This window comes from Stegodyphus dumicola, chromosome 2 (genome assembly GCF_044657685.1).
Source record: "Stegodyphus dumicola isolate Sdum_Otavi_A_Nest chromosome 2, ASM4465768v1".
In the NCBI taxonomy this organism is placed as follows: domain Eukaryota; kingdom Metazoa; phylum Arthropoda; class Arachnida; order Araneae; family Eresidae; genus Stegodyphus; species Stegodyphus dumicola.
Window position 1 is genome coordinate 275,898,084 of NC_140769.1, and position 144,179 is coordinate 276,042,262.

At 34.9% G+C, this 144,179-nt stretch overlaps 2 protein-coding genes and 1 long non-coding RNA gene across 4 annotated transcripts in view; 2 read left to right on the forward strand and 1 right to left on the reverse strand.

Moving 5' to 3' along the window:
- Positions 1–4,762: 4,762 nt before the first annotated feature.
- On the forward strand, positions 4,763–80,909 carry LOC118203313 (chymotrypsinogen B-like). The gene is made up of 7 exons (XM_085810365.1): positions 4,763–5,004; positions 35,291–35,445; positions 43,428–43,601; positions 46,045–46,151; positions 57,410–57,531; positions 77,432–77,756; positions 80,364–80,909. Exons 1-7 carry the CDS (start codon positions 4,894–4,896, stop codon positions 80,696–80,698), a joined length of 1,329 nt encoding a protein of 442 aa, XP_085666491.1. The 5' UTR covers positions 4,763–4,893; the 3' UTR covers positions 80,699–80,909.
- Positions 17,138–27,156, forward strand: LOC118203314 (uncharacterized). The gene is made up of 5 exons (XR_015039897.1): positions 17,138–17,767; positions 17,865–17,933; positions 19,293–19,368; positions 19,606–19,671; positions 26,982–27,156. It is a non-coding gene; the product is annotated as an uncharacterized LOC118203314 (long non-coding RNA).
- Positions 80,910–95,295: 14,386 nt separating the features above from the next.
- LOC118205329 (synaptotagmin-15-like) overlaps positions 95,296–144,179 on the reverse strand; it is a 417,104-nt gene continuing 368,220 nt past the window's right edge. For both annotated transcript variants that reach the window (XM_085812181.1, XM_085812182.1), the window contains exons 6-9: positions 131,203–131,376; positions 126,684–126,804; positions 115,148–115,330; positions 95,296–103,131 (exon numbers count right to left, since the gene is read on the reverse strand). In XM_085812181.1, the coding sequence (XP_085668307.1) occupies positions 103,004–103,131; positions 115,148–115,330; positions 126,684–126,804; positions 131,203–131,376 (606 nt within the window). In that variant the 3' untranslated portion in view covers positions 95,296–103,003. The remainder of the gene's footprint in view (positions 103,132–115,147; positions 115,331–126,683; positions 126,805–131,202; positions 131,377–144,179) is intronic.

Sequence of the window (144,179 nt, forward strand, 5' to 3'; positions counted from 1 at the left end):
TAGAAGTAAGAATAAATATCCTCAGAATGTTTGACAACGAATGTCCTCAGGAATATATAGTATGAATATCCTCAGGAGGTGAAGCTGACGAAGTCCTCAAGACGTTTGAGAATCAACATCGTTAGAGCATCTTAGCGTATCCCGAGACATAGCGACTTAAGCAGGACATCCTCAGGATGTTAGATGTCCTCAGGCCATCTTAGAATCAATATACTCAGGATATCCTAATAATGTCCTGAGATATTGCGACTTAAATATGACCTCCTGAGGATATCCTGTGCTATACTGGAAAGATGCAAAGAATTATGATTAGTTTCCAGTGCTTGGTTTGTTTTATGTGATTATGGCAAAGCACACTAGGGCTATTTGCATAAAGGAAGGGATGCCTTCGTGGAGGACTTTCTAAGGGAAACTGGCTCGTATACACGTTTACACATGGGGAAAACCACGGAAACGCCCATGCAGCCACCCCGTTCGCAGGATTCGAACCTCAGACTGAACTACCAGTGTTAAGCGACTTTACCCCTCGATCGCTGGTGGGCTTTTCCTGGTGGGCTTAATGGAAAATGTGTGAGTAGATAAAAAGTAAGATAAAAAGTAAGATAAAAAGTTTGTTCATCACAAAATTTCTAAATCTACTTTTTGTGTGTATAACACGTTGTTTACTTTAAAAATGAAATGAGACAGTAAAATTTTGTAAGAAACTACAGTCATCTATATGTATATAAAAAAAATATACTTTTGCATTCTTTATGTCATAAATATACTTTTGCATTCTTTAGCTGCCTTTCTACATATATGTAGAAAGGCAGCTAAAGAATGCAAAAGTATATTTTTGCTCGGGACATAAAATAGGATAAATTTACAAAAAATACTATTAATAGATACTTTTTAGCTTAAAAAGTAAAGTATAAGGTATTTTCTCCCTCCATTCCGCATGCCTTCGTGTAGTGCTTTACAATCTATTAACATAGATGTATTTCTAAGCATAACGTTAAAAATTAAATGTTTTTATTCTAAATTTCCTAAGATATACACACGTTAATTTACACATTGGCGTGTTTTGAAATATGACATATTTGTTATACGCGGTAATAACGTCAAATGTGGTTTACGAACTTTGTTAAAATTATTTGAAATTATGAACGATTACTCTTCTTTTTTCGCTCGTGTACAATGAAAAAAATCTGATGTGTAGATCACATAACTTCCTTGTACGGATTATTAAATTATACTCATTTTTTCTTGCATTTCATTTAAACTTATTGGATTGAATTCAATTTATTTCGTCGATAGTGCATAAACCACAATAGAATAAATAATACGCTCTTTAAAATTCACTATATTTTGTTTACCACACCACTTAACAGCGTTATATTTCGTTCGTATTACAACACAGAAAGCACAAAATTTGTAGCATTTGAAGAATTGTCTAATCGTTGCCGCATATTCTATTCGAATACTATAATAAATCTAGAACAATGTTCAAAAGAAATTAAGCAAGCAAAACAAACAAACAAAAAAAAAAAAAAAAAAAAAAAAAAAAAAAAACGTTTTTCGCAGACGATTCAGTATTTCGCATTCAATTAATTCAGTTCTCACTTCGCGACAAGGCAAAAATACATAAAACCTCAAAACATCTATAATAAAAATTACGAAGTAAATCTTAAACACTTTCCTCGAAAGAATTCCAGAAAGGATTAAGCATGATTTAATTCGCAATAATAAATGAAGGCGTTATATTTGTTGTTGCGAAACTTAGTCTCTCTAGATTGGCAACAAATCTACTATTCTGCTGTTTCAAATATAAACAAATATGTCCGCCATGTTATTTAAAAATTAGGCTTAACCGCACTTAAACAGCTTTTAAATTGTTGATAATTCTACAAGTACTCCTTGCAGATTTCCTAAAGACATAAAAACCTTAACGGGAAGATAAGAACAACATAATTCAATTACTTTTAAAGCAAAAAATGCATAATTTACAAACATATAAGAGTAAAGAAACTGTCACTGAGCCGGGTAACAGAGCGGATATATATATAAATATATTTATATAAGTTTGTGCGGCCGATTGCAACCAAAATACAAGGTGCATATCTACATGTTATAGCAGTCATATATACAAATTTTTAACCTATAAAGATATAAAAATAAATAATTTCTGAGGCTACTCATTTTTGAGTTATGCGAGATACGTACGTACGTACGTGTACGTACATACAGACATCACGAAAATTTCTCTTCAGAATTCATTTTATAGCAGTTTTATAATTTTTTTTGGAAGAAAAGAGTCTTTTATTATGTTCTTACGTACAGATGTCACGCAAAAACATCGTTAAATTGCATTCGATAGCGGTCAAAATGGATATTTTCTTTGAAATATGATACCCGAAATGTGTCGCGATTACAATATTCCCTTTTTTACTTCGCACAACAAAGTAAAAAAGAGCATATCTTTAGAATTTCCGATTCTTACACGCTGGAGATAAATTTTTTTTTTTTCCCTTCCAGTGTTGCCATTGCTCGCTTCGAAATCTTTGAGTTTCTTAAACAAAAACCCATAAATGCTTTACAAAATATGAAATAGATAACAAAAAAAAATTCCAAGTTCCAAATTTGAGCTTCCAGATGCCCATAGTCGGTTGTAGACGTACGTTATTCAAAACTGGATGGCTCTAGGTATAATTGTTTGATCATAATGCGAAAAATATGCATACATTTATGCATATTTTTTATTATTTAATTTCTTTAAATATAATACAGGTTGATAATATTTGGTGGCAACAATTCGTAAAGTGAAACGTCGTTTATAGTGAAACACCACAAAAGGCCAAACGAAATTAATAGCTCATCCAGGCTAACGCCCTTTGGACTAATAATAATTTTGGACGAATAAAAGCATCTAACCTTTAATGCGGTCTTCCGGCTAATATACTTCAAAATTTGCAATTTTTGATGTCATTTTCAACTTGTCTCGAGGCATCGGTTAAGGGGACTCATACACCTTAAACCTCTCATGATCTTCGAATATGTGACTGTTGCAAGAATTGGGATAATTTATTTATTTTAAAAGCAATTACTTCCAATTTTTTACAGCTGACTACATAATATAACTGCTTTGGAAACTAGTAACCAGAAAGTTTGTGTTGCCACAAATATTTTTGTCATTTAATCCGCTTTGTGACAAAATATTTCGCCGTGTTTCCACCTTGCGCGCATGATATTTTAAAAATGGCTAATGGTACATACTTGAAATTGGATGGAATTTTTTATATGGGCACTATTTTCTAACTGAACCAACAATCTGATGAATATTTTAATATTGAAAAATTTTATGGGCGAAAACATTAAAATTTTTTTAATAAAACACATTTTATAAACTCAACTCCAAATAAAATAAAAATTTAACATGAAATTCTTAGAATTTTAGGTTTACAGTACTTTCCAAATGTTATAAAAGCTATACATTAAATAGGGAATTAAATTTTGGAAACAGAATGTTTTAAACTGTGCGCGCAAGCTGGAAACATGACGAAAAATGCTGTCACAAAGCGGATTAAATTATAAAAGTATTTGTGGCAACACAAGTTGGAAACATGACGAAAAATGTTGTCACAAAGCGGATTAAATTATAAAAATATTTGTGGCAACACAAACTTTCTGATGACTATTTCAGAAAGCAGTTATATTTTGTAGTCAGCTGTAAAAAGTTGGTAATAATTGCTTTTAAAATAAATAAGTTATCCCAATTCTTGCAACAGTCACCTATTCGAACATCTTATGGGTTTTAAGGTGTATAAATTAGAACAATTCCAGCAAATAAGTTCAAATAAAGTGTGCAGCAAAGAATTAGTAGACCCTAGAAGGAAGTTCTGTGGTCCGCACATGAGATTTTTTTAAAAGCTCATTTCTTTCTTGCAGAAATGCCAAAACTTCTTGCAGTTTTGAAAAACCAACCTAATACATACAATATAGAATAATACGACTTGCTTAATAAAACAATAACAGAATCCATAATTTAAGTAACATAACTTTTCGCTCTGTATGTTTTTTAGTCCAAAGGGATTTGAATCCCGAAGGACTATTAGTTTCGTTTTGGCATTTCGCGTCGGACGGATAAATGTCGGTTCACTTTTCAAACTGTTGCCATAAAATGTTAGAGTCCTGCATTATATTTGAAGAAATTAAATAATGAAAATCTGCGTAAATGTATGTATATTTCTCACATTGTCATAAAATAACGGTACATAGAGTCATCGAATTTTGAATAACGTAATCCTCCAACGAATATGAGCATGTGGAAGACCCAATTTGAAATTTGAAATTTGTTTTATGATCGATTTCCTATTTTTTAAAACTTTGACGAATTTTTGATTAACAAACTCAAGGATTTCAAAGCGAGCAATGGCAACGTTGTGCAGAAAAAACATTTTTATCTCCAGCGCGTGAGTCTCTCTATCGGAAATTCTAAAGATATGCTCGTTTTAAAACTATTTTGCGATATTGCTGTTGCACTGGATCTTATGGTTTAAGTGCGAGGAACATGATATTTAATAAAGAAAGGTAACACACAAAATGTTAAAAAAAAAAAAAAAACGCCCCTTTGGAGGTAATTTAAAATCTGAAACATTTCAGATTTTTTTTTTTTTTTTTTTTCATTTGGCTGCTAAAGAAAAGTAACTTTGAGTAATAAATTACACAAAGGCAGTAACATTTATATGAGCAGTAAATTTTTCTTTCTGGGGGATCTGTGCTGTCTGTGATTGGTCAGCAGCAGAGTGTTGCTGCTCCCTGCGGTCCTTGTTAGCATTATAGAGTCTCAAGAATTCCTTACAAAAGAGTCACCTGGGCAAGAAGAAAAAGACGGTAGCAAAATTATTTCGGAAAGAGATGTCAAAGCACGCAGTTATCATTCTTTTCCTGGAGATCGGGTTATTTTTGTTATCCAGCGATGGTAGGAAGATTCCGAAGATAACTCGAAAAAATCTTTTCCACAAAGAGGTAAGTAAATTTCCATTTCCGCTGTACTTTTGCTACTCATAAATTACATTAATTAAGCTTGGGTAGTTGTACGAATAGATCGTAATTAATAAATCAATTAATAAGATAATAAATAAATAAAATAAATTAACAAATAAACAATTAAATAAATAAAATTAATTAATTAATTAATTAATTAAAATTAATAAATCAAAATTAATAAATAAATAAAATAATCAAAATAAATAAATAAAGAAAATAAAATCTGAAAGCCTTCAGATTTTAAATTACATCCAAAGAGCCTTTTTTTTAACGTTTTGTGTGTTACCTTTATTTATTAAATATCCTGCTCTTTGCACTTAAACCATAAAATTCAGTTCAACAGCAATGTCGCAAAATAGTTTTAAAACGAGCATATCTTTAGAATTTCCGATACAGAGACTCACGCGCTGGAGATAAAAATGTTTTTTCTGCACAACGTTGCCATTGCTCGCTTTGAAATCCTTGAGTTTGTTAATCAAAAATTCGTCAAAGTTTTATCAAAATAGGAAATCCATCATAAAACAAATTTCAAATTTCAAATTGGGTCTTCCACATGCTCATGTTCGTTGGAGGATTACGTTATTCAAAATTCGATGACTCTATGTACCGTTGTTTTATCACAATACGAGAAATATACATACATTTATGCAGATTTTTCATTATTTAATTTCTTCAAATATAATGCAGGACTCTAACATTTTGTGGCAACAGTTTGAAAAGTGAACCGACATTTATCCGTCCGACGCAAAATGTCAAAACGAAAGTAATAGTCCTTCGGGATTCAAATCCCTTTGGACTAATAATTAAATAAATAAATAAAATTAATTAATTAATTAATTAATTAATTAAAATTAATAAATCAAAATTAATAAATAAATAAAATAATCAAAATAAATAAAGAAATAAAAATTACATCCAAATTACATTAAATTAAATTACGTCCAAAGAGGCGTTTTTTTAACGTTTTGTGTGTTACCTTTATTTATTAAATATCCTGCTCTTTGCACTTAAACCATAAAATTCAGTTCAACAGCAATGTCGCAAAATAGTTTTAAAATGAGCCTATCTTCAGAATTTCCGATACACAGCCTCGCGCGCTGGAGATATTTTTTTTTCCTGTGCAGTGTTGCCATTGCTCGCCTTGAAATCGTTGAGTTTCTTAATTAAAAACTCATAAATGCTTTACGAAATATGAAATCGATAATAAAACAAATTCCAAATTTCGGCTTCCAGATGCTCATTTTCGGGTGGAGACATACGTTACTCAAAATAAGATGGCTCTAGGTAGCGTTGTTTTATCACAATGCGAGAATGATACATACATTAATGCAGGTTTTTCATTCTTTAATTTTTTTAAGTATAGTACAGGGCAATAATATCTGGTGGCAAAAATTTGAAAAGTGAAACGCTGCAAAATCCTAAAACGAAATTAACAGCTTTTCTGATTAGAGCCAAATCAAAATTTTGATTTGATTTGGACAAAATTTTGATAAAAAAAACCGCCAAATCAAAATTGCCAAAATTTTCAATTATATTGCCAAAATACCACATTGCCAAAATTTAAAATTTTTGATTTACTGAACAATTTTGAATTTCCGATACACAGTTCCGCGCACTGGAGACAAAAATCCCCCCCCCCCCCCGTAGAGTGTTGCCATTGCTCGCTTTTAAATCCTCGAGTTTGTTAATAAAAAATTAGTTAATGTTTTACAAAATATAAAATCGATAATGAAATAAATTCTAAATTTCAAATTTGGGCTTCCATATGAACATTTACATACATTTATGCAGATTTTTCATTATTTAATTTTATCAAATATAATGCAGGACTCTAACATCATTTGGTGGCAACGATTTGAAAAGTGAAATGGACATTCAGAGTGATTCTGACGGAAAATCGCAAAACGGAAGCATTAGTCCTTAAGGGACAAAGCCCCTTTGGACTAATAAAGTAAAGTAAAACTGAATAGGAATAAAATGTTGTTATTTGATATCAATTTTTCACTATTTTATTAAATATTTTTGTGCTGATTAAAAAAAATGACGCTAAAAATCGCCGTGTTGTTTTACGCGTTCAAACCCTGTTGTCTACAGATAAGCTCATTCTAAAAAAGAAACAAGAAATCGGGTTATTTTTTATAGCCATGGGCACCTTAAATAACGAATCTTAAATTAATTTGTTTTGTTATCTGTTTAATATTTTGTAAAACGTTAACCAATTTTCGATTAACAAACTCAACGATTTCGAAGCGAACAATAGCAACACTGTATGAAAAGAAAATAAAGAAATTAAATTAAAAAAGTATTACGTATAAGAAAATTACCATAAAATAAGCTATATCCTTTAATATTAATTATCCTAATAAATAAATTAACCAACTTTTCGTTGCCTTCTCTCAACAAACGCCCAGTATCCAAGAGAAACATTAAATTTAAAAACTGCACAGAATTATCGTTCTCATTTTTGCAAGTGGCAACAGTGCTGATTTTCAACAGACAGCAGTACAGTATACAAATGAATGAAAAACTGTTGCCAAAAAAACATTTCTAAAAGAATGAAACTATTCAAAATGATGCGATAAAATCGAAAAGATAACATAAAAAAAAAAATCTGATTCGCATTTTGCAAAAATTGATTCGAGGTGCACTGGCTCTTGTCTAGATGCATCTATGTACAAAATTTCGTAGCCCTGGGTCTATGAGCTTACGTGCAGTACGAACAAAAGCACACAGACTCTTTCTTTTATTATATGTAGAGATTTCATATTTTGTAAAACTTTAAGGAATTTTTGATTAATGAACTCTAGGATTTCAAAGCGAGCAGTGCCAACGTTGCACGAGGAAAAAAAAAAAAAAAAAAACTGAAATGTTTCAGATTTTAAATTACGTCCAAAGGGGCGTTTTTTAACATTTTGTGTGTTACCTTTCTTTATTAAATATCATGTTCCTCGCACTTAAACCATAAGATCCACTGCAACAGCAATATCGCAAAATAGTTTTAAAACGAGCCTATCTTTAGAATTTCCGATACAGAGACTCACACGCTGGAGATAAAAATGTTTTTTCTGCACAACGTTGCCATTGCTCGCTTTGAAATCCTTGAGTTTGTTAATCAAAAATTCGTCAAAGTTTTAAAAAATAGGAAATCGATCATAAAACAAATTTCAAATTTCAAATTTGGTCTTCCACATGCTCATATTCGTTGGAGGATTACGTTATTCAAAATTCGATGACTCTATGTACCGTTATTTTATGACAATGTGAGAAATATACATACATTTACGCAGATTTTCATTATTTAATTTCTTCAAATATAATGCAGGACTCTAACATTTTATGGCAACAGTTTGAAAAGTGAACCGACATTTATCCGTCCGACGCAAAATGCCAAAACGAAACTAATAGTCCTTCGGGATTCAAATCCCTTTGGACTAAAAAAAAAATTCTAGCGCGCGAGACTGTGTATCCGGAAATTCTAAATATATGCTCATTTAAAAATTATTTTACGATATTGCTGTTGAACTGAATTTTATGGTTTAAGTGCGAAGAACGTGATATTTAATAGATAAATGTAACACGCAAAATGTTAAAAAAACGCCCCTTTGGACGTAATTTAAAATCTGAACCCTTTCAGATTTTCTTTTTTAAGTTTAATCAATAATTTTTAATATTCTTTTCAAAGTGTTTACCTCTTTTGGTAATTGGATTCGTGTCCTGTATATTACAAACTTAAGCCACTCCAGAAAAATATTGCTCTCAGGAAAATAAAAATAAAAAAAAAAAAAAAAAAAAATCTGAAATTTTTCAGATTTTAAATTACGTCCAAAGGGGCGTTTTTTTAACGTTTTGAGTGTTACCTTTATTTATTAAATATCACGTTCTTTGCACTTAAACCATAAAATTCAGTTCAAGAGCAATATCGCAAAATAATGTTAAATTAAGCATATCTTTAGAATTTCCGATATACACAGTCTCGCGAGCTGGAGATAAAAGTATTTTTTTTTTCTATATAACGTTGCCATTTCTCGCTTTTAAAGCATTGAGTTTGTAAATCAAAAATTCGTTAAAGTTTTACAAAATATAAAATTTATAATAAAACAAATTCCAAATTTTTGATTTCAGATGCCCATATTCGTAGTAGGATTTCGTCATTCAAAATTTGATGGCTCTATGTACCATTGTTTTATCACAATGCGAGAAATAGACAATCATTTATGCAGATTTTTCATTATTTAATTTCTTCAAATATAATGCAGGACTCTAACATTTTGTGGCAACAGTTTGAAAAGTGAACCGACGTTTATGAGTCCGACGCAAAATGCCAAAACGAAAGCAATAGTTCTTCGGGACTGAAATCCCTTTGGACTAAAAAAAAAAAACCGCGCAGCTTTGACTTGAATAATATATTTCTTTTTATTAAATACGTGTGTAAGTGTCAACTTAGCTGAAATTTGCGATGAAATAATAATCATAGAAAAATTTTTTCCCCAACATTTGTCCTCCCCGCTTTAAAATGGTTTTATTTCATTGTAAGATATTATGTTCTATATTAGGGGTCCTAATCATAGTTCATATTTTCAAGAGGGAAATGCGGTCAATCTGACTTGATAAAAAATAATCTACGTCTAAAGAAATGTATGTGTATTTTTCCAGTTTCGGAAAGTGGTAGGAATGATCAGCGGGCAAAGATGAAAGGGATGCATGAAACAAAAAATTTCGAGAACCACTGTTCTGTATCTTTAATTTATGTATGACTAATGTTTAAACTAGTTATCTTATCATACTTAGCTAAAGCTTTCTATGTATCATACTGAAATCTGCATACCAGTTTGATCAGATTCAAGTTTTTTAATCTTATGATTTACATACTGTTTGATTAAAAAAATTCTGTAAATTTAATGTTAAACACCTCAGAGTGTTTGACTGTCATCGGAAATTTTCAGATTACGAAAAATTTTTTTAGCTTTGTTTTATATTTTATTTTTAAATAGGCTGGTTTAAAGTCAGATTAGTAATTTAATTTCTTGAAAGAACGTCTCCTTAAATATATCCTTCTCTTGTTGTAACAGTTATAGGAAAGATAATAATAAAGAACGACTTTTTGAAGAAACTATTAAAAAAATTTTCACGTAAAGTCTTTTGTACTGTTCATTTCCAAGAAAACGTTTCCCTTTTGCTTTTAAATCCGTATTCGAAGTGTTAATTTTTGCAAATGTAGTTCTGCAATGTAGTTTTTCGTTTTCCACGGGAAAAATATAGAACAAAATTGGTTCTTCCCCCCCCCCTAAATGATAAAATGCATCTGGTGAAGTTTGCTTAAAAACACTAATTTTTAGTCCAAAGGGACTTGAGTCCCGAAGGACTATTACTTTCGTTTTGGCATTTTGCGTCGGACGGATAAATGTCGGTTCACTTTTCAAACTGTTGCCATAAAATGTTAGAGTCCTGCATTATATTTGAAGAAATTAAATAATGAAAATCTGCGTAAATGTATGTATATTTCTCACATTGTCATAAAATAACGGTACATAGAGTCATCGAATTTTGAATAACGTAATCCTCCAACGAATATGAGCATGTGGAAGACCAAATTTGAAATTTGAAATTTGTTTTATGATCGATTTCCTATTTTTTAAAACTTTGACGAATTTTTGATTAACAAACTCAAGGATTTCAAAGCGAGCAATGGCAACGTTGTGCAGAAAAAACATTTTTATCTCCAGCGTGTGAGTCTCTGTATCGGAAATTCTAAAGATAGGCTCGTTTTAAAACTATTTTGCGATATTGCTGTTGCACTGGATCTTATGGTTTAAGTGCGAGGAACATGATATTTAATAAAGAAAGGTAACACACAAAATGTTAAAAAACGCCCCTTTGGACGTAATTTAAAATCTGAAACATTTCAGATTTTTGTTTTTGTTTTTATTAATTTTATTTTCTTTTTTTTTTTTTTTCTTTTTTTCTTTTTTTTTTTTTTTTTTAAGCTCAGACTTAAATGCGCTGTATCACTTTTGAAATTGTTGCCACCAAATACTATCGAACTGTGTTATATTTCAAGAAATTAAATAATAAAGAATCTGCATGTATGTATTTTTGTTTCTTATGTTGTGATAAAACAACGGTGCATAGAGCCATCCCATATTGAATAACATAATCCTCTTAATATTGAATATTGCATTGAGCACCTGGAAGCCTGAAATTGAAATTTCAAATTTGTTTTTTCGTCTGTGTCATATTTTGTAAAACTTTAACGAATTTTTGAGTAAAAAACGCAACAGTTTCGAAGCGAACAGTGGCAACACTGTATGAAATAAAACATTTTTATCTCCAGCGCGTGAGACTGTCCATCGGAAATTCTAACGATATGCTGTGGCTTCAAGATGTTATTTACTTATTTATTTTTTTTACACAGAACATGCTAATTCTTTTCAATATTTAACTCAGCATATTTGTGTTTTTTCTGAACCTTAAGTGCAGTACTTTGTAATTGAAATTTGCCATTTAAAAAAAAAGTATTTCTTAGCTCTATATTAGACTGCTGAACAATTAAACAATATATGTTAAATTAAGAAATATGTTTGATATGTTCTCTAATCTTACTCTTTTAAAAGCGGTTCTAGAAATGTTGAACTTCTAATTAGAATAATTTCTCGTATTGCATTTTAGCATTAGAAATGATAACAATGCAAATTATTTTATACATTTAAACAGTGTACAGCAACTATTTTGTTTTCATGATTGTCTTTAATTTGGTACTAAAATAGCATATTACATATCATTGCTTTTTGTAGCTTCTATGTCATGCATGATATTTTCGAGTTAAAATTTGAAAAATAATTTAAATAAATCTGAAAGGTTTCAGATTTTAACTGCCGGTCAAAAGGGTTTGTTAAGTTTTTTTGCGCTCTCGCTGACGTCGCAGTTTACCTTTCTCTTGTTACATTCCCTCCTACTAACCCCTCTTTTTTTGCCTTTTTAGCTTTATTATCAAGCATCATTTTCTTCGAACTTATGTCATATACAGTTCAATAGCAAAATTACAAATAATCTTAAAGCAACATAGCAATATATGTTTAGAATTCCCAATGCGGTTTAAAGTGTTGGCATATGTTTATCTGCCTCCCCCCCCAGCAGTATTTTCTCAGTTGATCATATAAATGTACATGTTCTTACTAAAGTGGCTCTTTTTTTTTTCCCCGTCTTTTTACTGTTAATGTTTTATGTGTTTACTTTATTTATTCGAAAAACGTAAATTTTCTAAACCTTTTATTATTTTTATAATATATCCATGCAAAAATTGCGCCGATAATGATTTTACTGGGACAACACTTATAACATCTTTAGATGAAGATCTAATATTCTGCAGCATAAAAACATATGCAGAATTAGCAGCTTTTTCACAATTATATGCCATTCCTATTATATTTCCACCTCTGAAATCTACGAATGGCTGGATGTGAATTTCGTCAACCAGTAAAGTGACATACAGTGTCTCACAAAAGTGATGGGACACTTGTGCTTTACAAAAGGAAACTGTAGTAAAATAAATTAAGAAAAATGTAAAAATTTTTTGTGGGTGTGTTTCATACTTAAATTTAGTAACAATTATTACATAACATACATTTTCTCAAAATATTAAAATATTAATTTAATAAAAATATAATTGTTTAGAAAGGAGCAAAAAATGGCGCAAAAAATGGCTCACTTACGTGATGGGACACTTACTTTTCCATCAAATATTTATCCAAAAATTTTACTTTTTAAAAGGTTTTAATATTTTGTTGGATTTCCTTTTCCTTTTAAAACATGATTTAATCTTCTTGGGATGGATTCGACTAATTTTTTTTTTTTTTTTTTTTTTTTTTTTGATTTCTGGAGTGATTTTACCCCATTCTTCTTGAAGCACCGATTTTAATTGTTGTTTTGAAGAAATGGTGTGTTTGCGAATTCTTGATTCCAATTTTTGCCAAATATTCTCTATGGGATTTAAGTCTGGAGATTGTGGTGGTGTTTTTATTATTTCAGGACAGTTATACAGCAGCCAGAGTCTAACGTTCAAAGCAATGTGCTTGGGGTCATTGTCCTGGTAGAATTTAAAATCGTTATGAAGGTTCAATTTTCGTGCTGAAGATTTCAAATTTTGATTTAAAATGTCAATATACTTGTACCGATCCATTATACTGTCAATAAAAACAAGATTACCAACTCCAGCTGACGACATACACCCCCATACCATAACTCCTCCTCCACCCTGTTTTACTGTTGGCACCAAGTTCTGTTTACGAAATTCTTCCCTGGGTTTTCTCCACACCAAGATTCTACAGTCAGAACCAAATATATTAAATTTACTCTCATCAGCAAATATAACTTCATTCCAGTAATCAGAATTCTTATTTATGTTGGATTTTGCGAAAGCCAGTCTGAGTTTTCTATTCTTTTCACTTACGAAGAATTTTTTCCTGGCTGCTCTACCGTCATATCCAGCAGATCGAATTACTTTTCTAATAGTCTCAGGATTAACAATTACTCCATATAATGCTTGTAAATCAGCAGAAACTTTAGGAGCACTCATTCTTGGATTTTTTTTTTTTTTTTTTTTTTTTTTTTTTTTTTTTTTTTTTAATGTTTCGAACAATAATTCGCTTTATTCCATTGGATATCTTTGATGGTCGGCCAGGTCTTCTTTTATCCTGAATCATATGATTCTTTTTATATCGTTTAATGATATTGAAAACTGTTGAATGACTCAAGTTATCTGTTTCAGCAGTTTTTATTACAGATTTTCCACGTTCAATATGCAAATTAATAACTAATTTTCGAACTTCAGGCAAAGTTTCTTTTCGTTTAGCATTCATGGCTGCACAGAGCTACAAAAACACAAAAATTCCAAAACAAACTGAAGAGAAAGACTGCAAACGATTTTATAAATTATTGCCAATTGCCTTTGAGTAAAAATAAAAACCCCCAAAAATATTTTTATTGTAGTACATAGTAGTATCTAATGGTGTCCCATCACTTATGTGAGCCATTTTTTGCTCCGTTCTAAACAATTGTATTTTTATTAAATTAATATTTTAATATTTTGAGAAAATGTATGTTATGTAATAATTGTTACTAAATTTAAGTATGAAACACACCCACAAAAAATGTTTACATGTTTTTTTAATTTATTTTATTACTGTTTCCTTTTGTAAAGCACAAGTGTCCCATCACTTTTGTGAGACACTGTATTTATCGTTTTAGTCTAAAAAGCGGATTTTTTCCTTAGAATAATTCAGGAAATTTTTAGGAGTTTGCTCCACTTTATGATCAAGATTATATTCAGAATACAATATTTTCAATGTAGGAGGATGTGGCAAAGTAACCAATGCCGTATTTCTTAAAAATTTATAGCAATGTGGAGAAATTGAAAACATCAAACTTGATAATATTAACAGATCAGAACTATACCTATTATTATTAGTTGCATTTACTTTCATTCGTACTTGTTTTAATGGAACTTCTATTTCCTTCCCTTTTTTTCATCGTTTCAAATCTTTCTCATGAAAATGTAATTCACAGACCTAAATCCCCGCAAATGTAAACATAAACTAATTTTAAAGTAATAAAAGTAGAATTTCTAATAATGCAATTTATACTTTAACAAAACAGGTAATAGCAAGCATATGTGTGTTTGTTTCCACTAGGGAGGGGGGGGGGAGAAAAGGATTCTTAGTGACATAACTTTTAATAATATTTGAATTTTCATGCATTAGGAATTTAAATTATTTCTTATTTGACGCAAAACTGTGCACTTTATATTACAATTTAAAAAACCATAAGCATATTTATTGCTTTCACAATTTCTTAAAAAAAGCTTTTAATACCAAAATATATTAAATATTAGGTTAAATAATTTCAGTTTCTGCCATATACGTATGAAGTTAAAAGTTCCAAACTGTTCGCGGGATATGAACCTTGGACCGAACTACCTGTGATCAGGGGCTTTACCGCTCGGCCGCTGGGCGGGCCAGAATTCTTGTACTAAAGTCTTTTCTGTATGTAGTTTTCGTTACTAGATATCTAAACGTTTGAGAAGACAGCAAGTATTTGCAAGTTATTAGTCCAAAGGGCGTTAGCCTGGAAGGCCTATTAATTTCTTTTTGGCATTTTGCGTCGGTTCACTATAAATGTCGATTCACTTTTCAAATTGTTGCCACCAAATATTACAGCCCTGTATTATATTTAAAGAAATTAAATAATAAAGAATCAGCATAAATGTATATATATTTTTGCATTGTGATAAAACAACGGTACCTAGAGCGATCAAAATAACGTAATCCTTCACGGAATAAGGAATTTGGAATTTGAGTTTTGTTTTAATATTCATTGCATATTTCGTAAAGCATTTATGAGTTTTTGATTAAGAAACTCCGATTTGAAAGTGATCAATTGCAACATGGTACGGGAAAAAAAAAAAAAAAAAAAAAAAAAAAAAAAAAAAAAAAAATTATACCTAGCGCGAGAGACTGTGTATCGGAAATTCTAAAGATAGGCTCATTTTAAAATTATTTTGCGATATTGCTGTTGAACAGAATTTTATGGTTTGAGTGCGTGGAACATCATCTTTAATAAATAATGGCAACACACAGAACGTTAAAAAACGCAATCGGAAAACATTAAAATTCTGATAAAATTAAAATGTTTTTTCATGAATATTAAAGATTGCTTTTGTGTTCTACTTATTTTAAATTCGAATTTTTTTAGTCAGAAAGGCAAGGAACTCAAAAGTATACTTCATTGACAATGTAAATATTTTATCAAAAAGCAAGGAAATATTATAGAAAACAGATATAGTTAAACGCTTATCCAGTTTACAGCGCATATTTTTAATCAGGTACATTTAAAGAAAATATAACCTCTTTTTTGCAGTTTTTTATAGCAAAGAGCTTTTCTTAGCTTCCTTCAGCGCTGGAACAAAGAAGAATGATTAAGTGTTATTTGTTCAGCCTCGCAACATGAGTTTTCCAGGAACACTACATGGGACATTATCAACAAAAATTTAAAAAAATAATCATGTCTCATATTTCCGCTAATTTACCGGTAATTAGAATCTTCATATCTCAACTGTTCATAACCGGAATGCTTTTTTTTTTAGCAATAAATTCCAGCAATGCATTCTTTAATTTGATTACGATGGCGCAATGTAAAAATCCAACTGGGAAATTCCTTTTTTGGGGGTGGGAGGGGGAGGTAATCATGAATCATGAATATTTTGCAGGTTGATGACCTGCAGCAGAAATGCATACCCAAGAAGAGAGAACTCCCCATATTCTAAACCAGGATTTTTTTCAATTGTGGGTCGCCAAAAATTTTAGCACTTTTATTGTATTTAGCACTTTTATATTTCTTTAAATTATTATTATCATTTTACAGTTACCAAATATTTTTACACAATGTGTCTGAACATAGATAATGATAAGGTAATACAGACAAAGAAAAAAACGAAAACGTTTCGAAGCATTCTTTTAATAATATAAACGTTCATTTTTCTTGCTTTGCACGTGACGCTGCAATTTGGTCTGTTAATTAATTAAAATGTTCACATTGTTCTATGTCTTAAAATTGGAAATTAAAGTTAATGACCTAAAACTGCAATAGTATATTACAGTACAAGTGAAAAAATTGACAGTTTTACTCACACGTGTGTCGGATTTGCGCAATACTTATGAGGTCCCACAAAATTTTTGTAAATATTATGGGGTCCTGGGAATTGCGAAGAAATCTTCGTGATAAAAAGTGGTCGCGACTAAAAAAAGTTTAAGAAACCCTGTTCTAAGCTGATTTCAAACAATGAGATTATTATGAATCAAAATTGTTTGAAACTTTAAACTTCCCGGCATGGTTCCGCTACGTAGACGATATTTTTACTCTGTTTGAAGGTAATAAAAATGATTTAAATAAAGTTCTTTCAGCAATTAATTCTATTGATCCTGCTATTCAGTTCACTTTTGAACATGAGACTTGCAATTCTCTTCCGTTTCTCGACATTCTGGTCACACGTAACACATCCAACTTCAGTACTACGGTTTACCGTAAACCTTCATCGGTTTGCCTTCCACCACACTTTAAGGTGGTCTACTACAGCAGCATTACAATACTAAAAATTTTTTTACACGCAGAATCGCTAATTAAGAAACTATGTTGCGTGCAATTTGGCAGAAATATAAAGCAATAGGTCAGTTTTCGAATCACAATGTTAGAATCAGGTTTGAAATGAAATTTACTTAAATATTATATTTTAAAAAAATTAGTTTGAAATACGTAATTTTAATGTGTAGTTTGGAAAGCCATCAATAGATGGCGCTACGAGTTAAAATTTAACATTGTAATCTTATTTCTGCAAAAATTCACGAAGTAATTGATTTTGATATCAGTTATAAATCATATTTTTTTCTAAATAATATTTAGAAGCGTTTCATATATTCCTTTATACACAGTTTTCACTAAACATTGTCAGCTGTCAGCAGAATGACGTTTACGGCAACCCTATTGCATTGCTATTCCGCACTCGTTTTGTTTACATTTATTTGTACTGTGGTCAGTTTGCAAAATATATGCGAAAATATCAAGGACGACCGAAAAAACATCCTGGTTTTAATAAAAGATCCAGAATTCAGCGTAAACGTCGAGCTCAAGAAAAAAATATGAAATTAAATTCCCGAGATGTGGAAGATTCCGAACAAGCGGATGTTTTCGAAAGGTGAGAAATAATTTATTCTTTATATCGACTACCCCGTGTTTATGATTTCGTAGTAAGTTAATTCCGAAGTAAAATATGCGTATTTTTTTTATTGAAGGTCAGAAATTATTGATACAACTGCATCTGTGTCAAAGGAGAATCATTGCCCGGATGATTTTTTTACAAAGTAAGTTTTTTTTTTTTTTTTTTTTTTTTTTGTATATGTGTGTATGAGGGGATGCTAATAATTGTTCAATTCTGTTATAAGAATTTATTCCTCCATTCACACTAAATTGTTGGGAAATATTGAAAGGGTAAATTCCAATTCACAAGGAATTGCTGAAATAATTGAATCTTTTCAAAAGTATGAGCATGTTCTTGCGATCTAAATTGAATTCACCATCATTACATGTATTATTGGAAATTTTATAGTCATACGTTTGCTACGAAATGCTTTGTCAGTTACCTATGGTATATTTTAACAGGTGTATGCACATTTATTCATGTGCTCGCTGTTCAACTTGCTTTTTTTTATTATGTCATTTACTTGGATGTTAAAACTTTCTTTTAGCGTTGGAACATTTTATGATCATTTAGTAAAATTTATATATAAATATATATTATTGCTTGTTTATTTATGGTTCTGTGTATTTGTCATGTATGCATGTTGTGAAGTGTAGTTTTTGAAAAATATGTCACAAATGTTAAATTCCACCAAAAGCTGAATTGAATTGATATTGGGATGCAGGTAATTAGAAAATATCTGCTGTGTATTTTGAGCGTAAACCAAACTAGTGCCAAGAATGGGACCAATACGCTCAGGCTTGCTTAGCCTTTTTGCCATTGTCCAAATTGAATTATCTCCAGTATAAAGGGAGTGAATGCTTTCTCTGTATAACATTAAAATATCCGTCTGATCAAAAATCTACCAATAAGAAACTTTTCATATGTTATGTGACAGACTTTCTGCAAACAGAAGTCCTCAGCTCTGTTCTTGTACATGTTTTTTAATTGTGGTTCAGATGTGTACTTCTCAAAGGAATTCTTCTCATAGGAAGATTATCTGAACATTTAAAAACTATATTCTGCTTTTAGGGGCCTAATATTTTATGCCCCTAAAAATAATATTGAAATTTCTAAAATGTTGAAAAATATGTCATCTGGATTCTGTACAAAAAATATAATCCCCTTTTTCATTTCTGCATTTGCAATTCCTGCATTTTCTTTATTCCTACATTTTTTAATTGGAAGGAATTTTATTCGCAGAGCCCTCTAATTTATTCTTACAAATCATGTAGTAATGTACCATTTTAGATAGATATAAATAACACATTTTGTAATTTTTCTAAACTGTGGTTATACAGCATGATATAATAGCTACACAGGGTATGGCGAAACAGTATACAGCAATATCTGTCGCACTGTCTGAGATGGGTGGTAGTCATACATAGCTTAATGCTTAAATTTGTTATGTGTTATTTATTTATTCATGTTTTTTTTTTTTTTTTTTAATTATGTTATAGCAGTTTATTTCTTTCATTCTTAGGTCCGGAAGTGAAAAATTTGACTTCTACGCCAGAAGTTACAGCTAATGTTCCTAAGACAAACCAGGCTTTCCTGAGGTAAGTTGGTTTATTTTTAAAATAGATATTAGCTGTGCATGATATTACAGTTACTTAATTATGGTTAACTAATTATGTATTAATTTAGAAGTCAAGCAACCAAAATCAGCGTTATATTTTCAAATAGTGAATATTTCAAAATATGATGCTGATTTTTGTTGCTTGACTCTCAAATTAATACTTGGTCGGTGTGTTATTGTATCTTAATTAAACTAATTATGGTTCTTTTCTTCTCAGTTCTGATCTGGACATTTCAGTTATTGACTCTGACGTAGAAGGTAGAAATACAAGCTCTCTTTTGGGGTAAATATGTATTTCTCTATGCCAAAATTAAAATGTCATTATTTATGTTTTTCTTTTATGGTGTTACATTATGTTGTTTACATACTGATAGCTATTAAAACTGTTAAATATAATATTGTAGCTATCAAAAAGAGGGGGATGAATTTGATTTGTACCAAATTTGGACGTTTTGCATGAAAGAACTTGAAAATAAAAGATTTTTTTAAAAATATATTCATTGAAATCAGTGAAATTTTCAGTTGGGACACTGAAGCAAATGAAAATATTTTGGGGTTTGATTCTTTTGATGGGAGCCTCATCAATAAGCCTACTATCTTTTTTAAATATTGCTTCTTTTTCATTGTTTTCATGATGTTTTATGTTCCCTTCATGAAAGAGATTTTTAATAATTTAAATTTTGTTAATAAAATATAACAAAATGAAATCTGTGATTATGTGGCTGTTATTTTTTCCATATATATTTATTTGAGGAAAACCACAAATTTTATTATTTTACAGAATTTTTAAGAAAAATATAAGGATAAAATTTTTTAAATAATTCTGATTACTACCTTTGCTTTCCTCTCATAATGTGCCTCAAATTAGAGCAATTAGACAACAAATTTAAGTCGTGATCTTTTTTTTCCAAGTTTTTTTTTAGGCTTAGGAGTATAAATTGCTTATCCCCACAAGACAGTGCATCTTCTTAGTATGCAATCCTAAGGCTCCGTTCACATGATGGTATAAATGTCATAGACGCATAATCATAAGGCACAAAATGTGGGAGTTCCATTCACACCTGCGAGAGAGGGTCTAAGCCATAGCCAAGCTAAATTTGTGCATGCATGTATGTGTCTACAGCTTTCTCTCTCAATAGGTTTTATGTATATGCTCTGATTGGCCGACTCTTATATCAAGTCGGCACAAAGTTGAAAACTTCAAGCTTAATGCCCAAACTAGTTTTTGTGACATAGCAAGGTCTGACTACAAAGCGTTGTTAGTTGGGAATTATGACATTTATACAACGGCTTGAATAGAGCCTTAGAAAGCCATTTGGTAACTGAGTTATCCACCATGAAAGAGTTATTCTTGCCCCTCTGAATTCAGTGTTTACTGGAACACGAACATTTTATACTCAGGTGTAGAGGCCCTTCATGTGAAACCTCCGGCACACAAAGTAGTGACTAATATTGCACGAGCAAATGACACTGCGAGCATGGAAGCAGCAGTTGTGAAGATGACTCATCTTCTTGTAGTAATATACTGGTAATCCAGTGTATTATTATTGTTAATTTATTTGCTATCTGTTGCCTAAATTTCCTAAACCTAATTGCGAATGGGCTGCCTGCATGGGCGTTTGCATGGTTTTCCCCGTTTATATGAGCCATTTCCCTTAGAAAGTCCTCCATGAAAGCATTCCTCCTCTTAGGAAGATCAAGTGCTTTGCTGTCATCAAATAAGCCAAATTTAAACCTAATTTGTAATATTTATATATATTAATTATATATATGTATATATATTGTATATATATATATTTTAGCTTGGAGTCTGAGCCTCTTCAGGAGAACCTTAATGATGAATTTCTGTGTCCTGATTCACCTTTAATTATCGAAAGGGAAGATCGACGAAAGGCAAATCCATTACCATCTGGCAGAACAATTTGCAATATGTCTTTTGTAATAGTGCAGGCTAGGACATTAGAGCAACATTCCCTAAATTGTAAATTTGGAGGATCATTTATTTTTAACAAAGTGATTCGACGTGGTCTTGTCACTACATATAACTATGTATGTGATAAAATTTTATGTGGGGAAATGGCAACAATTTGTTCTGATATGGAGAAAAGCAGCCTAAATCAGCTTGCAGTATTAGGTGCGTTATCTACTGGCAGTGGATTTTCACAAGAGGAGGAAAAGTTTAGCATCATGGAAATTCCGTATATGAGCAACTCGACCTTTGCTTCTTGTGAGCGAACTACTGGCAAAATAATACAGGGATGTGCACAGGAAACTATGTGTGCTGCTATAGAAGAGGAGAAAAGGCAGGCAGAACTTCGCAATGATAAAGATAATGATGGTTATCACTGTATAACTGTCATTGTTGATGGAGGTTGGTGTAAAAGAAGCTATGGGCATGGTTACAATGCTTCAAGTGGCATATCTGTTATTATAGGCATGGTCACCCAGAAAATTTTGTTTGTTGGAATTCGCAACAAAGTGTGCCTTATATGCAGTGCTATTGAAGATGGCAAGATGCCAAATAAAGTGCACCTTTGTTGGCGAAATTGGAATGGGCCTTCTACAGGTATGGAAAGCAGTGCCATTGTGGAAGGTCTGAATTATCTCCAGTGTGTTCACAAAATACGTTGTACTCGACTTGTTGGAGATGGAGATGCTAACACAATGGCCAAAGTGAAAGAAAGCGTTTCATATGGAGGACGGGTGATCAAAGTAGAATGTGCTAACCATGCTGTTCGAAGATATCGCAGAGCTCTTGAGAAACTTCAGCAAAATACTGCGCGCTTCCCAGGGGCTAAAGGAATTGCTGCCCGTAAATTGCTGAAAATTAAAATGCCACTGTTAGTCAGAAATGCTAGAGTAGCTATAAAAGCTCATGCTTTACCTAGCCATTATCAGCACACACAAGAAGCTATTGATGCATTAGTATCTGACTTGAGAAATGGGCCACATCATATATTTGGCAAGCATGATGCTTGTAGTGCTTTTTGTGCAAAGAAAGGTGCAGAGTTGGACAGCACATACAATGAAATTTTTTCCTCGGGTATGTTGCAAGCTATTGAAGCAGAAGTGGGAAGAGTACTGATATAGTGTATGCCATATGGTTTTATTGAATTTTTTACTGATTTCTGCATTATTAATGAGCAATTTTTTCCAGTTTATTGTTTCTGAGATCACAAACTTGGAATATATATTCAAAAGTAGTGGTTCCTCTCACTGCTGCTGAAGAATGTGACCTTGATTTCTTCAAACACCTTAAAATGCTTGCTCATAACGATTTCCTGCAGAAGCAAAAATGAGCATCCAGAGATGAAAGTTTCCAAACTCTTCAAAGCAAGCGGATAGCATTGAACAGCAACCTGGGGATGATGAAAGTCATAAAATCTGGTGACCCGACAGGCAAGAAAATTTAAATGATGATAGCTGCTATAAGTCGATCGGCGGAAGTTCAGATTCCGGCAATGAGCCAAGAAGAAATAAAACTATTTGTCACCAGCCAGAAAGAGTAAGGAAAGTGTCTGCTAACATGAGAATGAAGGTTTTTGATGCTGCAAAAAAGCTGATGGAAATAGAAATGCCAGTACCCAGCCTGACATTCCCCCCCCCCGGGGGTTGACGTAGAGAACTCTGCGAAGCTACTGGCTAGGATCTGTATCTAGGCAGTCTCGGATTCTGCTACACCAAACAAGTGGCTTGCATTAATCCTATCACAATTCAGGACTCCTGATTCAGCTGGAAGGACATCCATACAATGATATTTGAGAAGAAGACATACAAAATTGAGTATTGTGGAAAGATGATTGCTTATATCTTGAACGTGGATGATCCACTTGTCTACAAAACTCATAACCATTCTAAAAAATAAGGACATCAAATTTCAGTGCATCCTGCTCTCACAAGAGAGAAAGGTGATCATTAGAAGCCTTCCCAGCTCCACATGTTAATGCTGCCTCATGTTGCATAATATAATAATACACACACTGGCCAATCAATAAGAAACCTTTCAGATTTTCATCTGAATGCATGCTAGGGATGAAATATCCAAATTTTTTCTATGATGTGGATTATACTTGGTTAAAATGCCAGTATAAGTAAGGTGTAAGAGTGCTTTTCATGATGAATGAAGTAAAAAGGCGGCAGATCGTTCACCATTTGAAAAAGGGGCTTATTGTTGGTGCACATTTAGTGGGGGCATCGATTTCGAATCCTTCTCTAAAAAATGTAACTGCAGTTCGAGCATAGTTTTCAAAGACAGTGATCGGCGGTATCTCCGATGAATTGTACGGCAGAACACGGATTCAACTATCACAAATCGTCAACCAAGGCTCTTCCCAACAAATTTCAGCTAGAACTATGCGCAGCGAATTGCAGAGGGATAGGAATGCATAGTTTTGGTGCCTGTAAGAAAATCACTCAGTTCTGCCGACATGCAAGACTTCATTTTCAGTGGTGTCGAGAAAAGACACTGGACATCTGAGGATTGGAAATGGGTAATGTGGTGGGATATTACATTATGTATTACATATTAAACATAAGTTATGGGTTACCTCATAACTACAGAAGGTTCCTGTTCGCTGCCAGAAAAGGTTGAAGTAATCTGCAATGTAAATTACCGACAATACATGAGCTTTGTTCATTTATGGGCATGATAAAATTTTATCGATGCTTTTTGAAAAATGCTGCAGAAACTCAAGGAGTCATACACGAAATGTTAAAGGGTGATAAAAAAAGATCATTGTAAAGTTCCATGCACAGATGAAGGTGTTTAGTGTATTTAATTATGGCAAAGCACACTAGGGCTATCTGCCTAAGAGAAGGGATGCCTTCGTGGAGGACTTTCTAAGGGAAACTGGCTCATATACACGTTACACATGGGGAAAACCACGAAAACGCCCATGCAGCCAGTACGTTCGCGGGATTCGAACCTCGGACCGAACTACCACTGTTCAGCGATTTTACCGCTCTGCCGCTGGTAGGCCTGCACAGATGAAGGAATTCACCAGTTTGAGAAGTGCAAATCTGATTTAGTCAATGGTGCCCTTTTGTGTTTCCCAATGGATTACCCTTTGTGTGCAGATACATCAGACTTTCCTATAGGATCAGTATTGCAGCAATTGGAAGAACAAGAACAAGACTGAAAACCTATTGTGTTCTACTCTAAAACATTAAATAATGCACAGAAGGTTTATAGTACCTATGACAGAGAATTCTTAGGAATATATCTTTCTGTCAAGCATTTTAAACATGTATCGGAAGGACGCAAATTCATCATACTTACTGATCACAAGCCACTGTCATATGCATAGAAGCAAAAGAATGGGAAGGCATAACCCAGACAACAACACCAACTTCAGTATATATCGGAATTTTCAACTGATATTCAGCATATTGATGCCAAAGAAAATTTAGTTGCAGTTGAAGTAGTCTCAGTTACTGGCTATGAAGCAGTAGCAGATGCTCAAGAATATAATGAAGAATTGCAACATTTAATGACAGGTAGTGCTTCACTGAAATTTAAATCATCTACATTAGCATTTTGGAAAACATTAAGATGTGACAGCTCAACAACCAGTATCAGGCCTTTTATTTCAAAGCAATTTAGACAACAAATGTTTCATCAAATTCATAATTTTGCTCCTCTGGTATCAGGACAACTGTCAACGAGATGACTGAAAAATTTATCTTTCCAAATATAAAGAAAGAAATTCACGAATAGACTTAAAGTCCTGTTAATTGTCAAAGGAGCAAAGTCAACAGGCATACAAAATCTAAAATAGCCGAGTTCCAAGCACCTCATGCTAGATTAAGTATTGTGCAAGTTGACCTGATTGGGCCATTACCACCATCTGCTGGTAGGACGTATTATCTGACATTTATTGACCATTTTTCCTGTTAGGGAGAAGTAGTTTCTTTACCAGATATCACAAGAGAAATGGTTGTCAAAGCATTTTACAATCATTGGATTAGCAGATTTGTTGTGCCTAGTTCCATAATCTCAGATCAAGGAAGACAGTTTGAGTCGCAGCCTTTCAAGAGCCTTGCAAAAGTATGTGGTGCTAAAGTTTTACGTTCCACTCCATACCACCCACATTGCAGTGGGAAAATTGAGCAGTTTCTCAGAACTTAAAAAAATGCAATAAAGGCTCACAGCAACATCAGATGGACAGAAATCCTTCTAGGATTCAGAGTTGCAATATGTCCTGATACTAATCACTCTGTAGCTCAAATGGTATATTTTATGCAAATAAGGTTACCATGTGAGTTTTTCGACTACCTACCACTAAAACTAAACCTGAACCATTTGTAACAAATTTACTGTCTTTTATGGATCAGCACCAGTTTATCAACTGCTAACAAACATAAAATATTTATGCATAAAGACTTGAGATCATGTTCTCATGTGTTTGTGAGAACTGATCGTGTGAAAAAGGCACTTGAATTTGCTTATTGAGGGACCATTTTTTTGTGGTGAAAAAATATGATAAATATTTCCGAGTCTTAATTAAGGACAGACAAGTTAACATTTCATTGACAGACTGAAACCAGCTTATTTGTTACTTTCGAACAAATTACTAGAAACAGTGACTAAAAATAAAAAACCATTTCACATTTCATGTACCCAAAATTCTGATATTGTACCTAACGTCAAATCTATTATTCTAGATGGTATGAAAATCAGAAAATGTGTTGGATTTAAGGACTAATGTTTTGTATATTTTGCTATACTTCATCATCTTCTAAATATTAGTAAATATATATCTGCATTAGTGATAATCAGCTGTGAGCACATAGTGCACCATCTGCGACTCATTTGGGTATAAACTATGCTAGTGATTATAATGTCCTTGCTTTTTCCCATATGCCATATGTTGCATGAAATTTTGTTATATGAATCTAGCTTCCTGTGAGGAATTTCTGTGATCTTTCTAGTATGTATGGTCAAGAATTAGGCTTGTGATATACTGTCATGATTTTGCCCACATGTTCCCTGAATATACTACCATTTCCTTAGGAAGACTTCCAAGAAGAATACTGTTGTGAGTTCTAAGCCTAACTATGGTTTGGAACTGTTTATAATGAATTATTGGGATTCTGCACATGTAATGTGGATGCAATTCTATTTCCATTTAGAAGATTTTCTGCAAAGGCAATGCTTTAGCTGTGAGATAATTCTGTTTTGGAAATAAAACTGATATTTATTTAGATTTGTGGTATTTATAAGGCAGTTTATCAATAGCAGGTAGCATCTTGCCTCTTTGCTTTGATCAGGGCCTGTGCAACCAGTGGTAGTCAAAATTTTATAATTTAGCAGAGGGCACTGAGCAGCAAAATTTAGAGGCAAAAAAATGTTCAGAACTTACGAAGACATCAGCCAGCAGAATTTAGGATATGCAAAGATTGCACTGAGTGGCAATAGTGCCATATGTTACATTTGCTATCTGCATTATTAATTTGTGAAACAATTTCAGCTGCTTGAAAATGCATTTTTCTGTTAGAAATTTGTATTTCTTGCAATTTCTTTTTTTTGGGGGGGGTCGAGAATATGGTGTTAAAAATATTTTATCATTTTCTTTTTTTTTTTTTTCTTTTCAGGTGAAAATTTTGTGCATGATTTGGCTTTCATTGAGACGTCTCTGGGTCAGGAGTTACTAAGGAAGAGAAACTTACATGCAGGTTGAAGGATGCAGTGTCAAATGTATAAGGAATATAAAAGATGCTGTATATTAGTATAAGTTTGAATAACCATAATAAAAAAATTTCTTGAAAATTGTGTTTTTTCTGCGAGTTATTAAAATTGGAAATAATTAATTACAATATTTATGAAAATTTTCGAAAATAAAAATACAAGTAGTATTTAAAAAGTACTGCAAAACTCATTTTTAAGTAGAAAAATTATTCTCAGATGAAATTCTTTATGCAAAAGGATTCGATTATGCAAAAGGACTTTTTTAGTATTTGAAAGGTTCATTTGAACCCAACAACTGAAACTAACGTATCCCCAGTTTATTGATACCAACCATTTTGCTGGTATCAATGAACCCACTACTTTCTAAAAGCATTTCTGTCAATTACTAAGGGCTAATGAACAAGTGTTGAATTCTCAAGATGAATGTTGCCGAAACAGAAAAAAGTGTACTTCAGAACATTCTGCAGTAGCTCAAACAAAGTCACGGACCTCATCTATACTGTAGTCAGAGAGAAATTATTCCCCTTCCTTTTCTTTCAAAAGCTGAGTTTCCAAACGCACAACGGGAGGCCGTTGCTAAAAGCTGTGGAACCAGTTTTATAGCTATTTTTAGCAACTTGTGAGCTGTTTTTCAGATAACACAGTAAATCTCGGGGAGGGGGAATTTGAAATCATGATCACTGCCGGTACGGCAGAATTTACGTACAGCAAAATTGTAAAATTCAGCGAAGCATCAAGCAATAAAATTTTAGAATTTTGTGGGAAGGGCACTTGACAACAGAATTTATTGCGTACAAAGTCAGCAAAATGCATAGCGCCGTACCTGATTCATGATACAGCAGTATTCATTACCAATAGCAAACTTGTTTGAGGATAAATTCGAAAAAATGTTTTCTAGTTGTTACCTAAAATCGGTAAACAATAATCTTTGAAAGATTATTCGATTATATCGTTACTAATATGGTAAAAATTTGAAAAGCAATCAGAAGCCGTATCTCTAGGGTCTTCAAGTCACGATTTGTTTTTATTTGTTCGAATATGGTATTTATATCTCTCTTCCTACAAGTATGTATCTTCGTACGTATAAAGTATCAAAAATAATAAAAGTAATTAATAAATTTTCTCTAGTTGCCCTGAAAACTACATCTGAATATAAAGATAAGAAAGACGTCAGTAAATTGCTGTTGTTATTTGCTGATCATAATGGTAATCAACCGAACATGATCACATATACCGTCTTCAAAACTTTGATTTTTATCAAGCTTCATATAAATACTAGGTTTTTGTTAGTCACGTAATTTGACATCCTAAATTTAAGATGACAGATGAAATAATGACTAGTCCTGAATTAGCTCACTCAGGAAGTAAAATTTTCTCCTTCCCGTCAATATAGCATATTTATAGCTCCCAATGATGGCGATCACTAACTAAATATGTTATGGATTAGAACCCTGTTGCACTCCATAAGTTTTCTTTATTCGCTTTATGTGCATGCATGCATGCTTGGTTGTGGAAGAAATTAAAAAGCCCCCCCTTTTTTTTTTTTTACTTAGGTTATTCGAATGTATACGCCAGACATTTATTTGTTGAACTGTAGTTATAATTTGGAACGTGGTGCTAGAGCCGTTGGAGCCGAACCGAACGTCAGTTTGTTTAGAATTATAGAGTTTGATTACGCCAAAGCAGGTGAATTTGGAAAACACCAAAATCGGTCATGCATCCAACTCGTTATCGAGGCTTGAACTCCGGATGAACTACCAGTGTTCGGCGGCTCGCTTGCTAGAACTGCGTTAGGCTCTTTGAATGTAGCAAAGCCACGAGGGTTACCTTCTTAAGATGGCAGGCCTTCGTGGAGTCATTTTCTGAAGGCTTAGATTAGGTTATTATGGCAAAGCACAATAGGATGCCTTCATGTTGAACTTTCTTAGAGAAATTGACAACCCATACACGTTACACATACAGAAAATTATGAAAACGTCCATGCAGCCGGCCCGTTAGCCTTTATTCGAATCCAGGTCGAAACTACCAGTGTTCAGCGATTTAATTCCTCTACCGCGGGAGGGCCTAATTGCTGAAGGGAACTGGCTTGTATTCATGTTACACACGGTGAAAACAAACAATGCAACCAGCTGATTCGTCTGGCATCGAACCCAAACCAGTTCGAACTTCCAGTATTCAGTAGTTTTAACCACTCGGCCACTGGTGGCGTGTGGTAGGAGCCACAGATAATGTACTGAGTAGCAAAAATCCCTAATAGTGGCCCTGGTTACTAGTAGGATTGTAAGTATATTGGTAATCATCCAATCTACAGCAAGGAAATTTCGGAGCTTAATTGTAAAGTCAAATGCGACACTCCGATAAACGTGGTATATGTAGAGATGGAAAAATTTATTATTTAAAATACTTGTATTTATTAGTAAACATTTTATAAAATTTATTCTTAATTTAGCGTTTAAGAATTCTAAGAGAGTTATCTGAGTATTTTTTCCTCCTTTGGTAATCCAATAAAATTGAGTAAATTTATGTTCTGTAATATCTTTGCGTGTTATATACATAGTTTTTTTTTTTTTTTTTTTTCTTTCAAAGTTAGACAAGTTTACACAAACAATATAGGTCGAAAAGGGAGCTGGTCTGCGCCCGGTGAGCCTGTCGGCAGCGTCGCAAAGCGTAATTTGACTAACGAAAAGATCATGCTTTGGATCTGGTGATCTGGATAGTCACTTGTGTTGAAAAATAAATTTATTTCAACAACATAGGCCAAAAATTTAGTTGATCTGCGCCCGTGAGTCCGTCGGCAGCATCGTAAAGCGTAATTTGACTAACAAAAAGATCATTCTTTTGTATTTGGTGGGATTGCCGTGGTATTAATCACAAATAGTATATGGAAAAAGGTAAAACCCTTGACAGTAAAGGATACAACGAGATGCTAGTGCATGTTGACGCTGCTATCAAGGAAAAGAGTCGAATTGAGTTCCGGCGCAGAAAGGTAACGTTCCATCAAGATAATACCATACGTGTCTGCATTCACCGGCTAGCCTCTGTACGGACTCGAAAGGGATCTTTCACCACATCCACCATATAACCCCGACATCGCACGTTCGGACTTTCAGCTACATCTTGCTGGTCCTATCTTCACTTCTGCACAAGACGTCCGAAATGAGGTTGACCTGTGTTTGGACTCGGGCCACCAAGTTTCCGAGCCGAAGGTTTTGAAAAACTACCAAAAATTGGCAGAAAAGCATAGATTTTTGGTAGTGATTACTATCCGCACTAAAGGTACTGACTGCTTTTTTTTCATAACTTTATGAAGAACGTTCGTGCTTAAAATTTTCGTTACAACCATTAAATTCTGTAATTTATGAATTCCTTCCCACTTCTCATGTATTTATCAACTGTTCTTTATGAACCTGATATTCCTACAATTATCAGCTGTACTTTATAAATCTGATATGTAGAAACGCAATTTGATTTTATGCATTTCAGTATCAAGTGAAATCTTTAAACTAATCGTTCATTATAACACTTTATGTTGTTTTCATTCAAAGCTGAACTCAGATAATGTGCCGAGGTTGAACTACCAGTAATAGGCGACTTTAGCGCTCGCCCGCTAGAATTTAGAGAGGAACTGAGTGCTAGAATTGGGTTAGGCTCTTTGAATATAGCAAACCCACGAGGTGGCAGATAGCAGATGCTTTCGTGGAGGAAGTTTCTGAAGGCTTAGTTTAGTTTATAGCAAAGCTCCCCATACACGTTACACACGGGGAAGATTATGAAAACGCCCATGTAGCCAGCCCGTTCGCCTTGATTCGAACCCAGGTCGGAACTACCAGTGTTCAGCGATTTAACCGCTCGGCCGCGGGTGAGCCTAATTGCTGAAGGAAACTGGGTCGTATTCATGTTGCACAACAGGAAAACAAACCATGCAGCCAGCTGGTTCGCCTGGGATCGAACCGAAACCAGGTCGAACTTCCAGTAATCAATATTCTTAATCACTCAGCCACTGGCGGCGCGTGGCAGAAGTAAGAGCCACAGATATTGTAGTGAGCAGCAAAAACCTCTAATACTGGCTCTAGTTACTAGTAGAATTATATATTGGTAATAATCCAATCTACAGCAATGAAATTTCGGAGCATAATTGTGAAGTTAAATACGACACTCCGATAAACGTGATAAAGATGAAAAATTTTTTAAAAAAGGAAACTTACTATGCAAATACATGTATTCATTAGTAAACATTTTATAAAATTTATTCTTAATTTAGCGTTTATGAATTCTCAGAGAATTATCTCATCGAATTATTTTTTTCTCCTCTGGTAATCCAATATAATTGATTAAATTTATGTGCTGTTAATATCTTTGCCTGTTATGTACATAGTTTTTTTTTTTTTTTTTTTTTTTTTTTTTTCGTTCAAAGTTAGATAAAACTGAACGTACGTTACACTGAAATTACTTTGTCTAGAAAGTAAGCGCTTGAGTAGAAACAGATGTTGGGTTTTATTTTTAGAAGACATGAGATCGCTTTCTGTAAAGTAATGTTATAAAATTTTGAATTTGAAATAATCGTACTTCGTTTTTAGTAGCGCAGAATGATAAAGATTTAATGAGAATATAGCAAAGCATCTTTTTAGAGACGCTGTTATAATTTTGCTATTTTATTTTTTTATGGTAGGTCAAGGAAAAAGGCAGGCTGCTAAATACGGTAACAGCACATTACTCTGTTTCATATATAGCGAATCCGCTCTGAAATGAGGCACGAAGCGGTAAAGTAGCTGAACACCAGTATTTCGGTCCGAGTTTCGAATCCCGCGAAGGGACTGGTTGCGCTTTCGTGGTTTTACCCTGTGTAACGTGTCTAGGAGCCAATTTCTCTTAGAAAGTCTTCCACGAAGGCATCCTTTCCCTTAGGCAGATAGATCGTACCGGTGTTTATTTTATCAACAGTACTGGTTATTTTTAAAAATGATCATCCTAGAAAGGTGATTGCCAAAAAGTATTCACTTCGCATATTTATACGTTATGCATGAATATACTCTTTTTAGTCAATCTAATATATATAAATTACTAATGCTTTAAAAAAATTCAATTTTCAATATTCTGTTTCCTATTTGTTCCTGTTCAATGAAACAGATTCATACACAGCAAATCCAAATGCATCGCTACAGGAAGATGATAAACCAGCACAGTACGTAATTACAGTTACATCCGGAAAAGAGTAGATATACATATAAATACATAATATATATATACGGTATACAACGATATACAATATATATATATATTATCGTTTTTTAGGATGTATCTATAATATGTATCATTTTACTTTATTAAAATATAATATTCAATTTTGTAATTTAGGAATTTCTTCTCCCTTATCATGTATTATCAGCTTGTACTTTATAAACCTGATACCCCTTCAATTATCAGCTGTATTTTATAAACCTGAAACATAGAAACGCAATTTGATTTTATGCATTTCAGTATCAAGTGAAATATTAAAACTGATTGTTCATTATAACACTTTATGTATTCATTCAAAGCGGATCTCAGATAATGTGCCGCAAATTATTTCCACACTAAGTTTTTTGTGCAAATAATACGTCCTGCTAGTGTTTTTGTAATAAAATGCATGTTATTAATTGATTTCGAATTTTCGTTGCATCTTGATATTGCTGCCAAAAGATATTCAATCAACAATAGTATCTTTTACTACGTTTATGTGTGTGGATACATAGACCATTTCTCCGTGTACTAGAAAAATTTGATAATGATTTACCCACTTTTGAAGTAAAAAAATAATAGTTAGGAGTGTTATACGATTTTATAATACAAGTAAAAAATATATATAAAGCTCTGGAAAGTGCTAACACATATTTATGGAATATTATGGATGGTAATTTATGAAATATTATGGATGGATGAGTAAATGGAATATTATGTGCGTGCTATATATGTATACACATATCATCAAGTATAAAATCATTTATATATAATTTTTATGTCGCGATGAAATTTGTTTTCTTCCGCAAAATAACGGCAAATTATGAAACATTACGCAACATTGAAAAGCGTGATGAACAAATTTTGCGAAAAGAAATAGCGACTGCTGCACGTATCTCACAGATATCTTTCATTCAACACAAAGGTGAAAAAGTTCTATTCCTGTTCAAAACATACCCTGCAGTCTGAGTCACAGACGGAAGAAATGACAGCAGGTCTTTTGTTCAACTGAGGGGATGTGTTTTATGGCTTACTCACTTTCCCGCCAAACAGGTACAGAGGAAGGAAGCGTCGTTGCCATAGTAACCAGGCTGTAGGTAGTCTTACAGATTTGAGTCTTTATCGCTCAACGTTCGTAGCGCCATCTGTTATTAAAAATCGACATGAGAAAGGGGTATTAAACGCTCTTAAATCATGTCATCCGACTAAACAAAAGTTAGCTTCATTTTATTCCTATGTTTTCCGTGCTCTTCAAGTTTGCTCCTCCAAACTAGCCCTTGATGAAGAACTAAATTATTTAAAAGCAATAGCTATTGACAGGGGCTTTCCACCCAACATTATTAATCAAGCAGTTAAAAAATTCTCATCTCAACACACTAAAAGGCACACTCTTGTTTTAGGAGATTATAAAAATTATGTTGTCATTCCCTTCTTTCCATCAATTAGCTATAAAGTTGCACATATTTTGCAGAAATTTAACTTTCGGGTTGTTTATTCTCCCATCAATAAAATTCCGAGTTCCATACTCAAGGACCCCATTCCGGATATGAATTCCTGGGGTATTTATAGGATTCCTTGCCAGTGCGGTTTAATTTACGTTGGCCAAACTAAGAGAGCCTTAAAATTTCGCGTCAAGGAACATGAGGCATATGTTAGAAAAAAGGAAACACAGAAGTCTTCTGTTGCTCAACATTGTTGGTCCGAAAACCACATTTTCAGTTTTTCTGCTGCCAAAATTATTCAAAAAACATCTTCCATTGGAGAACTGGATTTTCTAGAGGCATTTCACATTCATAAAAATCTTTCTGTTCTAGTTAACGATCCTAATTCCAATCCAAATTTGCCTTCGGCCTTTAAAGAAATTATGTTTTAGTTCTGGTTTCACCAACAGATGGCGCCACTTGCTTATTCTTGTCCAGGCTTTCTTATCTTATCTAATCATTATTTCTTATCTGGTTCATTTGCGGTTTTGCAGCTGAAGATGGTGGTTCGGTAAAACCATCGAAACTAGTCCTGTGAAAATTTTCTAAATATAACGCTGATTTTTGTTGTTTGACTTCTGAATTAGTATTTATTCGCCGTGTTATTGTGTCTTAATTAATGAGATTATTAATTAAATAATGAAAAATCTGCATAAATGTATGTATATTTCTCGCATTGTGAATAAAACAGCGGTGCATAGAGCCATCGCATTTTGAATGACGTAATCCTCCTACGAATATGGAAGCCGAAATTTGAAATTTGTTTTATTATCGATTTCGTATTTCGTAAAACATTAACGAATTTTCGATTAACAAACTCGGGGATTTAAAAGCGAGCAATGGCAACACTCTACGGGGGGGGGGAGAACCTTTTTATATCCAGCGCTCGAAACTGTGTACCGGAAATTCAAAATTGATCAAACTGTTGCCACCAAATGTTACAGTCCTGCATTATATTTGAAGAAATTATTTAATGAAAAATCTATATCAATGTATATACATTTCTCGCATTGTGATAAAACAAAGGTATGTAGAGCCATCGAATTTTGAATGACGTGTTCCTACTGTGAATATGGGCATGCGGAAGACCAAATTTGAAATTTGTTTTATTATCCATTTCATAGCTTGTGAAACTTTAACGAATTTTTGATTAACAAACTCAAGGATTTCAAAGCGAACCATGGCAACATTGTACAGAAAAAACATTTTTATCCCAGCGCGCCAGACTATGTATCAGAAATTCTAAAGATGGCTTAATTTAAAACTACTCTGATATGTTGCTTTTGAAATGACTTTATAGTTTGTGCGAAGAACGTGATATTTAATAACTAAAAGTAACACACAAAATGTTCAAAAAAAGTTCCTTTGGACGTAATTTATTTTAATATTTATCTTTAATAAATAATTTATCTTTAATTCAAATCTGAAGCCTTTCAGATTTTCTTTCTTTCTTTCTTTTTTTTTTTTTTTAATTTTTTTCATGTTTTTTTAACATAAATGTTTTTATGATGGCTTAGAATTTCGTTGAAGGAGGATCTGGCGATGATGACAGTAGTGCAGCTTTCAGCGACTGGAGCGAGTGGACTCGATGCAATCGCAATTGCAAGCAAGTTCGAACACGCTCTTGCAAGAAACCCGAAGTTTGCCAAAACAAGGTGGAGAAGATGCAGAAGTAAGAATACCTTCTACACATTTTAAGAACAGACTTTACAAACAGCATAAAAAACAAAATGAATATTAAGAGAACGGGTTAATCAGAAAAAGAGAGTTAATCCCCTCTCCTCCACACACATTACCAAAAATCGTGTAATGTTTTTTTGGGGGGGGGATGGAAAGGTAGAGCGCCTGGTGTCGTTGCAGATGCGGCCAAGAAGGGGAGACGAACATTAATTACTAAGGGAAGACGAAATGGAAGTGTTACAGTACACATCACTGAAACTTACTTCTCTGGGTTTTATTAAAAATATATTTCTCAGTCAAACACTTCAGTTCTTTCATCGCAGCAAGGCAAAAATACATAAAAACTCAAAACAGCTTCATGAAAAATTGTAAAATACATAATAAACTGAAACACCAAATACAGTTAATTTTTTTTTTCAATTTATTGTAATTTTAACTAAACAAGCAATTCGGCCAGCGGGCAGGAAAACAAAATTTTCGGTGCACGAAACTGAAAGTTAACTTTTGGCCATACTCAGCGAAAAGACGCTGAAGTTGGTGCACCAGCTGACCTTATTCACTATTCTACAAAGAGTTTCAAATGTAAACAAATGGTGGCCACGTTAGGCTTAACCTAAACTATTCAATTGTTGATAATTTTGCAACTATTGCATGCAGAATAATTAAATGTATAAAAAACCTTAGCCAGAACAATATAATTTAAACATTTTTAAAGCACAAAATTCAAAATTTACCAACATATAAGAATAAAAAATTGAGTTCATCGAACCGGGTAACCGGCTCGGTGACCTTATAGAGACATGAAAAATGAGCAATGTCCTCCCTGGGATTCGAACCACGGACCTCTCGAATACGCGTTGAGCCTGCTGAGCTGACTACTACACCAGGAAGGCACGCTAAGAAGGCAGGAAAAGTACCTTAGTTCAAAGTGCGGCGGATTGCATCGAAATAAGACAGATGCACAACCTAAGTATTATATCAGTCGCATATACAAAATTTTAACTTTCTATGGCTACTAGTTTTTGAGTTATGTCAGATAAATGCATACGTTAGAAAATTAATACGTGATAAGATAAATAATATACAATTCACAGAAATATTTCTACTCACTCTATTTTACGATCCGTTTTGGAAGAAAGAGTACTGTCGGTACATAAAGGCATAACGCCAAAAAATAAATTGTAAATATATAGCTTTAAGCTACTTTTAAGAATATTCCCGAGAAATCCGCTAAGAATACATTCTAGAATATTCTCGCTCCGTCTATGGCGTATCGTCAATTTTGTCGCCAAATTATATCTTCTAATTTGTGTACTTTTAATTTAAAAAGAGCGAACTGGTTTTTATTTACTGAACTTTGTAAGAGAGAATTGTATAACTTGAATATCCTTCTTAACAGTTGCTCTGATTGTATTGCATTAGAAAATGTTGTAAACAGACTTTCTACCGTTGCTTTTTAATTGTGCTTTACTTTCAATTCCGATGAAGAAAAGTAAGAAGAATGGGGTCCCTTGGTGGTCTAAGGAAATTGATTGTTATAGAAAGCATGTAAATGCTGCTAGGCGTAGATTCCACAGAGAAAGAAACTGTCTTCTTAAAAATATTTATAAAATTAAATATTTCGAATTGCGGCATAAGTACAAGGCTAAATTAGCTAATGCTAAGCTTGAGTCGTGGAGAAATTTTCTCTCAACTATTACTGTTCACAATGTCTGGAAATCTATATATAAGTATGGGCTTAAGACCAATTTTGCGAAAAGGATTGAGATTTCGGGAATTAAATTCCCGGATGGCAGTGTTACTTCGAGTTTGAGTGATACAATTGTTGCTATAATGACAAAGAATTTCCCAAGAGATAATGCGCGTAATGATAGAAATTCTCATAGAACTATGCGCACTGAGTCTGATGGACCTTATATTTCTTTTATGGACTGTCCGTTCTCTACTTCAGAAGTTAACAGTGTTATTAAAAATCTCAAGAAGAACAAATCACCTGGGCTTGACTCTCTTTCTAATGAAATGGTACAGCACTTTCATGTGGTGGATAGCACATTTCTACACAGACTTTTCTACCTTTGTTTACAATTAGCAGTTTTTCCAGCACTATGGAAGAGAGCTCGGGTTGTTTTGATTCCTAAAACGTTAGATACAAGAACCCCTTATCTTGATAATATTAGATGCATTAGTCTTTTGCCCACTTTGGGAAAATGTCTTGAAACTCTCTTCATTAACAAAATAAATTGGTATTTGAGACAAAAATGCTTTTATAATGATTCTCAGTTCGGATTTACTCCTCGGAAGTCCGCTGAAGACGCCATTATTCGCCTTTGTAATATCTTGCAGTGTGCAAAGAAAATGAAGTATACTACACTCCTTATTTTCCTGGATTTCAAAGGAGCTTTTGATAATGCTTGGCGGCCATCTATCTTAAAAATTTTAAAAGATGCTGGTATACCACATAATATCTATAACCTTCTTAAAAGCTTCTTGAATGAGAGGACTGCTGAGCTTCAGCTTGGGAACGAAGCTAAGGTTTATTCTCTAGAAAAAGGTTGTCCTCCAGGCTCTATATCCGGACCTACTCTTTGGAACATAATCATAAATGATCTTTTAAGTCATCTCGACGGTTGTTTAAAAATTGCGTTTGCAGACGACTTACTATTAATTTTCCAAGGAAGGATTTTGAATAACATTCTTTTGAGAGCACAAGAAGTTCTAGATTTTGTCTCCAGTTGGGCGATTTCTCATAAACTCACTTTCAATCCTTCAAAAAGTAAAGCTATGCTTGTTCCCAGTACGTTTGATGAACAAAATATTGCTTCTTTGATGCTGGATAATTCTCCGTTGGAATTTGTAGAAAATGTTAAATATCTTGGTGTCATTCTTGACCAAAAATTAACATGGAAAAAGCACATTGAATTCCTTTCTGCTAAATGTGAAAAAAATTATTAATGGCTTTCACCGAATTGCCAAAAGTACTTTTGGAGTAAGCTACGATGTTACGAAACTCATGTATAAGCAGTGTATTGTACCTTTCATTTCATACGGCTGTCGTGCTTGGGGACATGTTCTTGCCAAGAAGGTTAACAAAAGAAATTTAAGAAAGATTCAACGGAGAATTCTTCTTCGTATTATTAGTGGTTATAGAACCTTAAGCTATGAGGCTACTTTTGTTCTTGCAGGAGTTCCGCCTATTGATTTTGAAATTGCATATAAGAATAATATTTTTGAGTCATTGGCAACTCATGCTTTGGAAGACTGTATTAATGGAATTGTCCCCTTCACTGATCTTCCTCATCCCGCTTCTTTAGAACCCATAAATTTCTGCGATTATAAAGAGACTGATGAAATAAGTTTTCATATGGTTTTCTTTACAGATGGAAGCAAGATGAACAACAAGATTGGCTTTGTTCTTTTTGAAGGCCATTCCGAGATTTGTTTTCTTAGACACCGTATACGGAATGAATGTACAGTTTTTCAAGCAGAACTTCTGTGCATTTATCTTGCCGTCAAATGGATCCAGGATCATGGGACAACATCCTCAAAGTACCTTATTTGTTCTGATTCTCTTTCTTCTCTTCAACTTTTGAACAGTATTACCAGCTGCGATAAATTAGTTATCGAAACCCTAGTAACTGTTAGTTCACTTAGAATTAGAGGTATTGATATCTGCTTTGCTTATGTGCGTGCTCATCATAGTTTCTACGGAACTGAAAGAGCTGATTTCTTAGCTAAAGATGCCTTAAATTTACCCATTGATATCAACATTAGCATTCCAAAGAGTTATTGGAAGTCCTTTCATTATAAAAAGCTTTTAGCTATGTGGAATGAGGAATACATTTCATCTTGTAATGCTGAAGTCACCAAAAAGTTCCTTCCTTCTATTTACCATAGACTGAATTCCGAGTCTTTTCTCTCGTTAAACTTTAAAGTGTCTCAGTTTTTATCTGGTCACGGTAAATTTGCAAGTTATCTGTTTCGTTTTAATCTACGATCAAACAATTTATGTGAATGTTCAAAAAGAGTTCTTCAGGATGTGGAACATTTGATTTTCTCGTGCCCTATATTTGATGGTCCTAGATTATGCTTACAGAACGATTTGAAAATGTTCGGAGTGACTCGGCCAGTGAACTTATCTGTTTTCGTGAAGTCCAGACTGCTGTTCTCTGCTTTTGTTCGCTTTATTTATGCATGTAATTTTTAATGTTTATTTATACATGTAACCTTTAATGTTCTAGTTAACTTACTTCTGTAAGTCCCGTGTTGTACATATGTGGTTGTGGTGCACGGGGAGTCTGTATGTTCTCAAAGGGGAAAAAAAAAAAAAAAAAAAAATGGCGTCCTTAGAGAATCTATGAAAAATGAGGAGCGATGAAATATTGCTTAGTTGAAAATCATATTTTTTTAAGGGTTTCTTTATTTTGTTCAGATTATCTTATTTTATCATGTTCAACATTCTTTAAAATTTGAGAAATTAGTTTTCAAGACTGGTCCCAGATAATATTTTTTTCCTTTTTGCTTCCTTGTACGCAGTAAAAGGGAAGTATTGTAATTGCGAAAAGTTTCAGGCAGCACATTTCAACGCAAATATCCATTTTCACCGCTACCGAATGCAATTTAACGAAGTTTTTGCTTGACATCTGTTCGTAAGGACAGAATAAAGGACTCTTTTCCCACCAAAAAATTGTAAAACTAATTGAAAATAAATTCTGAAGAGAAGTTTTCATGGCTTTTGTGCGTACGTACGTACGTATGTATCTCGCATAACTCAAAAACGAGTAGCCTCAGAATGGAGAAATTTTGTGTATAGGACTGCTGTAACATGTAGATGTGCACCTCGTATTTTGGTTGCAATCGGCCGCACCAAGCGTATATAAATATATGTATATATATATCCACTCTGTTACTCGGCTCAGTGATCTCAGTTTCTTTACTCTTATATGTTTGTAAATTGTACATTTTTTGCTTTAAAAATGATTGAATTATGCTGTTCTTATCGTCCGGTTAAAGTTTTTATGCCTTTAGTAAATCTGTATGAAATGTTTTTAGAATTATTAATAATTTAAAAGCTGTTTAAGAGTCGCTAAGCCTAATAATTTTTGCCATGTCGGCCATTGCTTGTTTATATTTGAAACAACAAAATAGTAGATTTGTTGCCATTTTAGAGAAAGTAAGCTTCGCAACAACAAAGATAACGCCTTTCTTTTATTATTGCGAATTAAACCATGCTTAATCCATTCTGGAATTTATTCGAGGAAATAAGTGTTTAAGATTTACTTCATCATTTTCAATACAGACATTTTGAGTTTTTATGTATTTTTGACTTGTCGCGAAGTGAGACCTGAATTAATTGAATGAGAAATACTGAATCGTCTGTGAAAAACTGTTTCTTTTGTTGTTGTTGTTTCTGTTCTTTGCTTAATTTCTTTTATATGTCGTTTTAGATTTATTATAGTATTTGAATAGAACATGTGGCAACGATTAAATAATTCTTAAAATGATATAAACTTCTGCATTCTGAGTTTAAAAACCTTGAAATGTAGCGCTGTTAAGTGAACCTAGGGCCAGAGTGTTGCTATGGTAAACAAATACAGTGAATTTTAAACAGTGCATTTATTCAATTGTGCTTCATGCGCTATCGACGAAGGAGATTTAATGGTAAACAAATATAGTGAATTGTAAAGAGTGCATTTATTCTATTATGGTTTATGCGCTATCGACGAAGTAGATTTAATTCAATCCAATAAGTGTAAATGAAATGGAAAAAAAAAAAAAAAATAAAAAAAAAATAGGTACGATTTAATGTTCCGTACAAGGAAGTCATGTGATGCACACATCAGATTTTTTACATGTACAAAGTAAGGGAAATATTGTAATCACGAAAAATTTCGGGTGTCATATTTGAAAGACAATATCCGTTTTGACTGCTCTCAAATACACTTGAACAATGGTTTTACGTTACATTTGTACGTAAGGACACAATAAAGGACTCTTTTCCCCCAAACGGATTGTGAAATGGATTTAAAATGGGTTCAGAAGAGATTTACATGCATGCGTCCATACGTGCGTACGTACGTATGTATGTCCCACGCATAGTTCAAACACGAATAACCTCAGGATGTTGAAATTTTGTATATGGGACTGCTACAGCATGCAGATCTGCAGAACCCTCTTTGGTTGCAATCGGCCGCACCAAACGTATACAAATATATATATATATATATATATATATATACACTCTGTTAGCTGGTTCGGTGAGTTAAGATTTTTATTCATGTATGTTGGTAAATAATGCATTTTTTGATTTAAAAGGGATTCAATTATATTGTTCTTATGAACCGGTTTAGGATTTTGTGCCTTTAGTTAATCTGTATGCAATAGTGGTAGAATTTTCAAGAATTTAAAAGTTGTTTTTTTTTTTTTCATTTGCTAATGATGCCGTCATTTGCTTTCATTTGAAATTTAGTAGTATAGTGAACCAAGTCAGTTTCTGCACCAACTTCAGTGTCCTTTTGCCTAGTGGGGTCAAAAGTTTTGTGCAGCGAAGAATCTTTCTGCATAATTGTTGTTATTTTAAACTCTAATTTTAATTGTAAAAATTATTTTTTAACGGTTTTTATATTTATTTGGTGTTTGAGGTTTTTCTGTATTTTACAATTTTTAATGAAAATGTTTTGAGTTTTTATGTATTTTCTTCTTGCCGTGAAATGAGAACTGAATTGATTGAATGAGAAATGTATATGTAATGAAATTCGGGGAAATAAGCTTAAAAAGAAATGCAGCAAAAAATGTGCATAATTTAATAGGACGTACAAGGAAGTCATGTGGTATCCAACATCAGATTTTTAATAAATAAATAAAAAAATCAGAAATTTTTCAGGTTTTAAATTACTTTCAAAGGAACGTTTTTTTAACATTTTGTGTGTTACTATGTAGAGACATTAGGTATTTTTTGAAAGCGGGCTAGATAAAAAATTGGCAAACTCCTTCACCGGGAATCGAACCACGGACATCTGGAATACGCGTCCAGCGTGCAGAACCATTACCCCACGAAGGCAAGCTAGGAAGGCGGGAGAAATACCTTATAAACTCCCCCTTTTAAAGGGCGACTGGGGTTTTTAGGGGACCCAGTTGCCAAATCCTGGGTGTGGAAAATCCTTATCCAACATCCTTTTAGTTCGGGCGCCACTGTAGAGAGATTAAGTACTTTTTGGAAGCATGGAAGATGAAATATTAGCAAACGCTTTCGCCAGGAATCGAACCACAGACCTCTGGAATACCGCAGTAGCGTTCAAAACCACTACACCACGAAGGCACGCTAAGAAAGGAGAAATACCTCATATCTAAATATCAAGTTCTTCCCACTTAAACCATAAAATTCAGTTTAACAGCAATATCGCAAAATACTTTTTAAATAAGCTCAAGATTCCGATACAGAGTCTCGCGCGCTGGAGATAAAAAAAAAAAAAAAACAACATTTCCCCTCCGTACTGTGCTGCCATTGCTCGCTTTGGAATCGTTGAGTTTGTTAATCAAAAATTCGTTGAAGTGTTACAAAATATGAAATCGATACTAAAACAAATTTCAAATTGAAATTAAGACTTCCACGTGCCCATATTCTATGGAAGATTACGTTATTAAAATTTTGATGGCTGTAGATACCGTTGTTTGATTCCAATGCGAGAAACATACATACATTCATGCAGATTCTTACTTATTTAATTTATTTAAATATAATACAGGGCGATAACATTTGGTGGCAACAATTAGAAAAGTGAAACAACGCTTATCGTGAATCGACGCAAAATGCCAAAACGAAATCAGCAAATTGTTTCTTTAGATTAAAAATCTTATCTAGAAGTTTTTAGATTTATATATTATTATTTCTGTATTTAAATCGCCTTTTAAAGTATATATATATATTTATTCCAGTAGTTTTTGGATTTTTTTTCATACTTTCATTTTTGGCTTTAGGGTATGCCCTTCCGTCATTTGCAAGGTCAGAATCACAGTGCCGTTACCCAAATATGAGAATTCATCTTACCGCCCATCTAAAGGCGAAGTTCTACAGCATATGGAACCATTCCTATACACGGAATGGTCGAAATGGTCTCCATGTTCAGAATCCTGCATAACTAAGAGAACCAGGTAGGACTGTTATTTTACTTTGTTTTTATGTCTTTATGTTCAGAGATTGGTTAAGGTCTGCTTAGGCATTGCAAACCTTGCACATACACACACGCAAAAAAAAAAAAAAAAAAAAAAAAAAAAAAAAGGGGGGGGCAGTTTTATATCTTGCGCTCTACTGAGCTGATTGTCGAAATTTAACTTGCGTTTTCCCTGTCTCGAAAGCGCGACTTATGATATACCAGTTTTCCCCCTACGTTTTCCCTACATTTTCCACTTCCTTACTTGGATTTTCCTTATTAGAGGGATTTGGCTACGTGCCAAATTCGTTTTTCTCGAATATCTACGGAACGGCGCCGAGTTGAAATTCGAGACGCATATCCTCGGATTCCAAAAAATTCTCCGAATCCATCGATACCGTTCTAATCTTAGTACGACTTTAATCGGTTGAGATATTAATTAAAAATTACGGAAACGTTAATTTCCGCGCTCATTTTTCCAAGTGGCAACAATAAACTATCGGCGACACACAATTTAGCCGCTTATATGTATAAAGATATCAGATTTATATATAGCAGTTGTTCTAATGCAGGTATTTTGACATAAAATTGGACAATTTCTGAAATAAAATACCGACTTTTTTACCATATTTTGATTCTACGATTCAAATTATGCCTGGATATTAAATTTTGTAATTTTTGGCGAGAAATTTAAGCATGCATCTTGGCGCATTTGTTTCCGTTTGCGCCAAGAATAATTCCCTAGGCAAACTTCTTAATTTATAGCAACCTGTTTTCCTTTCCTTTTATCCGTTGTACACGAGCGGAAAAAAAAGTCCCCCCCCCCATCCCCAAGCTTCTCATGAGATGTCAGGATTCATTAAGAAAGGCTGGACAGTTTCTTTGCGAATAAGTTACATTTAAAATGTGTCTTAGATTAGGCTCCTCTTGAAATCTTAAGTTTCATTATATTTTTATTCTGCTACAATATTAGCTGTTATTTTTCACATCTTATATTAATCAATATGAATGTTTTAGGCATTATTGGAACTAAAATTAAAAAAAAAAACCTTAGCCCTTTATAAAGATTATCAGTATCGAATTCAGAATAAAAGTGATAAAAATGTAGTTTATTGGATTTGCATAAATGAAAGAATTAAAAGCTGTAAAAGGGCAATTAAGACAAAGAAATCGTCGTTTTAGAAGAAAAAGTCGTTTTAGAACGAATATTTATTCTGAAAAATTTTATTATAACCGATCTTTATGCAGAATTTGGAAGAATATTGTTTTTTACTTTAGGAAACAATCTTTTTATGCATTGCCAAAATCATTGCAGAGTCTGAATATCTCTCTCGCACTCATTTTAAATACAATATTATCTTCATTCATGCAAAGATCTGAGATCATAAATATGTTTCGATTATTTCTTTTAAAAATTCTTCTTTTTAAATTAATTATTATTATTTTTTTTTTGCTTTCCTACCTTTCGGGAGAGGCCAAGGTCTACTCGCCCCCCCACTATGTAACCCCTTTGTGAAGGGGGGTAATGAAGTTTGGTGATTTCGCGGAAACAGGAATGATTTTCACAAGCGCGGAAACAGGAATCGCGGAAAAAGAAAGACATCATAATGAATATACCAAATTTCAAAACGCCCCAATATGTAAATTCACGTACATATTAGGAAATTTTGAAAAAAATAATTTTTGCAAGTATGTTTAGAAATACATCTACTTTAATGTAATGATGGTAAAGATTTTAGAGATTATAATTCAAAATTTTTTTCGAAAAATTTATAAAAATTATTTAAAAATACAAATATTTAAAAATAAATCAGAAAAAGTGGGCGAATTTTATTTGGAAGGAACCTAAACTCCGAATATTATGAAAGGAAGAATAAAATAAGTTTAATAAAAAAAAAGAGAGATTAATAAATATATACCAAACTCAATTAACATTGAGGAGCTAAAATTTTGAGAGCTAATTAAAAAAAAAAAAAAAAAAAAAAAACTCGTGCGATTTTTACAAAACTTGGCAGTTTGCCATAATTTGAGTCGTAGAATCGAAATATGAAAAACAAAATTGGCAAGTCATTTCAGAAAAAGTCCGATATTGTGTAAAAATACCTATATTTGAACAATGCCATATATAAATCTAATATATATCCTAAGTCGCACTTTCGAGACATGAAAAACGTAATTTGAATTTTGTTAATCAGCCCAGTAAAACGGGAAATATAGATTTTTTTTTTTTTTTTCCCAGTGAACCTTGAGGTTCCACTGTAGGTAAATTAGAGTTTAAATTTTACTGAAAGAATTTTCAAGTATAGCTAAACTAATAAAATCTAATAAAAACTAACAATATATGGTTCACCTTCTGATAGCGAACATGTATGTAGAGTTTAATCTCACTCACTTCTGGCCATTTGAACGATCCAGAAATTAATTCAGTGTCGTATATTTTTCAGAAAGTGTCGCTATAAATTAATTTGTGGAGGTGTTCAAGAGCAGTCCGAAAAATGCTACAGCGAGGAAGGTGACTGCGAAGAAATCGAACATCCTCGGGAACCAGTTGGTAAGAAAAGGTTTTTAAAAATACTCTTGCTTACATAGCTGCTTATTTCTTATATTTATTTGTGATTGCGGTATAAGGTATTTCTCCCGCCTTCTTAGCATGCCTACGTAGTGTGGTGGTCTGCACGCTCGGCGCGTATTTCAGAGGTCCATGGTTCGATTCCCGGCGAAGGCGTTACTAATTGTTCAATCTCTTCTGCTTCGAAATATCCTAATGTCTCTACAGTGGCGCCCGAACTAAAAGGGTGGTGGATGATGATTCTCCACACCCAGGATTTGGCGATTGGGTTCCCTAGAAGAGAGAGTATATAATGTATTTCTTTCGCCTTCTTAGCATGCCTTCGTAGTGTGGTGGTCTGCACGCTCGGCGCGTATTCCAGAGGTCCGTGGTTCGATTCCCGGGGAAGTCGTTGCTCGTTCTTCATCTCTCTCGCATCGAAATAACCTAATGTTTCTACGGCAGCTTTGAGCAAAACAATACCAATAAAAGTCGGGAAATGCAATCAAATCCTTGTTATAAAATCACACCCGTTGTAATGGAATTCAAATATTCTGACTGAAAACATCACTTGATTGCATAAATTGAAGAAATTATATAGTGTCAAATTTAATTGTAAACTTCAAGAAAATTGTTGTGGATTTCAATGAGCAAGTTCCACAAATAAGAAATAAAAAATGTAATGGAAAAAAATGGAAGCTTTCAGATTTTATATTTTACGACCCAGAGGGGCTTTTATTTCATTTACAGACATATACACGTTTCCAGAGCGTATGAAATCTTTGCGCAAAAAATATTTAAAAAGAGCATATCTTTAGAATTTTCGATAGACAGTCTTGCGGGCTGGAGATAAAAACGGTTGTTTTTTGTGCAGACTTGGCATTGCTCGCATTGAAATCATTGAGTTTCTTAAACAGAAATTCGTTAAAATTTTACAAAATATGAAATAGACAATAAAAAAATTTGAAATTCAAAACTCGAGCTTCCAGGAGTCCATGTTGCAGTGGAAGACTACGTTATTCAAAATTCGATGACTCTAGGTAACGCTGTTTTTTCACAGAACGAGAAACATACCTACATTTTGCAGATTCTTCCTTATTTAATTTCTTTAAATTTAATACAGGGCGATAATATTTGGTGGCAACAATTGAAATGTGATACAGGAGTTTTTAGTGATTCGACGCAAGATGCCGTTTGGAGACTAATAGCCGTTCTGGGCTAGCGCCCTTTTCAGGTAAAAAACAAAACAAAATAAACAAAAAACTCTATACTCTCTCTTTTTTTCTTTTTTCCTTCCCTTTTTCCTCCCCCCTTTTTTTTTTAGTCCAAAGGGATTTCAGTCCCGAAGGACTATTGTTTTCTTTTTGCGATTTTGCGTCGGACTCATAAACGTCGGTTCACTTTTCAAACTGTTGCCACAAAATGTTAAGAGTCCTGCATTATATTTGAAGAAATTAAATAATGAAAAATCTGCATAAATGATTGTCTATTTCTCGCATTGTGATAAAACAATGGTACATAGAGCCATCGAATTTTGAATGACGAAATCCTACTGCGAATATGGGCATCTGAAATCCCAAATTTGGAATTTGTTTTATTATAGATTTTATATTTTGTAAAACTTTAACGAATTTTTGATTTACAAACTCAATGCTTTAAAAGCGAGAAATGGCAACGTTATATATATAAAAAAAAAAAAAATACTTTTATCTCCAGCTCGCGAGACTGTGTATATCGGAAATTCTAAAGATATGCTTAATTTAACATTATTTTGCGATATTGCTCTTGAACTGAATTTTATGGTTTAAGTGCAAAGAACACGATATTTAATAAATAAAGGTAACACTCAAAACGTTAAAAAAACGCCCCTTTGAACGTAATTTAAAATCTGAAACATTTCAGATTTTTTTTTTTTTTTTTTTTAGATGAAAGGGCGTTAGCCCAGAAGGGCTATTAATTTCGTTTTGGCATTTTGCGTCGGAAACTTTAAATGTCGGTTCACTTTTCAAATTGTTGCCACCAGATCTCCCTGTGTTATATTTAAAGAAATTAAATAATGAAGAATCTGGATAAATGTATCCATGTTTCTCGTATTGTAATAAAACGAAGGTACATGGAGCCATCGAATTTTACCAAACAAGAGAATCTACAACCTACAACAATTTAAGAAGAATTTTGCTTGAACTAATTGTTTACGCAGATATATATGACAATTTTTCTTAGGATGTAACAGCTGGTTTATAATTTGAAAATATTTTATTGTACAAGCTAAAATTATAGCACTGAAGAGTTAGTTAAAATATGCTATGTGGACAACCCCACTTATACGGCCTATTAAATTATAGACATTTCTTGGCTGCACTTCGTTCAAACTTATTTCCTCAAATTTCATTAGAGATATATTTCTCATTGAATTAATTCATTTCTCACTTCGCAGCAAGGCAAAAGACACATAACAACTCAAAACATCTTCATTAAAAATTGTAAAAATAGAGAAAATGCTAAAACATCAAAGAGAGTTAAAAACAGTTTATACAGACATTTGGTTATTTCGAAGCAAGAGGTGGGAAACTCCTTGCCGGAACTCCAACCACGAACCTCTCGAATTCACGTCGAGCGTGCTGACCACTACACCACGAAGGCATGCAAAGAAGGCGGAGAAATACTTTATATACTCCCTCTTTTAAAGGGCGACTGCGGTTTTAGGGGACCTTATCGCCAAATCCTGGTGGTGAAGAATCAGCATTCACCACCTTTTAGTTCGATGAGGAAGCTCTGGGAATTTTTGAGCGAAAGATCTTACGTTGCATTCTTGGTGGGGTCCAAGTGAAAGGATAGTGGAGAAGAAGATCTAATTTAGAACTCTATAAAATTTACAAACAACCTGATATTGTAAAATTCGTCAAATTACGGAGACTTAAATGGGCTGGCCATCTAGCTAGAATGAATGAAGATCATTGTTGTAAGCAAATCCTTCTGGCAAAGCCCAAGGAAAATAGACCTCGGGGCAGACCCTCGGGGGACTGATTGTGGCGAATTGTAGAGACATTTGGCTATTTCGAAGCAACCGCCGTGAAAAATTAGCAATGCCCTTGTCGGGAATCGAACCATGGACCTTTTGAACACGCGTCGAGTGTGCTGACCACTACTCCACGAAAGCATGCTAAGAAGGTCGGAGAAATACCTTATATATTAAAAAAAATTCCTTACAATTGAAATTAAAGTTTGTATGCCAAAGCAAGCAATTCGGCCAACGGGCAAGAAGACCAAATTTTCGGTGCAAAAAATTGAAAGTTAACTTTTGGCCCCGCTGCGTAGAAAGCCATTCAATTATTCCTTCAGTTACGTTTATTGACTTCAGTAATTGTTTCTTCACTAAGCCATATTGTGTTTTTATATAAGGTTTACGAAAAATGTAGCTGCAGACTTTTATTCCCTCAAAATACTCATCTAACACTCATTAGTTCATTCAAATACGAAAATTTTTAGGTAAAGGAAAGGAATTTTATGAAAAAAAAATTGCAATATTACGAGAAGGAAGATTCTATAGATATATAAAAGCAATATTTTTACCGAACTAACTATTTGACTTTTTATATGGTCCTTGCAGAGGAACAAGTCCTACTTGTTGCCACACAACGATTTGATAAATACAGAAAAATTTAGAGCGCAAAATTCGTGGATACATTCGTATGATTCTTCAGTACCAACTGTCAATAGAAACTAAATTTATTTTACAATTTACTTTTTCTTTTGTAAAACTCTAACGAATTTTTTTTATTAACAACGATCTGAAAGCGAGAAGTGGCAACATTATTCAAAATGAACCATTTTTATCTTCAGCGCGAGAGACTTTTGCCATTCAGAAAAATGTAAAATATTTATATTTCAATTTTAGTTAATCAACTCAACTCCGTGAAAGCAATGTGCTGCCACGGCCGGAAATAAAATACTTTCAACTAAAACGCGCTAGCGTGTTGTCATTCAGTAAAGCTTAAGATACTTTCAAATTTAATCCTGAAGGTTACTGAGCAATAAACTAACCAATTTAAAAACAATAAACGCAGCTCTTAAAAAAGTATTTTTTTGTTTATTAAAAATAAACTATATATTTTAGCAATTTGTTACGATAATAATATTTTGGCAACATAAGATATTATTCACATAAATTGTATCGACGATATATGGCCACGCAAAGGGGTAGAAAATTTTACTTTTTCTTATTAAAACATAATGAATATTTTTCCAATCGGAATTTTTACTTCACGAGAAACATAGCACTATATTCGCGCTATTATATGCATTTTTTCTGCATTTCCTTTAAACGTATTTCCTAGAATTTCATTTGAGATATATTTATCATTCAATTAATTCAGTCCTCACTTCGCGGCAAGGCAAAAATCCGTACAAACTCAAAATATTTTCATTAAAAATTGAAAGATATGGAAAAAGATGAATCTCCAAATACAATTAAAACTATTGAAAAACAATTTTTGCAATTAAAATTACAGTTTCTACGCAAAAACAAGCAACTCGGCAGCGGGTAAGAAGTCAGATTTTTGGGTGCACAAAACTAAAAGTTTCCTTTCGATCCCACTCGGCAAAAAGCCACAGAAGGTGCAGAAAGACATTGTTCACTATTCTGCTAAGTTTCAAATGCAAACAAAAAAAAAAAAAAAAAAAAAAAAAAAAAAAAAAAAAAAAAAAGCTTAGCCGCATTTAAACAACTTTTAAATTGTTGATAATTCTACAACTATAGGATGCAGATTAACTACAGGCATAAAACCTTAATCGGAAGATAATAACAACATAATTCAATCATTTTTAAAGAAAAAATGCAGACTTTATCAACATATAAGAATAAACACTGAACTAACGGCGCCTAGTAATAGAGTGGGTATATATGTGTATATATTTATGTATATTTGGTTCTGCCGATTGTAACCAAAAAGTGAGATGCATAACTGCATGTTATAGGAGACCCACATACAAAATTTTAACGGTCTGAGGCTATTCGTTTTTGACTTATAACATATACATACATGCGTACGTACAGACGGCCCGAAAAAATTTCTTGTGAATCCATTTTAAGTCCTTTTAAATTGCTGATAATTCCACAATTATTGCATGCAAGTTGAGTAAAGGCATAAGATCCTTAATCGGAAGATAAGAACAACATAATTCAATCATTTTTAAAGCAAAAAATGAGCAATTTACCAACATATAAAAATAAAAAAACCTGGGTAGCCGATCGCAACCAAAACGGGAGGTGCACAACTGCACGTAACAACAGTCCTATAAAAAAAGTTCAGCGTTGTGAGGCTACTCGTTTTTGAGTTATGCGAGATGCATACATGTACGTACGTACAGACGCCACGAAAAAAAATCTCTGCTGAATCCATTTTATATCAGTTTTACAATTCGTTTTGGGGAAAAGAATCTCCTTTATTCTGCCTTTACGTACAGATGTCACGCAAAAACATCGTTAAATTGCATTCGACAGTGGTCAAAATGGGTACTTTCTTTAGAATATGATACCCGGAATTTTTTGTGATTACAATACTTCCTTTCCTTCCTATATTTTCCTTCTTATATTTTTAATTTTCCTATATTAAATACTTCCTATATTTTAGAACATAACGCTTGCAGCTATATTTTTCAAATAAAGCACACAAACATTAATCTAATAAGGCGCAATAAAATTTCGATGTGCTTCCAAGCATGAATTCCATTCTGTGTGATTATTTCGAAAATTCTATTTATTAACGAGATTTGTTAGGCGATAGGTAAATTATTTAAGTCAACAGTAACTGCTTAGGTTTGTCTTCCTGATTTTCGTTAGTATTCGCTGCAGCATGTTGACATTTTAATAACTTATTATGTAAGATAGCGCTTGCATTTAAGTGAACATTGTTTAACGAGATAGACAGGAAATGGACTTCTGTCTTTTGGGAACTTCTGGTCATTCCGGTCTGCATGCACGCACTTCCTTCACGTAGCCTGACTCAGGCCATTAGATTAAGTGAATAGCTTTTATTGACTACCTTTCGTTAAGTTATCTCTAAGCTTTACGCTTTCTGTTTGGTAAATGCTGCAGATTTATTAAGAATGGATTTCGTTGTTTCCTGTCTACTTTCTTTTAAAAATAGCTCGTAGTTATTAATTCTGCATACAAGGTGGTTAAAATTAAAACACCCCTACTTTGAGCTCTCTATATATCGAACTACTGAGTGTAAAGGCCCCCGAATTGTTGAACGTATTATTCAAGACATGGGGAAACGGATTACGTGAAAAAAAAAGTTCCAGAAACACCGATAGGTAGCGCTGTGCAAAGGAAAATTTGCTGAAAAGGCACAAATAATCATTAAAAAAAAACAAACAGGTATGGGAATATTCCTTTTTAATTTCTATTGCTGATATAAAAAAATCTGATGTGTACACCACATGACTTTTTTGTATTAGAATATTAAATTATACTCATTTTTTTTTCTTGCATTTCATTTAAATTTATTGGATTGAATTAAATCTATTTCGCCGACCGAGCATAAACCACAATAGAATAAATGCATTCTTTAAAATTCACTCTAGTATTTGTTTACCATAGCGACACTCTGGCGCTAGATTCACTTAACAGTATTAATAATTATATAACAGTTAACTTATATAATAATTCGGAAACTAAGTTAAATGTTATATAATCCAATAATTATATAACAGTTAACGTATATATTTCGTTCATATTATAACTCATAATGCACAAAGTTTATATCATTTAAAGAATAGAATTAGCTAATCGTTGCCACATGTTCTATTCAAATACTATAATAAAGCTAGAATGATGTATAAAAGAAATTAAGCAATAATAATAATAATAATAATAATAATAATAAATAAATAAATAAATAAAAAAACAGTTTTTCACAGACGATTGAGTATTTCTCATTCAATTAATTCAATTCTCACTTCGCGACAAGGCAAAAATGCATAAAAACTCAAAATATCTATATTAAAAATTACGAAGTAAATCTCAAACACTTATTTCCTCGAAAAAATTCCAGAAAGAATTAAGCATGATTTAATTGGCAATAATAAATGAAGGCGTTATCTTTGTTGTTGCGAAGTTAAGTTTCTCTAGATTGGCAACGAATCCACTAGTCTCCTGTTTCAAACGTAAACATCAATGGCCGCCATTAAAAACAGGCTTAGCAGCAATTAAACAACTTTAAAATTCCTGATAATCCTAAAAATACTGCACACAGATTTACTAAAGGCATAAAATCCTTAACCGGAAGATAACAACAACATAATTCAATCATTTTTAAAGCAAAAAATGTACAATTTACGAACATATAAGAGTAAAGAAACTGAGATCAATGAGCCGGGTAACAGAGTGGATATATATATATAAATATATTTATATACGTTTGGTGAGGCCGATTGCAACCCAAATACGAGGTGCACATCTACATGTTATAGCAGTCCTATATACAAAATTTCAACGTCCTGAGGCTACTCGTTTTTGAGTTATGCGAGATACGCACGTACGTACATACGATCGTACAGACGCCACGAAAAATTCTCTTCAGAATTCATTTTAAAGCAGTTTTGTAAATTTTTTGGAGGAAAAGAGTTTTTTATTCTGTCCTTAGGTACAGATATCATGTAAAAACATCGTAAAATTGCATTCGATAGCGGTCAAAATGGATATTTTCGTTGAAATATGCTGCCTGAAACTTTTCGCGATTGCAATACTTCCTTTTTACTTCGTACAAGGAAGTAAAAAAAGAACACCAAAAAGTTAAGAAACTTAAACTGTCATTGTATGGGAAATTTCGCTCTCTGGCCATCTCGTTCTCCAGATCTTACTCCATGTGATTTTTGGCTGCGGAGTTACTTAAAAAAATCTTGTTTATCGACGACGTCTAGTAAATTTGGCAGATTTGAAAGACATACCACTCTGCACGTGAGAAGCATTTAATGGAGCAATTACGATCCGTAGCAGAACAAGACCGCAGATTTTAAATCTTGAAGAAGGAAATCATATTAAGCAGCTTGCTTCCCTTGCATCGATAAGGTCTTTGTGATATGAAATGTTTGGTACGTTCGAATAAAATCTGTTATAAAGTGTATTTTGTTGTCTTTTCAGCAGATGTTCTGTTGTGCAGCGCCACCTATCGGTGTTTCTGGAACTAATTTTTTTTCCACTTAATCCGTTTCCCAATGTCTTGAACAGCATGTTCAACAATTTTGGGGCCTTTACATTCAGTAGTTCGATGTATAAAGAGATTAGAGTAGGGGTGTTTTAATTTTAACCACCTTGTATTAGCCACTTTGCGTTTATAACTGAAATTGGTTGGCTCGACTTAATTTGTTGGCATTAATTTCATAACTTTCGTTTATATTTAAACCAAGAGAAATTTAAGAAGAATTTTTTTAAAAATAATTGGTTATGCTGAGGTACACTGCCCAAAGAAAGGGGGGGGTGACAGTTCTATATCTCCCGTTCTACTGGGCCAATCGATGAAATTCAACTTGCGTTTTTCATGTCTCGAAAGCACGACTTAGGATATGTATTAGATTTATATATAGTGTTGATCTAATATAGGTATTCTGACACAAAATAGGACTTTTTCTGTAATGAAATGCCAATGTTCTTCCAAATTTCGATTCTTCGACTCAAACGATGCCAAACTGCCAAGTTTTGTAAAAAATCGCTTGAGTAGTTTTTTAAAAATTAGCTCTCAAAATTTTAGCTTCTCAATGTTATTTCAATTTGATATATATGTAAGAAAAATAAAGAATACGTAAAAGATTAAATTGGCAGCGTAAATTAATTTCCCTTCTCTATTCTAACAATAGTAACCTCTATTTTCACTGCGTCATTTTGAGAAAAATCTATGTCATATGACTCTTACGTAATTCTGCTGACGTAAATGAAACTAAAACTCAAGCAGCCAATAATAATTTTACAGCAATATTACCTATCCAATCAAAATGCTTTGAGACCCAAAACTAACTCAATCTGACTAAAGATTTCATCCTGAATATTCCGCACTTGCTTTCTGTGCTTTGGCCTGGCCGCACTGCAGTCTGTCTGCAATTTCTTTCTTATTGCAACTTTATCTAAAATGTAAAATCTCTTGGAATAGGCACAATTAATGTGCCCAGTTAATTGTCGCCACAACATGTTTGCTAAAATAAAAAAAATGTTCTGCTCCTGAATTTATTACATATATTTATTAATATCTATTTTTTATTAAACTTACTTGATTAGTTCCGCGATTTTTACAAAACTTGGCGCTTTGGGCGTAATTTTGAGCCGTAGAATCGAAATATGGGAAAAAATTGGCATGTCATTTAAGTTGGCTCATACACCTTAAACCCCTTATGATCTTCGAATATGTGACTGTTGCAAGAATTGGGATAACTTATTTATTTTAAAAGCAATTACTTCCAACTTTTTACAGCTGACTACATAATATAGCTGCTTTCTGAAATCGTAATCAGAAAGTTTGTGTTGCCACAAATATTTTTGTAATTTAATCCGCTTTGTGACAAAAATTTTCGTCATTTTTCCACCTTGCGCGCACAGTTTAAAATTATCTGTCGCATTCTTTAATTCCATAGTTTATATATAGCTTTTATAACATTTGAAAACTACTGTAAAAAAAAAAAAAACTGAGAATTTCATGTTAATTTTTTATTTGGAGTTGAGTTTATAAAATGTATTTTATTAAAAAAATCTGTAATTTTTTCGTGCATAAAATTTTTTAATATTAAAATATTCATCAGATTTGTGGTTCAGTTAGAAAATAGTGACCATATAAAGAATTCCATCCAATTTCAAGTATGTACCATTAGCCATTTTTAAAATATGCGCGCAAGGTGGAAAAATGACGAAATATTTTTTCACAAAGCGGATTAAATTACAAAAAATATTTGTGGCAACACAAACCTTCTGGTTACTCATTTCCAAAGTAGCTATATTATGTAGTCAGCTGTAAAAGGTTGGAGGTAATTACTTTTAAAATAAATAAAATATCTCAATTCTTGCAACAGTTACATCATTTGAAGCTCATAAGGGGTTTAAGGTATATGAGCCCCCTTAAGAAAATGTTCGATTTTGTTTCAAAATACCTATATTAGCACAATGCTATATATAAGTCTGATACCAATCATAAGTCACGCTTTCGAAGTATAAAAAAAGGAAATTTGAATTTTGACAATCGGCCCAGTAAAACGGAAGATACAGAACTGTTTCCCCCCCCTTTTTTTTTTTTTTTTTTTTGCGCAGGCTACATAAACTCGCTCTTTAACAAGCACCCAAAGAAAGAAATAGCATGGTGTTAAATCCGGCGAACGGGATGGCCAGGGAAGAAGTTTGCTGTCTGCTGCTGCAGCGCGCCCACTCCGGCGTTGGTGAAGAACACTATTAAGAAGCACTTGTACATTCCTGTAAAAATGGGGCGGAGTACCATCCATTTTGCTAAATGCAATCATCATAATTGGTGTTCAGTTAGGATAACAAATGGGTTTCCAACTTGTCTAGAAGTGTGTCACCTATCAAAGTTTCTTGTTCAAAGAAACATAGGCCGTACAGTTTCTCGTGGAACACCGCACAAAAAACGTGCTCGAAACTCCCACTGAGCTGGGATCAAATAAGTTTAATACGAAAGAAATAAGTTTAATAAAAAAAAAAGAGATTAATATATATATACCAAACTCAATTCACACAGAGGAGCTAAAATTTTGAGAGCTAACTGTTTAAAAACTACTCGTGCGATTTTTACAAAACGTGGTAGTTTGGAGGAAGGAAAGGCAAAGAAAAATAGGTTGTTATAAATTAAGGAGCTCGCGAAGTGAATTATTCTTGGCCCAAACTTTAAAAAAAATTCGCCAAGATAAATTTTTCAATTTTCCATAAATTTCTGACCAAAAATTACAAAATTTAATATCTAGGCATAATTTGAGTTGTAGAATTGAAAATATGGAAAAAAAAATGGTATGTTATTTCAGAAAAAGTCCGATTTTGTGTCAAAATACCTATATTAGAACAAGGCTATATATAAATCTAATACATATCCTGAGTCGCGCTTTTGAGACATGAAAAACGCAAGTTGAATTTCGTCAATCGCCCTAGTAGAACGGGAGATATAGAACTGTTCCATTTTTCTGGCGCAGTGTCATTTGTTTTCAAATTGTTTTTGTTTACTTACTTTAACATCCATTATACTGGTTTTAAATTAAATATTTTGCAACAGATTTGGAAGAAAAGGACGAGAGCCATCCTTTAGATAACATCGTTTGCGGCGTGACGAAAGTCGCTCCAGATTCTAGAATAATGGGTGGAAAGAGAGCTAAGAAAGGGAGCTGGCCTTGGCAGGTAAATATTACGAAGTACTTCTTCCGATTCAGTTTTAGATATTCTAATTACTTACTTATTTGTCTCTTTCTCTACATATAAAAACGAGACACCGCTAGAAATTAGCCAATTACATGAATTCCAAGATTCTACGACAAAGAAACATCTTTTATTAATCCTTTGTCTACGAATTAAAAAATATATATATGTGATGTACTAGCTTTTTTCAGGAATAAATAGATTGCTGAAGAATCATAGATGTAGTCGTAGCTTAAATTATCAGACGATAAGTTTAAAAAACAGGATCCATTTATTATTGGTCAGGAGAAATAGCAGTTACAAAAATCATATTTCCGGAGTAAATAAAAAAGAATTACTAATAACCTTTTGTATGAAGTTTACTGCATCGTTACATTAAAAAAAAAGACCCCGATATTCCTTTGCGAGTCCTTTTATAGCCTCCGGGAAGGCGGAGCTTCCAAGAAATGACGTCAGCCTCGTCAGCCATTCCAGTTCCCTTTAAATATTTCCAGAACATTCTATAACTGTACGTGTAGAAAAGGCGGGAAAAATAACTTGACTACGGGGCTGTGAATTTAATTCCACGTACTTTCAAATAAGAGAACGTCGCCATTAAAAATGAAAAGACATACAGTTAGAATTTTAAGTGTATTCTTGACTATAGAATTTTATTATTACATATATATATATATATCCCGTTTTCTATCCAAGTGAACAAAATACATCATAAGATAAATTTCGCATTGGGAGGGGGGTTGACAAACAATTTTCAAGTTAAAAACTGGGACACATATGTCCCAGCCTTAGTTAATGGTGAGGATACATACTATGTCCTACACGTATAGATCGACTTACTATAAGCAGGCAACAATTTGAAAAGCGAAACGCTGGTTTATAGTAGACGACGCAAAATGCCATAGCAAATTAATAGCTCTTCTATGCAAATTACGCCTATGGGATAATAATTATTCGCTTTCAGAGACAAATAAAAAAATATGCTTTTAGTGCTTGTGTTGAAGGACCCTTTTTCCCATCGTAGAAATAAAGATACAGAACATTTCCAAAAATGGTTGATATTTATTCCGATATAAAATCTACTTATCCGTTTCAATACTATCGCACAAAAAATCAAAAAAGGAAAGGAAAAAAGCAACAAGAAATCAAAGAAGAAAAACTATAAAAAAATATTTCCTATACCAGAAAGAAAAGTAACATTGGGATTCCTTTATAAAACTTCCCCAAACTTCCAATTCTACCTCCCAAACAACACAAACTTTATCCCTTTGAGATTGCATTAATATAAGAGCCGTCGGCGAAATAAATGCAACATTTCTTCAAGGAGTATTTTGCGGGATATTTCGGAAAGTATTTGATGTGTAAAAGATTTTTTGAGCTGTTATCGGGTTCGATTTGTGTTTTATCTTTTAAAAATGGTTCCGTCGATGAGTTTTCTGTTTGCATATTTTGTGAAGAACCAAACAGCTAGATTTCTAAGAGTGTGAAAAAAGGAAATATTTTCAGTATGTGAAGAAGAGGAAAGATGACACGTTTATATTTAAATCTTTTTAAGAATGGAAATCCGATTATATTTAAATTTCACTATTATGTTTATATCTAAATGTATTTAAATCTTTTGTTTATCTACATCTTATGCTATATGTAATATACACTCATGTCCATAAATTAAGGATAATTCGGAGTCACGCGGAAATCGAACTCTAAAATAAATATATCACCTATAAAATCACTACACACATCTTCAAGAATCATATGAAAATTTCAGGAAGTAACCAGATGACACCGATGGTACGTCACAATGACGAGAGTGTAAGAGAGTGATCTATAAGGAATACAGGCAAAGAAGTAAAATTGTTCGCAGGCGCTTTATAAGCATTTCAGTGCAATAACCGAATAGTTAATGACATAAAGGATGCATTTGGCTGATTTTTTAACGTGGTAGAATTATCGGCCGTGTGGAATGTCGGCGTACCCAACTGGGAGTATCAGACGAACTTGGAATTGCCCAAGGTGTCATTTCCAGGCTTTGGAAACGATTCCAAGATGATGGTAATGTGAGTAGACGTTACAGGACAAGTCTCCCCAGAGTTACAACGCCGAATGAGGACCGGTATTTGGCAGTTACTGCCTCAGACCTATCTCGTCAGCTCTCTTCAGCCACTGGTACGACAATTTCAAGGCAGACCGTGTACAGACGCTTAGGGCAGATGGGTCTATATGCTCGTAGACCTGTCAGATGCGTTCCACTTACTGCAACTCATTGTCGCCTGCGGTTAGCCTGGAGTAGAGAGCATGCATTATGGATACCGCAACAGTCGGCTTGTGTGATGTTTTCCGAGGGGTCCAGGTTTAGCTTGCAGTCTGATTCTCGCCGGACTTTCATATGGAGAGCTCCAGGTACCCGTTACCACCAAGAAAACATCATTGAACGACACCGTTACGGTGGTGCAGGAGTGCTCGTTTGGGGTGGAATTATTCTGTTTTCCAGAACTGACCTGCATGTTCAAATTGGAACCATGACAATGTAGGGTTTATATTTATTTTAACTAACATTTATTTTAAGTTTAAACTATCTTTCCTGTCAAGCCTTACTTTCCCCTGGAACTGCCAATGCCAGAATATGTAAATTTGAGTAGAACGCGCAAGCATTCAAATTATCAGCGGAAGTAGTATGATTTAAATAGAAGGAAACAAGTTCGGTGAGAGAGTTATTCTTACTTAGCGAGCGCGGAGGTAGTATTAGAGAATTAAAGAACCCCGCGTTGCGGCCTATGTGCTTGGCGGGAAGTAGTTGCAATTGTTCCAGTGAGCTTCAAGTCTGCTGAATTAGCTGCGGCTTTTGTAAAACGCGGTGAGTTAGTTATTTTAGAGAGCCTCGTAGTTAGAATATTGTCTTTACTTTCTTTTCAGGTTCTTATTTTTATTTTGACTGCCGAGTTGGCACCGTTTGTAAGCGTCAAGAGAACGCAATTGTAAATTAGTACGTTGAATAAAAAGGGACTTAAACCCTTTATAAGACTCTGTGGTTTATACAAGCTTTGACAGTCACCTCTTGGTTGCGTGCTAGTTAGAGGCGCGCAACGTTATAACAAGCCAAATCTATCGGGACGTCATTCTGGAACAACACGTACGTTTGTTTCGGGGCGCCATGGGCGCACAATTTGTGTTTATAGATGACAACGCCCGTCCTCACCGTGCAAACATCGTAAGCGAATGCCTTCAATCTGAGGATATCACCCGTATACACAGTCTCGCGCGCTGGAAATAAAAATGTTTTTTTCGGTACAACGTTGGCAATGCTCGCTTTGAAATCCTAGAATTTATTAATCAAAAATTCCTTAAAGTTTTACAAAATATGAAATCTCTACATATAATAAAAGAAAGAGTCTGTGTGCCTTTTGTTCGTACTGCGCTAATAGACCCAGGGCTACGAAATTTGGTACATAGTTTCATCTAGACAAGAGCCAGTGCACTTCGAAGAGATTTTTTCAAAATTCGAATCAGATTTCCTTTTTTTTTATTTTACCTTTTCGATTTTATCGCATATATTGAATAGTTTTATTCTTTTAGAAATGTAGTTTAGGCAACAGTTTTCCATTCAGTTGTATAACCGGACTGTTGACTGTTGACAATCAACACTGTTGCCACTTGGAAAAATGAGGGCGATAATTATGTGAAGTTTTTAAATTTAATGTTTCGCTTGGATACTGGACGTTTGTTGAGAGAAGGCAACGGAAGTTGGTTAAGTTATTTATTAGGATAATTAATATTTGTATTAAGGGATATTGCTTATTTCATTGTAATTTTGTTATATGTAATATATATTTTTTAATTTGTAGTTTTTTTTTTTTAGTCGACAGGGGCTTTGTCCCTGAAGGACTATTTGTTTTTTCGTTCTGCGATTTTGCGTCGAATCACTATAAACGGGGTATCACTTTTCAAATTGTTGCCACCGAATGTTAGAGTCGTGCATTATATTTGAAGAAATTAAATAATGAAGAATGAATCTGCGTAAATGTATGTATATTTCTCGCAATGTGGTAAAACCACAATACCTAGAGCCACCCAATTTTGAATGACGTAATCCTCCTGCGAATATGGGCACCTGAAAGCCAAAATTTGAAATTTGTTTTATTATCCATTTCATATTTTGTAAACTTTTAACGAATTTTTGATTAACTAACTTAGCGATTTAAAAGCGACCAATGGCAACACATTGCGGAAAGGAAAAAAAAAAAAAAACTCTTTATTTCCAGCCCGCGGAACTGTGTATTGGAAATTCTAAAAACGCACTCATTTTAAAATTATTTTGAGACATTGCCTGCTGAAATGATTATGGCAACGAACATGATATTTAATAAATAAAGGTAAATCACAAAACGTTAAAAAAACGCCCCTTTGGACGAAATTTAAAATCTGAAAGCTTTCGGGTTTTTTTTTTTTTTTTTTTTTTTTTTTTTGATGAAGTTGTTCTGCAGAGTAAAATTCTGCGCAGTGATTAAATTTAACGTTTGATGTTCCCTTTAGGCATTTTCCCGGCACATTTAAAAGCCAGACGAAGGCTGGCACCGTAGCTGGTAGTTTTAAATAAAGTGTGATTAGAATACTAGTAAAATTAAACAGACTGCTTAGTCCCCCTTTCTAAGAGAAACAGTCTAAGAGATACAGTTTTTTTAGCCCAAAGGGTATTAGCCAAGAAGGGTTATTGATTTCGTTTTGGCATGTTACGTTGATTCACTATAAATGACGAATCACTTTTTAAATTGTAGCCACCAAATATTAGAGTCATATATTATATTTAAAGAAATTAAATAATGAAGAATCTACATGAATGTATGTATGTTTCTCGCACTGTGAAAAAACAATGGTACCTAGACACATCCAATTTTGAATTTTTTGATTTCCGATGCCAAATTTGGGCATCAGGAAAGCCCAAATTTGGAATTGGTTTTATTATGGATTTCCTATTTTGTTCAAACTTTAACGAATTTTTAATTAACACACTCAAGGATTTCAAAGCGAGCCATGGCAACACTTTAACAGGGGGGGGGTGACATTTTTATCTCCAGCGCGCGGAACTGTGTATCAGAAATTCTAAAAAGAGGCTCATTTTAAAAATTATTTTGCGATATTGTTGTTAAACTGAATTTTCTGGTTTAAGTGCGAAAAACATGATATTTAATAAATAAAAGTAACACACAAAACGTTAAAAAAACGCCTTTTTGGACGTAATTTGGAATCTGAAACCTTTCAGACTTTTATTTTTATTATAGTATGCATATATTATTAACTTTATCCAACTATAAATTCAGCTTGAAAAAGTAAATAGAGCTCTCCGTCCGACAGATATTCTAATGTGCTCTTAGGGACAAAAAGGTTGGGGATCTCTGATCTAGGCTGTCATAAAATCTCCTTAAGAGATCTCAAGGGTATAAGGAGCTCTAAGGTATAAGGATCTAAGGCCATAAGGATCTAAGGATCTTAAGGATAAGGATCTCTTAAAGATATCTGATCTCCTTAGATCTCCTTAAGAGTTGTACCTTGCAGATTCTCGCACAGACGAGAACATGAACACAAACCAGGGAAAGGGTGTAAAAAACCCTTTTATCGATCACAAACTGTTTAACAGATGGCAAGGCCTGACATGCTTGCAAACAGAACACCGACCACTTGCACTGAGAACTCAAACGATAATGTAACACTAAATTTAAAAATAATGCGTAGTGCGAGAGTATACAATTCAATATAAAGTAAAAGGTTGACAAAGAAAACCTGCACCGGCAGGATGTTAACTTGATGGCAAGAATGCGTAGCCGCTAGTAAGAATCACAGCTGGTAGAAACTAACAAACGTGCACTCATAACAGCGAAATCACACTCTGTCTAGCATTTTTGCTCCAACAGTTTAAATACGCTTGTTCCCTCTGCTTTATTAACACCGTAGCGGGGAAACGCGAGGGAAAATAAGAGAATTCAGTAAATCCTCACAAAATAAAATAACTATTACTAAAAATAAGCAGAACCCTACAGTTGTTCCACAAATTTTTGCTTAAAATTTTGTAACAACAGCTTGAAATATTTTAGTTTTAGCTTCCTGTTCCTTGATTAAAATAAAGGTTTGGTTTCTGTGATTACGGCAAAGCCTCGAGGGCTATCTGCCTAAGGGTAGGGATGCCTTCGTGGAGAACTTACTTGAGAAAACTGACTCGTATACACGTTACGCATAGGGAAAACCACGAAAACGCCCATGCAGCCAGCCCGTTCGCGGGATTCGAACCTCGGACCGAACTACCAGTGTTCAGCGACTTTTACCGCTTGGTCACTGGTGAGTCGATTGAAATAAAGGAGTTGATAATATTTAGCATTAAATACATAAATGAATTAAGTCATTGGAAATTATTCGCCTATCTGCCCCCCCCCTAACCCCCAAATTCGCATTTAGAACTTGAATATTTTAAATTTTTAATTGTATATAAAACCCTTTTTTACAAAAATTCTAAGCTCGTCAATTCATTTCAGAGAGAAAAATGCTATTTTATTTAAAGGCAGTTTTAATTTGTATTAAGTTTGCCTGCTAGTTAAAAGTAAATATCAGAATTTCTGGAAGTAGCCAAAAACAGATACGTTTGATTCTGCTATAATCTACGAAAAGCAGAATGTCTGAAAAATACATTTCAAAAACTTTTTTCCAAGCGAAATAAGGACTGATAATTGTTGTGCAGTATTTTAACATTTTAAAAGCAGCAGAGGTTTTTTATTTTTTGGTATTTAATGACTGTTAGAAATACAAGAAAAGAACAACAAAATCGAACATACAGATACCAGGGAAAACAAAAATTAATATCTGATATGGACACCACATCATGACTTCCTCGTACGGCCTATTAAATTATACACAATTTTTCCTGCACTTCATTTAAACTCATTTCCTCTAATTTCATACGGATATATTTCTCATTCAATTAATTCAGTTCTCGATTTGAGGCAAGTGTTTTAAAACGTTGTTCATTGAAAATTGTAAAATACATAAAAACATAAAGCACTAAATACAGATAAAACAATTTAAAAAAATTTTACAATTAAAATTGGAGTTTCAACGCAAAAATAATGCCACCGCCAAGAAAACAGATTTTTCGGTCCCCAAAATTGAAAGCTAACTTATGGTCTCACTCGGCAAAAAGACACTGATTTTGTTGCACCAACTGACTTGATTCACTATGCTATTAAGATTTTCAAACACAAACAAATGGCGGTCCAGTTAGGCTTAGCACCATTTAAATTTTTAAATTTTGTATCATTCTTTAAGTATTACATGAAGATTAATTAAAGGCATAAAGACCTTAATCGGAAATTAGAACACATAATTCAATCACTTTTAAAGCAAAAATTGCATAATTTACCAACATATATGAATAAAAAACAAACTGAGCTCATCGAGCCAAGTAGTCGATGAGATATATATGTAAGAGAAATAAAGAATATGTAAGAGATTAAATTAGCAGCGTAAATTAATTTCCCTTCTCTATTCTAAAAACAGCAACATGTATTTGCACGGCGTCATTTCGAGAAAAATCTATGTCATATGACTGACTGACTGACTGTTTGTATATTGCCAGAATGCAGCACATGGCCGCTTGTCCGGCTCCATAAATTGCCATGAAGGCACATCGCAGTAGTACAATCATCAGTTTAGAGAGGTAGGTGGTAATAAGGGGGGCCAACATCGCAGACCAAGCAAGGAGACGATCATGGACAGACGGGTAGTGTGAAAGTCATCAGTGTGAAATAACAAAATACATAAATACATAAATACATACATAAATACAAAAACTTTTATAATAAAGATACTATTATAAAGTAAAATATATAAAATACAAGATGCTTTACAAATATTTACAATTCTTGATTATGTTGGAAAATTAGAGTCGTGAGTGAGGTGAGCCGCGAGAGGTCTCAGTTTTTCGTCGTCAGAGAGGATAATATAATTAAAAGTATCAAATATAGCAAGATGGTCACAGTTTAGTGCTTTATTAAAAAATTGTGAATTCAGCTTGTGCAGGTGTTCTTTAATTGAATGGAGTTGAAAGTCATGATGCAATATGACGTTACTAACGTACATGTGCGCATTAGTCATTTGTCTGAGCATTTTATTCTGTATAATCTGTAACTGGTTAATTTCATTATCTTTTACAGTGGCCCATGCAGGCGACGCATAAGTTAAAATAGGCCTGATCATGGTAATATATAGAAGTCTTTTCCTGCGAAGATCAAGGCTGGAGTATTTGCCAAGTAAAGGCCTGAGGCAGTTAATAATGCTGTAAGCTTTTCTCTTAAGGTTTTTAATATGATTCTTCCAGGTGAGTTGTCTGTTAAATACGACTCCTGAGTAAGTGGCTTCTTCAACATGCGGGACTGTTTCCCCAAACAGTGTAATATTTTCATTTAATTGTATAAGTCTGCGTTTCTTCCTAATCATTAAAAGGTTCGATTTTTGTGCATTAATAGAGATACGCCATCTTTGGCACCATTCTTCAATGTCAGGCATGCGTTGTTGTAGCTTGAAAATAGCATGTTTGGCGCTAGCGGACTTAACGGCTAAAGCCGTGTCATCCGCGTAGCAACCAAGAAAATAGTTAGGATCATTGTCAACATTAGGGAAGTCTGCGACGTATAGGAGATATAAAATGGGTCCCAAAATTGATCCTTGGGGGACTCCAGCATTTATTGATTTGACACAAGAAGAGTCATCTCCTATGGAAACTGAAAAAGTCCTGTTGGAGATGAAAGAGACGATGAGCAAGATGATCTCTCTGTCAAGATTGTGATGAATTAATTTGTAGATAAGTCCTTCATGCCAGACGCGGTCGAAAGCTTTCGCCACGTCCAGCATGAGGAGAGCCACATTTTGATTTTTGTGCAGTGCGTCACCGCAAAACTCGACTAATCTAATCAGTTGCTTGGTGGCGGAAAGTTGGCTGCGAAACCCGAACTGCGAGGTGGAAGTACAGATAAGTAGGGTCTTTATCTGATAAATATAATGCGTTCAAATATTTTTGCAAAACCGGCGAGCAGACTAATGGGCCGGTAACCATCCGGTTTTGTGATGTCTTTTCCGGGCTTTGGAATTAAAATCATCTTTGCATGCTTCCATGCGGTGGGAAAATAGCTCATATTCAAACATGCGTTGAGGATGCTTGTATATTTAGTGACACAGTTATCAGGTAGGTTTTTGATAGCGTTGTTGCTAATTGTATCATATCCTGGTGCTTTCTTAGCTTTAAGTCTTTTAATAACTTCTTTAACCTCAGTAGGCGAAGTGAACTTGGTAAGATTCCTAGCGGTCGGTGCATTAAGCCAGTCTATAATGAAATAGGAAACTTCATAAGTAAAATTGATGTTTCTGGGTTCTCTGTTCGGCATAAATTGTTGTTCAAAATGATTAGCAAAGATCTGTGCTTTTTCACTATTGGTGGTGGCAACGTAGTTGTCCGGATAAATGGGTCTGTTGCTGCAAGACTTACGTTTTAAATTTTTAGCAAATTTCCAAATAGAGCCGTCAGCAGGATTGAGATTGAGATTCTCTTCCCATACATCGTTACGGTATTCAGCAATTTTTTTTTTAATATCTCTGTTTAATTTATTCCATTCTCTTTTAACATGGGGACTCCAGGTCAAATGCCATCTTTTGCGTAATTTATTTCGTTCAGAAATAAGATCTCTGATACTGCGGGGGAGAAAATTGGCGAATTGCTCTCTGCTGATTTCTTTTGAGGCATTATTAATGGCAGATTTGACTCCATTAGTCAAGTTTTCAATAGCAACATCAATATCTTTTCTAGTTTTGAGTGGACCGATATTCGGGGGATTTATCTGAAAAATATCTCTATAGAGATTCCAGTCAATGAGTTTAATTTTATTTGCGTTTTTATCCCTGGCAACTCCTAGGGTGACAACCACTGGCAAATGATCAGAAGTGAGTTCGTGTAGAACTTCAATAGTCATGGGAAAGGAAGTATTAGTAAGAAGGAGATCTAAAATCTCTGCTCTGCGAGGATCATTTGGCCGGTAAGTGTATTCAGCCGGCGCCTCTAATGCAATGGGGTGATTCGTAATAAAATCATGTAAAATTTTTCCATTTTTGTTTGTCTGTCTGCATCCCCAGACAAATCATATGCTTAAATGCTTGAGTTTATTTAACTAAAGTGGCTATATAAAAATAAATTATTTGTGCAAATATGCTACATGTATTTTAATATACGGCTATCATTCTGTCATGGTAATGTATATAGTAAGTGTCTATGTGCCTTTGGATTACTATGGAATACCTTTATACAGATGAAGGACAGATGAAATACTGCTGCCAAGGTAAGAAAATTTGACTTTTTCCTGTATTCCAGATAGAAATCTAAAAATTCAGCACCAAACGCAGTACTGTACAGAAAACTTAGATCCTTTCCCATACGATGAGTGACACAGATTCCTCCACTTACTCGAGAGAATTTGCTTTGCAAACATTCATTACCTCGGACATAAGCTATACTGAGAAGATTGATAAACTCACTGACGAAATTAAAAAGATCGCAACTTCCTTTCGAGGTGGCAAAAATATTCTACCCCTAGGCTTGCGAAAGCAACTGATAGACACGGTTGAAGCCTTCCGAATTCTGGCTTTGGGAGTATCTGAGTATATCCCACCTCCGGATACCGTCGATAAAGCAGTCAACACATCCAGTATTTTCGCGTGTGAACTAGCAAGTCAACAGCAACACATCACAGCTGCACCTAATCTAGCGCAAAAGGCAACAGACAATCGAAAGTCCTACGCAAGTGTAACGGCGCAAAAGCCTAAACACACCTTGCTGATCTACCCTAAAGACCCGTCCACAACATCCAGGAAAGTGTTAAAAGAAAAATTGACTGCTAAATTTCCGTTACCAACATTGGGAGTTCAAGTAGCAGCATTAAGATACATCCCGCAGGAAGGACTTGCAGTGGATTGCCACACAAAGGAGGACATTCACGCACTCTCGGAAAAACTGCAGACTGAAAGGCTAAAGAATTCTTGCAAACCAAGATCCCAAGCACAAGGCTTCCCAGGGTTGCTATACACAATATCCCATTAAGCGTTACACAGGAGGAACTTGGACGAGTCATCAGTTTAGAACTCCATATTAACAAGAATAATGCCAAAATCCTGTACAGGCTCAAAGAAAGGAGTAACACAGTCAAGTGGATTGTCGAATGTAATCCCGATGCCTTCCAACAACTCATGCGCTCCAGAAAACTACTCATCGGCTGGCGGGCACATCGAATCTCAGAGTACTTCAACACTAAGAGGTGCTACCGCTGTCAAGCATTTGGCCATACCCAGCAGGGATGCCAAAATAAAATCTATTGTGCATACTGCTCGGGGAATCATGCAATCAAAGACTGTCAAGCCAGACGAGCCACATGCATCAACTGTGCAGACAGTAACTACCGCAACCGAGACAATAAAGCTTGCGACCATCCAGCATATGATGTTGCCTGTCCAACATACACGAAATACGTCGAACGGATCAAACGCAGCACTATCTATGAATAGTCTATCTGCTACTAATGCTAACAACAACACGCCTGTAATCCAATCTAATAATAGCAATAATCATATGCAGATTCTCTCTCCACATACTATACCTCCATCAAGCAGGAACATAGGTACACTAAGCACAAGTATCATCAAATGCCTGCAAATCAATCTTCAAAGGGCTGAGGCAGCAACATCTCATGTCCTCACGCAAGTTATTTCCAACGACATAGACTTTGTAATCATGCAGGAACCATACTGTAGAGAAGGTCACGTCGCTAGCTTACCTATTGCATGGAAAATATACCAAAAGGAGTCCCCGACGGCAGATCTTGCTCCTAGAGTAGCAATTGCCTGCTGCAACCCCGCATGGACACCACAAGTCATCAAGCTGCATAGGGATTATGTCGCCATTCTAATCATTTTTGAAAATATGCAATTTATCCTTACTTCCGTGTATTCACCACCAACAGATGCAATTGGCAGCACTGTCGCCCACATAAGCGAAACAAGTAGAAAATTTCCAAACACAGCTCAAGTCATAGGAGGCGACTTTAATGCCCATCATATTATATGGGGGTATAGTACCACAAATCCAAAAGGGCAGGAGCTTGAAGATTATATTGCGGCAAACAATTTACAATTGCACAATACAACGAATGCACCACCTACATTCGATAATTCGTACAATCAAGGATGGCCAGACTTAACGATCTCAACTTATGATATTGCTAACAACATACATTCATGGCATGTCTCAGACTCTGAAAGTTGTTCAGATCATAAATACGTAGAATTTACTATACAAACAGATACCACCATTTCTATAATTAAACGCTATAGGCTGCCAGGTAACAAAGTTAGACAATTGACCCAGGCCTTTACTCGTCTCCTGCAAGCAAAAGAATTGCAGCTAGAATCTTGCAACAACTCAGAACACCTTGATTCCCTTGCACAAGGACTTCTAGAGGAACTTAATGAAATATGTCAACAAATTTTACTCCTCCGAACAACCAAGAAATTACAAGGAATCTCTTGGTGGACCGGCGAACTAAGGCAACAAAGACAAAAATGCAGAGCTTTGCGCCGCAGACTAAGAGGCAACGTGGACGGAGAGACCAAAGCACAGATTCTGACTACATACCGGCAAGAGCGGGCTAAATATAAGAAGAATATTCTCGCTGCAAAAGTGACAAGCTGGCGCACCTTCTGTAACAACAATACGAATCCCTACGGGATCTTACATAAGATTGCAACACAGAAGGTATTCAAACCAGCACAAATTCATGCACAGGTTCCAACAGCTAGTCTTTCAACAAACCCAGCGGGGTTTACAGCTGCCACCCTTCTTGACGAAATTTTTGCAAAGGACAATCCGCATGAAGATACACTGGAACAACGTGCAGTGCGAAACAATACAACTATCCCAGATACGCCAGATGATTATGCTTTCTCAGCAAAAGAAATCGCTCATGTATTTCGCTACCTACCCCTGAAAAAAGCCCCAGGACCGGATGGCCTGGACTATTCAATAATTAAAGTTGCATATAAAGCCAATCCAGATTTCTTCACTAAATTCAATAAATTACTTCAGGCAAAGCTCTTCCCAACCGTATTTAAGAAGGGACAGGTAGTCTTGTTCTTGAAAAAATTCAAAAATCCAGCTGAACCGCGGTCTTACAGGCCAATCTGCTTGTTGTCTGCACTGGGCAAAGTGTATGAAAAGCTGATTGTCAATCGACTTCGTCATCATCTGCACAAGACCAAATATCTAAGTGTCAGACAATTCGGTTTCCGCATAGGATCTTCCACCGTTCAAGCCCTTTCAACAATCAAGGATTGCATCCAGAAGAATAGAAATGATAATATGCATACGGCTTTCATTTCGATTGACCTGGCCAGCGCATTTGATACTCTGTGGTGGCCAGCAATCAAACAAGCTTTACGCAATGCAAAATGCCCGACCAACCTTTATCTAACAATCACAAGCTACTTACAAGATCGTATGTTAATAATGTCCCACGATGCAGGTGTTTCATCCAAAGCCCAAGTGAGAGGTTGCCCGCAAGACTCTTGCGCGGGGCCCCTCCTATGGAACATCACATTTAACGAAGTGCTCGCTGCAGACTGGCCCGCACACACGCGAGTTGTCGCCTACGCAGATGATGCTGCACTCCTGGTGCGAGGACGCACACGCAACGAACTGGAGAAAAACGGCACAGAAGTCTGCACACTTTTTGCTGACTACTGCACTCGACTTAAGCTTCAAATATCAACAGAAAAGTCAACAGCGTTGATCATTCCAAGGCCAGGAACAAATCCAACACGACGGCCCTGTATTAAATTAAACGGGAGAAATATTAAGTTCGTTAAAAATCTTAAATATCTAGGAGTAACATGGGACTCCGGTCTAACCTTTATTCCTCATATACAAGACCTTCGTGTTAAAACATCTCGAATAGCGAGAACAGCGCGCCAATTTCAGGGCAAGAATTGGGGTCAGAGCCCCCATTTTCAGAAATTGTTATATCTCACAGTTGCAGAGAAAATCGCATTATATGCAGCCCCAATCTGGGCAAACCCAATGGGAGCCAGGAAAATCCGTCAACTATCAGCCTTGCAAAGACCTTTTGCGATAAACCTATGCAAAGCATATCGAACTACAGCACTACAGCCACAAATGCAGCACAGGTACTAGCTGGTATCATACCACTGCATATCAAAGCCTTAATGGAATCTGCATATGCCCAATTGATCCACTTGCGCCGAGATGCGACATTTGGAAACACTACCTATAGCCCAGTCCAATATGAGCATCGGGGCGACGTATTGCGTACACATCCGTCAATAAAAGGGACAGGCATACGCACAGTTAAATCCAACTGCCTTCATCGAGACACCCTCACGAAGATATACACGGATGGCTCGAAGCATGAACATGGAGTAGGTAGTGCCTTTATACACTATGATGGTTCCAACACCGAATACACATGGAAAGGACATCTGAAACCGGAAAACAGCGTCTTTCAGGCGGAAGTTACTGCTCTCACAGCAGCGGTACAACATATACTCAACAACAATATACAGGCAGCTACCATATACACGGACAGCCTTTCAGCAATAAATGCAATAGAAAATCAACACCATGTATCGCCGAGCATCATTAACTTGCAAGACATCCTGCAGCATAATTGTCACACTAAAATTACCATGGTCTGGGTCAAAGCCCACGATGGCAACCAGGGAAATGAAGCAGCTGACCGTTTGGCTAAGGATGCTGCAAGCAATCTCGAAGCACAGGAAATAAATATTCCTGCCCCACCATCCTATCTAAAGCGTCATTTGCAGGGACAAGCAATACGACAATGGCAAGAAGAATGGACTAATGCGGAAACAGGGAGGCGCACCTATGAGCGTATTTCAAAGGTATCAACTGACCGCCTTATCGCCATTGCTCCTTTAGTAAACTACATAACAGGTCACAGGCCGTTCCCGTCTTATTTTCATCGACATGGGATATCAAATACAGACATCTGTGTCTGTGGAGAAGACGGAACGCCAGACCACTACCTATTCAGGTGCCCTCTGACAGATACCATGCATCTTTTCATGCCCACGAGCAACATAACTGCCTACCACCGACTGATAATTAAGCACAAGGGAAGCATTAATGCAATATGTAAAATTATAAAATTTATCGCGGCACTAGGTCAGGATATCTGCCAGCCCATTTAATTAACATAAGGTTTTCCACTGCATTTATCCAGGAAACTACAATTTACACACGCATACCTTATATCTTATACCTAAACAGAACTTAAACTGGTTTAAGAACTCTTGCACAATAGCAAATATTTAATGAACTTTAACGCTGTCATGTGTCCTTATTAGTTCTATACAAGCACAGTATTATGTGCTTTTGTCAGTATTATAACGACTCTGTAGCATGCCTTCCTATAAGCATCATATCAGCTCTCTGTATCATATTTTTCTATTAGCACTTATTACTCATATACTATCATATGTATCTTTGTCTACCTTAATATTTATTTGTACAATGTGTTTTATTCGTATTATATCTGCTTTGCTATTAGTATCATATCAGCTCTGCACCATGTATATTTATTGGCATCATATTTACTTTGTACCAAGTGTATTTACTCGTTCTTCACCTGTACTGCATCTACTCAGCACCATATCATTTAATTAGCTCTATATTTGTTCTGCATCATGTATATTCATTAGTATCATATCTGTCCTGCATCAAATGATTTTAATCGTACTATACCTGATTTGTATCATATGCTCCTATTTGTATTATATCTGCTTTGCATCATGAGTTTCTATTAGTATAACATATGCCCTGTACCATGTGTATCATATTCATGCTTGCATCATGTGTTTCTCATTAGTATTATCTCTGTCCTGCATCATGTGCTTTTAAATAGCATCATCTCTGCCCAAAGTCATGTGTTTTTATCAGTATTATAGTTGTCCTGAATCATGTCTTTTATTTAGCTCTATATTTGCTCTTCATAACGTGTATATACTATTAACATATTTGCTCTGCATCATGTACTCCTATCATGTGTTAGCCTAGGTTCATTGTCTCCCCATAAGTATTATTACTCATATACTACCATCTGTTTCATATGTAAACCAAAAGTTCATTGCTAATAATTATCTGCAACTTATGTTATTATCTGTCTTAAAACTGCCCTGCATCATGTGTTTTAATTAGTATACGCGCGTGCTTTATATCTGGCAATGTTACACGCGTGCTTTATATCTGGCAATGTTACACGCGTGCTTTTTATCTGGCATGCACCATGTGTTTTCACTAGTATCGCAGCTTTATCTCTGCTCTGCATCCTGTGATCTTACCAGTTTTATTACACGTTTTTATATGTCACATAGTATTACATCTGCCCAGCATTATATGTTCTAACAGCATCACATGAATGCATTATTAGTACTCTACTTAGTAGTCTGTGAGTATGTTCTGTGTATTTTAAGTGTGTTGTTATGTGTATTATGTCTTACATTATTATGCCACCTCCACCCCCCCCCTTTTTTTTTTTTTTTTTTTTTTTTTTTTTTTTTTTTTAAGATTTTCTGTAACCACTGTAATCCTAAAACTTTCAAATGTCATACACATCACTTGTAATGTAGACTATGTCAACCGCCCTTGTATGGCCATGTAACTTTCTCATTAAGATTCAAATATACTCCCGAGGCAGCCTGATGAGGCTCCAGGGAAGTTGCCACTAGATAGTGGAGGACGCGGGGCATATGCCTGTTTACCTATGTTAAACATCAGGCGCCCTCGTCCTCCGTCACCTGTCACCTGTCTGCATCCCCATTCTTTATTTTTTGAATTAAAGTCTCCAGCAACGATAAACTGATGATTGTCAGGGCAAATACTTTTCAGTATATCTTCATTAAGCTCAACATAGGGTGGGTTGTAAAAAGTACTAAAATAAACAGTCCCTATGTAAGGTAGTAATATTGAAACTGTGACCATTTCATTTGTGGAGTTTCTTTTATCGGAAATAAAACAAGATTGCAGGGAGTTTCGTACATAAATTGCGACTCCTCCACCTCTTTGACTCAAGCGATCACATCTATATGTGCGATAATTATTAATATTTATGTTCTTACACGGAGTGGCGTAAGTCTCAGAAATTAAAGCGATGTCAATCTCATGAGTAGTGAGGAAATTGTGTAGTTCCGTGATTTTATTAAGAATGCTGTGAGCATTCCAAAAAACTGCTCGAATGGGGGCCTTATTAATGTTGTGATTGGCCATTATGGTCTCCGGATTGATGAGTTTCTTGAATTACTGCTTTGGTCTGTTGAATTTGCTGTGAAAGCAAAAAGCCTGAGCTTTTAATTACATTAACAAGTTCAGCCAAGTCGGCGAACACCTTTTTCGCTTCACTAATCGTGTCAGAATATATTCCAGTAGAAAGAGCTTGTGCGTAACTTTTGCTTTCCACTACTCTGCTTGTGTAGGCTTTGACTTTCTCTTGTTTTTTCTTAGGGAATTTATCACATCCTCGAAAATTCGATGTATGTTCCTGAAGGCAATTTGCACATTTCGGTGGTTTTTCTTTATTTTTATTGGGGCAAAGATATGATAAATGTTCTTCAGCGCACCGAACACATTTGGGCGTAAAGTAACATCCTGCTTGGGTGTGGTGGAACCCCTGACAACGGTAACATTGTAGGGGCCCAGCTCTACCTTTATAATCTTCAATTCTTACTCTAAGCCCGCATAGGTTAGTGATGTTATGTATTTCTTTCGATTTATCCTTTCTGGGTAGTGAAACAAGGAATAGAGGCAATTTAATAACCTCGCCATTTCTCCTGCTAGTCATTTGTTTGATAGAACAAACGACTAAATTTTTAAATTTTAATTCCTCATTAATTTCCTTGATTTCTGTGTCTTGAAGTAGTCCCCTAATGACTACTTTAATATCTTTATCTTGTGGCAAGATAAATGAGTGATGTTCAATTTTTGCGGCTTGAAGCAGCTTAACTATCACCCTGTAGTCTTCGTCATCTTTAGTCATAATTCTAATGCCTTTAGGAGTTTGACGGCTATCAACTTCAATATTACGCTCTTGAAAGGTTTTCCGGATATTATTCCAGACCTTGTTAGTCACTTTAATGGTAACAGGTGGAATTTTATATTTTCTGACAAAGTTTGTGTCAGTTATCTCATTTTCGTCTTTATTTTGTGGGTTTGTTTCGGTTTGAGAGTGTTCCGTTTCCGGAGCAGTGGTATCCATTGTATCATTTTCGGTTTCAGCAGTAGTGGGTAATCCTTGTTTGTGTTTATTATATTGTGTTAACTCATGTTGTTTATCTTTTGATTGTGTGTCATCATTAGATTTCTTATCGATAATATCAGAGTTAATGTGCCTAGTGGCACGTGGTAAGTCATTCGGCATATCTTGTTTTTGCTTTTTCGCCGGCGGTTTTGCCGATCTGGTACGTACTGTCTGGTCGCCTCTTCGTTTAGTATAAAATTCTTCGTCAGAACTAGTTTCCTGATCGAGTGTAATTTCTTTTTCGGTGTTTGTTCGGTCATTATCATTAAATGTTAGTGGACTGCGTGAACGTTCGTTGTCGCTAATTTTATCAGCTTCGTCAGTTTTTTGTGTATGTTTCGTTTTATTAGTATTACTATTTTTGTCAGCTAAGTATGCGTTGATGCATGTAAGCATGTGCACATAGAATTTGTAGTCACGTTCTTGTTCGCAAGTAAGCGCACCATCATCGCAACGCTTATGTTCTAGCTCTTCAATGAGCTGCTCAAAAACAAGGCTAATTCTGTCCATGATCGGTCCGAGAAATCCAAAAATCCAAAAAATCGCAGCGCCCAAGAACGCAGAAAAACCCGCGCCCTGGAACCGGGCCCGCTCGACGGCGTCCCGGCAGACAGATGGGCGGGTGGAAACTCACAAGGCTCCTGACAATCACCTGACAGTGAGAGCTAGGGAGTAACTATGTGAGTTGAAAATCCAGCAAGGAAATAAGCAAATAACAGTAACACTCAGCAATTAGGCGTGATAGCAAGAATATGGCAAGATAAGCAAGGCATAATCATAATCCGAATAACCGTCACTGCGTTAGCACGTGTCCGTGCTCATCGAAGCGTGAAAACGGCGATTTGGATTTGGCGGAACTCCCCACGATTACGTCCTTCGCAAGCGAAGGCAACCCTGAGAATGTGTCATATGACTCTTACGTAATTCTGGTTATATAAATTGAACTGAAACTCAAGCAGCCAATAATAATTTTACAACAATATTAACCATCCAATCAAAATGCATTGAGAACCAAAACTAACTCAGTCTGAATGAAGATTTCATTTTGGACATAACACACTTGCTTTCACTGCTTTGGCTTAGCTGGACTGCTGTCTGTCTGCTCCTCCTTTTTTACTGTAAATCTATCAAAAATGTAAGCTTTTTGGAAATAGGCACAATAAAGGTGAGAACTTGTTTGTGGCCACAACATGTTTACTGAAATAAAAGTTAAATTAAATATATCTTGACATCGCTCAAGAATAATTTTATGTATCCTTGTTTTCCCCAAACAGCGAAGATTTATAGTTGATGATATGAATTAGCAATCATTCAAGTTCAATAAATAATTTGAGTGATAATGATTCTAAGCAAGGCAATTTTAACGGAAACCATTAACAGAAACGATGAATTTAATTTAAAGCCTCCATCGTAGTCTTCATTTGAATATTCATCGATAACTTAATTCCTACATAACTGATCTATCTCCTTTTTGTCTTCAGGTTCTTATTTTGGATAAGAAAAGAACACCTCTCTGTGGAGGGATGCTGCTGTCCAACCAGTGGATTCTTACCGCTGCTCACTGTCTACGCAAGCGATTGTACGTTCGAGCAGGAGAACATGATCTCACAGAGGTGGAAGACACAGAGCAGCAGGAAAGAGTAGCCATGATGTTTGAGCACCCCAATTATGATCCGGTGACCGTCGAAAGTGATATAGCACTTCTCAAAATGAGAATTCCTTTTGAATTGAGCCCGGATGTACAACCCATCTGTCTTCCTCACGAGGAGGATGAACTCCCATTCTATGCCAGGGCGACCATTGTGGGTAAGACATTCCTTGGTTCTAAAAAATTTAGATTTAAGAGCGACACGTAGGAATAGATCTTTGGCAATGTAGGACTATTGTTAGAACTGACTGTAACAACAAGGATGTCCTCTGGTGAGTAGCCAGAGAAGGACTTCAGTAAAAGCCAAGCGTTTAAAATGATAGGTTGTTTCAGACTCTTGCTCTGTAATTTTCTTAAAGTTAAATGTAATGTCCGCGTGTAGCTTAAACCTGTTAATACGTAAATCAGGGGCGTAGGTAGAGGGGAGCAAGGGGGCATCTGTCTCCGGGCGTGGAATCCGAGGGGCGCCAAACTGATGTTACGACAATTTAGAATTAAATGTTTTCCATCCTTGGCAAGTAGTAGGGGGCGCAAAATCTTCAGTTGTCCCTGGGCGCTGGAAACCCTAGCTACGACTCTGACACGCTAAAGGACTCTTATATGACTCTATCCAACACGACGCGCTTATAAAGGCGATTAATAGTTTGTTTGTATTTTTTAATCATTCTTTAATTTAATTGGTTACACCAATTATTAAATTTAAGAACAACAGATGAGTTTACATATCAGGCTTAACAAAAAAAAATTTTTTTTCCTCCACTAGTTTACAAACTCAGTTGATTGGCCTTAAGTTTTTTTTCCTCAGTTCATTATGAATTAAACTTTTAATTAAATCCTTTGCAGCTTTAGTAGAGAAATTTATGAACTAAGTGTTAATTTTTTCCCTTCAATTACTTTTTTAAAAGCAACTGTGTGTGTGTGTGTGCAAGAAAAATAAAAAGTATGTAAAAGTTTAATTGTAGTTTAAATTAGCAGAGTAAATTAATTTCCCCTCCGTTTCCTAAAATACCAATCTCTCTTCTCGTCCATTCAAGACTAATCCATGTCATATGACTCTTAAATAACACTAATAATGTTGTAGAGTAGAGACATTAGGTTATTCAAAAGCAACTATGTGTGTGTGTGTGCAAGAAAAATAAAAGGTATGTAAAAGATAAATTATAGTTTAAATTAGCAGCGTAAATTAATTCTCCCTCCGTTTCCTAAAATACCAATCTCTCTTCTCGTCCATTCAAGAGTAATCCATGTCATATGACTCTTAAATAACTCTTATAACGTTGTAGAGTAGAGACATTAGGTTATTTGGATAACTCAAAATAACTCTTATAATGTTGTAGAGTAGAGACATTAGGTTATGCAAAAGCAACATATGCGTGTGTGTGTGTGTAAGAAAAATAAAAAGTATGTAAAAGATAAATTGTAGTTTAAATTAGCAGCGTAAATTAATTTCCCCTCCGTTTCCTAAAATACCAACCTCTCTTCTCGTCCACTCAAGACTAATCCGTGTCATATGACTCTTAAATAACACTAATAATGTTGTAGAGTAGAGACATTAGGTTATTTGGATAACTCAAAATAACTCTTATAATTTTGTAGAGTAGAGACATTAGGTTATTCAAAAGCAACTATGTGTGTGTGTGTGTGTAAGAAAAATAAAAAGTATGTAAAAGATAAATTGTAGTTTAAATTAGCAGCGTAAATTAATTTCCCCTCCGTTTCCTAAAATACCAACCTCTCTTCTCGTCATTTCAAGACTAATCCATGTCATATGTCTCTTAAATAACTCTTATAATGTTGTAGAGTAGAGGCATTAGGTTATTTAGAAGCAGAAGACATGAAAAATGAACAATGCCCCATGAAGGCATTCTAAGAAATCGGGAGAAATACCCAATATACTCACCCATTAAAGGGAGACTGGGGATTAGGGGACCCAATCGCAGAAAATAGGTGGGGGATAATCATCATCCACCACCTTTTTTTTTAGTTCGGGCGCCACTGTAGAGGCATTAGGTTATTTGGGAGCACTAGACATGAAAAATGAGCAATGCCCTGGCGGAGACTCGAACGTCGGTCCTCACGAATACGCACCGAGCGTGCTGACCATTACACCACAAAGGCACGTTAAGAAGGCGGGAGAGATACCCATAATTACATTAGATCTAAAACCCAAACAGCCAATAATGATTTTACAGCAGTAATTAATTATCAAATCAAAATGCAATTTATATATATATATATATGTATATATATATATATATGTAATGGTGATGATGTAGAAATGTTGGAAAAGTGATGTTGATCCTTAATAATAACAGACTTGGCAGCCGAAGAAGGGTAAATATTTATATTTATTTCAGTTGATATTTGTGGTCACAATTCACTAGGCATTCTAATCTGGCCTATTCAAGAACATTTACATTGCCATCTTAGTCAGGAAACTGAACATTGATATGACGACCTGGGAAAAGAACTAAAGAAACAGGAAAACTTATGGCAACACAAAGCGCTTCTACGTGAATTCTAAACGTATGCCGCGATGCTGCTTTAAACATTTTTGCAATTTTGCTGTTGAATGGTATATGGCAAAAGTGCGGAGAAAATAATGCTTAATAAGAAACAATAAAGCTAAAAAGACAAAAGAGTGCAAGCACTTAGATATAACTTAACAAACCCTTTTGGGCGACCATTCAGATTTTTGTTTCATATTTTACGCAAATTTATTATTATTATTTATTTATTTTTATTAATTAATTTATTTTTTGTAGGATGGGGCACACGTACAAGTGAATCCGTTTATGTCGAGAATGTCCTTCTTGAAACAAATGTGCCAATAATTCCACCTAAAGAATGTCGGAACGCCTACAAAGATGTCTTCATCAGCGATCACATGATTTGCGCTGGCTTCGCCGGTGGGAGGGTTGATTCTTGCCGAGGGGACAGTGGGGGTCCCCTCATGCACACGCAGAAAGATGGCACATGGGCAGCATATGGAGTGACGAGTTTCGGAGAAGGATGTGGAGAGAAAGGAAAATTCGGTGTGTATGCCAATGTAGTCAGCCATCTATCCTGGATCAAGAGTGTCATCAAAAATTACAACTGATTAAAAAAAATATAGCTGATGGTAAATTTTTTAACAGTGTACAGTTCTTTGAAGAAAAATTCAATGTAGTATACTTTGATATATTTATTTAATTTTAATTTTGATTTTTTATTACGTCACACCGACAATATGATGCAAAAACTTTTCACGTTAAAAAAATTACTTGAAGCTGAAATGTAATAAATTTGTAAAATAAAAAATAACATTTGTAGAGTCATTTAGAATTTTTTATGTTAGAATACTGAAAAAATCCACAATACACTCATTGGAATTCGAACAACAGACCTCCTAAATTCGCGTGCTTTTATTCACAGCACGAAGGCATGCAGAGAGGATGTAGAAAATACCTTATATACTCCCACTTTTAAAAGGCGATTGTGGATTAGGGGACCCTGTCGCCAAATCCTGGGGGGTCACAAATTATCGTTTTCCACTTTTTAGTTCAGGCGTCACTTGTGGAGTCATTTAGAACTTTTTTATGTCATAACACTGAAAAAAAAATCTTCAATGCCCTCGCCGGAATTCGAACTTCGAACTTCTCAAATACGCGTCGAGGGTGTTTCCAGTTACACCATGGTGCAATGCGGAAAGGAAGAAAGAAATACCTTGTACATTGTAACGTTCGAGTTACGAAAATGCTTTATGCATTCAAATGCTCAAGCTACGAAAATATTTTATACATTGTAATGTTCAAGCTATGAAAATACTTCTTACATTGTAATGTTCAAGCTACGAAAATACATTATGCATTGTAATGTTCAAGCTACGAAAATACTTTATACATTGTAAAGTTCAAGCTATGTGTTGATCAAGCTACGAAATGTATTGTCTGCAGCACTGTCTGGTAAGCGAAAGAAGTTAAATTCGAGAAAAAGTCAGATTCAAATTCGAGATGTGTATAAATATAACCAAACATTAAGAATATGTGAATTAATTATGATGACAACGAATCATTAATCATAGTTAAACAGATGAGAGAGTAATTTATCACTATTTAAAGGTTACTAGCGGGCCAGATGAAGGGGATACGTCAAAAGCAATATTTATAAGTTCTATGTACTGAAAAACTGAAAATAAAATGAATTATTAATTTAATATACTGCATACAAAGTTGCTAGCTGCAACCAGAGCAAAATTTATGAGTTAAGGACGGACGCCTGAAAAGAAAATGCATAAAAACTTTTCAGTCTGAATGAAGTCAGTTTATTCTTTCCAAGCAACAACTAACTCGTAAATCATATTTTTTGTTGCCAAACCAGGAAACAGAAACTTTGGACACTTTAGGTTAATAAGCATACGTATGACGTCATGATTTAAATTTAACGTAATATAACAACTTTTTCTCAATATCAATAAAAGAATTAACGTGGCACTAATATACCGTGTCAATTATTGTAATCTGAAAGAAGAATGTTGCCAACAACAACTGTTTATTTAAAATGTTGACATAAACGAAATATTTTCGACATTCAGTGACGTCACATGCAATCGCGTGCTTTCTCCAACGTCAAAACATGATTTTATATTATAACAATAAATATATTATAACAATAATATATTTAAAGTTTGGCAATATTATTTTTATTTAATATTCTGTAAAACTTACAAATTTTGATTAAGAAACTCTACCATTTGAAAGCGAACAGTGGCAACACTTTCCAAATAAAGCTGATTTTTATCTCCAGCCAGCGAGATTGTTGCCACTCGGAAGAATGAGGGCAAAAATGAGCGTTTTCGGAGTTTTTAATCAATATCTCGGCTGATTAAAGTCGTACGAAGACGAGAATGGTGAATAGGCTTCCCACGAATTTTCCAAAAATTTTTTAAACTTGGAATAATATATTTAATGTTTGACAATGCCACTTTTATTTAATAATTTGTAAAACTACGAAATTTTTTATTTAGAAAGTTTTGAACGCGAGCAGTGGCAACAAATTTCGAAATAAAAGCAAATTGTTATCTCCAACGAGCGAGACTGTTGCCACTTGGAAAAATGAGGGAAAAAATTAGCGTTTTCGGAGTTTTTAATTAATATCTCAGCTAATTAAAATCGTACGAAGATGTGAATGGTCGGAATGGCTTCCCATGAATTTTTGGAATCCGGGTGGGGGGAGTACCTCTCTCGAATCTCAACTCCCCGCCGTGCCGGAGAAGATGATGGCACAGACAGACAGACGAGCGCAGATTTTAATAGTATAGATTTGTAAACATTTTGAATTAAATCATAAACAATGAGCTTGAACTAATTTATTTGTCCCTAAGCTGCTTCAATTTAATCTTAAAAAAAATTGTAAGATATTTGCTTATTTTCCACTGGACTTCAAAATGGATTAAACAGCAACAAATTTCTTTCCTAGATATATGTAGGTAACAAACTAATTAGAATGAAAGATAATTCCTCTCTGAAACTTGAATTATACTTGTAAAATTGCTTCCATGTTACTCACAAAACTGTTCTGAAAGCCCATTTAAACTTAAATAACTATCATGACTTCAGGAAATTCATTCAAAATAAGATGCATTGAAACCGGATATCTGGATGCACTTTCTTTAGTCTGACAGAAAATACCTCGAAACCAACCAAACAAGAAATGATAAAATATTTTCCGTGAGCTGCAAGAATTCAAGTGGTATAGGTAACCAACGATTGCAGGTCAGTGAAAGGTCTATTCTGTGTCTGGGGTTCAACAGGCTGATAAGGTTTGATTCATGCAATTACGGCAAAGTTTCGAGAGCTATCTGCTTAAGGGGAGGGGTGTCTTCGTGGAGGACTTTCTAACAGAACCTGTCTCATATATACGTTACACATGGGAAAAATACTCAGCAGCCCGCTCGAGAGATTTAACCCTTTCCGGTACGATACCTTTTAAAGTTGGAGTTTTGATAAAAAAAAAAAAAAAAAGGTAGGCAATCTAATTAGGCCTAGAGGAGTATACAAGTAAACTTTTATGAAGATAGCACTTATCGTTTTAAATCTGTGGGTGTGCCCAAAGTGGGCACACTGATTGAATAGAACTTCGAAAAGAGTGCTGAAACGAGCATTGACGTCAATGAACTGACCGATGAGATGCAGAAAAACAGTTGTCCTAGATTATCGGTGATCCCGCTCTGGGCACACCTAGGGTTCGCCGTTTGATTTTAGGCAAGATTTCAAGATAAAAATTTAAAACTGATATAGAATAAGAAGATTAGCACACAGCCGAAAAATAACATAGAAATTTCTTTTCAAACAATTCCTTTTATATCCTAAAAAAAATCTGGAAGATTTCTTTGAAAAATGAGGGTCTTAAAAAACTAAACATGGCTAAAATATATGGACTGGTTTGTGTTGAGCTGCCATCTACTATAAATAAAGAAGGTTCAGAGTAACCTATAAATCCTTTTTCATTCAATTTTTCTGTGCGTACAGAAGGAAACTTTTAGGTGTGTCCAGAGCGGACACACTGTGCCGCAAAGGGTTAAACCTCGGACGAACTACCAGTGTTCGGCGACTTTACTGCTCGGCCGCTGATTCCCCCCACGGGCTGTTAAATAAGGTATCTTGAATTAACATTTAAAGATAAGATCTGGAATAATAAAACTTATATATTATATGTAAGTTATGTTTGCGTAAAATTATCTTCGCAATTTTTTGTTTTATTCCTTGTACGAAGCAAAGGAAGTATTGAAATCGAGAGAAATTTCGGGTAGCCCAGTTCAAAGAAAATATCCATTTTGACAGCTATCGAACCAATTTGAACGACGTTTCTGCGAGACATCTGTACGTATGGACAGTATCAACAACTTTTTTTTTCTAAAACGGACTGCAAAATGGATTTTAAATGGATTCATCCATTTTTTCGTGATTCGGTACGTTTGAAGAGATTATTTTTGACGTCTGTACGTACGTATGTTTCTCGCATAACTCAAAAATGAGACGTCATAGAACGTTGAAATTTTGTATATGGGACTGCTATAACATGTATTTGTGTTCCTCCCTTTTTCGTCCAAAGCGGCAGCACGAAAACATATACAAATTTATATATATATATATATACTGGTCGTCAAAATTAAAGGATAAAGAGAGAAAAATATGCTAAGTTAATGCTGCAACCACTGGTCAATGTTGTAATTAGTTATGTTAATTAAATACAATTGAACTCAAAATTACACTTCCGCGCATGTGTTAACGCCAGAAATGCGCAAATTCGACGATTAACAATGTGATGTGGAATGGAAATATGTCGTAATTCCGGTGTCTCCAAAGAAATGAACTCGAGGTCATCCAAAGAGTTTTGAAGTGACCTAGACAGATTGAAATCCAAGCAAGGTCTGGTGAATGTGGAGAAAAGGACACAGAACATCACAGTCGTATTCAACAAATCGTTTTCTAACATTCATCAAAAGGTGGCGTGCAGCATTGCCATGATGGAAGACAACAAATCGACAAGTGAGCGCTCTTCTTCAATTTCTGTTTTTGAAATTGCCATGTGGAAACGGTATTTTTCTAAATTTATAGTTTCATTTGGTGACAACAGTATGTAATTCCTTAGTAGTCTGACCGTACAAAAGCCCCTCTCGATGTTACTAAAGGAGGGTCTTTTGGCTTACTCCCTGTCCTTTTCGTTGTAGCATTACAGCACAGTATTCACTTATCAATTTTAGCAATGATCCTTTCCAAAGAGAAGGAGCTTTATTTTTCTTTCAACAAATAATAACATGCGGAAACTCGAGCAAGCAACTTCTCCTCTTCATAGGTACCCATACACTGAAGCAGCTTGCATACCAAATCTTCAAATGGTCAGGTATTGTATTTTTTAAAATATTTAGATTGCCTGATAGTTCCTGAACTATATAGAGTGGATTTTTAGCAGTAGTTCCTTTAATTGGCCTTTGTTTACATAGGATGGTCGTTCAGAGCGGGCATAAATCTTCGAGGCTGGAATTTCCTTTCTTACCGCTTAACGACCACGCCCAAGATATCTCGGGAATTAATATGTTTCTCGCACTGTCAAAAACAATGGCAAATAGAGGTATCCAATTTTGAATAACGTACTTCTCCATTCGAATATAGACATCTGGAATCTAGAATTTGTTTGATTATCTATTTCATATTTTGTCCAACATTAAAAGAACTTTTGAATAACAACTCAACCATTTCAAAGAGAGGAAATGGCAACACTGTACAAAAAAAAAGGTGGGGGGAGAAAGAAAAAACAATGATTTCAAAGAGAGATATGGCAACATTTTGCGGGGAAAAAACATTTTTATCTCCAGTGCGCGAGCCTGTCTATCGGAAATTCTAAGGATACGCTGTTTTTAAATATTTTTAAACGAAAAGAGCTTTAGCCCAAGTGTTCTCGAAACGTGTACGTGTACGTAAATGAAAAAACGCCCCTCTGTGCGTAATATAAAATCTGAATCTTTCAATTTTTTTTTTAAACTCCAATTTTAATTTCTTGTGTTTCATAAAGTATGCTACGAGGCTTACACGAGTAAGTTATAGGATTAAGAAAATAAATAAATATACAAAAGCACTGAAGATCAGGAAAAATTATTAAAAAAAAACCATACATAAATAAAAAAAAAAACTGTAAACGTTTTCAGATTTTATATTAGGTCTAAACGGGCATTTGTTTTCATTTACATACTAATACACGTTTTAAGAGCATTTGGGCTAATGTCCCTTTGGGTAAAAATATTAAAAAGCAGCATATCTTTAGAATTTCCGACAGTTAAAACCGCGTTGCCATTGCTTGCTTTGAAATCGTTGAGTTTATTTGTCAGAAATTCTAATTTAATCTAAGTTTTAAAAAATATGGAATAGACAATAAAAACAAGTTCCAAATTCGAGTTTCCAGCTGTCCATATTCTGGTGGAGAATTACGTTATTCAGAATTTAATGGCTCTAGGTACCATTGTTTTCTGACAGTGCGAAAACCATGCAGATTCTTCATTATTTAATATCTTTAAAAGTAACACAGGGAGATAATATTTGGTGGCAACAATTTAAAAAGTAATACGCCGATTATAGTGAACAAACGCAGAAGGCAGTTTCGAAACTAATAACCCTTCTGGGCTAACGCTTCTTTGGTCTAATGAAGTAGAAATGCAAGTTAATGAAAAATAAAATATTAAATAAAAAGATCCCAATAATCTAAATTGAGAATGAAATTTCGAAAAATAGAAATGGTCTTTTTAGCCCGTAAATTTAAAAAAAAAAATAAATAAATAAAATTTAAAAGAATTAAAAAATTGGTGGCCAAGTTGCCTGAAGTATCTTCCTCTACTGGATCTGAAGAATGCACCCAAGAATATGCTTAACCCTTTGCGGCATGCGGCACAGTGTGTCCGGTCTGGACACATCTAAAAATTTCCTTCTGTACGCACAGAAAATTTGAAAGAAAAAGGATTTATAGGTTACTCTGAACCTTCTTTATTTATAGAAGATGGCAGCTCAACACAAACCAGTCCATATATTTTAGCCATGTTTAGTTATTTAAGACCCTCATTTTTCAAAGAAATCTTCCAGAGTTTTTTTAGGGTATAAAAAGAATTGTTTGAAATGAAATTTCTTTGTTATTTGTTTGGTTGTATGCTAATCTCCTTCTTCTATATTAGTTTTAAATTTTTACCTTGAAATCTTGCCTAAAATCAAACGGCGAACCCTCAGTGTCTGTATTCTTTGTTTCTCCGCATCTCATCGGCCAGTTCATTGCCAACAATGCTCGTTTCAGCACTCCTTTCGAAGCTCTATTCAATCAGTGTGCCACTTTGGGCACAACCACACAATTTAAACGATAAGGGCTACTTTCACAAAATTTTACTTGTGTACTCCTCTAGGCCTAATTAGACTGCCTAACTTTTTTTTTAACCAAAACTCCGACTTTAAAAGGTAGCGTGCCGGAAAGGGTTAACACCTTCATTACAGTTATCACAGCTGTATAAAGGCTTGGCCGGCAGTGCCCGTACCTGAGGACAAATTTCCGGAACCGACTGCTGGCGACAGGAGACCCGCGGTTTGATCTGAGGGTGCGCGTGCAGAGGGGAGGTGGTTCGCCACGTCTCCCTCAGTTTAGCATTGGCCTCCTCGTGGCGCCCGCTGGTAACTATGTTGGCAAAGGCTAGAAATAGCCCGGCTAGCATAGGCCAACGATGCTGGACAACCAACTCGTGGTCGGGCTGGGCAGAATTTCCGGAACCGACCATTTATGGGAGGAACCCGGGATTCTTCCAGATCGCTGGCTAGACTTGTGTCTAGACAGCTCCGGCCTGCAGAGCAAATAATCGGTCTTCACATGGGTTGGAACTATCGTTTATTCGATAGTAGGTTCAGACTTGACAGGGACCGTACTGGTACTGCCTTGCCCGTGTCGTTGGTGGTGGCGACATTACATGGTGGATGGTGTTGGCCCGTCTGAAAGGGATTGGCTCCGCTCGGTCGGTGTGGAGGGACGTATGAGCTCGAGTTTTAAAAACATACCGTCCTTGTAACTAGTACCGCGAGGGGAATGAGACCGGCTCTAATCTTTGAGGGTAGTTTTTCCTCTGCAGCAATCGGGAGGGGGTGGCGCCCTCTCGGATTGGTCCTGAGGTTGCGGTTCTCAAACCTTGAAAGGGAGCCTAAGTCCTTTCAATATAGGGGCGGTAGCTTGGTGTTCATGTCCACGTATAAAAACTTGGTAACTGTATGTTACTTGGTGGTACCCTCAAATCGATGTAATTACCGATTTTTTAATTTTTTGCTAGACAAATACCTTAATACCCTTACTACACTGAAGAGAAATTTTTTAATGATCTCATGATAATAAATGATATAAAAAAGCTTTTAAAAATTTTGACAGCCCTTTAAATGCCACACCTCCTCAGTGTTTATTATTATTATTATTATTATTTTTTTACTTCTTAATTTTTTCAGTAACTTACTAAAAATAAGTGTAAATGAAAAGGAGTGTAATTAAATATGACTGCAACTATCAGCAAACTCTGTTTATGGATAAACTGAGTTTGCTGATAATTGCAGTCATATTTAATTACGCTCCTTTTCATTTACACTGATTTTTAGTAAGTTACTGAATAAATTAAGAAGTAAAAAACTAATTTATTTAAATACAAAATGAAGTTGGAAATAATTTTTTTTAACCTCAAACTAGCAAGTTTATATATATATATATATATATATATATATATATATATATATATATATATTGAGCTCAGCAAATATTTCTGTGTGTATTGCTAGTCAACTTTGCTATGCTTCTTCAAGAATTGAAATTATTTGTGATAAGACACGAACAGAAAGGGGCTGGAGTGTAATGAAAGTGATCAAGTTCCTGACTGTAGCGTTATTGAAATAGTGCTGGAACAAAGATTAAACTCTTTAATTAATTAAAAGACACCTAAATTAATTTAAAATGCAATTTATGTATGAGAACAAACGGCTAAAAGGAGAGAAGAAATCTCACATGCTGCTGAGTGGTTTTAAATAAAATCTTGGTACTTTTCCGTATTGCCGCGGTAGGCGATAAAGTCGCCAATAATGGTACAACCGATACCAAACGGAATATCCTCGCTGGTAACCTTTTACGTCTCATTTTCAAAACAAGTCTCAGCCGTTCTTATCAGATTGATTGTTGCTTTCAATACTGGCATACGATTACATAAAGTTTTTAACCAGGTACTTCAATTTTATGCTTTAAGGCCATTCGCGGTAATCAAGTCAATTAGAATGCAACCACACTGCTCACCCGAAGGCAAAGTCAAGGGTTAAATTCATCAATTCTAATGAGAATGCACTAGCGAAGTACAGCCCTGCGGTTTTACATAATTTCTGAGTAAGCTATTCGTACGAATTGAAATAATTCTTGCATTTAAACTTGTATTCGAAATTATGATTTAACTTGAAATTTATGTAGATAATTACTGAGAGACTTAGATTTTTGTAGCGTAGTTTACGTGAGATAAGATCACTTGGGATCACGTGATAGAACCGGCGAATCAGGATGTTGAACCTTGAAAGCATAGTAAATTCTTAAATTAATGTCTTTTTACAAAATTTTAAACGATATTAAAATGTTTATGCTTTCAAAAATAAAAAAAATTCTTAGAACTAACATTTGTTAACATTTTTTAACTGTATACTGCATGCTGTCGCCAATAAAGTCTGCTTGGCGAGATTTGCGCCGGCGAAACGGAAAAGTACCAAAATCTTTTATCTTATTACTATGTAAACTTTTTGTTTTTGTTTTGGATTTTCGGCGCAAAATTTGTGTTAAAAACGTGATTTTTGCAGACATTTTAGGCTTAAAGTTCGAAATATAGACAAAAAAATTAGATAGTAATAAGACGCCGAGGAATTTCTCGCCAAAAATATTTTGTCGCCAACCGAGGGCGTACATAAGAGTAGTTCCGAACGTGTTTTAACCCGCGGGAAAGCGCGTAGGGTATACCATACCCCAACCCTACATAAAAGTAGAATATTCCTAACTTGTGAAACTGAAATTCTGCGCTGATTTCAGTAGCTGAGTTTCTAGTTGTGGTTGACGTTCAGAACAGCTTTTTCTTTGCCTGTGTGTTTCAGAAAAAGATTTATCGGTATTTTGTTGGAACTGGGGTATGACACACCCCACGCGCCTGTCCGCGTAAGTGTTTTTCTGACTGAATATTTAGTTTAGAAATTTCTACTCGCAAGTGATTTTAAAGTACTTGACATTAAATTCTTAAAAATTTCTAACTGCATTATGGTTAAAAGAATGACTCCCTATGAATTGGAGATGCAACGTCTGTGAGATTTATCAGAAATATTTGAAAGCGATGAAGATTGCATTTCGGAAACTGAAGATGAAACTAGGAATATTTTCTACACTGTTTTGGTTTCGAAAAAGATAAAACATTAATTCCTGATGTTCCTAAAAAAGGAAAAACTGTTTTTATGCTTTCAACATTATATAACGATCATACTATAGATGATACTATTAGAGAAAATAAAACGACAGGGATTATATGATTTTATAATATGACTAAAGGAGCATTGGATATGGGAGATGAAATGTCAGCCAATTATTCAATTGCCAGAATAACAAGGAGGTGGCCAATGGTAATTTTCTTTCCTGCACTGAATGTTGCTGTAATAAATACTTGAATTAGATTACATTCAACTGCTAATCCACCAACCAGAAACAGAAGTCTGTTTTTACAGGACTTAATATTACAATTAATGAAAAAAAGTATTGAACAAAGATCAGAGATTAATACTTTACCAAGGAACTGACGTACTGCATGCAAAACAAAAGCAGAAGTTTCGACGAAGAATTAAAACGAATACATGAAATTCGAAACAACTAAGTATGAAAGATGTGATAAATTTTTTGCCCTCGCGCCAAAGACAGAAGAACGTGAATGCAATGTTTAAAATGTGAAAACATTCTGTGCCAAGAACACATGAATATACTTCGTTCAAAGTGTGAAGAAATAAAATAAGCATTGTGTATTAGAGATGCAATGAAACTTAGAGGCATGATGTTTATTTTTTTATTATTTTCATTTATCTTAATTTTAACTCTAAGATTATTTTGGAAATTAATTTTTTGAAACCCAATTATTATTCACGTATTTATAATACACGAGCACAAGAAAAACAGCTTTAAAACTAAATAAAACTATTTTTATCGTATTTTAAATATTGGGGTATGTGATACCCCACGCGCCCACTCTAGTAACTTTTCTTGGTGCGACTTCCCCCGGGTTAAAAAACAAGTAAAGAAATATTCAACTTGCATCTTATGATTTTTTTTTGCAATATTTCTAGCCAGATTAAGTTTTAAACAAAAGCTTGTAATTTATGTTTATACAGTACACTCCCGATTATACTCGGAATTGGGTGGCGCGACCGCCGCGGATAACAAAAATCGCAGATAATCCGAAAAAAGCTAAAAACGTGTATAGCAAAAGAGATAACAGTCATTCCAACTTTGAAAAATCGTTATATGTACAATTAAACGTAAAATAAACAGCAGGAAATGTTTAACTATCGCTTAATATTTTAGTATATTGCTCAAAACTAACCTAAAATGCATTTTGTTAATGAAAACAGAAAAGTGCTTTGGATACTTACGAGAGGCGTTAAGGATACACAGAAAAATTAATACATATGTACTGTTTTAATACTGTAATGTATTATGTAATTACAAAAGCATAACTGTAAAACTACATCTTTTGGAAAAAACTAAGCTTTTACTATGTTACATATATATATGTATTGAAAGTCAGTAAAAAGAAAAATTATTGGAAGCGAGAATGTGATTGAGATTATATTTTTTTAAAGGTTTTACATAAAAATGTGCTTTTTATTTTTTTCTCAGACTAATTCATTAATTGAAAAATCGATGATTAAAGTTATCAAGAACTCTCTAATAAATACAATTTTGTGGCAAAAACATTGAAAATTGTGGGAGAAGAAAGAATTTTTATTAAATTTTTGAAGAAAAATTTAAATTAAAAAAATTACTAAGATTTTTTTTTTCAGTTTAAACTCATTTTGTCTTATAAAACCACTTAATATTATTCATAAAAAGTAGACTAAAGTTCTTAATTAAAAAAACACATTCAAATATATTAAGTCCCCTTAAAGCAAGTCTACATAGCTCTTAAAATTACCATTGCCCAGTCAAAAATTGTGTTACTTTAAAAGTTGTCGAAAACTGAACATTTTTTATTCTGTGAAAAATTATAGGAAAGAAGCTTTTGGTCTATCTAGTAAAGCTACTTCTATTTTTGAAATTAACGTATTTGTTAGTTCCATAACAATCGTCTTTTTCTATTTTACTCGTTTCACAGCGAAAGGTTTTTCACTGGATTCTGCCATTTTTCATTGAGGAAATAAACGGTCCAGCAAGCTAAATTCAAAAAACATTCTTCAAGTCCGACATAATTTAATTTCAAAACAATGCCTCGTGACTTGTAAAGAAAATAAAGAATTAGTTACTCACCCATTTTCCAATCTTAATTGCTACTGCATTCCACGTTGCAGATCACCTGGTCATCAAAAGTTCTGTAGTGACTATTTCATTCCAAATAAAAGACTCATGAAAAAGCAGCTATTTGTATATTCGTGATAAACAGCTTACTTCTTCACCACCAGTATCGCCCACTTGGCGAAAAAAATAAAATTAGCAGGATAAAAAATGCTTCACTCACACTTAGCAATTATCACGGTAGCTTTCAAAGCAGATTAGAACGTACAGTTCAAAATCATTACCCAACTTTAGATTCTGTGCGATACGCAATACGCATGCTCGCGCTGTGCCAAACCGCCAATGAACACACAGGTTGTTCGCACATTTTTCAGACGATTTTGTTTTGCTATTAAAAAAAATCCTGTTTGGAATTTCTTTGCAATTATATTTTTGTAAGAATAAATAATCGTCTGCTACTTGATAATTTTGTTTTAATGCAAAATGGCGCTTTTACACAAGCAAGAGATGGAAGGCTATGTTTGTGCTCTTTCTGAAGAAAATTATTTGTATCCAGTTATTAAAGAACCTAAGGAAACCATGGTTCTTTGGTAACTAAAGATACGATAGGCAATATTGCCAACAAGAAAGGAAACAAAAACGTCAGATTTTGGCTTAAAGTGGAAAAATTGTTCCAAATACATAGGAAAATACGGAATGTTTCGAATTTTCCAAAGGTGAAGATCCTCAATGTTGAAAGAAATACCGCCAAAACAGAGGAAAATAGCAAAATCATTAAAACGCTCAGGATCAATTGTAAACAAAGTGATTAATGCTGATTTGAATTTTAAAAAGACGAAAGAATAAAATCTGCAACGTCTTTCTTCATGAAGTATCGCCGATCGCAGTACGTGCTGCAGAATTCTTTATAGGATCTATGAGAAACCTCTACACGGATAAAAATGGAAAAAAAAAATTGTCACAACAGATGATGAATCTTAAATGCATTTAAATTTCTGCAATAAAAAGGGATCCATTTATTATCATCAAAGAGGAGAAGAAAATCTTAAAACAAAATGGTTCAAAGAATCTAAAGAAAGCTTTTCAAAAGAGATTTATGATTGTTGTTGGTTTTTCACATAATAGTAGCAAATTAAAACGAAAGATAGTGGAGAAAAATGCTAAAATCAAGTCCTTGTATTATCAGGAAGATATTTTATACCCAATTTCAAATGTATGAAATGCCTTCTTTTGCATAGTTTCTATAACATCATAAAAATAACGCAAAGTCTTTCAGATCCTATTAGACTGACAAGCGATTTATCACCACGTCTGAAATATTACAACAAAGATCTGTAAAAGTTCAAAACAACCTATTTTTATTTAAGTATTTAAATGAATAGAAATCACAACTCAAGTATAAAAATAAACCCCGCCACTTGAGGGTATTTAAAATAACATTAGTGGAAGTTTCAAACTGAAGATATCGTAGCAGAGACTACACCAAACTGACCTGCTGGCTTACTACTTTAATGGCGCGTTCTAACGTCGGCTAGCGAAATGAATAAAACTGGAATGTTCTCTGGCAGAGTTGGATGATAGAATGTAAACTGCAGGTGTCGCTGCCAAGAAGTCTATCTCTAAAACATTCAAAACCCTAGACATAAAAACTTTTATCTAATTTGCATATCTGTGAGAATTACGGAATGGATAAATTATAGTAAAGGTTTTTAGATCACAGCCATTGATTAACTAATTAATAATTATCATAATTAATAATGAGTGGGATTGCTTTCTCAACTGCGCTTGAAGAACGTTTGCGGATTTTACTGCAATTTCTATTTTTTGGAGATCGGGAGATGAAGGATTTAGTACCTGTTTTAGGTGCTAAGTTTTAAGAGCCTTCTTTTGAATGAATCCTTTGAAGGTTTTCATAGCAAGTATCTAAAGCATTCGTCAGCTTTGAAGATTTGAAATTATTTGCCATTAACTTATAACGTCATTAGGTTATTTTGAAGCAGAAGATGCGAAAAATGAGCAATCCCCTCGCTGGGACACGAACCTGGACCTCTCAAATATGCGCCGAGTATGGTACGGTTACACCACGAAGGCATGCAGAAAGGAGGCTGAAAACACCTTATAGTGATACCACGAAAGCATGCTAGAAGGAGGGAGAAAATGTCTCATATACGCCCCCTTTTAAAGGGCGAGTGGAGATTACGGGACACAGTTGCCAAATCCTTGTGGTGCGGGACGACTGGGGAAGAGGCACAAGACTCAGTCGACCAAATCCAAGTAAGGGATTATTTTCCACCGCATACTAGTTCAAACCCCAGCGTAGACTGTATTAGGTTTTTAGGAGAAGGAACTTGCAGGGAGAAATCTGTAAAACTTGAAAAATTATTATGTATTTTTTTCTTAGCATATAGAAGCAGCGATTGAAATCCTTCCTAAAATTATAAGCTTCTAAGTATAAATTAATTGTGTTAATAAGTTTCGTATTCAAGTTTAAAATCATTTCCGAAAGATGTTGAATTATCTGATTTAAATGATTTTGCAATCAGTTTATACTGTTACAGAATTATAAAAATCACTTTTCAGTTAGCGTTTCAATATCATTCATTATCACCATGCACATAGTTAAAAAAATAAACCATACACATCAGAGAAATTTTTTTAATTTTATTCCATTTATTTTTCTATCAATAAAATCAGTACAGGAGTTGTCATCTATACATATTCTGCTGCACACAAAAAAATTACCAAGCTTCACTCGTATTAAAATTGCCACCTTTATAGAACAAAAATTAACAGAATCGTGATTGTCAGTGCGAATCTCACTTCATTTCAATATATCCCAATCAAAATACAACGGAAAAACTACGAAGTAATTAAGAACATAATGAACGGAGAACTGAAAAGGAACTCAAGATTTTAAGTGTTTTCATTTAATTCATTCCTAGTTAAAAATTTAGAAATTCTGATGGGTAGGTCATAAGAAGTTCTTTGATATATAACGCATATTTTAATGCTAAAAATGCAGTAAGGGTATGGGATTTTAAATAGGACTAAGTATGTCAAGAAAATTTAGGATGTAAACTAAAAGCTTAAAAAACGAAAGAAATGGCAAAAGGAGTTTCAATATCAAGTATTCTTTGTAGTATTTTCCTTATAAGTCAGCAGAAAATATCAATACTGCAAATTTTACCTGTACGGGGTTCAGTATAAATTTTAGCAATACTATAGACAATTTTTACCAATTTTAAATGAAGTAAAATTGACTCTTAGGATTTAGGATGTAAACTAAAAGCTTAAAAAACGAAAGAAATGGCAAAAGGAGTTTCAATATCAAGTATTCTTTGTAGTATTTTCCTTATAAGTCAGCAGAAAATATCAATACTGCAAATTTTACCTATACAGGGTTCAGTATAAATTTTAGCAATACTATAGACAATTTTTACCAATTTTAAATGAAGTAAAACTGACTCTTAATTTCGATTTATTTAGAAAATATTTTTCGCTGTCAGAAATATTTAATTTCGATTTTATGAGGTTTATTAAGATATTCTGAGCGAGAATTGTGAAAATTCAATAATACTCTCGCCAGAATTTAAACTGACTATCTTGCGTGTGATAGTCACGACTCGGGAAGAGGCACGAGAATGACGACTGGGGAAGAGGCACGAGATTCAGTCGACCAAATCCAAGTAAGGGATTACTTTCCACCGCATACTAGTTCAAACCCCAGCGTAGACTGTATTAGGTTTTTAGGAAGAGGAAACATGAAAGATCAAAATGTTGTGTTATAATTCAAGTTGGACTTTCTAGCACTTACACCACAAAAGTATGTGCGGGGGGGGGAATCATTTATTCCTCACAGTTCTTCAAAAATTAAACTATTAGCATCCTGTTGTTGACGGAAACCTTATTGGTGACACAGGTGTATATCGATTAATTTATTTGTATTTGTATCGAGGAACGTAAAACATAAAAATTAGGCAAAGTAACAATCATATGTTTGGTGAAGATTTTAGTGAAGACTGTCCATTTAGAGGGCACTCAGGCACACGTCCCCCTTCATCAGGAGCAAAGAACTCTGCCCCGAAAGGAAAACACGGTTGGATTTATTTTAATTTTAAATTGCAATAGATTTAATGTAACACTGTTGCAGTGGAAGGGAGACACTAAGAAAACAATAAATACCAAAAGAAGACGGTTAAACAACAACAACAAAAAAGTTTAGGAAATAGAGATGTATACCTGCAACAGCATTGTCTTATACGATACAAAACACAGTAAATATTGTATAAGGAATAAAGCATCATATAAAATATCTGCACTAGAGCTAATGGGACTATTTCACCGGCACCGTTTCATAGTCATGCCATTTCATCTTTGGGTCATTTTTCTGTCGGGGCGAATCGTCCTCAAAACGTATTTTAATTTACATGCCTATATTATACCTTCCCGTATAATATTAAGTTTATTTAGTTTAATAATTTTGTTTACCTCGAACTGTTTCGAATTTTAAAAGAAAAAGCTCTTGCAACTAAACATATCTTCTAAAATTATTAAAATATTACTTAGAGTTAATGAATGACGACTAATTGAATAATTGTACAAAATGATTTTGTATGCAATTATTTTATACAAATATACAGTTACATATCACACAAAAGTTAACTTATCAACATATCCATCTACAAATTCATTAATTTTTAAGACCGTGATGTGATAACAAGGTTTCAGAGTAATTCAATTTTCAATTAAAATTTCATAAAGATGGTAATTTTCTGCTTTGCTTGAGTGATTTCTCTGAACTAGACGATTAAAATTTCAAGAAATTTGGACGAAAGGTGTTAACATTACATCTGCATAATTTTAGAAATGATAATATAACAAAATATCCCACAGGTTTGCCTATAATTATGAAATGTGATAATTTTGTTGTATTTGATACTGACATAATTTTCTAACTATTTCTTTATGTCTCATATTTGTAAAAAAGTAATTCTATGACGGGGCAAATGTCCTCTTGGAGAAGGGGCGAAGACAAAACGGCGACAGCGGGAAGTCCGAGACTTTGTAGTTCATTAGTGTATGTTGTTTGTCTTACTTGGACTGATAAAATACTTTAATATCTATGTACACCTAGACTGTATTTTTTTTGGGGGGAAAGGGGGTCCCTCACCCCCCAAAATGAGACAGTTCTATATCTCCCGTTCTACTGGATCGATTGTCGAAATTCAACATGCGTTTTGCATGTCTCGAAAGCGCGACTTAAGATATATATTAGACTTATATATAACATTGTTCTAACATGGGTATTTTGATACGAAAGCGGACATTTTGCTCTAATAACATGCAAAATTTGTTTTTATATTTCGATTCTACAACTCAAATTATGCCTAGATAGTAAATTTTGGTTTAAAATTTATCTTGGCGCATTTGTTTTCAGGTTGCTCCAAAATTAATTCACTTCGCGAACTTCTTAATTTACAGCAACATATTTTCCTTTCCTTTTTACTTTATTGTACGAAGTAAAAAGGAAGTATTGTAATCGCGAAAAGTTTCAGGCAGCATATTTCAACGAAAATATCCATTTTGACTGCCGTCGAATGTGGTTTAACAATGTTTTTGTTTGACGTCTGTACGCAAGGACAGAATAAAAGACTCTTTCCCCTACGAATAGCCTCAGAACGTTGAAATTTTGTATATAGGACTGCTATAACATGTAGATGTGTCCCTTGTATTTTGATTTCAATTGGCCGCACAAACTTATATAAATATATTTATATATATATCCACTCTGTTACCCGGCTCAGTGATCTCAGTTTCTTTACTCTTATATGTTTCTAAACTGTGCACTTTTTGCTTTAAAAATGATTGAATTATGTTGTTTTTATCTTCCGGTTAAAGTTTTTATGCCTTTAGGAAATCTGCAAGAAGTATTTGTAGAATTATCAACAATTTAAAAGCTCTTTAAGTGCGGTTAAGCCTAATTTTTAAATAACATGGCGGACATATTTGTTTATATTTGAAACAGCAGAATAGTAGATTTGTTGCCAATCTAGAGAGACTAAGCTTCCCAACAACAAAGATAACGCCTTCATTTATTATTGCGAATTAAATCATGCTTAATCCTTTCTGGAATTCCTTCGAGGAAGTAAGTGTTTAAGATTTACTTCGTAATTTTTATTATAGATATTTTGAGTTTTTATGTATTTTTGCCTTGTCGCGCAGCGAGAACTGAATTAATTGAATGAGAAATACTGAATCGTCTGCGAAAAACTGTTCATTTTTGTTTTGTTTGCTTAATTTCTTTTATACATCGTTCTAGATATATTATAGTATTCGAATAGAATATGTAGCAACGATTAGACAATTCTTCAAATGATATAAATTTTGTGCATTCTAAGTTATAATATGAACGAAATATAACGTTGTTAAGTGGTGTGGTAAACAAAATATAGTGAATTTTAAAGAGCGTATTATTTATTCTATTGTGGTTTACGCACTATCGACGAAATAAATTGAATTCAATCCAATAAGTTTAAACGAAATGCAAGAAAAAATGAGTATAATTTAATATTCCGTACAAGGAAGTCATGTGGTGTACACATCAAATTCTTTTCATTGTACACGAGCGAAAAAAGAAGGGTCATCGTTCATAATTTCAAATAATTTTAACAAAGTGCGTAAACCGCATTTGGCGTTATTACCGCGTATAACAAATATGTCATAATTCAAAAGACGCCAATGTGTAAATTCAAGTATATCTTAGGATATTTAGAATAAAAATTCTTTACTTTTTACCGTTACACTTAGAAATACATTTACGTTAAGACGATGGTAAAACTTTTATAGGTTACGATTCAAATTTGTTTTCAAAAAATTTATAAAAATGATTTTAAAATGCAAATTTTAAAAATAAATCACAAGAAATGGACTAATTTTATTTGGAATGAACCTAAATTTCGAAATGTGAAAGGCATCAAAAAAGTTTAATAAGAAAGAGTTATTAATAAATATATATCAAATTCAATTAACATTGGAGGAGCTAAAATTTTGAGAGCTAATTATTTAAAAACTACTCGTGCCATTTTACAAAACTTGGCGCACTGGCATATTTCGATTCATAAAATCAAAATACGAAAAAATAAATAAATAAATGTTATGTCATTTCAGAAAAAGGTCCGATTTTTGTGTCAAAATACTTATGTTAGAACAATGATATATATAAATCTAATATATATCCTAAGTCGTGCTTTCGAACCATTAAAAACGCAAGTTAAATTTCGACATTCGATCTAGTAGAACGGGAGATATAGATCTGTTTCGTATTTTTGTGTGCAAAGTGTACATTGTACACATTTGAAGACGTACAAAAATTTTCTTAATATGAGTGACATTTCTATGTAAGTATATATATATATGTGACGTACCAGCTTTTGTCCGGAATAAATAGATTAATGAAGAATCATAGATGTAGTCGTAGCTTAAATTATCAGAAGATAAGTTTAAAAAACAGGATCCATTTATTATATTTCAGGGGAAATACCAATTACAAAAATCTGATCTCCGGAGTAAATAAAAAAGAATTACTAATAACTTTTTGTATGAAGTTTACTGCATCGTGACATTTAAGAAAAGCCCCCGATATTCCTTTGCGAGTCCTTTTATAGCCTCTGGAAAGGCGGAGCTTCCAAGAAATGACGTCAGCCTCGTCAGCCATTCCAGCTCGCTTTAACTATTTCCAGAACAGTCTATAACTGTACGTGTAGAAAAGGCGGGAAAAACAACTTGACTACGGGGCTGTGGATTTAATTCCACGTACTTTAAAATAAGAGACCATCGCCATTAAAAAATGAAAAGAACATACAGTTAGAATTTTAAGTGTAATCCTGACTATGGAGTTTTATTATTACATATATATATATTTTAAAGATTTTTTCAAACTTCGACCAATCTGAAGTATATTCAGGTCCTTAAAATTCGTTTATATTTGAATTTCCCGATTCAAACTCATATCCTTGAAGGGTCAACTGTATTTGCACTAAAATACCATTACTTATAACAGAAGCTAAAAACCTATGGTCAGTTCTTTATATAGGCTTAAGAGTTAGTAGAATAAGAGTGGCAACTTTAATACCCAAGTACGTCATTTCCTTCGCCTGCGTGGGTTTTATAAGAGTGCATTTTTATTGCTGTTACCTACATTGTGGACATAAGATATCTTCGAGCATAACATTCTATGCTCGAGTAAACACAAAATACTTCAATATTCCAAGATGACAAATAGAAAACATTTAATATTTACTTTGGAGAGTACGTTCATCCCAGCTATTGATATCAGTCAAGTTCGAAAACCATTTCTTCCCCTTTTCAATTCAAGGAGAAGTTCTATCATCTTTAAGCAAGCAAAAATTCTTTTTTCTTCCTTTCTTTTTTTAAAAGCCCAAACGGCGTTAACTCAGAAGGGCTGTTAATTTTGTTCTGGCATTTTGTGGCGTTTCACTTTTCAAATTATTGCCACTAAATATTATTACAGCCCTGTTTTTTATTTAAAGAAATTAAATACAGATATCAGATTTTGAATATCGTAGTCCTCCACTCGAATATGGGCATCTGGAAGCCCAAATTTGGGCTCTGCAATTAGTTTTATTATCTATTTCATATTTTGTAAAACTTTAAGAAATTTAAAATTCTCCACAATTTCAAAGCGTTCCATTAATATTTACATCCCTTGCATCTTCAAGCACGGATATTTTACGCACGAGCTTTCTTTACATAATTATGTGGGTGTCCTAGCAACGCGAAGACGCTACAATGTCAAACGGTATTTTTTGTCGAATGAGTTTGAATGTCTGTATCACTTTTCAAATCCCGTTTAGAAGCCCTCATGAAAAAACACATCCTTTTGGGCTTATTATAAAATCTGAAATTTGTCAGATTTTTATTATTATTATTATCATTTTTTTTAAAGTTGAAGCTAAACTAAGCTGAATTTTACAGAAATCTAAATAATGGCGATTTCTCATTTAAATTATAATTTATTATTTTAATAATTTTATTGAATTTGTTATGATTTATTTATTATATTTTATAATTTTATTGAATTTATTATTAATCATTTATTATTTTTAATAATTTTATTGAATTTATTATTTTTTTTATAATTTTTAGTCCAAAGGGGCTTTGCCCCTGAAGGACTATTGCTTTCGTTTTGCGATTTTGCGTTGGTTAACTATAAATGTCCGTTTCACTTTTCAAACTGTTGCCACAAAATGTTAAGAGTCCCGCATTATATTTGAAGAAATTAAATAATGAAAAACCTGCATAGTTATATGTATATTTCTCGCATTGTGATAAAAGAACGGTAGCCATCGAATTTTGAATGACGTCATCCTCCTACGAATATGGGCATGTGGAAGCCCAAATTTGAAATTCGGAATTTGTTATCTTATCGATTTCGTAAAACTTTAACGAATTTTGATTAACAAACTCAAAGATTTCAAAGCGAGCAATGGCAACATTGTACAGAAAAACATTTTTATCTCCAGCACGGCGAGACTCTGTATCGGAAATTCTAAAGATAGGCTCAGTTTAAAACTATTTTGTGACATTGCTCTTGAACTGAATTTTATGGTTTAAGTGTGAGGAACGTGATATTTAATAACTAAAGGTAAGACACAAAATGTCCAAAAAAAAGGGGGGGGCTCTTTGGAACGTAATTTAAAGTCTGAAACCTTTCAGATTTCCTTAAAAAATTTTTTTTTGTATTTATTTATAATTTATTATTACTTATTTATTATTTTTTATAACTTTATTAAATTTATTATTTTTTTAATTTTATTAAATTTATTATTATTTATTTACTATTTTTAATATTTTGACTGCATTTATTATTAGTTATTAATTCTTTTTTATTATTCTATTTAATCATTTATTTTTTTATTTTTTTATTAATAGACAGTTTTGAATATATAAATACGAGGATCACTTGTATTATACTTTCCTCAAATCAAGAAAAGAATTTGCTAAAACTGTTAACAAATCTACTAAACATCTTTCCGTTCTTTATCGTCGTTCTTGCAGTGCTTTAGTGGTTGAGCATCCACACAGGAATTCCAAACCACTGACTGATCAGCATTCCTATTCGCATTCTGTCTTCCAAAGACGGACTCCAGTTTCAGTCTTCTTACGTCTTGTTTCATTGGAAGATGGCACTAAACTTAAACCGAGACAAATGAGGATTTGGGAAAGCTCACTAAATTGTAACAGTAATTTTCTAATTTTGAGCAACAAACGAAAAAGCTGGTGGATCTAAACGACACTGAGTGTAGGATATGTTCCTAAAGATGGGAGGGGGCAATCACAGAGTTAACTTCTGCCAGTGGCGAATCTGCTTGTGGCCCGACGAGACTGCCTCGTTCCAGTGTTCCAACGGTTTCCCTCGGACGAACATGTAAGATCCGAAGACCACACGTCCTACAGCTTTATCTGCAAGAAAAAATGCAATGAAAATCAGAATACGTCAATAAAGGGTGAATCTCTCAACCTTTCGTTATTAAACTTGCAAAAGTTTAAATTCAATAAAATAGTCCAACCACAAGACATAATTACCCGACATTGGAAATGCAATACCAAGAAGAAGTGGTCCGAAATGGATGAAACGCGGCAAACACAGAGAGAGACAGCAAAGAGTCACAATAACAATTCTTTATTTCGGAAATGTTATGCATAATACAGAGCGAGAAGATCGTCTGCTCAGTAGGTTGATTGGTTGGTAACGGAGGACGGGGACGCCTGATGTCTAACAAAGGTAAACAGGCATGTATCCCGCGCCCTCCACTTACCAGGAACAACTCCCTGAGGCCTCAAAAGGCCGCCGCGGGAGCTTTTTAGGATGTTAACAAGAGCATTTACATGGCCATACAAGGGCAGATTGCATTTTACCGTTTTGACATTTGTTGTTGCAATTTGCTATGGTAATTTTGCATATTCACAATAAAATTCATATACAAATAGAAATTAAATATACAGATACAAAATAATAGGATTAAAATACAGGCTCATAGGTTAAAAAAAAATTAAGTATTATGCATATACAGAAGAGGAAATGTTAAATACATTTGACTGTACATTATTTGATAAGTGTATGTAATAAGGACTTATGTAAGTTTTAGGAGTAGACTTATGTGTCAGAATGTGGAACTGCATGCTGACTTAGTGTATCATGCCTTGAGAGTTTTGGTTAATGAGGAGAGCACAAATCTTGGCCCATGCTCTCGAGCTTGTTAGCAACTTTGCAGATTGTATTTACTGCCGGTTTGTGCTTTATAAGGAAGCGGTGATAAGCTTCTCTATTGTTGTTGATGGGAAGAGGGAGGTGATTTCCTGCTGTCAGATGGCCTTCAAAAACATAGTGGTCTGGGGAGCCTTCCGCTCCGCAGGCGCATATGTCTGTGGTTGTTATGCCATGTCTATTGAAGTAGGTCGGGAATGGGCCGTGTACCGTAATATAAGCCGTAAGAGGTGCTATTGCAATGTTGCGTTCAGTGCTGACTTTCGGGAGGTAGCTGTATGTACGTCTTCCAGCTGTGCAGCGCGTCCAGTCTTCCTGCCAAAGATTTAGGCCTTGACCCTGTAATAGCCCTTTGAGGTAGGAAGGAGGGGCTGGGATTGTGATTTTTTCAGCTTCTGGATCAGTGGCTGCTTGCTTGGCCAGGCTATCGGCTGCTTCATTCCCCTCATTTACTGCATGTGCCTTGATCCATGTTAAGGAGAGATGTTTCTGCAGGTTGAGCTGTAAAAGTTGTTGTAATTTGATGATCAAGGGCGAGGTGTGGTTGTGATTATCTAGTGCTAGAAGTGTTCACATTCTGTCTGTGATGCTCAACAGGTTGTAGAACCACCCTGGACAGCGATACATGAAGCAACACGTCTACGTACAGAGCCAATGAAACTGCGGAGGGTGTCCAGAGGAATGGCCCTCCATTATCGGTCAACCATTTGCCACAGTTCGTCTTCTAAACGGGCCAATGGCAGGGTCTGCAAATGGCATCCAATCACATCCCAAACGTGTTCGATTGGTGAGAGATCCGTGGCCAGGGAAGCATCTGTACGTCTTGCAGAGCACGTGAGCTGATGCGAACAGTGTGTGATTGTGCGTTATCAATCTGATAAAGGACATTGCATAATCCCTGAAGGTATGTAGCACATCATCCCTGAAGGTATGTAGCACACATCTTTGACCTGAATACGAACTAGAGGTGACCTAGAGTCGTACGCAATTGCGCCCCAAACCATGATGCCGCGTTGTCGCGTGGTGGTGCGTTCCACAATTGTTGCCGGATGGACTGTCTCCACAACGGCGCCACACTCGTACGCGGTAACTATCATTGGAGAAATAGAAGCATGACTCATCTGAGAACATGACCCTGTGCCATTCGATCGTCCATACCGCTCGAGCCGGCATCACTGCAGACTTTGGCTTCTATGACGCAGGGTCAATGGCAGTCTTCTTAGGGGGCGCCAAGAGTGCAGGGTACTAGCCGCCAATCGACAGCAAATGGTTCTGGTCCATACGGGAACATCCAGGTTATCTTGCACATGCTGCAGAATGGAGGTAGAAGTGGCTTGCGGGCGATCCACGCGTTCTGACGTCACTCTGGCTGCACCGGCATCAATCGAACTTGCCACATTTCCTTGTTCCAGCCATCGTCACCACACTCGGTGCATTGTGGACGTCTCTAGGTGTGCCTCAGCTGAGATTCTCCGTATGCACTAACCTGCCCTTCTCAGTCCGATCACCATACCCCTTGTAAAATCGTCTGTCTGGCTGGAACTGTCTCCATTGACGATGGCGTGGCATTCTCTGCTATTACAAGATACCTCTGAGACAAGTACAGACTTTCTACGATGATCTCCCTAGCAGAAATAACGGAACGAAAATTGAACATATTTCAGGTTCCTTCCCTTAGATCTTTAAAGTGCGCCGGAGGGCTGCGCATTTCACATCATTTGCGTAACTCGGTGAGATGCGTACCCTGAAATTTGCATAATTATCGCACCACTCCTTCTTGGTGTTGCATTTTAAACGTCGGGTAGTGTAATAAGAAAGAAAGGGTCAAAAACTACTCGTATCTTGCGTTAATAAAAGGTTGGTACAGGTTTCCGTCTCTTGATGAATGCAGAGCTTTCTTATGGAAAGTTAAACAAACTAAAATGCCATAAAACGAAAAAAAAGTTACTGTTAGTTTAGTACAGAGAAAGCTACAGTCGAACTGCCGTCATAACAAACGCTCTGTTACAACTATCAGCGCTAAACGTTCCCAGCTGATGACAGCATAATTTATAATGACCATTTATAACGATCACTCGTTATTACGTTCTCTTTTCTTTTCGAGAGGTTACTGTACCATGGGTCAGCTGTATATTGTTGTACGTGTGTGGGGGGGGGGCGGGGATAAGCATATAACACGTGAAAGTTTAACACTGAAAACAAGGCTAATGTAATAAATAAGTAAAACACCGGTTAAATATAAATAACACACAGCCATTGAAAAGAAAAAAAAAGGGGGGGGCGAAGTCCTATATATCTTCCGCTCGATTGAACCAATTGACGAAATTCAGCTTGGGGTTTTCATGCCTCCACACCAGGATATGTAGATTAGATTTCCGTATAGCACAGTTCTAAAGTACATATTTTGATACAAAATCCTACCTTTTCTGATTTGTTTGTGTGTGATTATGGCAAAGCCTCGAGGGCTATCTGCCTTAAGGGAGGGATGCCTTCGTGGAGGACTTTCTAAGGGAAACTGGCTCGTATACACGTTACACATGGGGAAAACCACGAAAACGATCATGCAGCCAGCCCGTTCGCGGGATTCGAACCTCGGACCGAACTACCAGTGTTCAGCGATTTTACCGCTCGGCCGCTGGTGGGCCAACTGAAGCAAAGGAGCAGAGTCTTTCTTTTCACCATCGACGGAACAGCTGGTCCACTGGGTTAGGTGCTTTTCAGCCTGTTGGATCCCGTCGGTGGAATTAAAAATAAATACATGAATAAACATAAATAAAGAGCTTAGTACTGTGTCCTCCGGGGATTGGCCACGAAACGAGGAACATTGAAATAAGGACCAGAACATGGAAAGAAGGTGCATGGTGGGGACTGCTGAGACTAAGCGGAACACCTTTCACTATTATCGTACATGTTAGGCATACAGTTATATTTAAGGATGTGCTATAATAATCGGTTACAGATGTACAGATGATGAAATACATTACAAATTGTGGAACACATTAAATGAGTTCTGGATTAATCATAATATTAAATATAAGTAAAAACAGCACACAAAAAAAAGCACAAGACATTAAGTAAATTAATATAGTATGTACAGAGCAGGCTGCTGACGGCACAGTGTCCAAGAAAAGTAGTCACTCCAGGTTGTCAGCAATGCTTTTAGCAATGGTAATGCAGTCTCTAATGCGGCTGGGCGCATATTTATTCTTAATTGTGTTCTTGAACTATGCTGGCATATTGATTGCAATTGGTCTTTTTAAACGTGAATTCTCTGTGTGCGAGCAGTCAAACTGATAGTGATCTGGGTCACCAGTACTGGGACAAATACATTGGTCACCGTCTCTTAGGCGAAATCTGTGAAGATAGGACATTTATGGGCATGCCCTGTCAGATAGTGTGCGAAGACTTGCAGGAATCGAAATTAATAGTTTTTGCATGTCTCTGACAATGGGATGTCTACTGCGGCCGCCCTAAGCTTGACATTAAAGTCTGTATAAATTATTTTATACCTGCCATTGTTAGCAGTAAAGTCCAGAGCTGCCTTTAGTGCTGTAAGTTCTGCCTGAAACACCGAGTTACTGGAATGAAGCTTCTTAGCCCAGGAATGGATTATGTGATCACCCTCCATTGCACACCAGGCACTGCCAGTCCTGAGTTCTCCTTCGGAGCCATCAGTATATACGGATAAGGATTGTAATGCAGTTGGGGGATCACAGTTTGCTTCTATATCGAAGTGTGCAGGGTGCAAAGGAGAGTGGGCAATGTAATTCTCGTAGTCCGAAGATACATACATAAGTCTTACTCCAAATAGTAACGTCTTGTTTCAGTCTGATCACTCTCACCACAACACTCTCGCTCTGTACTATCAAGTGAAGAGGCGGAAGCCCAGCCAATACATTTAATGCAGTTGTAGGAGAGGTACGGAATCCTCTGCAGATGCCCAGAAGAAATGATCTTTGCGCGGAGTTCAATGCATGTTGCATGTTAATCGTGACATTGACGCCCCGTATGGAAACGCCCTGATGAGCTATGCGCTCAGCGACTGTTGCATAGCATATTTTGAGCATCTGCGAGGAGACATCCCAGCTAGCAGCAGCTGTTCTCCGCATTGACAATTTATGCAGCCTTTCTTTAAGATCCTCGATGTGAGGGATCCAGGGGAATCTGTCGTCTATAATGACACGCAAGTAGCGGAAATGTCTCACGAATTGTACGTTTCTTCCGTGAAGGTTTACGCACGGGGACGCTCGTGCTTCTTTCCTGGGCTAATTAGCATTCCTTTTGCTTTTGCTCTTGAAACTGTGAGCACTGGCCCAGCGGACTATTATGTCTAACGCTTTTTGGGAATTTACCTAGTAACTTATACGGTTGTGACCGGTTGAAATTAGCAAGAAGTCGTCAGCATACGCTATTATATCTGATGTTTCATCATCATCAAACAGGTTGAGCGCGGTGTCTGCTACCCATGGAGGTAGGAAGTAAGATGGAGTTGCCCTAAGCAAGTCTCTCCCGTACCCTGCTCTGAAGCACCGGCGATCCCTACGTGGTGACCAAAACATTGGATCATTTACCATTGAGTTCTATGGGATTTGACGCGTTCGGATATAAATATTTTGTAATTACGTCGTAAATATACATGTAAATGTATATATTTTCTTTTTCTACAACACTTCAGAGTCCTAAGTATATGAAAACAACATATTTATACACAACATTTCATTCTGAACGGAATTAAATGCTATACTTTTCACAGGACAGTTTTCTCAGAATGGTCAATTTGAATGAAATATTTTCGCAAGTTTTCGTTAATTACATTAGAAAAAAAAATTTAAGGTAATTCGATTTGATTAGGTTAAGGTAAAAAAATTAAGATCAAAGTTTATTGTATTAATAATATTAAAATTAAGCATTATTTATTTTCTACTTATAGAGCTTCTTCCTAAAATACTTTCTTAAATATGACATGATTTTTTGGCTTCTGAGGCATCTTTTAAATCGAAAAATGTAAGTCAATTTATAATTAATGCTCTATTCGGTTCATTTTAAATTAGAGAATTATTAGGAATTAGCGAAATACTTTAAATAGTACTTGACTTTCTCTGAACATTTCTGAAAGGGAATAAAATATTTTTTTTTTTTTAAGTATTATTTAAAACTTGTAACTGAGTTATTATAAAATGTAAGGGGAATAATTCTCTTAATTATACTTATCAGATTTTTTTTTACCCTTCATTTCAACAATACATATTCCAAAACTCTTTATTACGTTCTTAAGTGCGCATCTCATAGCATTTGCTTTACAATACCTTTTAACAGATTGCTTTCCAGTACGAACAATTCTTGCTTAAATAGTTTTATAACGTATTTGTCAACAGGATTTCAATTTATGTTTACAATAGTAAGGTTATTATATATTTAGATAACATTTATAATCATTATAAATTAGATACATTTAATAATTAGATTTCTTCACAGTACTTTCACAGTTGTTTATAAGTGAATAAATTCTTCATTTCAAATACATTTATGAATAATTTAATGAATATTTATGCATTTTGTCAAAGGCAGATACATGGTTTTTGCAATAATATGCAACAATATATGGATGTGAAAAAAATTTGTTTTATTTAAAACATTTTGGCGTTTTGAAAATAAAGTAAAAGTAGCGAATACTCTATCAAGGGTATCGAAAGACGTATACAATTTTAAATGTACCGTAAGGTACATTTAAATTTTCATTCTTTAAGCATAACATTTTTCTTAAAATCTATATTTTTGTAGTTCAACAGCTTAGAATTTTATAAAACAAATTCATAATCAAAATCGCGCTGTTGTTAGTTATCGAAAAATAACCAAGATGTGATTTTTGCGTAAATGTCACTAAACTATACAAATTGCTATTATCCATCACACTATGAATGTTTCTTTCATGTGAAAGTGTCCCTTCTTCAATTTGTATGAAACTGTCCTGTGTCGAAATACTATCAGAATCCTGTCAAGCGAGCTTCTGAATGTAAACAAAGAACACCCCATCTAGTGACCCAAGCTTCAAAGTAGTGCTTCACTTCTAGTGCCGACTGGCCCCTCCTTCCTTTCATACCTTCATGCTGCTACCAGGTTCCACAGAAGTGAACCTAAGCAGGGGACGTGCTTTCGTCACTTTTTGCATGTGGACGCCTCCGTCCGTGCCACCACAACGAAACAAAGACGCCTTGAATGTCTATGCTGATGACAACAGTATGCAGTTTATTCTGCTTGTTTCTGTGTTCCGTGGGTGATTCAGTGCGTGATTTCCTGCTATAAAGCCATATTACGCAGTATTTATGAGTTTATTAGCATGAATGTAAAAATTCAGTCTTTGAAGTACTATTCTTTCGAGGATTTTCCCATGGCTGGTGAGCAGGCAGATGGGCCTATGAGAAGCAGCCTCGTTTGAATCTTTATCCCTTTAAGAAGAGGGTCACTTCTGCTATTTCTGTGCCTTCTGGAAAGTGGGGAATTCTCCAGCATGCCTGTAAATAGGAGAAAAGTACTGCCGGATGCGTGTTATCCATAGTTTCTGAGAATGCCCTTATCAAGCCCATCCGGACCTAGAGCTTTACTTAAATTGAGCTTCTTGATTACGTCATTCAGTTTCTTACTTGTTGGAAGAGGCTCAGAATCAGCAATGGACGAAGTATAATATTGTTCAATACTAGTTCGTATTTCCTTTTGCGCCCCAGCTTTTTCAATACGCACTGTCTTTTCTTGACTTCTCTCACTTATTAGGATCTGTTTCGCCCCTATGGAACTTTCGCCTATCATCTAAAAATGTGATGTGTTTTATATAAAACAGGGGGGGGGGCGCTTATAGCAGCTTAACTGATTACATGTCAATAATAACACTGGAAGACAGACTTCCAGTGTTATTATTATTATTTACGTATTCCGTCCTAAGGCACTAAATGGAAGGAAGGGATGCCTTCGTGGAGGACTTTCTAAGGCAACTGACTCATATTGACACACACATGAGAAAAATCATGCAGCCAGTCAGTTCGCGGGTTCGAACCTCTGACCGAACTACCAGCGTTCAGAGACCGTTCAGCCGCTGGCGTGCCGTCTTCAAGTGTTAGTGCCTTCTGACAATACTGTAAAGCCTCTGCAAGTTATTAGAACACAAAAGAACCATCGCTAATGCTTCGCAGCTGTTCTCCAAGTTCCCCATTACATGTACATATTCCCAAATCATTTTTTTCGGGGGGGGGTGCTAATTCCTCTTGATAAGCCAGCGCTCTGCCGCTAAGTCGGCAGTAATTTACTTAGTTTTTTTTATATACGCATGCTAAAATTCAAATTATTTATATATGTATACTGTCTTATTTTTTTTGCCTGTACTTTTTTTTTTTTTTTTTTTTTTTGTCATTTTAAAATGTACATTTTTCAGGCAAAGCAATACAAATATTAAACGACTTTTAAAATTATTTATTACATATTTTTTAGCAGTTTTAAAACAGTCTTTTTAAGTTTAACATTTCCTAATTTCAATTACCAACAGATCTACACCTTCTTTTCTAGGAAATAATCATAAGTAGAAATTAAACAACTAAATACATACATATATGTGATGTTACAGCTTTTGTCGTAGCTTAAAATATCAGACGATAAGTTTAAAAAACAGGATCCATTTATTATTATTCAGGAGAAATAGCAGTTATAAAATCAGATATCCGGAGTAAATAAAAAGAATTACTAATAACTTTTTGTATGAAGTTTACTGCATCATTACATTTAAAAAAAAGCCTCCGATATTCCTTTGCGAGTCCTTTTATAGCCTCTGGAAAGGCGGAGCTTCCAAGAAAAGACGTCAGCCTCGTCAGCCATTCCAGTTCGCTTTAAATATTTTCAGAACATTCTATAACTGTACGTGTAGAAAAAAGGCGGAAAAAATAACTTGACTACGGGGCTGTGGATTTAATTCTACGTACTTTCAAATAAGAGAACATCGCCATTAAAAATGAAAAGAACATACAGTTAGAATTTCAAGTGTATTCTTGACTATGGAATTTTATTATTACAAATACATATATGTAAAACATAAAATATAAAGCAAAGTTATAAAATTATTAAACTTGGTTGCAACCAATTGGTATAAATTTTAATTAAACACATCCTCGTTTCAAAGATTCGCTTCACTCCATTTTGCGTCACTCTGCCGCATGTTACGTCACTTTTCCCCTGCAATCCCTCTGCATTGTGATATCTGTTGTTCAACCGCTGTTCAGGATTAACACAGTGATTTTCTGGTTATAAATAGGACTGAAGTGAATATGCATTTGTCGCTTGCTGCTGCCTGAATAAACCACGTCCCTCTCTTCGCCTTCTTCTTCATTGTATATCGAAAACGTGAGGCGTGTTTAGCATTGCATCCTTTTTAACCAGAAGTAAATTTCTGAATAATCGCTACGAAAAAAAGGCAAAATGATGTGATTGTGATCAAGTATGCTGCCATCCGCCCCTCCATCCACCACTGGTGTTCAATTTATGCAGGAATTCGGAAAGAAGCAATTCGAAAGTGTATTTTGATTTGTATATGTTTAGATTTAGGTATTAAAACATTAAGCAATATAAGAACAGGTCCTCTTAAACAGCAAGATAAAAAGTATTTAACTTTCAACTTTAGTGACTGCATTTTTTCAAAAATTCATTTCTCCTCCTGCTCTATTTGAAATTTCTTTCGACTGAAAGTTTAGATACCTCTTTCTGTCTTAGTTTCAAAACTTTGGTCCGGAATGTTCTCGAAGGCAGGCCAAAAACTATATAAACCTTGCCTGTATGCGGAGTAGCAGTACATCGGAGTGCATCGTTGAGTTCAGTAGCAATGTGTTGAGATCCGAAAGCGATCCACCGAGTCGGGAACTGTGCTTTGCCGTGAAGCTGTCTTTACCGTTATACCCTGATAGTCAAAAGGCTGCCCTGCTGATTGTTTCAGTGTGTTTGTCGTAGTTTCGCGACGACTGCAAACGTGATTTTGAAACTGTCCTGAGTGATATTGGCTGAATAAATTGTGGTTTGATTCTTCGTCAAGTTCACGCTGGAAACTAAACTCCCTGCCGTTGCGGAGGAGATGATATTACAAACAAATAAACAGGAGGAGCTGATATTACAAACAAATAAACAGAAGGAGATGATATTACAAACAAATAAACAGGAGGAGATGATATTACAAACAAATAAACAGGAGAAGATGATGTTACACACAAATAAACAGGAGGAGATGATATTACAAACAAATAAACAGAAGGAGATGATGTTACAAACAAATAAACAGGAGGAGATGATATTACAAACAAATAAACAGGAGGAGATGATATTACAAACAAATGAACAGGAGGAGATGATATTACAAACAAATGAACAGGAGGAGATGATGTTACACACAAATAAACAAGAGGAGATGATATTACAAACAAATAAACAGGAGGAGATGATATTACAAACAAATAAACAGGAGGAGATGATATTACAAACAAATGAACAGGAGGAGATGATGTTACACACAATAAACAGGAGGACATCATGTTACACAGGTTACGGAGGACGGGCAGACCTGGTGCCTAACATAGGTAAGCAGGCGTATGTCTCCCGCCCTTCCCTATCGAATCAATTGTATTCAAATACCTGGAGTCCCAAGAGGTTGCATCGGGAGTTTATTGAGACATGAAAAAGACTGTACATGGCCAAACAAGAGAGACATGATGTAATGTTAATAGTTACACACAAACAAGCAGGAGGAGATGATGTTACACATAAACAAACAGACAGACAAACGCGCAGAGATTTTAATATTATATATTGTTACAAATTTTGTATTTAGTTATTTATATTTAGAAGAATTCTAATTTAAATTATTTTTTCCCTGGTGTAATTAAGGGGAGTTAGAACCCCCAAATCTTCAAAAAATTGTGATTTCGGATTTTTGCATTTTCAAATTTTCTACACTTTTATCTTTCTATAAATACCATTCTTTAATCTCTATGAAAATTAAAACTGAAAAAAAAAAAAAAAAAAAAAAAAAAAAAAAATCTAGTTTTAATTTGTCATCAACTGCTTTGATCAATGAGGATTTTAACATAAAAACGCGTTTTTCTCCAAACGTGATTTTTTTATACTCGATGTACCTTTTCTCAGGAACTACTGCTCACAGGTGTCTAAACTTTTTATGACTTATTTATTAGGTTCATTAATATTTACTGAAATGAGCCTTTTGTAATAAACTTACAAAAAAAAAATTTAAATATTTTTGTGTCAGAAAAGTGCTAAATTTTACTATGCCTAACAAAATATTTTGTAATTTACTCTAAAATTCAAACTGTTTCAAAAGCTCATTTCAGTATAATCAGATAGGTATACTTTAATTACAGAAAAAATTTCAAGCTTGTATCTACAGCAGATTTTGAGAAAAGGTACATCGAAAATGGCCAATTTAACATTGTCAGTATAGGGGTTTCTGATACCCCTTCAGCACGAGACAGATTTTAAACGAAAACTACGCGGGAAAATTAAAAATACAAGAGCACACGCATTTAAAATTAAATAAAAAATTATCTCTGTAATTGACATTTATTTTGAATAAATGTAATTGACTACTATGTTAGCTGTAACAGTAATTCTACTTTTTTTTTATTTTACATAAATTGCTAGAACTGTCTCGCGTGGCCGATTCAAAGAAGCTATAAAAGCCGGAAAGAAACATCTCAGCTCAGTTGTTGCTTAGATAACTGTTGTTGATTGTAGCGAATTCGCGGTGAAATCGAATTAGCTTTCTCTACGCTTTGGATTGCATTCTATTTAACGTTTTAACAGTTTAAAATATAGCTACTGGTTATATTGCGTGATATTGCGATATTGTACAAAAATCTTTGAGGAGAAGTCCAGCGTTTTGTGCATTCAATCTATTATGAACCCATATGCACTCAATAATATAGTTAAAAAGTACAAAATGCAATAAAATAAAATAAATAGATGCTGAATGTATGTTTTGTATTTAGATTATATTTTTACGCGCACATAAACTGCCAACTACGATATTTCTAATAAATCATTATAATAGTGCACATTTAATAAAATCTAGTCGTTGAATTAGCGTCGATTTTTAATACATAAAATCAGTGAGTGCCAGACAGACAATTAAACGCAATTGTCTTTAATATAGGATTCGTAGTTTTTTCTTACCTTTATTGGGTCCTCCGGACGCAGTCACCTGCAAAATGACGCTGGCAGAATTTAGGCATTTTTGGGGTAAGCGGAAGTGAAATGATTCGTTATACTTGGGATCTGTTGATTTTTTAACTGCGACTGTTTTCTTCGTCTTGATCAGTTTGTTTTCAATCATGAACATCAACTTTACATACGAATCTGAAATTAAAAAAATAAATAAATAAATAAATAAAACATTAATTTTTAAAAATATATTACTGCATTATTAAAAAAAATCTGATGTTTACATCACATGACTTCCTTGTACGGAATAATAAATAATGCGCATTTTTTTCTACATTTCATTTAAACTTATTCGATTCTACTTCGCCGACAGTGCATAAACCACAATAGAATAAATGCACTCTTTAAAATTCACTTTATTTGTTTACCATAACGACACTCTGGCGCTAGGTTCACTTAACAGTATTATATTTCGCTCATATTATAATTCAGAATGCATAAAATTTATATCATTTAAAGAATTATCGAATCGTTGCCACATGTTCTATTCAAAAACTATAATAAAGCTAGAACGATGTATAAAAGAAATTAAGTAAACAAAACAAAAAGAAGAAACAGTTTTTCGCAGACGATTGAGTATTTCTCATTCAATTAATTCAGTTCTCACTTCGCGACAAGGCAAAAATACATAAAAACTCAAAATATCTGTACTAAAAATTACGAAGTAAATCTTAAACACTTATTTCTTCGAAAAAATTCCAGAAAGGATTAAGCATCATTTAATTCGCAATAATAAATGAAGGCGTTATCTTTGTTGTTGCGAACCTAAGTTTCTCTAGATTGGCAACAAATCCACTAGTCTGCCGTTTCAAATGTAAACAAGCAATGTCCGCCATCAAAAAAATTATTAGGCTTAGCGGCACTTAAACAACTTTAAAATTGTTGATAATTCTAAACATATTACATCTCGTTCAATTTGTAACTCAGAATGCAAAAAAGTTATGTCATCTGAAGAATTATCTAATCGTTGCCGCATGTTCTATTCAAATATCTTAATAAAACTAAAACGATGTGTAAAAGAAATTAAACAAATAAAAAGGAAACAGTTTTTCACAGACGATTCAGCGTCGCTTACCGAATGCGCATGTGTTACCCCTAAACATTTTCTCTGCGCGAGTCAGACAGGCGACAATATTTGCTGCTTATACAAAATATTTATTTCCTCCAATTTCGTTTAAGATAGATTTTTCCATCATTTAATTCAGTTCTCACTTCGCGGCAAGGCAAAAATACATAAAAACTGGAAATATCTTCATTAAAAATTGAAAGATATAGAAAAATATAAAACACAAAAATACAGTTAAAAAAATTTAAAAAATTTCAATTAAAATTAGAGTTCCTGCCAAAAACAAGAAATTCGACCAGCAGGTAAAAAGGCATATTTTTTGGTGCACAAAACTAAAAGTTCGTTTTGGTCCCAGTCGGCAAAAAGACACTTAAGGCGTAAAAACTCACTTAACTTGTTGTGCACGCTATATTGAGTGAGTATATGGCATAATTTAATAACTTAAATGATAATTCCAGAATCCATTAAGCATGATTTAATTCTTAATAATATAAGAAGACTTTTTTTGTTGTTGCGAAGCTGAACTTTGTCTAGATTGGCAAAAATCCACTATTCTGCTAAGTTTCAAATGTAAGCAAATATGACTGCTATGGTAAAAATGTTAGACTTAGCCGCACTTAAACAACTTTTAAATTGTTGATAGATTTACAGCTATTACATGCAGATTAACTAAAAGCATAAAAAACCTTAACAGGAAGATCATAACAGCATAATTCAATTATTTGTAAAGCAAAAATTGCACAGTTTACATACAAGAATATAAGAATAAAAAAAAACTGAGCTGAGGAACAGAGTGGATATATATATATATATATATATATATATATATATATATATATATTTATATACTTTTGGTGCGGCGGATTGCAACCAAAAAGGAAGGTACACACCTACATGTTATTTCAGTTCCACATATAAAATTTCAATGTTCTGAGGCTATATCTTTTTGAGTTATACGAGACACATACATACATACTTTAAAAAAATGGGGCAGTTCTATATCTCCCATTCTACTAGGCCAACTGACGAAATTCATATTGTGTTTTTCATGTCTCGAAAGCACGACTTAATGATAAGTATTAGATTTATATATAGCATTGTTCTAATATAGGTATTTTGACACAAAATCGAACTTTTGCTGAAATGACATGTCAATGTTCCTCCATATTTCAATTCTACGACTGAAATTACGCCAAACTTTCAAGTTTTATAAAAATCGCACGAGTCGTTTTTAAAAAATTAGGTCTCAAAATTTAAGCTTGTCAATGTTAATTTAATTTGGTATGTGTTTATTAATATCTCTTTTTTTTAATGAAACTTATTTGATTCCTTCCTATACAATTCGAAATTTAGGTTCATTCCAAATAAAATTCACCCATTTTTATGATTTATTTTCTAAACTTGCATTTAAAAATAATTTTTATAAATTTTTCGAAAAAAATTTTTAATTACAACGAGTAAAACTTTTAAAACTATCTTACAGTAGATGTATTTCTAAAGCATACCTGCAAAAAATTAGAGCTTTTTATTCAAAATTCCCAAAGATATACGTGAATTTATGTAGTGGCGCGTTTTGAAATTTGGCATATTTGTTGAAAGCGATAATAACGAAAATGTGGTTTACACACTTTGTTAAAATTATTTGAAAGTAGGAATGATGTGACTTTTTTTCCGCTCCTGCGCAATGGAAGGAAAAGGAAAATAGGTTGCCATATATGAAGAAGTTCGCCAAGTGAATTACTCTTGGCTCAAACTGGATAAATGCGCCAAGTTTAATTTTTGAATTTCTCTGTAAATTTCGCACCAAATTTTACAAATTATATTATTTAGGCAGAGTTTGAGTCGTAGAATCGAAATATGTAAAAACAAGTGGTGTGTTATTTCAGAAAAAAGTCCCAGTTTGTGTCAAAATACCTATATTAGAACAAAGATATATACAAATCTAATATGTTTTAAGTCGCGCTTTTAAGACGTGGAAAAGGCAATTTGAATTTTGTCAATCGGCCCAGTAGAACGGGATATTTACAACTGTCCCTTTTTTCGCGGAGTGTACATACGTACGTACGTACAGACGCACGAAAAAAAATCTTTTCTGAATCCATTTTAAATCAGTTTTATAATTCCTTTGGAGGATAAAAAGAATCCTTTATTCTGTACTTAGGTACAGATATTATGTAAAAACATCGTTAATTTGCTATCGATAACGTTCAAAATGGATATTTTCTTTGAAATATGTTACCCGGAATTTTTCGTGATTACAATACTTCCTTTTTATTTCGTACAAGGAAGTAAAAATCACCTGAATGGAAATTTTTTTTTTAACTGCAGCTATATTTTTGAAGGTGTAAATAATCATCTGCTATTTGACAGTTTTGTTTTTATGCAAAATGGCGATTTTAAAGAAGCAGTGGATAGAAGGCTATGTTTGTGATCTTTCCAAAGAAAATTATTCGTATCCAATTATTAAAAATTGCCCTGGAAGCCATGATTTTTTGGTACGTAAAGCAACAATGCATAGTATTGTCAAACAGAAAAGGAAAAGAATTGCCAAAGTTTGGCTTCAAGGAGAAAAATTGTACAAGGAAGTAAAAAGAGAAAGAAAGAGAATGAATTTATTCTCATTTTCATCTATTGTTTGAACTCAAACTGTATTAATATGTTTGACTACATTATAATCATAAAATTTTTGAAGAAATTATTATTTCTTAATATTAAGTCTTATAAATTAAGCTTCCCCAAACTAGTATTTTTATTTTACCGTTCCGGTCGTTCAAAGCAGAATTTATAGCTGTTTTTGTCCTACGTCGAATTTTGAAAAACGCTAAGTGGAAATGTTACATTCCGCGATTGATGCATGCCATTAACCCTTTCCGGCACGCTACCTTTCAAAGTCGGAGTTTTGATTAAAAAAAAAAAAAAGGTAGGCAGTCTAATTAGGCCTAGAGGAGTACACAAGTAAAATTTTGAGAAGATAGCAGTTATCGTTTTAATTCTGTGGTTGTGCCCAAAGTGGAACGCTGATTGAATACAGCTTGGAAAAGAGTGCTGAAACGAGCATTTTTGTCAATGAACTGACCGATGAGATGCGGAGAAACAAAGAATACAGACTCTCAGTTGACCTAGATGATCGGTGAGCCCGGTCTGGGCACACGTAGGTTTCGCTTTTTGATTTTAGGCAAGATTTCAAGGTAAAAATTTAAAACTAATATAGAATAAGGAGATTAGCATACAGCCAAAAAAAATAGCACAGAAATTTCTTTTAAAACAATTCCTTTTATACCTTAAAAAAATCTGGAAGATTTCTTTGAAAAATGAGGGTCTTAAAAAACTAAACATGGCTAAAATTAATGGACTCGTTTGTGCTGAGCTGCCATCTACTATAAATAAAGAAGGTTCAGAGTAACCTATAGTAGCCTATAAATCCTTTTTCATTCAATTTTTCTGTGCGTACAGAAGGAAATTTTTAGGTGTGTCCAGACCGGGCACACAGTGCCGCAAAGAGTTAATAATGATGATTTCGATAGTCGAATGCAATTTTGTGAATCATATCAGCAGATGGTAACTCAGTTACCATTGCTGCAGTTTGTGACGATGGTACTGCGGTCTGAGGAGACCCGCTTTAAATGGAACTGTCAATCGACATAACTGTATCTGCTGGGTACCAGAAAATCCGCACGTCCATGTTGGAAAAGTCAATCAATCTAACAGGGGTTACTGTCTGGTGTGGACTTACATCTTGGGGTTTGACAGGACCCTTCTTCTTTGATGGTACTGTCACTGCAGAAGCGTACCTGCAAATGTTACGTACATTAAGTCTACCAGCTATACATGTACTTTATGGAGACGATGAGGTCTTCTACCAACAGAACAGGGTTCCAGCCCACTATCACCTTGAAGTACGAGCTTCCCTGGATGACAATCTGCAGGGACATTCGATTGGACGAAGAGGGACCATTGAATTCCCTCCCCGTTGACCAGATCGTACTCCTACGGACTTTTTTGTGCAAATGTCCCTGTGGGGAAGCTGTGAAAGATGAAGAGTATCGAAGTAAACCGCGCATGCTCGAGAACCTTCTCGAGAAGAAACATGTGCATAGGTCTCAATTGGGACATTGATCACTGTAGGTGCAGCGACGGCTCGTCGTTCAGTTAGGTGTTTGGCTGCCGACGGCCAACATTTTGAACATCTAATGTAAGCATATGCTTAGGTTTGTAACACATCTTTGAAAAATAATTAAATGTAATTAAGAAATACGGTATGTATAGGTTTTTTCCCCTTAAACAGTGTATGCATTTTTCTGGCGGACTCTAAAATACAAGAAACATCGCCCGAACAGCTTGACACTGTCTGCCAGACGACCTTTCCACCTAGCGAAATAAAATAAATTACAGTAAACACCACCCGAACACATTGACTGCCTACCAGACGACCTTGCCATTCACACGCGATCGCGCATGCGCACGAAGCTTTGACGTCACCAAAATTTCGCTATTTTTGACGCGTTACTATGCGTATACCCTTTGTCCAATTTTTAATTTTCGTTTGTGTGTGTGTGTTTGCTAATATGCTTTTTCATCTGCTAATGATGCATTTCGACTGAATGTAACGTTTGTAGTTTCGAAGATATAACCATTCGCGAATACCTGAAATAGTGTTTCAACTTTTGTTCTTCCATCACACCATTACGGAAGATACTACCTTAAAATGTCGTTTCATCGTATTCTAATCTATTAATTTTCCCCAGGCGAATGAAATTAAGTACATTTGAATGAACTCTTTGGCATCATTTCAGTAACTACTTAATATTCAAAAGTTAAAGAAGTTTTGTGAAACATAATCTAACTCATCCTATGTTACAACATCATTTCACTGAATGTAGAATAAGGTTTCATTTAAGAACATATAAATTCAGAAGTCAACAACAAAAATCAGCGTTATATTTGCAAATTTCCCAGGACTAGTTTCGATGGTTTTAACGAACCACCAACCCCAGCTGCCAAAGTGCAAATGAACGAGATAATATATTATTTTATCTCCTTCATCTAAGAATGATCTCGTTCATTTGCACTTTAGCAGCTGAGGACGATGCCTCGGTAAACTAGTCCTGGAAAATTTTCAAATATAACACTGATTTTTGTTCTTTGACTTCTAAATTAATTAAGACACAATAACACGCCGAATAAATACTAATTCAGAAGTCAAACAACAAAAATCAGCGTTAATTTGCAAAATTTTCACAGGACTAGTTTCGATGGTTTTACCGAACCATCATCTTCAGCTGCAAAACCGCAAATGAACAAGATAGGAAATAATGCTTAGATAAGATAAGAAAGCCTGGACAAGAATAAGCAAGTGGCGCCATCTGTTGGCGAAACCAGAACTAAAACATAATTTCTCTAAAAGCCGAAGGCAAATTTGGATTGGAATTAGGATCGTTAACTAGAACAGAAAGATTTTTATGAATGTGAAATGCCTCTAGAAAATCCAGTTCTCTAATGGAAGATGTTTTTTGAATAATTTTGGCAGCAGAAAAATTGAAAGTGTGATTTTCGGACCAACAATGTTGAGCAACAGAAGACTTCTGTGTTTCCTTTTTTCTAACATATGCTTCATGTTCTTTGACACGAAATTTTAAGGCTCTCTTAGTTTGGCCAATGTAAATTAAACCGCACTGGCAAGGAATCCTATAAATACCCCAGGAATTCATATCCGGAATGGGGTCCTTGAGTATAGAAGTTGGAATTTTATTGATGGGAGAGTAAACAACCCGAAAGTTAAATTTCTGCAAAATATGTGCAACTTTATAGCTAATTGATGGAAAGAAGGGAATGACAACAGAATTTTTATAATCTCCTAAAATAAGAGTGTGGCTTTTGGTGTGTTGAGATGAGAATTTTTTAACTGCTTGATTAATAATGTTCGGTGAAAAGCCCCTGTCAATAGCTATTGCTTTTAAATAATTTAGTTCTTCATCAAGGGCCAGTTTGGAGGAGCAAACTTGAAGAGCACGGAAAACATAGGAATAAAATGAAGCTAACTTTTGTTTAGTCGGATGACATGATTTAAAGTGTGGTGGAAGGCAAACCGATGAAGGTTTACGGTAAACTGTAGTACTGAAGTTGGATGTGTTACGTGTGACCAGAATGTCGAGAAACGGAAGAGAATTGCAAGTCTCAAGTTCAAAAGTGAACTGAATAGCAGGATCAATAGAATTCATTGTTGAAAGAACTCTATTTAAATCATCTTTATTACCTTCAAACAGGGTAAAAGTATCGTCTACGTAGCGGAACCATGCCGGGAAGTTTAAAGTTTCAAACAATTTTGATTCATAATAATGCATGTAGATATCAGCCAGGATGGGACTGAGGGGGCTTCCCATGGCTAATCCCTCAGTTTGCTTGTAATATTTATTTTGGAAAACAAAATGTGTTTTCCAAATCCGATCCTAATTCCAATCCAAATTTGCCTTCGGCTTTTAGAGAAATTATGTTTTAGTTCTGGTTTCGCCAACAGATGGCGCCACTTGCTTATTCTTGTCCAGGCTTTCTTATCTTATCTAAGCATTATTTCCTATCTTGTTCATTTGCGGTTTTGCAGCTGAAGATGATGGTTCGGTAAAACCATCGAAACTAGTCCTGTGAAAATTTTGCAAATTAACGCTGATTTTTGTTGTTTGACTTCTGAATTTCTAAATTAATCTTTATTATGTTATTTTAACTTAAGCGGGCTCATACACTTTAAACCCCTTATGATCTTCGAATATGTGCCTGTTGCAAGAATTGGGATATTTTACTTATTTTAAAAGCAACCACTTCCAACGTTTTACAGCTGACTACATAATATAGCTGCTTTGGAAACTAGTAACAACAAGGTTTGTGTTGCCACAAATATTTTTGTAATTTAATCCGTTTTGCGACAAAAGTTTTCGTCATGTTTCCAGCTTGCGCGCATGATATTTTAAAAATGGCTAAGGGTACATACTTGTAATTGGATGGAACTCTTTATATGGGCACTATTTTCTAACGGAACCCAAAATCTGATGAATATTTTAATATTAAAAAATTTTATGCACGAAAACATTGCAGATTTTTTTAATAAAATATATTTTATAAACCCAACTCTAAATAAAAGTAAAAATTTAACATGAAATTCTTAACATGAATTTTTGGTTCACAGTAGTTTCACAGATGTTATAAAAGCAATATATTAAATTATACAACAGAATGTTTTAAACTGTGCACATAAGGTAGAAACTTTTTATCACAAAGCGGATTAAATTATAAAAATATTTGTGGCAACACAAACTTTCTGATCACTATTTCGGAAAGCAGCTATATTATGTAGTCAGCTGTGAAATGTTGGAAGCAATTGCTTTTAAAATAAATTAGTTATCCGAATTCTTGCAACAGTCACATATTCGAAGATCTTATTGGGTTTTAAGGTGTATGAGTCCCCTTAAAGTTAAGAATATACAGTAGCTCCCAAAAGTGTTCATACACTTATGATTTTCATTGAAATAGGGCTCTATCCATTAATTAAAAGTAAACTTTCGGAATGAGATTTTAATAATAAGATCTATAATCTAATCGTAACAAAATTACATAAAATATTTTTTAAATATAGCGAAACTTTACTTTTAAAAAATTAATAATCAAGAAATGACAAACATTTTATTTCACAAAGTCTTCGTACACTGAAATACTTTCGGATAAAATCAAAATGAGAATTATAGTTTGCCGCTTTTTTTTAATTTTTGCATTGCGGTGGCATTTAAAAAATCGTTTGCTTTAATTCTATTTATTATAGAAAAATGGGTCGCAGTCGAAAATTACAAAAACGAAATTATAAAAATTTATAATTTTTCACCATAGTAGTGGTAAATCAATCCGAAACATCGCTAAATTAGTTAATTTATCCCATTCTACACTGACTACCAATAAGTATGTGGACACCTGTGATAGAAAGGAAAAACTAACTTTTTTCAAAATCAATAGTTGGTAGAGCCTCCACGAGAGGTAATTACAGCATGGACCCTCCGGGGCATACTTTCCACAAGTCTTTGTATGACAGCTAGTGGTATTTTCTTCCACTCCAGTTTTTAGATTGGAGAAGACATAGAAGTTCCTTCACCGATTTTGCACGGTTAGTGCACCCCTGAATTCGGCGATGAAACTCGTCCCAGAGGTTCTCGATAGGGTTCAGGTCTGGACTCTGGACAGGCCAGTCCATTCGATGAACTCCGTTGGCCCCATACCAAGCCTTGGTTAACGTCGAAACATGACAACTGGCATTGTCGTCCTGAAAGTAACAGGGGTCCAACCCGTAAAACTGCCACAACGTAGGAAGCACATTGTCATCCAAAATAGTGCAGTAAGCATCGGAGTTGAGCTTACCATGAATGGGGATTAAGTGTCCCAGCTCATACCAGGAGAAACACCCCCAGACCATAATGCCACCTCGCCGAACTTGACTGTTGGCACAATGCATTCTGGCAGGAGACGTTCTCCAGGTAGAAGCCAGACCCAGACCCTGCCAACCGAACGGTAAAGGGTGAACCTTGATTCGTCACTCCAAAGAACCCGTTTCTACTGATCTGGGGTCCAATTTCGATGTGCTTTGCACCACATTAACCGAGCAGCGCGGTTGGACTTTGTGATCAAAGGCTTATGGGCAGCAGCACGACCATGAAAACCAAACAGATGTGCTTCCTTACGGATGGTATTCATTGAAACAATATTCACGGATGCCTGTTGAAACTCCTCACGGATGAAGGCCATCGGTTGGGTGCGGTTCTTCCGAATTTCTCTGGACAGCCCTCGTCGGTCTCTATCTCTCAGTTTCGTTGGTCTGCCGACTCGGGACACATTCCGACAATCACTGCTCACCTTTCACTTCTTAATCACATAGGCCACTGTCGATTTTGGATACTTCAGATCGCTAGATATGTCCCTTAAGGATCCGCCACATTTGTGATACCCGATAACTATACCTTTCTGGAAATCAGAGAGCTCTGAACTGCGAAGCATCTTGCATGCGACTAAAGCCGATGCTGTTTTCTACACGATATATACCAGCGGAGTCCGTGACATACCTTAGGACCACTGATATCGTCATTTGCATAGGTGTCCAAATACTTATTGGTAGTCTGTGTATAGTGCAGTATGTGATAAAACGCTTTAAAGAAGAAAATCGGATTGAAAATAAAGTAAGAAAAGGTCGACCGAGAAAGTTAACAAAACGTGATGAGAGATTTATTATTAAAAAATTTGTGAAAAACCCACGTTTGAATGCTGTAAAATTTTTTGCAGAATTTAATGCAAAGTTTTCCACTTCAATTTCACCTGAAACTGTTCGACGAGTTCTCAGAGAAGCTGAATTACATGAGCGTTCTTCCGTAAAAATTTTTCGTTAGTAAGAAAAATAGAAAGCTTAGGCTTTCATTCGCAAAATCAATGATTAATACACCCGAAACGTACTGGAATAATGTCCTATTTGCTGACGAAAATAAATTTAACATTTTTGGTTCCGATGGTCGAGCAACTGAAAGAGGAGAAAAAATGAGAAGAAAGAGAATGTCGAGAAGAAAACATGAGGAACTACATTCTAAGAACTTATTTGGAACAGTAAAGCATGGCGGTGGAGGTGTTCTTGTGTAGGGGTGCATGGCAGCATCAGGACTAGGTAATTTGGTATTTATTGATGGCATAATGAATCATTCTCTTTATTTAAATATTTGAAGAGACAATTTAAAATTATCAGCCCAAAATTTGGATATTGGAATCAACTTTATTTTTAATCATGGTAACGATCCTAAGCATACGGCTCTCAACGTTCGCCATTGGTGTCTCTATAATTGTCCACCGGTTTTAAAAATGCCACCTCAATCGCCAGATTTAAACCCCATAGAACACATTTGGAAAGAACTGGAGGTTAGAGTACTAAAACATGACATCAAAACGAAAAGCGAACTCAAACAGTCATGATGGAAGAACGGATGAACATTGATACAGAAATTACAAAAACAATTAGTAAAATCTATCCCCAGTTGCTTAAAAGCTGTTGTGGATGCTAAAGGGATCGCTTACTAAATATTAATTTAACGAAAAATGAAAATATTTACTAATCTGTCGAGATTTTTTTTTGAAGTGTACGAAGACTTTTGTGAGATAAAATATTTGTCATTTTTTTATTATTAATTTCTTAAAAATAAAGTTTCACTATATTTAAAAAATATTTCATGTAATTTTATTACGAATAGATTATAGATTTTATTATTAAAATCTCATTCGGAAAGTTTACTTTTAATTAATGGATAGAGCCCTATTTCTATGAAAATCATAAGTGTACGAACACTTTTGGGAGCCATTGTATGTTTAACTTCTAACATATTTATAAAACATGTACTGAGAGAAAGAATTTACCAAGCCCCGTTTGGCCTTCGGGAGTTTTGAGACCTTTGGCTTCGCAGACAGTTACTGTGAGTCGCTCCAGATTCTCGTTATAACACAAGCTGATCAGGAGCTCCCCTACGTCACAAGGAACCTGCAAGAAATATCACATAAGGGACTTTGACATTCAACACTCAGAAATTCTAGACGCTTCAAAAATTCTGCAGTAATGTTTTAACCAAGGGGAGATTTAAACTTCTAGAACAACCTCTGCCTGTTAAAATAGTTAGCTGCCTAAAATACTCAATCTTTTGTTTTCTAAGAATTTTTATTTTTAAGAGAAAATGAGTAGAAGAATGAATACCTCAAGTATCAGAAAAATATATTTTTTTCATAATGAAAACGTTCTGGAAACACATGAAGATTTTCTCATTTCAATTATGTATGGCAATAGAAAAGACTTCTTAGAGAAGGCCAGATGTTAAGGACGTGATAGTAAATTCGACATACATAACTGGATAAGTGAGACACAAAATCTCATACGAAGATAAGAAGTCTGGTACACAGGGTGGTCATAAAACACTTCATTTTGGGGTATATGAGTTCCATAGTGGCCTATTTACTCAACCGTTCAAGTGAAATTTCAGATATTGTTATCTGAGAGTATGCGCTCGAGATTGTGATGGTTTAAAACAATATAGCTGTCACGGTCACAGTGACAAAATTTTGAAATCTTCGAAAGACAATACCTACACATTTCCTGCGTTGCTGGCCACACGGTTTGGGCAGCCGACTGCGATACTGAAGGTCCCCGGTTCGAATCCCGTAGAAGACATGGATGTAGAATAACTGTCCCCTCAAAAGGAGTTAACGGTTACCGCCTACTAGGTGCCTCCATAATAAAATGATCAGCACTTTTGGCTGTAGTGGCGAAAGCCTAAAAATGGCGAGTGCCCACCCTTAAAAAATTTTCCTGCTTAAACTAATAAGCGTAGTGAAAAACTAATGGCGTTGTAGCGGCACGCGTATGACGAACATTTCCGGCGTAAAACATCTGCAAAGAAGATCATTGCAAAGGACCAATGACAACACAAGAGAGGAAACCGGGGGGGGAACTTTTATTGAAAATACAAGTTATCAAAGTGCCCATTTTCGCAGACGATAACGTACTACACGTGGGAGATTCTCAACAGCGATGACGAACGTAGCATCGCGGGAGGAACATGTCCATCTTCACATTGTATGGAGAATCTTTCAGTTCTGACAAATCTCGCAGATTTGATGTGCACAACTTGGATTACAAGTAACCCCAGGACCAGAAATCCATCACATTGGGGTCAGACGATCGCGGTGGCAACGAAATTGCAAAGTTACGGGAGATGATACTACCTTGAAATGTTGCGTACATTGAAAACTTGTAATTCCAGTAAAAGTGTTTTACCCTTTCCTCTCTTGTATTGTCACTGGTCCTGTGAAAGGATCTTCTTTGCCGTCCATTTTCGTTATACGTGCCGTCCATTTCCGTTATACGTGTATCGTTCAACGTCATTTCTGGCTTTTCATTGAGTTGATCGAATTACGCAGGAAAAAAAGCGGGTTGGAAGTTTTTTATGACCACCCTTTATAGTCTATGTTAAAATTTTATAGTAAACAAAAGATGTTTCGGTACATTTTTAGCATGAGAAAATAGTACGAAACCAGAAAGAAAAGTGCACGCTGCGCACGCAAGCGAAATTTATCATAAAAAAGACGTGACCAGATCTGAACTGCACAAAAAGTTTGCTTCTATGTCGATACCTTCAATTAAATAATCAGGCATACTAGAGGGTAGTAATAATGGACCAGTTTACGATTCTCAGAGAAAAATTCGAGAGAGAAGACAGTGGAAAGAGTACATCCAAGGGCAATCTTTATGGATTGAGGGCGGTTGAATATAGTAGCCACTTCGTGGAATGACAGTGCACTAGCTGGAAGAGGCACCCAGACACGGCAAGCACGAGGCTGCCTTCACACAGTTAAGGGGACTCATACACCTTAAAACCCATAATTTGTTCGAATAGGTGACTGTTGCAAGAATTGGGATAACTTATTTATTTTAAAAGCAATTACTACCAACTTTTTACAGCTGACTACATAATATAGCTGCTTTCTGAAATAGTCATCAGAAAGTTTGTGTTGCCGGAAATATTTTTATAATTTAATCCGCTTTCTGACGACATTTTTCGTCATGTTTCCTCCTTGCGCGCACAGTTTAAAACATTCTATTTTATAATTTAATTCCATATTTAATATATAGCTTTTATAACATTTGGAAACTACTGTGAACCTAAAATTCTAAAAATTTCATGTTAAATTTTTATTTTATTTTGAGTTAAGTGTATAAAATGTATTTTATTAACAAAAATTTTAATGTTTTCGTCCATAAAATTTTCAGTATTAAAATATTCATCAGATTGTTGGTTCAGTTAGAAAGTAGTGCCCATATAAAAAATTCCATCAAATTTCAAGTATGTACTATTAGCCATTTTTAAAATATCGTGCGCGCAAGGTAAAAACATGGCGAAATATTTTGTCACAAAGAGGATTAAATTACAAAAATATTTGTGGCAACACAAATTTTCTGGTTACTATTTTCCAAAGCAGCTATATTATGTAGTCAGCTGTAAAACGTTGGAAGTAATTGCTTTTAAAATAAATAAAATATCCCAATTCATGCAACAGTCACATATTCGAAGATCATAAGGGGTTTAAGGTGTATGAATCCCCTTAAACGGCCCAAGTCCTAGAGGCGATACAAGATAGACTAACCCCCCCTTGGTTAACCCACAGAAACAACTTCCGTTTCACATAGTCTGGTTACAAGCACAAAGTCAATGGTAGACGATAGGTCATCCACCTAAGAAAACGAAGAATATAGTTAGACATCGACCGCCCCCACAGTTGATCAAAGGGAGCCAAGTCCCCAATGACAACCTTCGATATCAAACCATGTAAAGCCTCCACAGCCAAGAGTCCTATGGTCCCCACAGCCAAGGGTCCACATCCCTGTGGTCCCTGCCAAGTCTGAACCATCACCCGAATGAACGGAGGTTCTTGTCCTGTGAAAAGCAATTATGTGCCTCACCTCGTGAGGGGCGTCCATGGAATGACAGTATTTTCACTCTCAAAGTACTCAGTGCATAAATTTTGTCGTATGTTGTAGTCCATACGTACATATGCCAGGCCAATAGCTGCATCGTCTCATCCAATGGGATCAAAGACCTTATCCCCCGATATTATCTTTAATCCTTACAGTACCTGTTTTACTGTCCAGATCTTTACATACAATAATTGGACTCCAGCGCATATCTTAACAATAAAGTTACACACTAACCATTCAAAGGATGGTTACCGTTAAATGGCCAGAAACAGGTGTCAGGATAACCGTTAAATGACTAGAAATAGGTGTCTGGAGGTGCTAAACTCATATGAAATTATTTTCAAAACCGAAAATTTTAAAAAATGATAAAAAAAGGAGATGTTTTTAGTCTTAAGAAACACTCCTGCTTAAGCCAGCCGACAGCATGCCAGCGTTGAGAAACATCCAGTCATTTTCTATGACACATAATCTAAAGAAAAAAAAAAAGATATATGATCTTTCAAGAAAATTTTTGGCAACAGTTTATAAGGTATTTCTCGCACCTTCTTAGCATGCCTTTGTGGTGTAATGGTCCGCTCACTCGGCGCGTATTCGAGAGGTACCAGTCCCGACGAGGGCACTGCACGTTTATCTGTTCTCCTGCTTCAAAAATACCTAATAAATCTGTAGTGGCACCCGAACTGAAAGAGGTGGTGGATGATGATTCTCCACCACCAGGATTTGACGATTGGGTTCCCTAATCCCCAGTCGCCCTTTAAAAGGGGCAGTATATAAGGTATTTCTCCCGCCTTCTTAGCATGCCTTCGTGGTGTAGTGGTCAGCAAACTCGGCGCGTATTCGAGAGGTCTTAGGTTCGAGGGCATTGCTCATTTTTCATGTCTCCTGCTTCGAAATAACTCAATGTCTCTACAAGTTAAACTCATTTGGCCAAGGCTTCAGTAAAGATTCGTCTTGAACCAGTACCTAATTTTGATTAATTGTGAAAAGAAATCCCATTTGATCATATCATATGATATTTGTGTATTCCTTTCTACATTTCGGATGAGTTTCACGAATGAAATTGTGGCATGTGAAAAATGCATTTAGCTTGTAGAGATATTACGTTAATTGGAAGCAAGGGAGTTTGAAAAAATTAGCAACTGCCTTCGCCGGGAATCGAACCACGGACCTCTGAAATACCGGCTCAGTGTGCTGACCACTACACCACGAAGGCACGCTAAGAAGGCGGAAGAAATACGTTAATACGCTTAAATATTTTAAAACAGCACAAAAGCAATAATAGTGCAAATTGAAATTAATAATCAACACAAGGGACTAAAATTACTAATTAAGCATATTACAAACTTGAGACACATTTCAGCTAAAGGTATACCTTGCACGTTGCTTGTTTTATAGTGCAGTAAAAATACTTACAACGTCATCGATATCTTTAGTGAGGTCCTTCCATTGAACTACCATCTCATCAGAGGTCAGATCGATTTCTTTGAGGGGGAAGAGAGCATGGCCAATGAGGTTATACCGCTTGCCACGATCGCTGTCTAATACCGTTGCCTTCAAGATTCGTTCCTCTGCATTCTTTGATGGTATCTGTAGAGGAAAAATGTCAAAAAAGGTCATTCAGTACATGAAAAGTAAAAGACATTCATTACATGAAAAGTAAAAGACATTAATTACATGAAAAGTAAAAGACATTCATTACATGAAAAAAAATCCCTTAGTAGATAAAAAATAAAATTGTATATGAAAAAAATCCTTTTTTAGTACTATTTATGTATTTTTATAAATAGTATCTAGTTTCTTTTCGATTTATTTGCATAATTCGTGTCGGGGAAGTTCTTTATAGGCAAGAGTTTCTAAATTACTTTTATTTTCTAAAAAATTTGGATTTCTACTCTTTACTGACTTTAATTATTCTAGTCTTTATTTGCTAATTTCACTTGTTTCAATTTCTTTTTTTGTAATTCATAACATTTGGTTTTACTTTTGGTTTTCAATTTTCCTTTTACCCTTGCCTACATGGATGACGAAACGCGAATTGAATAATTGAAGAGTTAGGTTTGCAGGCAATTTTCCTTGTCTCCTGCCTGATCAACAATTATTCACCTATTCATTTTTATAAATTTTTAGGATTAAAAAATTTACTGGAATTATATATTATATATTCATAGATTTTGGTACTTGCACTTGATTTACATATGCTCTCAGAATTTAAATGATATTGTAGATTAGTTCGCAGCAATAATTAATCATTTATTTGTAATTCAATTTCATATAAAATTTAATTAACTTTATATTTGCTTTTTACGAATAGAGAATGATAAATTCAAATTTCATTCCTTGCAGCAATGGCCCAAGAGAATTATTTAAATTATTTAAATTTAACTGTATTATATTCTTTAAAAAAACCTGATGTGTACACCACATGACTTCCTTATACCGAATATTAAATTATATGCATTTTTTCCCCTTGCATTTAATTTAAACTTATTGGATTGAATTACATCTACTTCGTCGATAGCGCATAAACCACTTTAAAATTCACTCTATTTGTTTACCGTAGCCACACTCTGGCGCTAGGTTCACTTAACCGAGTTACATTTCGTTCATTTTATAACTCAGAATGCACAAAATTTATATCATTTGAAGAATTATCTAATCGTTGCCACATGTTCTATTCAAATACTATAATAAAGCTAGAACGATGTATAAAAGAAATTAAGCAAACAAAACAAAAAGGAAACAGTTTTTCACAGACGATTGAGTATTTCTCATTCAATTGATTCAGTTCTCACTTCGCGACAAGGCAAAAATACATAAAAACTCAAAATAACTGTATTAAAAATTGCGAAGTAAATCTTAAACACTTATTTCCTGGAATAAATTTTAGATAAGCATGATTCAATTGGCAATAATAAAAGAAGGCGTTCGATTTATTGTTGCGAAGCTTAGTTTCTCTACATTGGCAACAAATCCGCTATTTTGCGAAGTTTCAAATGTAAACAAACATGTTCGCCAAACTCAATTAGGCTTAGCTGCACTGAATACTACTTTTAAATTGTGGATAACTCCATCAATATTCTATGCAGATTTACTAAAGGCATGAAAACTTTAACCGAAAGTTAACATACCGGATATAACCGGAACAACATAATTCAATCATTTTTAAAGCAAAAAAATGCACAACTTACCAACATATAAGAGTAAAGAAACTGAGATCACTGAGCCGGTTAACAGAGGGGATATATATATGTGATGTATGAGCTTTAGTCGTAGCTTAAATAATCAGACGATAAGTTTAAAAAACAGGAACCATTTACTATTGGTCAGGGGAAATAGCAGTTACAAATATCTGATATCCGGAGTAAATAAAACGAATTACTAATAACTTTTTGTATGAAGTTTACTGCATCGTGATATTTAAGAAAAAGCCCCGATATTCCTTTTGCGAGTCCTTTATAGCCTCTGGAAAGGCGGAGCTTCCAAGAAATGACGTCAGCCAACCCAGTTCGCTTGAACTATTTCCAGAACATTCTAAAACTGTATACGTGTAGAAAGGGCGGGAAAAACAACTTGACTACGGGGCTGTGGATTTAATTCCACGTACTTTCAAATAAGAGAACGTCGCCATTAAAAATGAAAAGAACATACAGTTAGAATTTTAATTGTATTCTTGACTATGGAATTTTATTATTACACACACATATATATATATATATACATATATTTATATACGTTTTGTGCGGTCGATTGTAACCAAAGTACGAGGTGCATATCTACATGTTAGAGACCATGGTCCACTGGTTGGACCACCGTGAAAACTTTAAATGGTCCGCAGAAAAATTGGGACACTATGTATATTTCTATGAAGACTCAGTTTAAAAATTGACGAGTAACAAAACCTATTATGGAAAACGGATTATACTTTTTTATTTTAGCTACTAATTTGAGCGAAATTCCTTCTGAATTTAGCGACTTTTTAGCTCCTTTTACAGGTGTATCTAGCGACATTTGAAAGTGAGAGTTGGCATCCATGAATATGCTGCTATTATCAATAATAGCGCGAACTGGAATTCTCTTTCCTTTTGAATTACAAACACATGCTATTGTGGTTTTTCCCACATTTCTAACACAGTTTTTCTCCGTGTCAATAGGCAACTTGATGGATTTTTATGAGAACCATCTACATTCTTGTTTATAATTGCATCACTGGAAGCTTCCGTTTTTGTTTTGTCTAACTGCCGATCGATGGCACCATTGCTGAGTAAGCGATGATTGTTATGTTTGTAATAATTAAAAACTGGCGGCATCATAACACTATCAGTTTATTGATATTGCTGTGCGCTTGCCGGTTTGTTCTTGCTTTTCGTGAAGTTCCTTCTCAGTGATATGGAAATGTGAAGCTTGTAGTGTTCACATAATTCAATGTGAACGAAATATGTGTAGCTTGCTGATTATTATTGTATAAATGTATTTACCATTTTTTAAAAATTTCTATTAGAGGTGTTGATTTTTCCACTAAATCCTATGTGATATATCTGACTTCGAATCTAAAATTTTCTGAAGAACACAAAAACCTTGTCTAAAACTTAAAGGTTTATTTAACTGGAACTTCAACACTGACGAAAACTTAACATCATAAACGAAAACTTAACATCTTGGGCGGAAAACATTCAAAGTGCTTTAAAGTAACAGCTATGCCGGCACGGTGAAGAACACTTTCCTTTAAAAGACAGAATCCATCTAGCCCTTTCGGCATATATCTCCATTCGCTGGATTCAGACTTCCGCTCCTACGTGTTTTGAACTTAAACGGCCAGACTGGAACTGGAATAGGACTGGATCAGGACCGGAACAGGACTGGAACAAGACGGGAACCGGAACAGGACGGGAACCGGAATCTCTCATCCCCTGGCTTCTCCCCCGGGCAGGTCAACTCTGGCTCGAACTTAAAGGAACTGCAGTGCCACTAAGGAAAGCACCTCCTTTTATTGCCGGCGGTTGCCGTTACTACAGGCGATTATGCAGATATTTAACAAGTGGTCTGCCAAGTATAAAATTATATATGTAGTGGTCCGTGAAGTTGACGACGCTGCAATAGATAACTTCTTACGCAAAGCAACCAACAACACAGTATATCCTAAGGAAACAATTCTTGGAGAAATGAAAATCGTTTCCCTTAGAGGGTCCACCCCGGAGCGGTAAAGGGCTCTACAACATTCCAAGGAAAAGGGGCTGCTCGCCATTACGCTACTGGCGATCTTCCAACATGAGGGCATAAGCAGTTTTCCTGGTGCCACATTCCAGCAATAAATTATAACAGTGACGTACTTGGTAGCGAGTATGCTGATTCGATTAAGGAATCGTCTCGTCGGGGTAGGTCTGAGTGAGTTTTACGAGCCGCTTATAGGACATTACTTTAGTCTTGGAACCAGAAAATTTCAAAGAGGTAATGAGAATCATTATGAAACTGGAGCCCTTGTATTACTGTGTGATAATGTGAAGCTAGGTTCACTTCACTGGAGTGAGAAACAATAGCAAACAAATATTACAGAAATGTTAAATTGCATATTAACTGTTTGAGAGGCTGGAAAAGGCAGTTTACTTTTTCAGTAAAACTCTTGTTTTATTTACTACATCAGGTGTTACAATGAAATTATTTGCGACAATTACACACATTTGGTCCAAGACGCTCGAAAAACATGACCACTTCTGGTGGTTAGTGTCGGTGACCACCGCCCGCAGAACACATCCCTACAAATCAGTCTCTACGGTACTCATGGAAACAGTTTTCTTTTTCAAGCAGAGTGCAACTTTGCATGTGCTGCATTCTCACGCTGTTCTTACAGGCTTTTTCTTGGTGCTGCAGAGTGCACATCGCCATGATGTTGTCTTCGATGGCTGATGCTTATTTTCTTGAAGACAAATTGCTGCATCAACTACTGGCTTATGTTTCTTGATTGCCATCTAGTGAGCTACAAGGGAACTTCAGAAATGGTCGGTCTTGAAAACCCCTCACAAGGATGAGTAAGAAGTTCAATAGAAAAGGTGGGCACTGTAGGTAACCACCACCCGTCAAAGAGTCAATGCATGTTACAATGTTACAGTAGTGACCCAGACAGTATTTCTCAACACAACATGGGCCTACGCAGCCGGAGGCCGAAGCATGTTCCTGCATTGACGGCACGTCATCGCCAGCTGCGTTTGCAATGGGCCAAGAAACATCGGTACTAGGCAGTAGAAGAATGGAAGAAAGTTGCATGGTCCGGCAAATCACGTTTTCTGCTCCATCACATCAACGGGCGTGCCCTTGATCTTGTGCATCCGGGAGCCAGGGTTTCCTGGCTCCCGGATGCACAGTTAGGCGGAGACAAGCCAGTAGCGGGGGGTATTATGGTGCAGGCAATGTTTTCATGGAGCACATTAGGACCCACGATCTCCCACAGAACAATCCCTGACGTCCGGGCGCTAAGTGAACATCGTTGAGGACCAGATTCATCCATTCATGACAACAGTATTTCTGGCGGGGGAATAGTGTTTACCAACAGGATAATGCACCATGTCATAAGGGTCGAATCGTCAGGGAGTGGTTCGATTAACATTCCAGTGACTTTCAAGTCATGTCTTGGCTTCTGAATTCACCTGACATTAATCCAATAGAGCATTTGTGGTCTCACTGGGAAAACCAAATTCGTGCTGCCACGCTAACCCCTCGCAATGTGAGGGGAGCATATTTCATAAGTGCACATCTGTGTAGCCACCGAAGGAGTGGCTTCTAGGTTGGACCAATGAGCATCCAGTGATATTTCTGTCATGTCACATGACCTTTCGCGTGCTTTGAGATTTAAGCAAGATGGTTGAAAATATTCTGCCACGCAATTTTCTTTAGAAAATAATACACAACGAGTACATTCAAGTATCGTCGAGGGAAGCATATTTCATAAGTGCACATCTGTGTAGCCACTGAGGGAGTGGCTTCTAGGTTGGACCAATGAGCATCCAGTGATATTTCTGTCATGTCACATGACCTTTCGCGTGCTTTGAGATTTAAGCAAGATGGTTGAAAATATTCTACCACGCAATTTTCTGTAGAAAATAATTAAAGTATCGTCGATTGCTTCTGAAACTTTTTCATTGCGAAGTTAGATCCAATATAGGCAATTATGAAGATTTCACTACCTGGTTGAAATAAATACAAACACATGTTGGATACTTCGCAAAAATATCGATGTGAAATATTACTTAATAAGTGGTAAATAAGATAAAGAAAGAAATATGTGATAAACATCTTGAGTGCAAATGCAATCTTTACATAAAACTATGCGTATAAGAAAAATATTTACACCAATTATATATGTAAATAGAAGTCAGCACTTTTTATTGCAGTCTGTATGAAAAAGATGTTCTACAATAATAACTAATGCAGAATTTTATTCAAAGTGAAATTTACTAATTTGCATTCGCATACATTTAGTGTGTTAAATTTCACATTTAATAACTGCTCACTAAGTGCATTGTCTGCACAAGAAATACCCATCAAGCGGAGTGAAGTTATCTTATTCACAACGAGTACATTCAATTTATTCACATATAACTTTTAATTTTAACAATGGATTAAAAAAAATATACACTTGAATTCTCTTAATCCACATAATATGCCATGAACATCAATCCAAATATTAATGCGTGATAAAAATCTCGAAAGTGAAATGTCAGCGATTAATTAAACTCGTAAAACGGAAGCACTACAAGATTTCTACTATTACGCCATATATTTATAACTGCGAAACACATGCAAATTAAAACGTAAACAAAATACGCTCACATTCACGAAGATTTGGCGTCACCAAGAGCAATAGCAGCTCATTGGTCCATTTTCGAAATCCCTCCCTCAGTGGCTGCGCTGATGTGCACTTGTGAAATATGCGTGCGGGAATTGCAACACCAGTTGGTGAGCGCTTGGTACCAGATACCTCAGACTACGTATGGAGTTAATGCCACGCCCAGTGCTGGCACTGTTGGCTCTGTTGAGGGCTACATGTTATTAACAGCGTGGTCATAAGGTAATGGCTCTTCAGTGTGCACATAATTTACATCAGTCCACGTCTCGTATCTTTTCTTGCACTTAAATTTAGTCGTAATATCATTCTTTCTCATTTCATTCAAGTTATTCTAGTTTGATTCTTTGCTTTGAGAAATAATTTCATTTGAGAAACTGCTGACTTAAGAAAACTCCTATAAAAGAAGCTATCGAATACTTCACAAAATATTAACAATTACAATGGATTGATTTACAGAGGACGTTCAAACGATTTTTACAACGATTTTGCAGATGTATATGCAAACAAACCTTAGAATTTTATTTTCGAATATACTTAATCTGATAGCCCTTTTGTTGAACTATGATATTACATCTTAATTTCCAGAAAGTCCTTTTTCTTAAATCAGTTTCTCTTAGAAAGTCCTCCACGAAGGCATCCCTCCCCTTAGGCAGATAGCCCTAATGTGCTTTGCCATAATTAAATACACCACACCACATCACCTTTTCTTAAATCATCGAGGCTGATTTTATTCCACTCCCTCCTTCACAATCTCCCAGAGTCCATCCAGAGCTTTGAGATGCCGCTTATAAAGAACTTGTTTAAACAGTCCACATGCACAATAATCCATAGGAGACACATCAGGGGACTTGGGTGGGATGCATTTAAAGGGAATAGCTCCCATTCCGGTTTCATTTCTAATTTTTTTCAAAACTATAGAGCGGTTGATTTAGAGGTATGGCTTGGTGCCTTACTCTGATGGAACTTAACACAGTGAAGATTGTTTGGATAAAGATATGGAATTTCGTCTTTAAAAATAGGCGTTAAAACATATTTCTGATAGCCATTCGAGTTAATTTTGACATTTTTTCTACTATATTTTATATTAAGACTTTTTTCCCTCGTAAATCGATCTTTTTCTGTTGCAAACAGATAAATACTATATCCAAGCTTTATCAATTGTAATTATATATTTCCATTTTTTCACCTTCCAAACAATTTTCATGTAGCAATCTGAACATAGTCTTAGGCAGAGAAACATGTTTCGGCGTTAGGCGATGAACATCATATTTTTTGGCTAAACTTTTGAATATGGTAACAGTTAGTTTGGCGACATTTTGGTAAGGCGATAAAGGTTACTAGCTAGGACATGGATACAGTGTACATGGATAAAGTCAAGAGTGTGCGCAATGCCATTTTTGTGCAATTCTGAGATGTTTTTTTTAAGTGAAAATAGGTCGACGTGTACATGGATGATACCGTGTATGTGCAATTCTTAAAAACGCGCAAGCAGTGGGCGATTCTGCCCTTTCTCCCAATTTCGCACCGAATCTTCGTGATGATTAAGCACTTTTGTTCCATAAAAGTTCTAGCATAAGCGTAATTTGGCTAGCAGATTGTTGGAAAAAAAATGGTTGAGTTAAAAAAAAAAAAGCCTTTACTTCGTGAAAAGGAAATGGCGTCCAAACAAAAACTAGCAGGTTGCTGTAGCAGAGTTGGTCGCCAAATTTTCGCCAAAGTCGGCAAGTTACCATAATCCAAAGATTAACCTGTTTTTTTTTATTAGCTTTAAATCAGATTTTATTATAACTTTGTTGATAGTTCATACAGAGATATTTAAAGGTTTTGCGATAGCTCTTTGGAGGGGGGGGGCTGGTTTTCCCTTTAAAACATGAGATGCGAGTTTACATTTAATAAGAGCTGTATATACCTTTATTGTGTATGCATTTTTTGCCTTTTTATCAGTGAGATGTAAACTTAAACGTTTCTTTCCTTTCATATTAGTTATGTCACCTATTTTGTAAGGATCTTAAGTTTTACTAACGTTTATTTTATTTTAAATCTTTACTGTCACTTCTTATTTTCTACTTCCGGCCAGAATTATAAGCGTGAAGGTTTTTATGCAAAGTTTGTCTGGCGAACGCCAAGTATTTAAGTGTGGCCTTTTTGCCAAGCGAAAGAGAGGAAGCAGTGAGTTCGAAGCAGGCCGCTTACCTTAGAAGTTACGCAGTTGCTATTTGCCTTCCAGGCCAGAGGTTTTAATCCTCTTGATAAATTAAACGTATTGTAGTGTTCACAGTTTCTGTGCTACATACGCTTCCTGTTATTATAAGGCCAATCTTCCACGTGTATTATTCTAAAGTTAAATTAGAGTTTAGTTTTATTTTTATACTTTTACGTTAGACCCCGAGTGGCGGGTTGTAGGAAAAAATGTCACCCGGAAAAAAGGGAAACGGAAAAAATATCCCCGGAAAATAAGGAACGGAAAAAATGTCACCCTTCGTTTGCAATGGGAAATATAAGGCACGTTTAGAAAGATCGCCAAGCTGGGTGATAAAAGTTTTATCTCAACAAACGTAACTTCGGATAACCGGAAACATGTGCGAGTAGAAGCAAGAAGATGTGTTGGCTGCTTGTTTCTTCCATGGAGCCTACCTCCATGGTTTCTTCGTTAAGGTTAAAAATAGAGGGTTGTTTAGAGGGGGAAGTTTTCGGGATGGAAGCCAGGGGGGAAGGCGGGTTGTCCAGCGTCGGTCATTGTCAGGTCTTTAGTAATTACTCTCCTGGCACCGCATGTAGTTACAGCCTTAAGCTGCGGTTTTGTGAAACATTTATTGACGCACAACAGAAAACTAATTCATCCTGAGCTTTGGTATAAGAAACAGTTGCAGATGCAACTTCAAGTTACGGTTTGCGATAAGAATAGGACTAAATTTTTTACCTAATTAATTTTTGCATAATTTTTTTTTTCTGATTTGATTTTAATTAAAAGTAACGCATCTGCACAGGAAATAATTGTTTAATTTTGCACTTAAGTTTGAAAACAAGAAAACCGCAGTTATTAAAATTAAGAGGTTTATTTCAAAATTATTAGTCCCTGAGAGACTAATGTTTTCATTTTGCGATTTTGCGTCGAATCACTCTGAATGTCCGTTTTACTTTTCAAACTGTTGCCACCAAATATTGTGATAAAACAACGGTACCTAGAGCATCGAGTTTCGACTGACGTAATCCTACTGCGAATAAGGGCAACTGGAAGCCCAAATTTTGAATTTGTTTTATTATCGATTTTATATTTTGTACCGAATTTTTGATTAACAAACTCAAGAATTTCAAAGCGAGCCATGGCAATGTTGTACAGAAAAAACATTTTTATCTCCAGCGCGTGAGACTGTGAATCGAAAATTCTAAAAATGTGCTCAGTTTAAAATTATTTTGCGATACTGCTCTTGAACTGAATTTTATGTTTTAAGTGCGAAGAATATGATATTTAATAAATAAAGGTAACACACAAAATGTTAAAAAAAAGCCCCTTTGGACGTAATTTAAAATCTGAAACCTTTCAGATTTTTTATTTTACAAAATTTTAAAATCTAATTAAATTGGATCCTATAACCACGCGATCTGGATTTAAACATTTAATATGCAATGAACCCTCTTATGGCGACCTCTTCCAAAATAATTTCACAGGGTAGAAATTAACACTTGTACCGAGCATTATCTCTTTAAGACGACCACTTCCACCAAAGACCAAAATAATTAGAAACGTGGATGATCGTATTAGAGAGGAATTAATGCATTTTACAATGCACCAATGCGTAACCTACTCAGAGCCGGACCATCTAGTAGCCCATCTCCTTAAGACGATCACTTCCAAAAGTGACAGGCATTTCTATGGTTATAAACAAACGCTTGCACTGAATATCATCTTTCTAGGGTGGTCATCTTCACAGAATACCAAAAATCAACTAGAAACATGGATGGATTAGGATTATTCAATTATGGCAAAGCGCACGAGGGCTATCTACCTAAAGGGAGGGATGCATTCGTGGAGAACTTTCTAAGGGAAACTGGCTCGTATACATATTACACATGGAGAAAACCACGAAAGTGCCCATGCAGCCAGCCCATTCGCGGTATTGGAATCTCGGACCAAACTACCAGTGTTCAGCGTTTTTACCGCTCGGCCGCTGATAGGCTGAAATCTGATGGATGGCTGATGGATATCTTAGAAAGGATTTTTACTTATAGTAGTTATATTAATTACAATTACGTGTAAAGCTTATGGAAACTTAAAAGCGGCCGAGCGGTTAAGTTGCTGAATACCCTGGTTGTTAGATCTGTGTTCGATTCCTAGCAAAGCAGCTTTTCGTGGTTTTTCCCCTATATAACGTGGTTACGAGCTAGTTTTCCTTAGGAAGCCCTCCCCGAAGGCAACCATTCTCTTAGGCAGATACCTTTCATGCGCCTTGTTATAGTCAAGTAAATCAAACCAAATTAAAGAAGCTTATTCATTCTACTCTCCAAATTGAGCTCCAAATAAGTCATACGTGGGAGCTTTTCGTATTCATAACGTAAAACGTATCAAAATGGAAAATTAAATAAATTTAATTATTTAACTTGGTTATCTAGAATTCCAGCTTTTAATTTGTCTCTTGTTTCCAAAAATATGAGCATGAATAATTGTGTAATAAAGCATAAACCGATAACTTTGAAATTCAGAGAATAACTTAAATGGCCTTTGACCACTAGCAGCCGAGAGGTAAAAATCGTTGAATATTGGTAGTTCGACTGGGGTTCAAATCATGGCGGATGTGCTGCTTACCAGGAAATTTTCGTGTTTTTCTCCATGTGTAACATAAATACGAGTCAGTTTCTATCAGACGTATGAAATAATTTTTGTCAACTACCCGCTATAAACAGTCCTCCATGAAAGCATCCATATTCACTTCGGCAGATAATCTTATGGTACTTTGCCATAACCTAAATAATCTGATTTGATGATCATGCTAATTTTTTCTCATACTGAAGCCTATGATGCTTTAATTAATGTTTTATTTATCATAAACTGTGTTAACTGCTTTAAATTAACCAAATCAGGATTTTTTTCTGTTAGATTTCTTTTTTGAAATTTTTGACATCATTTTAGAAGCCTAAATATGTCCGATCGTTTTAGTAAGACGTATTATTTGTAACTGTTTTACATATAAGTACAGAGAATCTCATGACGGCGAACTCTAAAAGTGTTTCCTACAACATAAATAAACAAGCTTTTATACATTTTCCTCTCTAATGCAACCATCTATATAAGTGGCTTAAAGATCGCTTGAAGCGGCCGTTAGTGGTCGCATTAGAAAAGTCTCATTATATTTGCATTTTTGTGGCATTTAATAATTTCAGTTACATGTGTGCCTTATAAATTATAATATTGATTTTTCAAGGTCGTGTAACAACTTTCAATATAAATTAGAATAGTAATAATCTTTTACATTCCATTCGGATTATTGTATTTGTATGAAAGCCTTGAATCAATTGTTGATCATTATTTTGTACGTATGCTATTGCAAAAATTTAAAAATTCTTAATTATGATATTTTCCAATATTCGGGCTTTAAATGCCCAAGTTATTTAATTTTACGCCAAGATTTAAATTTTGTGCATTTACAATAAGAAGATCTTAATTCTGGAACTTTTTAACATCTGAAGCTGGTTAAAACTGGTTGAAATGTGTTGCAGTCGCAGTTCGTATGCAAAACCATTCTCGCACTGATTTGTTATATGCGTAATTTATAGCAATTTCCCTAAGTAACCAAATTTTAGATTTATATAATTTTTTTTAATTGTGAAAATAAACAAAAAGAAAGGAGAACATTTTTCTTTCTTACATTATAATTATTTTCAGTTCATCTTTTCTGATAAATAGTGTATTTTTCAATTTTCCTCAACTGTCAAATCTTGTTGTATTTCTAAATATCTTTAGATTATTTACAGTCCCTGCAATTTTAGAATTTTTATGTTAAACTCTAAAATAGTTATTAGAAGAATTATTAGAAGCATTTGATGTAATTAATGACGCACGTCGCCCATAGATTCGCAAATTCTGAATTTTCAATATTGTTGCAAGCACTTGAGCAGAAAATTCGTCTTTTCTAGCAAATTGCAAATTTTAAAATTCAAAAAATTCAACTCCATCAATCCAATTTTCAGACTCAATTAAAGGCACTGAAGTTATTTAACATTTAAGAACTCTCAGTGATTTAGAACTCCCTGGAATTGGTACTCAAGAAATGATTTCAAAAATGCTCTTCTACATCTATTAATAATTGTTCTATCCCTTGAATAGCTAGTATCTACTGCATTTTCTCCTCATTTCTTCTTTGATGGATATTTGAATCATGGCAAAGCACGGGAACTGTCTGTCTAAGAGAAGGGATGCCTTCGTGGAGGACTTAACGAAGTATGAGAAAGGGAAACTTGATTGTATTTACCTTACACATGAAGAAATAACTAAATTATCTTGCAACCAGCTTGTTTGCTGGGATTTGAGCACCTGTCGAACTATCAGTGTTAAGCG

What these genes read in the sequence shown, in the direction of transcription:
- LOC118203313 (XM_085810365.1), top strand. Translation starts at nt 4,894, where the DNA reads ATGTCAAAGCACGCAGTTATCATTCTTTTCCTGGAGATCGGGTTATTT. An exon ending in AAAATCTTTTCCACAAAGAG is followed by an intron (nt 5,005 to 35,290) that starts GTAAGTAAATTT and finishes ATGATGGCTTAG; the next exon opens with AATTTCGTTGAAGGAGGATC. An exon ending in TGCCAGGGCGACCATTGTGG is followed by an intron (nt 77,757 to 80,363) that starts GTAAGACATTCC and finishes TATTTTTTGTAG; the next exon opens with GATGGGGCACACGTACAAGT.